Source organism: Cydia pomonella, chromosome 10, assembly GCF_033807575.1.
Source record: "Cydia pomonella isolate Wapato2018A chromosome 10, ilCydPomo1, whole genome shotgun sequence".
Lineage (NCBI taxonomy): Eukaryota > Metazoa > Arthropoda > Insecta > Lepidoptera > Tortricidae > Cydia > Cydia pomonella.
The window spans coordinates 22,227,027-22,331,973 of NC_084712.1; the positions used below are offsets into that span (position 1 = coordinate 22,227,027).

At 40.9% G+C, this 104,947-nt stretch overlaps 6 protein-coding genes across 7 annotated transcripts; 4 read left to right on the forward strand and 2 right to left on the reverse strand.

Moving 5' to 3' along the window:
• Positions 1-6,246: 6,246 nt before the first annotated feature.
• LOC133521726 (zinc finger protein 585A-like) lies at positions 6,247-34,748 on the reverse strand. The gene is made up of 14 exons (XM_061856790.1): positions 34,429-34,748; positions 33,935-33,979; positions 32,807-33,017; positions 31,876-32,042; positions 29,939-30,090; positions 25,883-26,033; positions 25,679-25,825; positions 22,873-22,899; positions 14,388-14,491; positions 13,666-13,864; positions 11,520-11,623; positions 10,270-10,444; positions 8,731-8,900; positions 6,247-7,119 (listed from the first exon to the last, which is right to left on the reverse strand). Exons 2-14 carry the CDS (start codon positions 33,948-33,950, stop codon positions 6,997-6,999), a joined length of 1,746 nt encoding a protein of 581 aa, XP_061712774.1. The 5' UTR covers positions 33,951-33,979; positions 34,429-34,748; the 3' UTR covers positions 6,247-6,996.
• A 181-nt stretch (positions 34,749-34,929) lies between these two features.
• On the forward strand, positions 34,930-38,885 carry LOC133522426 (uridine 5'-monophosphate synthase). Its single transcript, XM_061857770.1, has 4 exons — positions 34,930-35,458; positions 35,561-36,035; positions 36,617-37,086; positions 38,032-38,885. Exons 1-4 carry the CDS (start codon positions 35,312-35,314, stop codon positions 38,362-38,364), a joined length of 1,425 nt encoding a protein of 474 aa, XP_061713754.1. The 5' UTR covers positions 34,930-35,311; the 3' UTR covers positions 38,365-38,885.
• Positions 38,886-39,312: 427 nt separating this feature from the next.
• Positions 39,313-78,467, forward strand: LOC133522428 (WD repeat-containing protein 81). The gene is made up of 20 exons (XM_061857774.1): positions 39,313-39,779; positions 39,855-40,734; positions 41,418-41,574; positions 43,920-44,079; positions 46,048-46,172; positions 46,863-47,029; positions 47,376-47,550; positions 48,425-50,649; positions 58,385-58,560; positions 60,744-60,931; positions 61,266-61,341; positions 61,657-61,812; positions 65,475-65,641; positions 67,429-67,569; positions 68,866-68,958; positions 70,300-70,507; positions 71,085-71,375; positions 72,866-73,009; positions 74,799-74,905; positions 75,720-78,467. Exons 1-20 carry the CDS (start codon positions 39,573-39,575, stop codon positions 75,949-75,951), a joined length of 6,075 nt encoding a protein of 2,024 aa, XP_061713758.1. The 5' UTR covers positions 39,313-39,572; the 3' UTR covers positions 75,952-78,467.
• Positions 51,698-58,213, forward strand: LOC133522427 (uncharacterized). Of its 2 annotated transcripts, none has more exons than XM_061857772.1 (2): positions 51,698-53,868; positions 55,064-55,180. In XM_061857772.1, exons 1-2 carry the CDS (start codon positions 52,027-52,029, stop codon positions 55,085-55,087), a joined length of 1,866 nt encoding a protein of 621 aa, XP_061713756.1. In that variant the 5' UTR covers positions 51,698-52,026; the 3' UTR covers positions 55,088-55,180. The 2 variants fall into 2 exon arrangements, with proteins under 2 accessions (XP_061713756.1, XP_061713755.1); XM_061857771.1 differs by having other exon boundaries at positions 53,744-53,868; positions 55,064-58,213.
• Positions 78,468-84,580: 6,113 nt separating the features above from the next.
• On the forward strand, positions 84,581-89,420 carry LOC133522429 (sodium/potassium-transporting ATPase subunit alpha-like). Its single transcript, XM_061857775.1, is given in 3 exon segments — positions 84,581-84,892; positions 86,341-87,231; positions 87,233-89,420. Coding segments are annotated over 3 exon segments (3,039 nt in total). The 5' UTR covers positions 84,581-84,745; the 3' UTR covers positions 89,234-89,420.
• Positions 89,421-91,544: 2,124 nt separating this feature from the next.
• Positions 91,545-96,785, reverse strand: LOC133522430 (cuticle protein 7-like). The gene is made up of 4 exons (XM_061857776.1): positions 96,707-96,785; positions 95,048-95,203; positions 93,233-93,466; positions 91,545-92,071 (listed from the first exon to the last, which is right to left on the reverse strand). Exons 1-4 carry the CDS (start codon positions 96,716-96,718, stop codon positions 91,961-91,963), a joined length of 513 nt encoding a protein of 170 aa, XP_061713760.1. The 5' UTR covers positions 96,719-96,785; the 3' UTR covers positions 91,545-91,960.
• Positions 96,786-104,947: the final 8,162 nt, after the last annotated feature.

The following is a 104,947-nucleotide window of genomic DNA, read 5'->3' on the forward strand; positions in this document are numbered from 1 at the left end:
TTCCAATTCAGGCCACAAGATGGTAGACCCTCCAACGCGCACGCGGTCCCTATCATCCCTGATGTTAACATGATGGAGCAACCATCATATACATGGCGGACAGAGGAAGGTTCATTATTTATCATGTAATTAGGTTGATGACCGCGACCATGACGCGCCCGCTGGAATACTTACCACAAACAATTCAATAAGAGTTTCGTAGGGTCTGCCAACTTATGTACCGAAACACGTAAAAAAAAGTCATCACCGTTTGATACTTCGCCAGATGATAGTTTAGATGCTATTGTGAATAAAAAAAATAGTCAGCCGGTTGTATCGCGGTGGAAAGATCGTCAGCTGGTCGCATGAACATTAAAAAATAAGCGCTTTACCTTTTTATGATAGTGATAACAAAATCATAAAACTTTGCATGTATACTTGGCGCAAAACTAAGTGGCGAGTCAGGTCATAATGCCATCTCTTTCACTCTTGGTTGGTCTTAACAAGGGTAAAGGAGATAGCATTATGATCTCAGTGGCCAGTTAGTTTTGCGGCAAGTATAGTATTCCACCAGGCGTTTCAATAAACGGATTACGCATACTTTGCGGACATAAGTTAGTAAGGCGCGTATTTTTTACATGTTCATGCGACCAGCTGACAGTCTTGTCACAGTAACAAGGTAAGAAATGGTACGAAAATTAAATTATTTGACGGTAGGTACTTGAATATAATTTACGACTTCAAGATACAGTCACGGACTAATTGTCGAGCCATTACGGCCGGGCCCCCTGCAACACCAGAGATATTACATGCGCGTTGCCCCTTTGCTCTGTAGCTCCTCGGGGAAACCTCGGCAGGGAGCTCATTCCACAGCCGAAGCGTCCGCGGGAGGAAATTCCTCTTAAACCGCACAGTACGCGACCATTTATGTTCTAGGGTGTGAGGAACACCCTGCCGAAGGTGAGCGGTGCCGTGATAGAAAGTGGCCGTTGGCATCATGTCGAACAATTCAGAGCACAGCCCATTGTACAATTACTTTACATTGGACATTACATTCCTTTATTATTGAGAGCAAAATTAGCTTGAACTCTAAATGGCTTAACAATTTAAGTCCACGAATGCGGTAGGTTAAGTTATTTTCATCATACTTGCTCGAAAAAGTTCTTATTTCATGCAGGTGTGCTGAAGGACAAAGGCCCATTTTGTTCCCGCGGTAGTTATGGATTGTGAAAAAAAAAAAGCTATAACTCCCTAGCTTTTTTTAATTACGTCACTTATTCATACGAACCAAGTAGCATAAATAAGTTTTACTTTTAAAATACTGACGTTTATAATTTAATATTTTTGTTTATGTTTAAAATTAAATAATTTGATTAATTTAACAGCCGTTTAAAATATTTTTATAGGGAAAAACTTAAGTAAGTCACCTGTTGTATGTAGTTGTGACGTGTTCGAATAGACAATACATGTTTAAAAGACACTCACAAACAAAACAAATGTCTATTCGAACACGTCACAACTACATACAACAGGTGACTTACTTAAGTTTTTTACCTATACGAGTACATAATTTTCAATCGTGGCTGAATGCCATAGGTCTGTGCACTCGATGCTAACCTGTCAAGAAATTACAAAATGGCGGACGATGTTTGATATGCCACCGTATTTAAGAATTATTTCGTTAAAAATTTTGTTTTTTCTTCGCAAGTGTGATGAAAAACATTGTGTGTAACTCCGGGGGTAAGAATATTGCAAACTCGGGCCTTTAATTCCCTCCAGTCTGCGCCTGCGGGAATAACCACCTTCGTGTCCAAAATCTCACTTACCCCCTCGTTGCACAATAGTACATTACGATACAAGTGCGAAAAATAGGAAATTCAAACGAGTGGCGATAGATTAAAACACGACCGAAGGGAGTACTTATTCGCACATGTATCGTACAACGTTTTACAGTACATATGGCCCTTTAAATGTTCGACACAGTAACGTAATATGCTAATTTTCGCACTAGTCCGATAAAGTAGCACCATATGTACTGTAATGTACTATTACATCGTAATGCCGTGCATTTCTATGAAATAGCCGCTAGTTCCACAGTGCTTCCGTTATTTTGACATATGCGTTCTATTTAATAAAATTATCTGTATAGCTACCGTGTTTTATTGGATAATCGAGATGAAAACATGAAACCTAAATGGCTCAAAAGGGTAACCTTTTCTTGTGTATGATAAAGATTTTGACCGAATTTTACCGACTTCAAGATTTCAAAAGGAGGAGGTTATCAATTCGATGTGTATGTTTTTTTTTCTCCATAACTCTGTCATTTCTGAACCGATTTTAAAAATTATTTTTTTGTTTGAATTTATATATGTAGGTACAGATTTTGTTTTTGTCAAAACTCAGTTCTGATGATGGTATCCATGAGGAATCGAGGGAACTCTTCAAATGTGAAAGGCATACATATAGTGATTTTTGTATTTTCTTTAACAAATCAAGCATTTACATTTAAAAAGTGACATTTGATGAAGTGGAACTGCTGATGATGATCAGAATGGAACTCTTCAACGATGCATAGTACACGTTTGGCAATTTGTTCTCTTTGCATGTTTGTTAAGCAGTTAAGGCACATTTTTATATTTCTATCATATTTAGTTTTTTTAATAATTATCTGGTGTTTATTTCATGCATGGTGTAAAATAATTTATCTTTAATACAGTCGAATACCCTTTTGCTGGTATCAGTCAACCATAGGGCAAATCTGAAATGTGTCAAGGTGGGTGCAGTGACAAAAAAAACATTTTACCTCCTTTTCTACATAATTAGGCGTAGGACGCTGTCTTTTTAATTTCATTGTATGAAATCCAAAATCAACAATAATCGTTCTGTTACCGGTCTCACTCATTGAAGTCCGTTTTTTTTCTTAAAAATTATTAGTTGTCTTTTTGCTATTTTTCGAATAAAATGTTTACGTTTTATACGGCACAGCCGAAGGTTGAACTTAACATTGTTGACCACCTCATACATGAAAGTATAGAGGTAACTGGAACAGTATAACCATTTTTAAATTGCGCACTACCCCAGAAATCGGTGGTCTATAGCTGCGTACCCGCCGGCATCTGAACAAAGTTCACGAGCGCCCACCAGGTGGGTTCCCGGCAGTGAATGTGTTAAGCGAAATTGAACTTTACGGAGTCCCACGTTAGTCCCTATTGCCTTGGCGAAACTGTCGGCTGTAGCCGTCGTTGGCGTCCTTGACAAGTCTTTCAGATATCGGCCATAGCCGACCGTGGCGGTCAAAAGGTTAAAGATGGCAAAAAGTTAAAATCAGACCAAGCTAAGTTTACAGATATGTTGATAGCCCAGCCTGTGCAAGCGTTAAGTAAAAGTCATTGCACTGTCTGGGCTATCAAAATCACTGCCAACTTATCTTGGTCTGACTCTAGTGCTGTACAGACACATTCATTTAATAAATGGTTTCTAAAACTCCACGCCCTTTAGTTTCAAAATATAGAGGTGCCCAATACTGGATATGTGGATATTGCATATTTTTTAAATATAAACCCCGAAATAAAAAACAATGCTAGGTGCGTAAAATATGTATTTACCTTTTGTACTTCAAGACATTTTGTACTTACTAGGTAAAATCACATGTTTCTTATAGAAATAGAGGAACTTTATATAATAAAGATTCGGTTCACTATGGCACATATTGACATCCCATAGGTTGGCCTAAACATCTTCGAAACTAACTTATGTGTATTTTTTGCTGTGTACAGATGAACTTTATAATAATAATATACTACTTTGTTGCGTAAAACCATGATTTATGCAAGGTTACTTTCATACAAGGTAACTCAGTAAAGTGATATTTAGAATTAAGGTCACCCGTGGCAATTGCAACCATGGGACCAATGCAACTATTTACTCTAAAAATACAAGCAGTAATGAGCTAGCCTCTTGTATTCATCACATAATTTTTCATTATTACTCACTTCTTAAGAGAACATTGGCCCCATAGTTGCAATTACCCCACAATTGCAATTGCCCTGGCTGACCTTAATTTAATTTTACTGAATCATTACGCACTATTACTACATAAATATGTGCACATATTACTATTTCCGAATATTTGTTTGCGCTAAATTGATAGAAAAACGTTATATTTTTTATCAATGTAACACCAAAATAACGTTTTTGCGTGGTTTGTGTATGTAACAAAGTTTTTCTATCAAATTAGCGCAAACGAATATTCGAAAGTAAATAGATGCACATATTTATGGGGTAAATAGTGTGTAATGACTTCATAAAACGCAATTGTTTTTTGTATGGAAATCAAACCACCTTAACAAGCAATATTTTAAAAATATATTATGAGATCGGGAGGACTATGAAAATTTAAGTATTCCAAATTCATAAGAAGTATTTGATTCAGATAATATTATACCCTTAAACTGTACTTAACATAAATAACACGTAATACCAAACTTGAGAAGGCCTTGCGAACTCACAATCTTAATTTGAAACACAGGATCAGATCTTATCATTAACTTATGTCATAATAAATCTACAAGATATGTATTTACAATCATGCAAGGCAAAGACGCCATTGACTCGATCATACCATAAGTAGTTTATAAAACAATAAGTTTGTCAAAAATATAAGAAAAAAGGTTTGATAATATCCAAAACAAAAAAAAAACACTGCAAATGAGACAAATATATCCGTTGAAAACATCTAACGTGCGATCAAAACTAAAAAAGTTTATAAATTATAAGGTAAACTGTACTTTTTTGCCGATAATGTTAAAAATTATGTATTTACTTAATCTAACTAAAAGCTACAAAGTAACGAGATCTTACTTATTGGACCCAGTCTTTATGTTGAATATACGATATACGTCATTTCCTCCTGAAGCTTCGTGAATGTCAGCTGCCGTTCCGTTGGTACATTGAAAAATGGTTAATATCCATAAGGGTAGGAATTTTTTTAAAGACTTTTAGTGTTATTGCCTCAGAAATTTTGTCATATAAAAGTGTTGTTGGCTTGTAGTCCATCATTTTAGAAATCAATATGGCCGATTTTTCAATTTGACCGTACAGACATTTTATTCGTTTCTAAGTAATTTGACTTCACGTTTTTTATTTTATTAATAATGGATACATATTATCACATACTGTTAAAATTACTGGTTTTCAACAAACACTTAAATATATGTGAGATCAAAACTTCATTTTAAATCTCTTTAACTTAAATATAATAATTTATTGTAATGTTATGTTAAAATTGTTAGCACTAATCAAACCGAAATTCGGTCGCCGCGGGGTGCGGTAGTCCCATTGGGGGTGGTCATTGTGTATGAATATATGTAGCCGCAAATTCAGTCATCGCATTGCTAATCTTACTAAAATGCAGTTAATCTTCAGACAGTCTGCAGCCACGAAGTGGTGGAGCGTGGCTATTCTGTGTTTTAATATCTGTAGTACTAGGTACACATGAGCTCATATCATGAGCGAGTCGCGCTGATCCACATTGTCAATCGACGAGAGATTATGTCTGCCGTGGGGTATTGTAATTCTGAATGAAAAATTACATATTCCTTGTGTTAGCCGTACATCTTATACTTTTAAACGAGCAATTATTCTAACGATTTCGATAAAATGAGGGTTTCGAGGGCGAAAATCGATCTTATGTATGGGAAAACGCACATTTAATTTTTTTTTTCGCTCAGATATTAAATTCATATTAGGAGTAAGTCACGCGAGTCGACGAAGACAATTGCGACTCTGTCGATGTACCGTCGCGGGGTGAGGTACTTACATGCGGGGCGGGCGGGGCCATACTGTATGGATCACTACTTATTCCGTTGCACATACGAGCCATACATATAAGGAGTACTTACTCGCGCGGGTAGACGTTGCTATTGAACTGACAAGGAAAGGTACCCAACTGTCCGGTGCCGATTTGATTTATATTTATATATGTTATAGAGTAGTCTAAAATAACGGACACGTATTTTTTTTAGCTGCCCAAACTCAACCTATTGGGAGAAATTGTCCTCCAAAGTACAAAAAAATTACTAAATCTTCTAACTCCTATAGAAAGTGATGCTCAAGCAACTTGCTAGTTAATAGCTGGTTTGAGTATATATTGGAAAGCAGCAAAAAATAATGAGCATGTGTTTTGTTATATCGGCAGAAACTCGTTTTTTCCTAAAAATATCGACATTCGAAGTTTTATAATATCTTATCGCTGACATAAATATGGGTGTTTTTTTTAGGAAAACTTGAGTTTCAGCCGATATAACAAAACACGTGCTCATTATTTTTTCCTGCTCTCCAACATATACTCAAACAAGCCATTAACTAGCAAGTTGCTCGAGCATCACTTTCTATAGGAGTTAGAAGATTTAGTAATTTTTTAATATTTTGGAGGACAATTTCTCCCAATAGGTTGAGTTTGGGCAGCTAAAAAAAAATACGGTCCTTTATTTTAGACTACTCTATAACATATTATATAAATCAAATCGGAACCGGACAGTTCTTGTTAGTCAATTTGTCGCCGCGGGGTGAGGTAGTTCCATTCGAGGCTGTGTAGCTTGATGATTGTATATATTGTATTATTATTTATTATAACTAATCGAAGCGTTGAAGCGGAAGCGCTGGTGGCCTAGCGGTAAGAGCGTGCGACTTGCAATCCGGAGGTCGCGGGTTCAAACCCGGCTCGTACCAATGAGTTCTTCGGAACTTATGTACGAAATATTATTATTTGATATTTACCAGTCGCTTTTCGGTGAAGGAAAACATCGTGAGGAAACCGGACTAATCCCAACAAGGCCTAGTTTACCCTCTGGGTTGGGAGGTCAGATGGCAGTCGCTTTCGTAAAAACTAGTGCCTACGCCAAATCTTGGGATTAGTTGTCAAGCGGACCCCAGGCTCCCTTGAGCCGTGGCAAAATGCCGGGACAACGCGAGGAAGAAGAAGATGTTATAGTATAACTAGCCGTACAGCAGCTGGTATCAGGAGAGCAGGTCGCGCGGGTCCACGGTGGTGACGCGGCGCTCCCCGTTGTCGAGTGACGTCACTACCTGGTACGGCACCTTGATTTGAAGCGGTACTCGTAGTTTTGTGTTCGATGGTGCCTGAAAATAGAAACGTTTTATTTTCAGGGCATTATATTTCGGTACTGCATTTTTTACATATAAATTTATATTAACCAGGTAGTTTCCCGATTGTACAGGTAGCATCGCACACATTTAAGAGTAACTATTTTGATTTAAACCGCCCAAGTAACTTCCGGCTACTTCCGGTTACCGCTCACCGCCACTCCGCCGTTCATTCTCTATTTGTGCGTGGTAGCGTCCACACGTCGAGCCTACATTTGTATTTCTCTCGTACTACATTAATTTCCCTTCTTATAAGCTACATGCCAATTTCCAGTTAAACCTGTTCAGCCATTTTTGCGTACTAAGGAACAAATATCCAACCACCGAAATATACAGTTTTACATATTGTACATACGTAGTAAGTTTTGTGATGTCATGTTAAGTTGTTTCAACCCAAAACTTTATTTCCCGTTACTGCCATTCTTAATGTCAGGTTTATTTTAGCAGTACATTGCTTTCTCATTTACTGGAAGAGAATAAACCTGCCTTTTCCCCTCCATTTGGTAGGAATGAACCACTCGATAAGACATCACAGTGATAGTGATCTCGGGCTTGACGCTGGCTCTAGTGTCGGGTTTCTTGAGCATTTGTAATTAAAAAAAAAATTCAAAAATTCAAAAATTTATTCTGCAAGTAGGCCTCAAGGGCTCTTTTACAAGTCAATACAACATTTATAGTAACATATTATCATATAGTGACATGAAAAATACATAACAACATTTATAAATACAACAGCCAATACCTGGGTAAACATTACATTATAATAATCTTAAAATAAATAATTAATAATTAATATGTATGGGGAAAAGCTCCGGCATCTCCTTCCTGGGCTTGTTGCAACTTATGTAGACATGTACTCACAGTGATAGTGATCTCGGGCTTGACGCTGGCTCTAGTGTCGGGTTTCTTGAGCATGTGTATGGGGAAGAGCTCCGGCATCTCCTTCCTGGGCTTGTTGCAACTTATCTAGACATGTACTCACAGTGATAGTGATCTCGGGTTTGACGCTGGCTCTAGTGTCGGGTTTCTTGAGCATGTGTATGGGGAAGAGCTCCGGCATCTCCTTCCTGGGCTTGTTGCAACTTATCTAGACATGTACTCACAGTGATAGTGATCTCGGGCTTGACGCTGGCTCTAGTGTCGGGTTTCTTGAGCATGTGTATGGGGAAGAGCTCCGGCATCTCCTTCCTGGGCTTGTTGCAACTTATCTAGACATGTACTCACAGTGATAGTGATCTCGGGTTTGACGCTGGCTCTAGTGTCGGGTTTCTTGAGCATGTGTATGGGGAAGAGCTCCGGCATCTCCTTCCTGGGCTTGTTGCAACTTATCTAGACATGTACTCACAGTGATAGTGATCTCGGGTTTGACGCTGGCTCTAGTGTCGGGTTTCTTGAGCATGTGTATGGGGAAGAGCTCCGGCATCTCCTTCCTGGGCTTGTTGCAACTTATCTAGACATGTACTCACAGTGATAGTGATCTCGGGTTTGACGCTGGCTCTAGTGTCGGGTTTCTTGAGAATGTGTATGGGGAAGAGCACCGGCATCTCCTTCCTGGGCTTGTTGCAACTTATCTAGACATGTACTCACAGTGATAGTGATCTCGGGCTTGACGCTGGCTCTAGTGTCGGGTTTCTTGAGCATGTGTATGGGGAAGAGCTCCGGCATCTCCTTCTTGGGCTTGTTCGGTGGCGAGCGTTGCGTCTTCGATCTGGTGTGCACTTGGGAATGCTTCTGCAGGTGGTCCTTGCGGTAGAAGCCTGGCGACAAATTTTACGCTTAAACATAATATTTTCACTACAAAAAGGGGGCTAATCGCTGATATTTTCACTACACAAAGGAGACCAATCGCTTTACGAGCGTTTTCATTATCCGATCCGATATCGGATCGCTCCGTAGACCGGACAACCACTTGTCCAAGCAGTGTCTCCGCTGGCAATCGACTGGCAGTAGACGGTCAGGGCGGCCTCGTACCACATGGAGGCGATCAGTCGAGAAAGAGGCTGGCTCAACTGGACTCGGCTGGGAAGAGCTGGAAGTAGCCGCCCAGGATCGCGCCAAATGGAAAACTCTTCTTCGAGCCCTATGTCCCTAATGAGCAGTGATCGGTTTTTTGGATTCGACATGGGGTGAATGACCTCAATCATTATGTTAGTATGGATATGCCCCGGGAATCCGGGCTATAAAGAAGAAATTATTAGAAAAGGCAAAAAAATACAATGTGTTTATTTTATTACACTTTAAAACATCTAAGTAGCTGATAGACGAGTACTTTTACTCACCATTCTATTGTCTAAATAGAACAAATGAGCACAAGTGTTTACACTGACAGCTCATTTGCTGCCTCCAAAGCGGCACATTTTGTACCGTTTGGATAAAAGTTCGGCGAGTAAGTACGCGTGTCTATCAGCTAATATATGGTTACTACGGGTTAATTGTTTGAATAAATGAGTTCGTTATCAAAAAGTGAATTACACTTCTTTCAACTGAGAGGTAGTTTGAGAAAAACAATGTCCACAATGTCAAATGGTTTTATTGCTCACCAAAAATAATTAGAACTGAAATCCAGAGAAAATAATGAAATGTCAATGTCAAGATTTTGAAGTATTTTTTATATAAGCATATATCTGTCATGATGGAAAAAATATAATATATATGCTTTAATACTTTGTGGAGGTTTTAATATAATTTGCTTTAAATAAAATGTTGAGATTAGGAAAAGAATAGAAGTTTTTGTCTCAACTGGTTGCCATGTAAGAGTAAAAAATTCCTTAGAGATAATTTAAATTGTTTTATTTTTGTACGGTTTGTTCGGTATCGCGGGAAACTGTCGTATCTATATTAACTTTTCTGCTTGATATCCCGCGAGGGAGAATCCAAAAAACCGATCACTGCTAATGAGGGATAACAGGATCACATAATAATAATAACAATATCGGATCAAGTCCTTGATTGGCATCAAGTCCTTCTTTTATGGTTTAAGGTTATCTTTTCAACAATAAACAAATAAATACAAAAAACGCTATAAAATTTTTACTTCTTTGTGTTGTTGCATTGCACGTGGTCACGGGTCACATGGACGTGAACAAATATTATTAGAGCCATATGTAGAGCGACTATTGACGTTACCTTTCCCGCAGTCCTCGCAGAAGAAGGACTTGACGCCGGTGTGCACGTGCAGGTGGATGCGGTAGTGGTCCTTGCGCTTGAAGGGCTTGCCGCAGTACTTGCACACGAACACGCGCCGCGGGACCGGCAAGCCGGGCTGCTCCGGCTCTTCCGTTACTATTGGGACGTTCATTATCTGGAAAAGGGAAGTTTTGCATACCATTAACTCGACGACCGGTTTGGCCTAGTGGGTAGTGACCCTGCCTACGAAGCTGATGGTCCCGGGTTCAAATCCTGGTAAGGGCATTTATTCGTGTGATGAGCATGGGTGTTTTCTATGTATTTAAGTTTTTATATATTATATATGTATATCGTTGCCTAAGTACCCTCAACACAAGCCTTATTGAGCTTACTGTGGGAGTTAGTCAATTTGTGTAATAATGTCCTATTTATTGGGGACCATCGGCTTCATAGGCAGGGTCACTACCCACTAGGCCAGACCGGTCGTCAAAAAGATGTAAAAAATACGCGCCTTACCGTTTATGCCCGCAAAGTATGCGTATTCCGTAAGGCGTTTATTGAAACGCTACATGCAAAGTTTCATGATTTGATATCACCATCATAAAAAGGTAAAGCGTATATTTTATATAGGATTATTTAATAGTTACTAGAGATGTGCCGACTATGGTTTTGGCCGACTAGCCGACTAGCCGACTAGTCGGCAGTCAGGTGGCCGACTAGTCGGCCGACTAGTCGGCGTAGCCGACTATGGTCTTCGCCTAAGTTCGGGCGTAATCGGGAACGTTCGGGTCGCCTGATTCGCTGCCGCACGTGGTTGCGTTTTCATGTTTTGACTAGTTTTGTTTACCTTTCCGATTCACTTGTTGCTCCGGTGTGTTATTATTAGAAAAACATACAAAACGAATCGTAATTGTTGTTTAAAAGTTTAAATAAACAAGTAGTGATCTTTATAAACATAATGTCTAAAAGAAAATCACGCGTGTGGACATTTTTTGACGATGTTGAAGGTGATTCAAGTAAAGTAATCAATGCCAAGTACTTATTTCGTGAGGTGGACTGGTACCAATCGGCAAACACTTCGAGTATGGTGGTTTTTTATTTTATTTCCTTATTTTTTTGGAAGATCTAGGCAGCCGACTATTCGGCTCATTTTGCCGACTAGTCGCCGACTAGTCGCCGACTATAAATGTAGCCGGATAGTCGGCTTTCCCGACTAGTCGGCGACTAGTCGGCACATCTCTAATAGTTACCTCTACATTGTCCTGCGCCGGGTAGCTGTTCTCCTGGTTGGGCGTCTCTTCAGGGTCGGCGCCCATGCACTCGTGCCTCTCGAATTGGCTGTTGTTGAAGAAACCTGAAAATCGTTTCTTGTTACTTTTGTGTTTCATCAGCTGTCGAGTAGGTATGAATTGTATAAAGATGTAAATTGTTAAATTGGAATTAAAAACTTGTTTTGGAGTCCAGATGTAATACTTATAAGTATATGTAAGTTTAATTTTGATATTACTATATTAAGTATCAAGGGTATTGTCTAATATTGTGTTGTAAGTTCGTGTAACTCTATGGACAACAAAGTCGGTAATAAAGATTATTATCATCTTCTCTTTATTTATTTTTCTTCACAAGTTAGGTTGTTTATAACATGAATTTATAAAACAATACAAAAAACATATAAACATATTATAAAAACCTAACCTAGGGTGCCGCCAGCAGCGGGGCAGGGCCCAAGCTGCCGGTGGTCAGGGCCGCAGACAGAGGAACCGCCGGACTATCCGCGCCGTGTTTAAGATCACCGCCTTCTGCATCAGACCCTTGATCCAACCACCTAGCGAGGTATTGTATTTGTAAAGTATCTGTTAGTACTAAGCATCAGACCGGCTGCTTGTTGTGCTAATATGAAGGATGGGGCCTTATTCACTCCGAAGAAAATTATCCTTTCGCAGAAGGATCCTTCACCCAGGGTCATCCACGTCCAGGGTCATGGAGGACATGACCACCAGCCACCGCCGGGGCCGGGTTTACAATAAATAAGTTCCCTTCCCCTCCTCAATCTGGATGCACCCTTTCAAACAAACAAAAATTTATTCAGCAAATAGGCCACAGCGGCACTTTTAATGTAACTATCTTCAGCAAGACGTTGCCCGCGGATCGATAATCTGCAAAAAATTTGGGTTTCCTTAGGATACGATTCCCACCAGCTTTTAATTTAATTTTAAGACTAGAAAAACCTACCTAAATTTGCTCTAACTTGCCAAATAGACCTACCCTGCCTAACCTAAAAAATATTTAGTAAAACTTAATGTTCTGGCTCCTTTTGGCGTTGCTTGTGAAGAGTCTAAAGCTCAAAGAGACACTAGTATAGTAAGCTATCTTCGCTGCATATGGAGCACCTGATGGTGGGCGGCTGGTTCCTGGCGTTCATCTTGAGGTGCTTGCTCTTGAAGATTCAGATTTAATTATTCACCTTTCCCGTAATCCTCACAGAAGACTTGACATATTGTTAAGAGTCATATGTAGAGTCTGTGCAAGAGAAAGCTACGCTTTAATAGGAGCATGCTATTGAGGGATTCCTACATTTTCAACCATTATTGTATTAACGGACTACGCCCATCCGGACTACGTGCCCGAGCCATCGGAGTCTGGCGGCTTTCATTTCTCCAATGATGTTCGGCTCGGACACCAGATCTTCAATTTCCTGGTTCCTGTGGAGTCTCTAGACAAACACACAGACAGATGCGGACGGGTGAAGTCTGGAGGACCTACTCTGGAGTTCCAAATGCCCGAAGACCGTCTGGACGCCTTAGGTACCGCTGGAGAGACGAAGTGCAAAAAGACCTTTGCGAACTCGGCGCCGTCGACTGGACAGAAACGGTTTTGAACAGAAAAGCATGGCGGCCTTTTTTGTCGGAGGCCAAGATCCACTTCGGGTCCCTGCGCCACAGCAGTAAGTATTGTATTTTTTTTTATACTACGATGGTGGCAAACAAGCATACGGCTCGCCCGATGGTAAGAAATCTCCGTAGCCTATGGACGCCTGCAACTCCAGGGGAGTTACATGCGCGTTGCCGACCCTAAGCCCCTCCCCCACCCCTCGTTGAGCTCTGGCAACCTTACTCACCGGCAGGAACACAACACTAAGAGTAGGGTCAAGTGTTATTTGGCTGCGGTTTTCTGTAAGGTGGAGGTACTTCCCCAGTTGGGCTCTGCTCTAGATCTGGAATGACATCCGCTGTGCTGTGCCCTACCACACAAAGCGAGATGGTATTACCGGCTGAGTGAGCGTGAATCACGAGCGAAGCATCTCCGTTTCAGCTTGGACAAAAAATACATACCGACTGTTATCCTCAACCGAATCTCGTGGAATTTTGCTAGTGTTGATAAGTTTGAAAGTCCTACCTTCGCTGCATATGGAGCACCAGATGGTGGGCGGCTGGTTCCTGGCGTGCACGTTGGCGTGCACCTTGAGGTGCTGCTTGCGCTTGAAGCGGCGGCCGCACAGCTTGCACGAGTACGGCCGGTCCTCCGCCACGGAGTAGTACGTCTGTTCGCTCTCTTGCATCGAGATTCGAGGGATTAGGAGGGATTCTTCTTCCTGCTGTGATAAATTTCTAGTTACAGATTGCCTAACATAAAAATGCATACATAAGTATGTGTGGTATATACACAAATTTCTTCGCGCATAATATATAATACCGAGATGAGTGGAAGAAGAGGGGGGAGGCCTTTGCCCAGCAGTGGGACACAATGGGCTCGTTATATAATATATAATGTCTCTATTTTGAGTAAAGGAAAAACATCGTAAGGAAACATTCTTACATCTGGAAGTCTGGAAGTGACAAGTCAATAAATAATTTATAATGACATCATACCTATAGTTATATCAAAATATAATACTTAAATTTAAAATGATTCGGTTATTTATATATGTAGTTTGTTTTTAAGATTCCAGAGACAAGTCGCATTCAACAAAAAAATTTGGCCATATCAAAAATGTTTTTACGTAAAAAAGAGATATCGGTTTCTAAAAGTTTTCCTATATCGTAGTTTTGGATTATTCCTCATTTAAATCGCCGTGAAGTGGTTGCGATATCTAGACGACTAGAATTGTGAAGAATTACCTGTTCGTATTCTTCTTCCATCAAGTAGGGTTCCTCGCTCGCGGGGGAGTCCAGCTTCACGTGTGTGATCATGTGGTTATGCAGCTGATCATCTGTTCGGAACGCTAGAACAAAATGTTTTTTTTTTTTTTTAGTAATACATATAGAGCAAAAATAGCCCTCACACTAGATCGAGCCTGTGTCGTGAGCACTGTGAGGCATAAAACATAAGATTTTCCAACAAGATGTAGGATACAGATCTGATACTTATAGACAAATTCGAAAACTAATAGATTATTAAGGATGATTGCAAGGGTTTTAGTATGTCTTCGGTGGCCTTGTAGGTCCTTCTCGCGTGGTCCCGGCATTTTGCCACGGCTCATGGGAGCCTGGGGACCGCTTGACAACTAATCCGAAGATTTGGCGTAGGCACTAGTTTTTCAGAAAGCGACTGCCATCTGACCTTCCAACCCAGAGGATAAACGAGGCATTATTCGCGATGTTTTCCTTCACCGAAAAGCGACTGGTAAATATCAAATGATATTTCGTACGTAAGTTCCGAAAAACTCATTGGTACGAGCCGGGGTTTGAACCCGCGACCTCCGGATTGCAAGTCGCACGCTCTTGCCGCTCGGCCAGCAGCGCTCTCATGCCTTGTAGGTGAAGGAGATTAACCATTTCCTAAGGGTGTTCAGCAGTTACTTCAGAGAATAGCAAAGATCTATTGTTTGTGTAAGATGTGTAAAGTTTAAGAAAGTCCCATAAATAAATATTTCTTTGTCTTATAAATATTTACATATTTTTGGAGAAATCGCGAAACGTCTGGTTGACGTAACTGGTGACCGAAGAGCTGGCGACTTCCTCGCACAACGTATCAGTATATAGCGAAATCGACTTCTTTCTTGCTGATTGAACGCGATTGTATTCCCTCTCTATCGCACCAATAAATGCCAACGAGATGGACTGCATTTTTTTTGTTAATTATAAATAAACAGTGTGGACCAACCAGACTAGTGCTTTTAGATCTCAAACTCAAATGTGCTGTCGTGTTTCATGTGTATAAATTATATTAAAACTAAGATTTCTACAATCTAAACAACCTCTGCATGAAATGTGGCGCGATGACCCAAAATGAGTCTTGGCCTCCAACACAAGACCACGCCACTTTGCTCGGTCCAGAGCGGACTCGCGCCAGCTTTCGCCAACGCCGAGCTCACGGAGATCTGCCTCCACTCTATCCGCCCAACGATATTTAGGATGACCAACAGGACGGCGTCCAGTTGGTCGACCCAAGTAAGCCCTTTTGACTGCCCGATCTATAGCTATTAATCGTTCATTTTGACTATGTATTTGGAAGAAAGGGACCAAACATAAATACAACAAATTGAGGCTTGTATACTTTTTGAGTAGGGACATTATTAACGTAGGTTTTAGGAGTAGGGCTGCCATCTCGAATTTCGCCAAACCCGGACAAAGATTAAAAAAAACCCGGACATTTGGCGTAAATCGCATTTTTTCCCGGGACGAGTCCGAAATAGTACATTACGATACAAGTGCGAAAAATAGGAAATCTACTCGTGTCGATTTAAAACACTCCCTTCGGTCGTGTTTTAATTTATCGCCACTCGTTTCGAATTACCTATTCGCACATGTATCGTACAACGTTTTACAGTACATATGGCCCTTTAAATGTTCGACACAGTAACATAATATGCTACTTCTCGCACTAGTGCTATAAAGTAGCCCCATATGTACTGTAAATAATATTTTTAAAAAACAAGACCTTTAATTTTACATGTAGTTTTAATGTGCTTCCTTACATGAAAAGTGTCCGTGTTTTCCCCGAACACTTCTTGACCCGGACGGCCTCCAAACTAGGACAAATCCGGGAAAACCCGGACGGATGGCAGTCCTATTCATGAGTAATAGTGTCATGCCGGCTGTACACACTCGTCAAAGGACCCTAAGACACCCCGAGAACGAGTGTGTACATACTGCCCTTCTCGTCTCGTCTCGCCCTTCTCCGATTAGGTCGGAGAGTCTCGGCGAAAAGCTCTAGACGAATGTGTACAGCCGGCATCAGTCGTTGAGTTACCTAGATGCTACGTGTCATGTATCACTGTAGACTGACAACTCTTATTAAACCTTATTACAAACACATAAGGTCCACCGAAGGTCAATTAATAGTGTTGCTGTTAGTAGGTCAGCAAATTGAAGCGTCTATCGACCGGGACATACATGTTGTGCATGTACAGACTTTATTGGTGTCATTCCAGCGATGGTTTCAGAATCATAAGTTTTATAGTATACATTTTCGGAAGCGCTGGTGGCCTAGCGGTAAGAGCATGCGACTTGCAATCTGGAGGTCGCGGGTTCAAACCCCGGCTCGTACCAATGAGTTTTTCGGAACTTATGTACGAAATATCATTTGATATTTACCAGTCGCTTTTCGGTGAAGGAAAACATCGTGAGGAAACCGGACTAATCCCAACAAGGCCTAGTTTACCCTCTGGGTTGGAAGGTCAGATGGCAGTGGCTTTCGTAAAAACTAGTGCCTACGCCAAATCTTGGGATTAGTTGTCAAGCGGACCCCAGGCTCCCATGAGCCGTGGCAAAATGCCGGGACAACGCGAGGAAGAAGATAGTATACATTTTCTCAAATGATTTTTACGCTTAAGACTCTAATCTTTAAAAAAAATTGTTTCTTGTGTGCGATAGGTCAGCGCCCGTATTAGCCACGTGGCAAAGTAACAATGTCCTGTAGTTTAAAAATTAATCTAATGTTGAATGTGATATATCACGGCCCGGCCACGACTTCGCGCGACGTCGGCAGCGGCGAGCGGCGGCCATAAGTGGGAACGAAGTGAGTAGTGTAGACTATAATGAGAAGGAGAGAGAAAAGATAAATTTGAGTCAAATAGCTTCTGCCCGCAACTTCGTTTACGTAGGATGATGATTTCCGTGTTAAAAAAATAATGTTTATCCTTAGGGACTTAAACCATCTCCACACCTATACTCTTTATCTTTAGGTATTTAAATAAAAACCAGTTGAGGGTAGATGAAAACATTACATGATCAAATAATGTAGGTTAATGTCAGGTCGTCCAGTGACAGATCCAAGCGGTTTTGTATTTGTTTGGTTTACCAATAAATGTTATGATTACCCGAAAATGTACAAACTGTTTATTTACTTTTATTTAAATACCTAAATATAGAGAGTATAAAGAGGTTCAGAAAAAAAAAATTAACCTAAAAGTTAAGTTTACCTACTGAATCCTTTATATTTATGGCACCGCTTTCACTACGTAAAATTTTTTTTTTTTTTTAAATACTACCTCGGTGGCAAACAAGCATACGGCCCGCCTGATGGTAAGCAGTCTTCGTAGCCTATGTACGCCCGCAACTCCCGAGGAGTCACATACGTGTTGCCGACCCCAAACCCGACCCCCCCTCGTTGAGCTCTGGCAACCCTACTCACCGGCAGGAACACAACACTATGAGTAGGGTCTAGTGTTATTTGGCTGCTGTTTTCTGTAAGGTGGAGTGTGGTGGTGGTAGAACAAATAGCTTATTTACGACTATGTATATTTACGAAACTGCCCGTGCGATTTACAAGTTTTTCTCTTTCGGGGAACAATTAAGAATATTAATATGGTTGTATAATTTTTAGCTCGAACCTTTTACGCGCGGTACCAAACAATAGCATTGAAGACAATGAAGTTTTTTTTATAGGTACTTATGCCACGCCGGGTCGGTGTACAATCGGATATATCGGAACGGCCAGTGCTCAAAAATATCTGAACACGCACTCTAGTGCCTTGACAATAGGGGCGTGTTCAGATATTTGTGAGCACCCTGGCCGCACCTAACCCTGCCGCGCATATCTGAGGGTGACTGTACAAAATAAGTCTAACAAATATGTGCAGTGTGCATTGTCGTTATTACCATGACGCGGCGCCAAAGCATACTTTATAAGCGTCTGGTTGACGTAACTGGTGCCGGCGAGCTCCCACTCGCTCGGCTTCCTCGCACAACGTATCAGTATTGCGATACAACGAGAAAATGCCGCCAGCATCCTTGGTATGCCTCGAGGGCCTATTTTCGATTTAAGCTAGTTATAGTCACATCCATCATGTATAATGTTATTGTAAATAAAATAAGTAGTCTGCTTGATTCCCAACTTGCATTTGCCTTTGCACTATTATCAAACTTAAATAGTCTGTCTGTCCCCCCCCCCCCCCCCCCCGTCTGTCCGGGGTAGGTATTATAATTGTCTACATCATAATTTTAACATTTGTGAGGATAACCGAAAGGTAACACATTTTTAAACCATTTCAACCAGACCCACCGGACCTCTTATTAAAAGTCATTAACAATGAAATTTTACAATTCAAGACATTTTTTGAAGTAGGCCTAACTACAACTACTCAAAAACTAGTCTCAACTACTTATTACAAGCTTTCATTAATTTGTCTTGCTGGTTTGATCGTCGTATACCGAGCTGCAAAATTGCATAGCCACTTTATAAATTCATTGTGTCACGAAAAATAAAAAAAATCTTCTCGCCGTTATAGACGAATCGAAAAATATTGTTCTCAGTAAACTGTAAAGACTTCAAACAAACGTCCCCAAAAAACCGGCTTAGCTTCAAAAAAACTCCCCTACCAAGTCACCCCTCCTTATAAATTAGACTCCCAAGCGTCGTCCCCTCCACTTTAAACACACGAAACGGACCTGTATATACATAACTTTAACGTCTGTATTGCTGTGGTGTACTCGCCTTCAGATATATCGGAGCAGCAGAGGTGCTCAGAAATATCTGAACACGCCTAGCGCCTTGGCAATAGAAGCGTGTTCAGATATTTGTGAGCAGCTCGGCCGCTCCGATATATCTGATGGCGACTGTACAACGTAACCCCTACTTTGATACTTCAGTGGTAAAACCAGTATAAGTGCGTTTTCGATTACGTATAGACATAACGAAACTAAGGTTATAGATACATTGGTTTTGTTTTGGGTTTAAGGAATGGGAATATATGCCGGGCCCATGGGGGATCTCCCCTAGAATAAGGGGGACTGAAAGGTCGACTAACCGGGTCTTGGATATTGAATATTGATTTCGAGTTGGGGATTATTATTTGACCGTAGGATAGGGTCTTGTTAGGCGACGCGTACTTGGAGTATATTACGAGAGATTATTTCCTAAGATAAACTGCAACTGGGTTAGTTTCGAAATCTCACAATATTACGGATTACGCCTATAAAAGTCCTATCTTTAGTTTTGCAAACCAAAATTGCATTTGGCTCGGCCAAAAATTAAAAAAAAAAAATCTGATTTTTATTCCTAAATGCATTAAGTTATTCTATTTTGGTTGTTTCTATAAATATAAAGTATAAGAGCTATAAGAGCTAATTGAAAATCTACATGTTTAATATGTCCACTTTTGACATCATATCCCGAGAATTTTGTTTATCTGGTATAATCCAAACCAAAGTTACGAGGGTTCAAATAAACAACGAAGCGCTTCGATGACATGTAGGTAGTGCCCTGGCGCTTCGCTTGGCTCGTCTTGGCGGGTGAAAAAGATAACCCTATATTACTACGAGAGCCGAGTAAAAATCTGGTGAAAGAAGATTTATGTAACTAAAAACAATTTTGATGCAAAAATTCCAATGGAAAAGTGCTTTTATCGTGTTTTAGTCGCAAAATTGAGTTTTTTCATTCGATTTTAGTGTCATTATTTTTTGTTATTTTAAAACATAGTTAATTTTCACGCAATATATCGGGTTCTCCCTCTACCTTTTCAATTTGTGCAACTTTTAAACGTAACTCCCGTGAGTTTTTCGGAACTTATGTATGAAATATCATTTGATATTTACCAGTCGCTTTTCGGTGAAGGAAAACATCGCGAGGAAACCGGACTAATCTCAACAAGGCCTAGTTTATCTTCTGTATTGGAAGCTCAGATGGCAGTCGCAGTCGCTTTCGTAAAATCTAGTGCCTACGCCAATCTTGGGGTTAGTTGTCAAGCGGACCCCAGGCTCCCATGAGCCGTGGCAAAATGCCGGGACAACGCGAAGAAGAAGAGATTCTTTCAAAAAATGAAATAGATAGTTTTTAGAGTGGGGAGACTCGATTGGTGAGTAAAGTCAGGAAAAATACCATTACCACCACCACCACCACCACCACCAGTCTGGCCTAGTGGGTAGTGACCCTGCCTATGAAGCCGATGGTCCTGGGTTCAAATCCTGGTAAGGGCATTTATTCGTGTGATGAGCATGGATATTTGTTCCTGAGTCATGGGTGTTTTCAATGTATTTAAGTATTTATAAATATTTATATATTATATATATCGTTGTATAAGTACCCTCAACACAAGCCTTATTGAGCTTACTGTGGGACTTAGTCAATTTGTGTAATAATGTCCTATAATATTTATTTATTTATTTATTACTTTTATTTCTCCATACAAAGTTAAAAACGGTTAAGGTATAAGTAACGTAACCCCACGACAGAAACTCACGTGGAGTGCGGTGTTTTTGTCAACATGGCATACGTTGGACGCGGAAGTACACTTGCCAACTGGTTATCGCGTCAGATGCAGCGTGTACTACCTGAGGGCCTACCGCGAACCAAGTTCGATCGACGTGTTGCCTCTCTGTCGCATTTGTAAATTTGTCCGTAAGCATGACAGGGAGGCAACACGTCGAACGTGGTTCGCGGTAAGCCCTTAGTGTTCTAAGCAGCCTACCTATCTAATCGAAACTGCCTGTCTTTGTCTCTTGCATATTCGAGCGAGAGAGGCAGATAACGACTTCGATTTTCGATGTTCGCAGTAAGTCCTTAAAGTTGTTTGTTGAACTGTTGTCAGGTAACACACTAGTTCTATTTTTAACTAGGTATAGTCAGCAGTAGCCAGCAAAAGTTGCTAAGCGGACATGGTGTTAAAAAAAATCCGGAGCGCGCCGTAGTGGAACCAATAGAATGATTTCATTTACCTTTCCTCGCACATGGTGAAGTGATTGTGGGTTCTTAACAAACACATCCTTCGCTACGCATCATCACATATCTGTGATGGAAACGCAGCCTTAAGAGGCAACAGGAGTGGTCATTTCTCCAAACAAACGTACTCGACTGTATCCTCCGTGGTTTTTGAAGATAGAGCAATGATTTTTTCAACACAGATTATTTTTATTAATATCTGTGTCGGACTGTTTTGCTTTTTTTTATATTTTTGTTTCATAGGGTTCAAATATTCGCAAAAACGCCCTAGTTTACTAGGCCGCAAAGAGAACATGGTATTCAAAACTGACATCAATTAGCCTAAAAAGCAAGTCCGACACAGATAATTTCATTACCATTAAGATCTCAAAATTGCGTTACATTTGGTTAAGTTTTGTAGAAGGAAACAGTCGAGTACGAAACATCGTTTTTTGAGATTATTGAGCAGGATTTTTCGCCTAACCTAGCGTTGTCCTTATCGCGATTCCATTAGCGAGACGGATATATTCACCTAAAATATTTAAATCTCAGCTCCCGTATCCTCTTAAGCTGGGCTAATATAATTTTGAACACTTTTTTTGACGGAGTGGGAATATATTTACGCACGGCATGTGGGACTCCGCTCCTTTCTCCTGTGCTAGCGAGAGGGGGGGATAGAACTTGACCCTACCCACTAAACCCACTCCGGCGTTTCACCCTCTTTGCCGTTCGTGAGGGCGCACTGGGATCGGGAACATTCCACCACTACGCCCTCCGGTGTTTTTCAGCCTTATTGCTTAGGGAAGAACGTATGCAGATCATTTTGACCAGCTCTGCCGCGTAGCTACTTACTCCTACTGCTGACTGAATCTCCCCTACTACAATTGTTTTTAACGTAGGTAAGGGGACACCCCTAACTATACTAAAGGTAATAGCTGTTTAACGGCCCCACTGGAGTTACTAACCGAGTAAGTAACCGCTAACAGCGTTTTCATGTAACTTGTTTGTAATTAACCGATAGTAGCTTGTATAAAATAGGGGAAGAAAGTCAAGTGCTTTACATGAGAAACAATTAAAATAATAATTTATTTACGAAAATATTGCATGACATTTTTACACAGATTGAGAGAGTCCCACGGTAAGCTCAAGAAGGCAACTCAGACAACGATTTATATAATATACAAATACTTAAATACATAAATAGAAAACATCCATGACTCAAGAACAAATATCTGTACTTATCACACAAATACATCCACGCGATCCACGTCCGAAACATCGACGTAAATGAAACTTAAGTCAAGTTTAGCAAAAATTACTTCAAAGAACCAAATGAGGATTCAATATGGTCTAAATTATTGTAAATGTAAGTCGTATAACATTTAACCCTTTAACGGGTAAACATCGATTTTATATGGCAAAAATGACCACCCTATAACAATGGTTTTAAACTTCATTTCAAAATGACGGTTAAAACTTTCGTTTCGAACACATTTTAAAACATATTTACGAGTATTTTGTTACCTTTATTTCCGACGTTTCGACGCAGGTCTCAATGATCGTGGTCGCGGATAACTGAGGTCCCAGCGAAATGTCAAAATAGAGATTTGTGTACCCGAGCAAAAGTATATGAAAAAGTTTGGGATAGGCATCACAATTTCAAACCACCTACCACACATGTGTTAATTGGGTATTTGACACAAACGCAATATTTCAGGGTCAAAATAGCAACTACCTTGATCTTTCATACATTTAGGACTGACTAATGTAATGTGACGTCACATTACAATATCATTTTGTTAGAGGCGTTTCAATCGTCGAGTGCGAGCGTCAGACTTTAACTCTCATTTCTGACCTTTGTGTTGCTTAAATGCCATGAGCCCTATATAGACATTTGATCCTCAGGAAAATCAAGATCGATTGACATTATTTACAAAAACAGTCAAGTAGCCAATTACTGTCAACAGTCCGACACGCAACTCCGCACACACATCCGAAGATCCGTCAAAATGGCCGAATACCGAATAGTTGCCGAATAGTCGTGGCATCTCTAAATATTTCCGGATTCTTTATATGTTATGGTGATTTATTTATTTACTTGCGGGTTTTTGATGTCCGAAATAATTCACAGTTTTCATTATTTGCTTGTTAAAGTGTTTGTTACGGACACAATAATGTATCTTTCACGAATATTCCTATTATAAAGTAGCTATGTAGGCAAGCTTAGATCCCCCCCATCCTTCAGTACGAGGAGGGTCGACTTATCCCCTTGTTCGGAGGAACCCTTTTGGGGGCTCCTAATATGTTCAAGTTGAACCAAGGATATAAATAAAATGGATACGGACGCTTGATATATTTTTACATTCCGTATTCTATGCAAATTTAGCGCGAGCCAATGAGTTTTTTTTGGAACTTCTGCGAATGAAATATTATTTAACGTTAACCAGTTGCTTTTCGGTGAAGAAAAACATCGTATGGAAACCTAACCAAGCCCAATAAGTCTTCGTTTCGCTCATGGGTGAGAATTGAAACGTAGAACAGAAGTCACGTTCGTAAAAATATACCTAAGAAATACAATTTTGATCTGATCTGATCTGATGATGCCTGCATCACGGTTATTCCTGGATTAGGAACTCCTCGACGAAAAAACTTAATCTTGCAGTTAATAGTACAACATAGTGCAACGAGGGGAGGTAAGTGAAATATTGCAAACGAGGGTGTTAATTCATGACAGCTGCAAAATATTAAATCATTCATACCTTGACTTTAAACAAGTATTTTACTTATAATTTTATTATTATTTAACTCCCTACATTTTTTTTAAATCCACTCCCGCGGGTACAATATAGGCCTTTGTCCTTCAGTACACCTGCATGAAATAAGATATTTTTCGAGCAAGTGTGATCAAAAAGTTTGAGCTTATTAGGATGGTATTGATGGAGCGATTTCGGAAAAAAGGTAGGTGGAACAGTAACTTGTACATTCTATAGAGTACTAGAGGTATAAGGCTGTAAAGAATGTTGGGGGTTTTGTGGACTAGGAAATTGAGTCATGTACATTATCTTATCACAAAATAAAGTACAACTCTTCCATTCGCTAGGTATCCATGGTGAAATCTCACTCAGTGGTACTCAGTGGTAAATATCTACGGGCGAAAACATAGTTTCCTATGGGTAGAGGATTTAGCGATCATGCCGACGGTGGTCATGTCATGCTGCCGCTAACGTTGCTTGCGTTGAGTGCTGGTTAAGTTGTGAAGGATATGTTTTACTACAGATTTAAATACGAATAGGGAAATGACTGTTTAGGAAGTAGTCAACTAGGGAATCTATAAAGTGACAACTTAGCAAAAGGACAATGTTGGAGTGGATTCGGAAGTGGCCAAAGTCGACCGGAGGGCATAAAACATATGTTACCTTAGAACGGGATGTTATAAAATGTTAAAAAATGCTGTCTACTGCTCAAAATGCATTACTTGAAATCAGTTTGCGCGCACTACCCAAACGTGAGTCAACGAGACAGGATACTACCTGCGCACATTCGCATTCGCAAAACATTCGCTTCATTTAATGCGAATGCGAATGTTTAAAATGATGCGAATATTCGTATATACGAATGCGAATTCGTGACATCCCTACTTTAAGTGTAATTGTAATCTGTTATACAGGGTGATTGCGGGGTCGTGGAGCAAGAGAACAAGACATCACACAGAATTCAAAGATGAATCAAATGATGTTGCTCATTATTTATTATCACCAATAATTATGATAATTTTTCAGATGACAAGTAGAAAAAAACATGTTTGCATACAGTTTGGTCACCCTACTCAATGTGACGTCTTGTCGCTTTCCATACAGCGTATGTCAAAAGTCATAGGGTGACCATGATTACTTCGTATAAGATTAATTTTACTTGAAAAATAATAAAGATCAAACTTATCATCTTTCAATCAAATACTACCGTATGATAATGTAAATCATTAATAGATCCAGAAAAAGTGGTTCTGGATCAGGACCCAGAAATCACCCTGTATAAGCATAGGGCAGACAAGAGTACGGTCATCCTTTTTAGCCTTTTTATTCAAGGATTTAATAAAGTTTTAAAGCTGGGTGTACGAACGACATATCTGTAAACGTATTCATGTGTTTGTCCTTCCCTAGGGCAGTCAGTTGAAAATTAGAAATACTTTACAATTGAATTGAAATGGAATTGAAAATCATTCAAATGTGAAGTTAATATGGTTCCGCGAAGTGAGATAATTCTTTTCGCAACAGAGTTTTCTAAATGAAATACCGCTTATTCTGTAACACAGTGACTTATCTTATGTTACCTTTCCCACAGTGTGGGCAGGGCTTGTCCATCGCCAGGTGGCTCAAGCCGTGCAGCTTGAGGTGGTGTTTCCGCTTGAACCCCTTGAGGCAGATGGGGATGAGGGGCCGCTCCGGGTCCGCTGGCTTGCCCAGGCCCGTGTCGGTTATCTATGAAGTAACACTAGTGACTCGTATGAACAAGTCTTATCTTGTCTTAAGCTTACCTTTCCCGCAGTGTGGGCAGAGCTTGTCCCTCGCCAGGTGGCTCACACCGTGCAGCTTGAGGTGGTCTTTCCGCTTGAAGCCCTTGTGGCAGATGGAACAAATGTGGGGCCGCTCCGGGTCCGCTGGCTTGAGAAGGCCCGCGTCAGGTATCTAAGACAATATTTTGTTTTAAAGTTTTAATTTAAGATCCAGAATAACAATTTAATAAGTTTTTGGCTTCATCGGAAACCGGGAAATGGGTCAAATTTAACTTGCAAGATTTGTCCCATACATACTAACCGGCCAAGTTAAATAAAAGCTTGTAAAAACATAACCGGACCTGACTAAGCAGCAGGAAAAGGTACACAACTTCTAGTTGGTCCGACGAGCTGGTTAGGATGGCAGTGAGCAAAGAGGATAAGGCAATTAAGGCAGCGCGCTCGTTGTGGGGTTCCTGGATTAGGCCTGTGTTCAGCAGTGGATGTCTTTCGGCCGATATGATGATGATGAGTATGAACACATACGGCGATGGTATTTTTTAATATAAGTGTTTACGTAGTATACGACGTTATATATACTGCCATCAGTTTATTGTATTGTTTTTGCTACATTTCAAGACAAAGGAAAGATATAACTACTTAATTCGACATGGTACATTTACATACAGGATGTTTTATTAGTCACCAGCAGTAATTTACGGGCTGAATATATAGGTTATACTGAGCCACTTTTACTACGGGACCAACCCCAGTATAACCTATATATTCACCCCGTAAATTATTGCAGGTGACTTAATAAACACCCATCCGTCCATAGGCTATGGTAACTGCTTACCATCAGGCGGACCGTATGCTTGTTTGACGTGGCAAAAAAATATACAGGTAAGAGACTTTCATCTTAGCTTATAATAAACAAATATGGTATAACACACATCCACGAGCTCACGCCACCCCTCCTTGGAGTATTAACGAGCGCACCAACACAAAAGGTCGTATATCCACAAAGTCCCATACTGACTTGCGACGTTTTGTCTTAAATGGGGGATGACATCACCGCGGTAGGGGACTTTGGGCCCGTTTTTTATATATTTATGCCTGACGTTAGCGTACAAAATGTAAGGCGTTCCGAGAATTTTTCACAAAGGAGTTGGTCGTCTTCTTACCCTAAACCTATAACTGGTGTTGAAAATAGTTATTTCATTTATAAGGGATCAAAATTATTGTTTAACCCCTCGTGCTAATTTTGATGCTCGAGCAAGCGAAAGATTTCAAAATTGAACCACGAGCGTAGCGAGTGGTTAGAGAAGTGGAATTTTATTATCGTAGTGGAATAATTAGGATCGTTCTGTTTTTAATATGTATTTGTGTTACTTATTCTCTAAAATGAACTTGTTCTGTATTTTAAGTGTAAGTCTCTGGACTTTTATAGTGCTACCTGCAGTGTGCTACTATTCATTATTGTGACAAAAACGTCTTAGTCTAATTAGTTATTGTTTTTGTTTGTTTTGTATAACTTGCGATGCTCGCTGATTTACTTTTGATTTAGTATATATTCTCATTAAGTGAAATGTAAAATTTCTTTTGAGAAATAAAGTTCTTTAAACACAATTTTAAGCGTTGCATGGGTTTCAAGGCACGAGGGTTAAACAAACTTTGCCTCCGAGTGAAACACAAAATTTTTCACCACACCAACGCAAGGAAAAAATCAAAACAAATAAAATCTAATGAACGTAATAAAAAAATATCATTCAAAATCATTTAAGTTCTACCAGCTAACATGCAGAAACAACTGAAAATTTTAATCTGATTACTTTACCCCATGTGTTTACACTTGATTGTTCAGAAACGAATGAGAAAGTTGCATTTTTCTCATTCGTTTCTGAACAATCAAGTGTAAAAATATGTCCCATAGCATCTTATTCCAGTGTAATAAGAGCGTAGTACCATATTTATGAGACGATTCTTTCGATATATATATTTGCATTTGACTGTACCAAATTATTTACAGTCGGGTCCAGTACAGTTTCACATGCATAAGACAATTAGAAGTAGGTTAAATATTAAAATTGGCTTGCAAGAAGGTCTAAAAAGTTATTACATACATAATATACAAGTGTAGCAAATGCATAAACTCATACCAAATACTAATAAATATGTAAACAAGCCCTAATGCACGTATACACGTTCATAGGGGTCTTATTATAAATAATAATAATTCAGCCTATATACGTCCCACTGCTGGGCACAGGCCTCCTCTCATGTGCGAGAGGGCTCGGGCTATAGTCCCCACGCTAGCCCGATGCGGATTGGGGACTTCACATACACCTTTGAATTTTTTCGCAGATGTATTGCAGGTTTCCTCACGATGTTTTCCATCACCGAAAAGCTAGTGGTAAATATCAAATGATATTTCGTACATAAGTTCCGAAAAACTCATTGGTACGAGCCAGGATTTGAACCCGCGACCTCCGGATTGAAAGTCGGACGTCATATCCACTCGGCCACCACTGCTTAATCAAGCAATCTTAATTAATGGGTCTTATTAATTAAAAATATTTTTTTGATTATCTCCAAAATGGAGTTAATTAGAATACCGGTGTCTTTGAGAAAGTAACGTTATTTAAGCTCAACAATGCACCTTTATAATTAAAAAAAAACACCGTGTACTCATAGTCATATAGGTACCCCAATCTTAAATCTCAAATCGAAACGTAGATAACAAGACAGTCAAAAATATTGTGTCACTAACCCAATAGATCCACTTTAGCATGTATTATTCCTATGCAAAAACGTTGTATGTGACGGTAAATCTTACATGAAGATACGACCTTTTATATTAAAATGGTAAGCTTATATTCTGACCATTTTTAGACCTTAAGTCTTTTCAGTAAGGTTTAAACATTGCCAGTAAACAGCGTCGACGGTATGAGGGGAGTTTATTCCCCCTATCTATAGGGAGGGCGGACGAAAAAAGAAATTGGGGGCTAGCTACAACTAGTAGGTAAAAAATCGGTATTGGTAAGTCCAGTTTGAATTGAGTATCAATAGTTTAAGTTGCGCGTTTTTAGGGTCCCGTTACATTGACTTAGGGGTCCGCAAAAGGCGGCTCTTCAAATCACTTTAATTGATTAAAAGATTTTTCACCACACCAACTGGCATTTTACTCACATGTGGGGCAAAGTAATCAGATGCAAATTTTGAGTTGTTTCCTTATGTTAGCTAGTAGAATTGACTTTTGAATGTAATTTATTTTTATTAAGTTTATTTGGATTTGATTTTTTTTTGGTATTTCATAGTAGTGTCCTCGCGTTAGTGTGGTGAAAAATGTTGTGTCTCACTCGGAGGCCGTTTGTTAACCCTCACAACGCTCAAGATTCCACTTCTCGAACCACTCGCTACGTTCGTGGTTTAATTTTAGAATCTTTCGCTTGCTCGGGTGTCAATATTAGCACGAGCGGTTAAACAACAACTTTGGCCTCTTGAAAAACAACTATTTCAACTTCCAGTCATACGAGTGTAATAACTTGGCTTGGAGCAACACTGGTTGGCTCTGCTAGGGTGACAGTAATCTACGGACTGATGTTTACAATCTATAAACGTAGTTTTTCATTGTGTCAATAACATACTAAAAATCATTGAGAATGGAAAATATTTAGAAGTGGAGAAACGATTTTACAAACTTTTATTTAACTTGCCCTGTTAGTATGTATGGGACAAATCTTGCAAGTTAAATTTGACCCACTTCCCGGTTTCCGATGAAGCTGAAAATTTGCATACATATGTAAGTCGGGTGACAATGCAATATGATGGTACCATCAAGCTGATCTGATGATGGAGACAGGAGGTAGCCATAGGAACTCTGTGATAAAACAACGCAACCTAAATGTGTTTGGGGTTTTTAGAATTGTCTCGATGAGTATTAGTTGCCTGTGGAAAAAAAAGTACAGTCAGCGATAAAAGCTTGTACCAAAAATGAAATATTTGCCAAAAAATGATCTCTTTTTGACTGTATGGATAATCACGTGGTACATTTCCCTCTTAACCAACACTATGGAGGTAATTTCTGTTTTTACTTACCTCTGTCATATCGTCGTCCGCCTGTTCCTCGTCAGTGACCTCTTGTTTAATGCCGAGTAGCTCCTGGTCACTCACGGGGTGAATGTTATGTTCGATGAACATTTTATTGTGGGTCTGTAAGTGCTTTTGGAGGTGGTCTTTTCTGTAGAATGCTGAAAAAGAAAAAGGTTTTAGTATAAAGGAATATCATTTACTATTTCTTAATCTCCGTGAAATAGTAGATTGGATCACAAGGGAGCAAAATTACATATTGCGTGGCCATACATTGAATCCTCAGGGATTCAAGTTTTTACGCCCAAGGTGAGAATAATTTTGCTATCATGTGACACATCACATACGAAGAAATTATAGTTTCAAAATATTATTTAAGCTAAAAAAAATAGTATGTAAAAAAGTAAAAAAAATAGTGTCATAGAACAGAAAAGTGCCATTTTGATCTCTCCTAGCAGGGAAGAAAAACCCTTTTCCTAATAGGTGATGTGAAAAATAAAATTCTTACCTAAGTAAATAATGCTAATGAGTTCGCACAAAACTTACGTCATTTAAATAAAACCGTACAAAAAAATTCAAATAAGGAACGTCTATCCGACCTTCACTCACACAAGCAAGAGTACAGTCACGTATGAAAACACCGACACGATCGAAGTGCCATAAATATGTATACACGACTTTATGGTCCATATATTAGGGTAGTGTATACATATTTTAGGCACTTTGTCCGTATCGATATTTTCAGACGGTACCGTACCTAACTACCTATTACCTAAGTCTTTCACCTATATGTGTGTCAACCCAATTAAAGATTCAAAGCCCTTAGGGGCCATTCACCAAATACGTGTATAACACAAATCCACCCTATAATTGTCAACCCCCCACCTGCCTGTGTCCCTAACGTTACACATGTTTAAACCTTGCTTTAAAACCCAGATCCTAAAATGACAGTTGCTGTCTCAATTTGTCCAGCCGATCTGTCATTTTAGTGCAAGAAGCAGGGTGATTGGGTAGTTAGTACATTGGCCAATCGAACTGCCATTACAGCATCTCTGATATAAACAGCTAACAAGTGTTTACCTCCTATTTCATAAAAAAAAACCGGGCAAGTGCGAGTCGGACTCACGCACGAAGGGTTCCGTACCATTATTTATAAAAACGGCAAAAAAATAATGTTTGTTGTATGGGAGCCCCCCTTAAATATTTATTTTAATCTGCTTTTAGTATTTGTTGTTATAGCGGCAACAGAAATACATCATCTGTGAAAATTTCAACTGTCTAGCTATCACGGTTCATGAGATACAGCCTGGTGACAGACGGACGGACGAACGGATGGACAGCGAAGTCTCAGTAATAGGGTCCCGTTTGACCCTTTGGGTACGGAACCCTAAAAAAACGACATACAATAATTAACTCAATTGTTTAATTAGTATTTTATACAATCGTGATATAATAGAGAGCTTTTCAGTCGAGTACCGTTTTTTGGCAACGAAACTTGCTGAGTTGCCTAAGTAAGGTAAGAAATTGATTATATCGTATATTGTATTACTGTATACAATGCTTTTTCTACGAGTCATTTAAAATACTTATATACTCATTTATAATACTTTTTTTTATTATAAAACCAAAATAATTAATGAAAATTGGTAAATATCTCAGTAGTTAAAAATGTAGTACAAAAGACTCCGCGCGACCCCGCGCCCTGTTAGTCTTTTCTATGGGCGCGGCGGCACGTGATTGGTAAATTTTTTGTATATCAATTTTCTGACGACAGGCGTATCAACATGAATCTTATAGTTGAGTTGGGAGCCCATACATGAAAAGTACGCTATTATAGTTTGATATGTTGTTGTTGTTGCTATTATAGTTTGATATGTTGTTGTTGTTGCTATTATAGTTTGATATGTCAGTTAACTGTCTATGGGTACAAAATGATGTTAACTTACATTTGTCACATAGTGGGCATATGTGATTCTTCTCCCCGCTATGTATGGTGCGGTGTATGTTAAGGTGTTCCTTCCTCTTGAAGCCCTTGCCGCAGTCCGGGCAGATGTGAGGCCGCACTTCCTTGTGTTCCAGGGTATGTCGGTCTAAGTGCTCCTTGCGTTTTAGACTAAAAGAAGTTTCAAGTCAGAAATGCCTGGAGCATTACAAAAATGAAAAAATATTAACATGGTTTTAGTTTTAGGGTCCGTAGCAGTTCGCTTAAAGATATTTTAATTTTGAAAATGATACAATTAGTTATCTAACTTGATGGGTGAATCAACTTTTTTTTGTTTTGTTATCCTGTCCCGTTGTCCAAGGGACAACAGTGGCACAGTTTGTTTGAAGAGACGTTGTATGCCGTTCTATTAACATGCTTAGTAGGGGGCCCATTATGGACATTGGTTATAACAACCACAAAAACGCAAGTTTAATACATTTAAGTGCCATAAAATCAGTATTTCAATGAACTTTTGTCCCCTGGACAACTAATCGTAACCATGGCAACGAGTTACGCTAAAAAGTTGATTCTCCCTGATGCTTATTGCTATGAGTAAGTTTTATAACTTAATCCTAGGACCAACAACTTAACCAAAGGAATGCGTGGTTAAAATTGTGATTGGCCCGGATCCCCGAGGTCCTACCTTGATAGGATTCCTCGAGGAGCCGGGCTGGCAGGACTAGCCCACTCGCACATGTCACGTAAAATAGGCGCCAGTCGTCGAGTTGCGGAACATAGCCCGTATACAATACAATGGCCCATGGTGTATAAAGTAAGTATATATTATATTCATTTTGTTAGTTAGGATCAGATATTTCTGCTATTTGTACTTTTTTATAAATAAGTAAATACATATTATGCCTATATGCAGATAAGAATTTTAAGCAACTTACGCAGTCCCACAGATTCCGCAAAGAAACCTGTACTCCTGGTTATGGACAGTCAAGTGCTGTTCCATATCAGCTTTGTCGTTGAAGCCCATGGGGCACTCCACGCAGCGGTACTCCGTGATGCCGGCCGGGCTGCGGACTATTATGGCCCTCTTGCTCTTTGCCAGGAGGCTGCGTTTCACCATGGTCTCTCCAGTGTTCATGAATTCGGGATCTGTATGAATTATTTTTATAATTGTTTTGATACTTTGTGTTTTTTTTAATATTTGGAATTGTAAAAACACTGATTTCAGCATCTTTCAGTAAGAAAAAACTATCATTTAAATATATAAAAAATATTATTCAGACATTTTTACACAAATTGACTAAGTCCCACAGTAAGCTCCAGAAAGCTTGTGTCATGGGTATGACAATGGTATATATATAATATACAAATACTTAAATACATAGAAAACATCTACGACTCGGGAACAAATATCTGTGCTCATCACACAAAAATGCCCTTACGGGATTCGAACCCAGGACCATCAGCTTCATAGGCAAGGTCACTGCCCACTAGGGCAGACCGGTCACCATCTGGTAAGAAAATTTATTTATTAAATGAGGTTTAGAACCAGACCAAGAAAATCTACTGTGATTTTTATAGCACAGACATGCAAGTGTTATTTTAAATGTCAATCCCCTAATAATTATGACATTTAAATAACACTTGCATGCCTGTGCTATAAAAAATTCTGCAGTTATCTTGGTCTTACTTCAGTTCTTTATATTTTAAAGTTTTCTTAAAAATGAAAGAAGAAATGGTTATAATATACACTGTATAAGATTTTCAGCATTATTTACATGTCTATAATGTACTATAAGTATGACATGCATGAATGTTTAATAATATGGTCATCCAGTACTCAGTAACAAAACTTATAGAGCATACTGTGGAACTATGTATTTTCATAGCTTGGGCTATTATAAAATACTGACGCATAATCTTAATTTATTTACTTATATAAATTGTTTTTAATTGTACTACATTGTAAAGAGCTGTTTTAATAATACTACATGTAATAGGATACATAAATATAATGTACATTAAATTTAAAACAGAACAAAATTTATAACAAAACTAGTTTTTACCTTCAATTTGCGCCATTGCGCCAAAATCGGTGAATCCCAGAACTCCTAAAAACACGAAAAACCTTGAAACTACTTTCAAAAGTAAAAACTTTCTTGCGTCAAGTTGTTACGTCGACTCAAAAAAAGAACATGAAATGGTGCTCCCCCTCTAATTCCTACCAACGTCGCCACAGCTCCCCTCAGTATAGGGGTGACTACCCTTTGTCCCTAGCTTCCCCTATTGGAGGGGACCCTCCCCACTTCGGACCGACGGGGAGGGTGGGCAAACCTTACCCTTACATTGATTCAAAATCTACCTGGGTTTCTAAATACGGACGCGATGTTGTGAAGTAATAATAATACCGTAGAAGATATTTTAGGACTTTAGAAGAGTTTTAAAAGGGCAATTTCATTTTTTCGGCGCGAAAAAGTTCACGATTTTTATATGCCTCAAATCAAATTAATAAATTATACTTATATTGAAATAGGTGATTATGATAAATTGGAAGTCTCACCGTGGCTATTATAAATCCAGCATATGCCAGTTTTTTATAGTAATTACTGGATAATAAAATAAAATAACACAATAGCACAAACACGACAACACCTTTCACTCACAACAAAACAAGTGAACTGACATAACATGACATGATATGGAACGGAATGGAATGAATGGAATATGGAATGGAAATGGAGTTAACTCTTTTTCATGACTCACTCATTCACTAAAATTGTCGTGTCCCACATTGTTGCCAGGCGTATGATAATTACTGTACACATACGATAATTTGGGCTCCAGTACGATGTAAGTTCCAAAGAGCATTATCGTACGCAAAGATACGATAATTTCAGCCTTCGGAGGAAGGAGGAAGTAACCCAATAAGTAATTTTTTTAAAGCAAAATATAATACTTTGAATGAATGAATGAAAGTTTATTCACAAGAACATAATGGTACATTATCATAGATATCATAACTATCAGCATCAGAACTAGGCTATAATTAGCACCTGTGGAGTGTTCGGCTCCTTGGTTTACGTCAAAAATATCGAAATTTCCTGTAAACCGTTGGAATAATGAGTCACAAAAATACACAATTATAAAAGTGATTTTTGCGCAATTTAGACGACAATTGCGTTTTCTTTAATTATATTAATGTTGGCTAATATTGCAAGTAATTTTTGGAGAAATGTCTTTTTGATAGCCATACGATATTTTTTTATCGGTACGTAAATTTGGACACTAAAATTTGATAATTCTCTGTAATTCTCTTCCGCTCACCTGGCAGCACTGGCTGTCACTGTCAGTCAATTCATTTGTCAAGTCAACTGCCAAGTTCACGTGTTGTGGCTTTTCACAAATAATTTTGTTTAAATAAAACTTTAATAACAACACCAAACATGAGTTTTGAAAATAAACTAGAAGAATTAGCCATGAAACTGTTTGCTATCGATGCTGTAAAGTTTGGGGACTTTATGACCAAAAGTGGCATAAAAACACCGGTGTACTTTGACTTGAGGGTTATAGTCAGTTATCCCGATGTAATGGTAATTAAACTTGTTTTGACCCTAACCAATGACATATCAGACCTTATCTCAATCTACATATCTTCCTAATTGTACCCTGTAATATTTTATTGCATTTTACAGGAATTGATATCAACTCTACTGTACGACTTTGCTGTAAAGAGTAGTAATTGTAATCATTTATGCGGCGTCCCGTATACAGCTCTGCCAGTAGCTACGTTGCTCAGTATCCAAGCTAAAAAGCCTATGCTCATGCGGCGTAAGGAAGCAAAAGGGTATGGAACAAAGAAAATGATTGAAGGGCATTATAAGGCTGGAGAAACCTGTCTTATTATTGAAGACGTAGTGACTTCCGGCTCCAGCGTACTGGAAACAGTTAAAGATTTGAATAAAGAAGGTCTTAAAGCAGAAGAGGCTGTCATTATATTGGACCGGGAGCAGGGTGGCCGACAAAATCTTGAGTCGAATGGTGTTCAAATGAAAGCATTATTTACTATGACGCAATTTATTGATATTCTGGCAAAACACAAAAAAATCACTGCTGAAACTGCTGAGAATGTTAAGGAATATTTCAGAACTACTAAAGCACCAGCTACTAGTATGTATTTTTATAATTTTTTCGAAGCTTGCGTTTACACAAGAGATTTGCGAGGATGTGAAGCGAGGGATGTGTTTTTAAGAACCAACAGAATAACTGAATGCTAAGCGAGGAAAACAAATGAAGTGATTCTATTGGTTCTTAGCAAACACATCCCTAGCTATACATCTTCACACATCTGTGGTGGAACTGCAGGCTTAATTTCCTTTATTTGAGACTTCAGATATAACTAAATTTTGCTTTGAATTTCTTTTGCTTATCCGGATCTATATTTAGTATTCGTTTTTCATAATGTTAATTCTATCTATCATTTGATATTTACCAGTGACTTTTCGGTGAAGGAAAACATCGTGAAGAAACCGTAATAATCCCAATAAGGCCTAGTTTACCCTCTAGGTAGGTCAGAGGGTAGTTGTTTTCCTAAAAACTAGGTAGTGCCTATACCAATTCTTGGCATTCATTGCCAAGCGGACCCCAGGCTCTAATGAGCAATGGTAAAAATGCCAGGACAGTGCGAGGAAGGTGATAAAGATATATTGATAATATTAAAGTAGTAAAGTTAAATTTTATTATATTTTCAGAAGAGCCTGTAGATAGGACTGCACTGCCTTATGAGAAGCGAGCAGAGCTTGCTACAAACCAGATTTCAAAACAGCTGTTCCAAATAATAGCACAGAAGAAAACCAACCTCTGCATCTCAGTGGATTTGACATCTACTACAAAAATCCTAGATTTGCTTGAAAAAGTTGGAGCACATGTGTGCTTAGTCAAAACACATGTAGACATCATTGAAGATTTTAATTCCGATTTTGTAACGCAAATCAAGCAGCTGGCTCAGAGATTTAACTTTTTAATTTTGGAGGACAGGAAATATGCAGATATTGGCAACACTGTGGCTCTCCAGTACTTGAAAGGGCTGTACAAAATTGGGGAGTGGGCGGATTGTGTGACAGTACATTCCTTGCCTGGGGAAGGTATTTTGAAAGCTTTGAATGGGTCCACAAATGGAGTCAGTAGAGGTGTCTTTTTATTGGCCGAGATGAGCAGTGAGGTAAATATTGGATGCTGCTATAATAGTCTTGCCTTACAGTATAAAGATGCAGAGTCCCCGGCAAGCTCGGCATTTCGCCTCCCACACAGAGTTTCGTTCTTATTTTAAAACTGTGTGATGGATTTGGATTGTAATGAAACTTTGCACATACAATGACATGCGGTATATCTAGGCCTGTAATTAGATTATATAGATAGCTCCAGTTTATAAAACAAACGAAATAGAGCAAAAACAAGTTTTGTATCAATTTTTTTTTATTTACTGTATTTTTTAAGTGTGGTATCTGAATCTACATAAACTAATTACAGGACTAGATATACCTTATACTATTGTAAGTACAAAATTTCAGAGCAATCTAGGTAGATGTTTAAAACGAGAGCGTAACTACGTTTGTATGGAGAACCGAGCTTGCTGGGGACCCTTAAGTAGGAGGGCTAAACTGATCCTTTCGGGCATTCTCGGCTCCGTTCGGCTCAGCATTGCTCCGAGCAATTATTAGGGTAGGCACAATTTAACGTCCCTTGCGTGCACAACCATAGATAAGATAATGACTTGAATTCTGACAACCCTATATAGGCGAAAGGGATAGTGCCATACATTAGAAAGGGACAGCATGATTCGTCCTTGAATAGCTGTCAAACTTCGGTTTTGTAGAAAGTTTATTTTCTGTACGTACTATTACTTATTCTGGGGGCCTGCCGCGAAAATCGAAATTCGCAAATTGCGGGGATCTTTCTCTTTTACTCTCACTAAGACGTAATTAGAGTGACAGAGAAAAATGCCCGCAATTGACGAATTTCGATTTTCGCGGTTATAGCCCTGTGCCTTAAGCAATATAGAGGATCGTTTTGGTCAGAGATTGCTGCAGTAGAAATTTAGAATTGAATATTTAGCTTTTTTATTTAGAAGTAATACTTAGAAATTTTATCATAAATACTTTTTCAGGGCAACCTGATCACACCAGACTACACCAAAGCAACAGTAGAAATGTCAGCAAAGTACCCAGACCTGATCACCGGCTTTGTTTGTCAAAACAAAAACACTTTCAAAGATCCAGGTCTAATCCAGCTGACACCTGGAGTACAGCTGGAAACGTCAGGGGACAGCCTGGGCCAGATTTACAATACTCCAGAGAAGGTTATTCTGGAGAAGGGTGCGGATATAGCAGTGGTGGGCAGAGGCATTGTGGCAGCGAAGAGTCCGGAAACACAGGCTATTGTTTATAAAGATGCTCTTTGGAAGTGTTATATGAAGAGAATCTCTGGGAAAATGGAGTAAAACTTATTGAGCCTACCCAAACATTTTCGTGTTGCCAACAAAAAAGGTGGCAAATAGAGTTGAGACGCAGAATTGATCGGCATCCACAGATATTTTGAATTTTGGTGACAATAATGTGTGACTAGACTATATTAACCATGTTAGAGTTAGACCATGCTAAGTTGGCAGCAATTTTGATAATTATGACGTTTAAAATAACACTTCTACAGTCTGTGCTATCAAAATTGCTGCCATCTTGGTCTAACTCTAAGAATCTGCATAATTATATTATGTATAATATTATAATAATTAAGTATTAAAGATAAAGAATTATTTGTTGACCACATTCTAAACAAGTTAGCTGTGATAATAGTTCCTTCCGATTTGGTGCTATTCATTGCCATTAACTATACATTTCAATGTATACATTCCTACGTTTTTAACAGTATATTTGTAGATTGTTTCTAAGATTAAGTAGACCTTTGATAGTTTTGATAGTATGGATAATGTTTTCTATTATAAAATTAAATTAGTGTATTTATTATTTGTGTATTAGTGTTAACCATTGATCCCTAACATAAAAAAAGTTCCTGGAACGTTTGCTGTCTCCCATTCTTTCTAATAAATAAAGTTGTTAGAAAGTGAAGCAAACCGTGAAATTTTAGCGTTATAAAATGCAATTCTGAAAGTCATAAGCAAATAGGTCTCTTTGGGCTTGGGGATCTCAAACTACCTTTATAATGGTCAGTTAAATATGTTAAAAAATCAAAAGTTCATTTTACAAGTTTATTATTTCAGAGGGCCTACCGAGAAACACGCGATATCGTTATCTGCCTATCACTCTTTAATATTCGACCGATAGAGAGGCAGATGATATGTTTCGCTTCGCGGTAGGGAGGCGCTTAGATAAATAACATCAGCGCCATCTAGTTCAATAGTAACAGCTCCATGATATTTTGTTAATTATATTTGCCACGATTTACTCATATTGGATTATATTCAAATAGTAAATAATATAATAGTTATATTCGATTCAAACAGTTCAATACTTGGATTTTTTAATTTGCAATGCACAAAACGAGGTTCCTTGCAATTTCCATTTTTTCGCATGGGAGATATGGAATGTTGCTATATCAATAAATCTAATCGATCTGTCAAAAACAAATGTGAAATGTCAAATTTGTTAACCTCCCTAAAGAAAACAAAACAAAAGATTATAGCTTTTAGAGATGGATAATATTGTTAAGGAATTAGGCATAAGCAATAAGAACATATTCACTACTGCCTCAGCAAATTTGTTCAGCGTTGTCGTGCACAGCAGTTGGCTTAAGAAATGGCTGAAGAACTTAGAAGTAGATAACACAGTGAACAATGTAGATTTCGCACTACAAGCTGGTGAAAGTGTTCCTTATCCCTGGCGAACGATATTCATTAGGGTACGTAACTTTTCATAATTAAAAGTAACGCAACAAACTACAGAATGAGTAATGATTAACTTCTTTCTTTTGTAGGTATTAAATAAAAAGGTGTCCAAGGTACTGCCCCTTCCTCGTTACAAACTTCACGAAACCAACCCAGAAACTCCCCTAACTTTCTCGCAGCTACTCCAATATGTCTCACAGAACAACCACAGAAATTTATGGAAGGAGGCATATAAGAAATATTATCAGAATAATGAGAATTTAAAAGAGAGTGCTATAGTGAACTTACTGGAGCATGACCAACTACTGTCGGAGGTGCTGCTGCGGCTGTATGGCTGTAACATAATTAGGATAAAGAGTGACGGCTCCGGCAAGATCACAGAGTACAAAGAAATCATTCCTAACAAACATGTTTCCAAATCTTATGAAACCCATGTCAATTTACTAGCAGCTATGTTCATATTAGAGACTGATAATAACTACTACATAGTATACAGAGGCCACTATGAAAACCACTTATTAGACTGTTTAAATTTTAGCCCAAATCTTATAGACATGAATTATGGGCGGGGAATGTTCGTAGTGTATCAACTGCTGAATGTTTTTAAAGCTATGAGCGACCGAGGGCTGAGTCTGGGTACGCTGTCATTGCAAGATATTTATTTGACCGAGAATATGTGGCTACAGATACTGCCGGCTGTTACAAATAACATTCACAATCTGGATGCTTCTTTAATCTATGAACAGAACAGAAAGCAGGTTACACCTGCTACAAGTCAGGGGAAGTGGGGGGAAGAGTGGGGGAGAAATGAGGTGGTGCAGTTTGAGAAGCTGTGCATGCTGTGGGTGCGGGGCCGGATATCGAACCTGGACTATCTGCTGCACTTGAACACCCTGGCCGGGAGATCGGCCAATGACCCACAGGCACACTTTATGGTGCCATGGGTCACAGATTTCTCGTCTAGATGTGGTAATTGATTATAGCCTTTACTTATACTAGCTAGTAAAAGTATGAATAAAATATATGTGAAATAATCAAACTATGCTCAGTTACAAAATAAATTGATATAGTATTTGTTTTAAACTTGATTGCACAAAAAAGTACAACAGGCAGACTTAGCATCTTTAAATAGTATCAAAATTATACAAAAAAAGCTGACATTTAAGGGCTAGTATTTAATGAAAATAGCACATTGTGGTACAGTCAGCATCAAAAGTAGCGGATCAAACAATGCTTCAAAAGTATCTACCATTCTGTAATAGCTTAAAAAAATTAATGGTTCTATATCTAGAACAATTAAGACTACGAGATATACTTTTGAACATAAATTTAAGGGATTTATCCATATTTGGAAAAGTTATTCGGAATATCAGATACTTTTGGCACATTGTTTCATCCGCTAGTATTGATGCTGACTGTACAGCTATTTTTATTCTCATGTTTCTACTCTAAAAGAGATCTTTATATGTGTTCGCAACTTGTAGTAGGTACAAATATTATAGTATTGGTTTTTTCTAAATTCCAAAAAGCAGCCATAGTTTCATCATATTAGAGTACATTTTCGAATCTACCTGCCAATCTGAAGTATTTGGAACTTTGTACACAACCAGGTATAATTAAATAATTGACATGAAGTATGTTCATGTCTACAGGCAAGAATTGGCGCGACCTCAGCAAGTCAAAGTACCGACTGAACAAAGGCGATCGGCAGCTAGATCTGACGTATGACGTCACCTGCGCCGAGCAGACACCCCATCATGTGACAGATGCCCTATCTGACATCACCTGCTACGTCTACCTAGCGAGGAGGTTTGTAATCAGTACCATCTTCACATTTCCGCTGGTAATTTCTCTAGGAAAATAAAGATTAAGTTTTTCGACGCCGTGTCAAACACGAAAGGTACGTCACCGAAGTGTCGAAATTGAAATTGAGCTTTATGTATATGCGCGTAGGTCTATGTTTCTCTGTGATCTGTGACGGATTAATCCGTCTTCGGCGTTTGACCTACGGTGCGGATATCCGACAGGCTAGGTTGAAAACTTCAAGACATTTTTATGGGAAATCTACGGGTAGATCAGCTATCACAGCGCTGCTTTCTAATACCAGGACGCGTGACGGGGACCTGGTCGTCCGCATGATGGGGACCTGGTCGTCCGCATGATGGGGACCTGGTCGTCCGCATGCGACCGAGCATGATTTACTCATCCACCATGACACGAAACACAACGGCTCGCGTCTGAGAGCTTACCGCCAATATCTAAAATCGTGACCTTTTGTATGATAACATAAGAGGCAGAGGCATAAGAGGCAAACGAGCAGATGTATTCTTTATTGTATTGCAGTCATGCCCATGATACATTAGCTGTTATCTTATCTTCTAATTTCCGGGGGCCCTTGCGGATACACTTCGACCCATAGGGATCTTTTGTGTAGATACATTAGGTGTTACAATTTGAAGATGGTAGATACATGACACCCTGTAAGCGCACTCAATATTTCTTAAGTCTGGGTAGGTAGATACAGTCAGCATCAAAAGTAGCGGAACAAATAAGGTTTCAAATGTATCTACCATTCTGTAACAGCTTAACAAAATGTGATGGTTCATATGTAGAACAATTAAGACGGTAAAAGATATACTTTTGAATGTAAATTTTAGAGATTTATCTATATTTGGATAAGTTATCCAGAATATCAGATACTTTTCATGTTTCATCGGCTACTATTGATGCTGACTGTACATGCATTTAATACTTATGACAACGAAATCTATATTTATAATGTTATATTTTATCGAAGTTTATGTAATGTAAGATATAAAATGTCAAGTTCGTTTATGAAATTAATAAAATAATGATGGTAAATATTAAATGTCAAGGTTATTTTATTGATAGATTAAAATAATAAGCAATATGGTTAATATGAATTAACTATAGCGTGGTTTTAGATAATGCATGAATGTCGATGGATGTATAATGTATCGCCTGATGGTAAGCGATACCGTTGCCCGGGGACACCCGCAAGACCAGAGGGGCTGTAAATGCGCTCGAATATGCATGAGTTATTGAGAGGCAGATAACCATTTTCGATGTTTCAATGCTGGCGGTAGCGGTTTGGCCTCTGTTCCGCTCGCGATCTGTTACACAGCAGTGTGATAACCTTAAAAGACTCTCCTTTACATACAAACGTAGTCCTCATTTTCCTTTCTGGTTATTAATCCTTCTTGTTCCTCGCGTTATCCCGGCATTTTTGAGCTGGCTCATGGGAGCCTGGGGTCCGCTAGACAACTAATCCCTAGAATTGGCGTAGGCACTAGTTTTTACGAAAGCGACTGCCATCTGACCTTCCAACCCAGAGGGTAAACTAGGCCTTATTGGGATTAGTCCGGTTTCCTCACGATGTTTTCCTTCACCGAAAAGCGACTGGTAAATATCAAATGATATTTCGTACATTAGTTCTTTAAAAACTCATTGGTACGAACCGGGGTTTGAACCCGTGACCTCCGGATTGAAAGTCGCACGCTCTTACCGCTAGGCCACCAGCGCTTCTCTGGTAATTAATATTATTGAAAATATTTTGACACAATATGTTGTATATCAACTACGGCTATGCCCGTACGTTTGATTTTTTTTTAATTTTTAACCATTATAAGAGTTAAGAGCATTTAAAAATTTGTCGGGGATTCTAGGCTCCGTTCGGCTCAGCATTGCATTATTAGGGTTGGCACAACCTGACGGCCTTTTGCGTGCACAACCACAGATAAGATAATAGGCGGGTCCACACAGAGCTAGCATACACGCGAGGCAATGTTCTCGTGTGTGGACGTGTAAGGACTTGAATTTAGACAACCCTAAATAGCCGAACGGGATATAGTGCCATACATTAAAAAGGGACAGCATGATTCGACCCTGAATCGCTGTCAAACTTCGGTTTTGTATGAAGTTGTTTTTCCGTACGGTAGTACAGTCAAGGTATTAATTATCGACAAGGACAAAGTGCCAAAAAAATGTATACACGACCTTATTGCCTGTACTTTAAGGTAGTTTATAGACTGTACTAAACTATTCTGTGACGTCACTGTGATTCCGTTCCGTACCCTCACCGTATTTTGACCAGCCGTGTGGTCGATCCTTTACCTACTTGTGTTTGTTCACAGAACCCCAAAAGAGATTCTCTGCAAGCACGTCCGCAACAAATGGGTTCCAGCGGAGTATCCAGGATCCATCCAGCGTATGCAGGAGTGGACGCCGGATGAATGCATTCCCGAGTTCTACACGGACCCTGCTGTGTTTCGAAGCATACATGAGGATTTACCAGTACGTTAATGTCGTTAATATGTATTTTTCTATTCCAGCACTTCTATTTCTCAATAGGGTTGTTTCCAATTTTTTTAAACGCCTGTATTACGTTCTATATTAACTAAAAGTTGCTCTAAAATTCAACTTTTATACTAAAAACGGCTTTAAATATGTTAAATAAACAAAAAATATTTTGACAGATGCTTTTTCGCGCCCAAAACGCTCTTTGAAAATTGTGTGACGTCACAGTTTACGGTTTGACACATAACTACATACACACGTAGAAGATACGAACTGTCAACTGACATTTGTCATTTGTTGTTTATTGCCTAGTGACGTCATCAGAATCTTCAATGACGTTTCGAGCTTGGTCACGTGACGTGTGCCAAAAGATATTTTAAATTCAATATTTACAAAAATATGGTCATTACAGGTCCCCTAAAAGTAGTTTAACATGTTCTTATAATCCCAAAGAATTTATTGGGATACAATTCTGCCCTAAGATTTGTAGATGGAAACAAACCTATTGAATGACTGGGCGTGAGGCGAGCCGGCGCTCGTCTATAGGATCATAACTGCTTAACAGTCATCTAATGAATATTAATACAATACATTAGACTAATAAAAACAAAATAGTTGTTTTTTAAATCCTAACTTCTAGACAAAGATCTTGTATGGTACTTCGATTTCATTTATCATTTTAGGTGTTTGCTGACAACATGGTTTTTTACCTAACATCGGCCCTTGAATTTTAAGTACCTGTTGCACAAAGTACTATTTTATATCCAAGCAATAAAACCACGAACCAGTCTGCCAAATTTCTATATATTTTTTACTTTTCGTATGGCGTAAACGTTTAACGATTGTCATCTTGTGCCCTCTTTATTTCCTGACGTCTGTAGTCTATCTACGGTCACTGTCCATCAGAGCCGTACACAGGTGTCGTTCACGAGTGAGTGTTTTAAATGAAACTTTTGATAGAACTTACTCATTCTTCAACTCACTGTAGATTTAACTCGCTTAGTATATATTTATAACTTATCTATCTCAGTGTTACTTGCTCGCTCTCTCCCCTCTCATGATTCGAATGAGCCGGGGAGATGAGGGATGAGAAATATGCGATGCAACAGTTTCGGACCAGTTCGGAAGAATTCGGAGGGTGTCGGAAAAAATGGCGGGATCGTATCGCGTGATTCGCTACTCGCTTCTACTCACTCTTGAGCAATATAGTCTACAGGATCCACTGAGCGAATGACTAAATAAGTGATATATAATATATTTAATTTAATTTATTTCAAGAAATACTTATGACTATATACATACAAAAGCTTCGCCAAACTGAAGACAATTTGTTGGCGAATAGTGCGCTCTCAATTATTATTATAAGTAATACTCTGTGCCTTATATTAGGTACCTACACAGTACAGAACAAACTGCGTATAGTATACTTAGGTTAAGATTAAACAAAATTTGCGTGAATACATCAATTGTTCAACAAGATAGGTTTTTATTACTGTACAGGTAGCATGTGTACCTACTTCATCTCTTGACGGCGTTGACCATAAACCTTATTATTATGATATTACGTTTTATAAGTAACGCCTCTGGAGTTGCAGGTGTACATAGGCTACGGAGACTGCTTACCATCCGGCAGGCCGTATGCTTGTTTGCCATCGACGTAGTATAAAAAAAAAAATTGTGTCAGGCCGCTCTTTTGTGATGAAATATCTACGCATGCCTACCCACGATTAGTACAATAACTAACACTGATAAACCTACCAATATATATATATATGAAACAATCTTTTTAACTCAGTGAAGCGTTTTGCGCATCTCAAGCCGTACAAAGGTTAACTGGAAGAGATCCCTCAAAGGGATAAGTCCGCCTTTGTACTTCTGCTACTAGTGCTATAAAAAATCTCATATTTTGAGCTCAAAGGTTACCAAGCTATAAGGAATCATGTACACTGAGAACATTGTTGGCAGGACCTTGGCTTACCCTCGTGGGCCACCTGTGCTGAGGACTTTATCACCAAGCATAGAGAGGCCTTGGAGAGCGCACACGTCTCCGAGAACCTTCATCACTGGATCGACATCACTTTTGGATACAAGTAAGTTCTATCTTAACCACAAAACAAGTAATATTCATACGGAAATAAGTAGTATTCTACACCGCTCCGCTGCCTTACATGGGCGTAGACAGGTACCGACGGGAGGGCATACAATGTATGCCCCTCTGCGGCGTCTGTCTCCCTCCCCCCTATCAACTGTAAATTTTGTAAAAAAATGTAAATTAAAAGAGGTAAAAATAATGTTAATATAAATTAATATTTATACATATTTAATTTGGTGCAAAGTTAGTTTAGACCAGTTTTCTTAACTTTTTGCAGTCACAGATCACTTTCAAAATGTAAACAAACTCAGGGAACCCTGTCAAAAATTATTTAAGAAAAAGAATTACACTTAGGTCTCATCAAGTTTAGGTCAGTACTATAAGATTTCCTTATAAGTATGTTTACAGTAACTGACCTATGGCGGACCCCTGATAAACATGCTACGGACCCCTAAGAAATCCTGATTTAGACGGACTCTATTTGTGTCCCGCCGAGTTTCTTGCCGGTCCCATATTGGGACACCCTCCTACAATTTAGGAGGGATTTAAATCTTCTCGGGTCAGAGGTGTAGGGTTAGAGCCGGCGTAGCTTTATTTGACGTTAATAAACGCATTGTAATATGTCTACTTGGAAAATAAACTATCTTCATTTGCAGAATAATTTATTGAATTTAGATTTTTTATGTAGGATGTCCGGACCAGCATCAGTAAAGGCGAAAAATGTATGGTTGTCGCTAGTGGACGGCCATACGACGTTGCGACGGGGCGCGGGGGTCCAAGTACTGTCGGCGCCGCACCCGCCGCGCGCGGCCCGTTCTGCCCGACCCTCCCCTCCCGCTTTACATTGGACCAGCCGTAAGTATTAGCAAAGATTCATTGACTGGGGATCATTCGTAAATTAAGTTACACGAATTACAAGATGGTTGGGTTCTTCCCCGTCCTTGTCTTACCTAGTCATATTTGGCAAAATCTGGGAGCCATGTGTGATGTCACATATTTGGCAATTTTATTTTCAACGATATCGGCAATTCCAATTAAGTATTATTATTTTAATGATTAGGCATGATTTTTCTTAGACTACACATCGTAGAAAATTTGTAGACTAGACCTAGATCTTAAAACATCGACGACATTTTCAGAATTGTAATTGTATTTAGCGCAATACAAAATTCAAAAGCTACTTCCAGAATGACCTTTCCAGGAAAATCCATAAAGGCTGACAGTTCAGACGAAGCGTCTGACGACGAAGAGGAATCCCAGCACCTCCCGCAGCACGTGTCCCGCCTCAGCGTGCCCGCGCGCGTGCGCCGGCACCAGAGCACGAGCCGCGCGCGCTCGCACAGCAAGGGCGAGGAACAGTCCAGCAGCATCGACAGGTACCTTCAAATGAACCTGGAACCCAAGTCCATACTTGGACAGTCCGACTTGAAGCACACACACAATAGCACAGCAAGGGCGAGGAACATTCCAGCAGCATTGACAGGTACCTTCAAATGGACCTGGATTCTTTAGATGAGGCTAAAGAATCCAGGTCCATATTTGGACAGTCCGACTCGAAGCACACACACAATAACACAGCAAAAGCGGCGAATAACACTCCAGTTTCATTGACATGTATCTTCAAAATAGTAAGACGTAATCTTTAGAATATAATCGTTATTTATATAATAGATACAGAGTTATAGCTTAAATCGAAAATAGGCCCTTGAAGCATTGTACCACGTATGCTGGCGGCTTTTCCTCGTATCGCAATGTTGATACGTTGTGCGAGGAAGCTGCCAGCTCTTCTGTTACCAGTTAAGTAAACCAGACGCTTCGCGATTTCTGCAAAAAGCTCACTGTGACCCCATAGATCTAGAGTTTCAACGCCAACACCAATCTTTAGAATTAACGTTTTATTGTTCGTACCTTTACCCCAGTTGAGTAGGCCATAAGGCAGGATTTGGTGAAAATAGCTATAGTAATATACAGCTAACATATTCAAATCATCATCATACAACACACATGGACATAATTTCTCGGTTTACATTTTATTAGCGAAAAGAAAACAGTGTGTGTCAGTAGCTTTGCCCCATATAAGTATGCCATAAGACATTATACATTGAAAATAACTATAATAAGGCAGGCTATCTCCGCTTCAATACAAACACAGGCAGGGAGATACCACTACCCAACAAATACTCTTAAACTCAATTTACAATTCGGGCACACGGTTAATGTTAATTCTGACCACAATTATTTCTATTTTAGGTCCGCACATTCCAAGCACTACCGGGTCCAAAGATCAGAGCTAGGCAAAGGCGTCATCTACCTCCCTAAAGAATTCAACCCGGTCGCGTCCATACAGGCCCTTGAGGCCCTCGACAACTTCAGAACCAACTCCTTCTTCTCAAAAGCCGAAGAGAAAGAGCGTCATAAAAATGTCAACACTTTAAACTTGGTCGCTGTTGACAGAAGTGAAACGGTCACTTCCAAAGATGACGATACTGCCTTCACGAACCACATGTTCTTGTACGATCAGGGTTATACAACGAAGTTCAACGATGGACACTTAGATGTTTTGAAGGAAAGAAAGAATAGGAGTTTTAACACTCGATACACCACCGATGCGGCAGTTTATAAGCAGTTTGTGACGGAAAGCAGGAGACAAGACATGCTGGTCTTAGGCTGTCTCATAGTCGAGATATTTATGCATGTCTACATGCGACCTTTGAGGACGAATAGCGGGAATTTTATAGAGCGCTATAACAGCTGCAGAACGGTCTTAAAGCATAATTTTGGCGCATTGCCAAAGTGCGTTAGCTATGTGGCCTCTTTGCTTTTAAATGTATCGCCACCAAGCTTGAGTTTCAAGAACGAAATGAGCGCGAAGAAAGACGAACCGTTAAAGAAGATCATAGTGACAGACAAAGGTCTGCCCCCACCGACGCCATCTCAACTGTTGCAGCCACTCTTATCGCAACATTTAATCCCCTTCCCACCATCCTTCAACACCCTCTATAAGCTCCTAAGCACTCTTCACGAATACGAACTTGCGGCCAACGACTTAAACATCCTGTACATGTACGATTGTGACGGCATACAGTGCGAGAAATATCAGAATGTCGACAAAACTAAGATGTATTTCAGCCAAAGAATAGCTGAAGGGAAAGTCCAAGCGTGCGCGACGCATTTAGACGTGCTGCTTAACCAAGTGACTTGTAACAACCAGTTCGATGTCCTGGATATCTTCTTGACGCACTACATAGAGTTGCTTCAGAATAAGGATACTTCAGTGCTCGCGGCCTGGTATCTGTTTGACACGATGAGCAAAGCTCTAGGCCCGGCAGAGACAAGGAGCAAACTCCTCAAACATATACTGAATCTTTACGAGGACGATGAATTTGTCGTTGACAAGCCAGACCAACACAAACTGACCGACTCCGACCCAGTTTCCACATCAGGACTTGCCAGTAAGCAGAAGTTTGTCAAGCTGTACCATCATATCTTCCTTCTCCAACTCATGGTCAGACTAGGCCTGCAATGTTTCCTCGATAACTTCACTCAGCATCTAGTAGAAGCCGTCGGAGGATACAAAGATGTAACGACAGAAGTCGGCTCTCCAGGACATTTATGCCATCACCGATCCATGGCTAATAAAAAACCTAGGTATTCCGACGACAACCTAAAAAGCGCGCTTTCGAATACAGACATATTCTCTCCGGACACTTCATACGGTTCTGAACACGTGATGACTCCTAGCGTTGATAAGATGGAGATGAATGATTCTAAAGAGAAAGACGCTGATAACAGAAGCGAGAATGATTTATTTCACTTTGAAACAGATAAGGAAAGATTACCAAGTCGCAGCAGCAGGAGTAAATCTCCTGCAGATTCCATGGATTCATACACTTTGAATGTTAACCATGATAGTAACATGCACACACCGTCACCCTCAGCAGAAGTATTCGCAAAGGACTTCAGTCCTTCCACTAGTAGACCCCAAAAAGAACTTAATGTCCTAATAACTAAAGACGAAACTCCAACGCAAGAAACGCCAACCAGAGGGCCAATGTCGCCTACGATAGATATCCCTAAGAAGATGTTCACAAGCTACTTACACTTCGCTGATGATGACAAGGGAAATGATGCTCACGGCAGAAGGATAAAGAGTTTAGATTTGAATAGACAAGATGCGTCACCGAAAAGCATAGGGGAGGATTCTCAAGAAGATGAACAGAATGTGTGTAAGATTTCCGACATGAGTTCAGAGAGTTTGATCTGGTTGGCGCATAGGTTAGGTCCAGTATTGACTTGTAGGTACATAACTCGAAACTTGCTGAAGATGTTGACGCTCTGCTATATCGGGAAGGATAACTTGGCGCCTTGGGAAGGTGATGGTCAGGATGAGTTCGATGAGATATCGATAGCGAACAGCAAGGTGGTGGGGGACAGGAACGCTGCGAAGGTGATAAAGTGCCTCACTACCATCGTTGGTGAGTATGAACCAAAACATTCTAAACCATTGAAAATAGTTGATTGTCTCGAAAAAATAGCTAGCATAGTAGCTCTTAACTAAGGTAATGAAGCATTTACATGATACAGTAACATTTCGGCATCTTAATATATAAATTAAAATGAAACTAGTGGCTCTGTGAGCTGTAGATCATGTGAACCAGCATTTACTCCACATAAAAAAAAAACAAGAACTGAATTGAAAAAAAAAACATTATTTACCGAACCTAACCGACATTCTGAAAAAATAAATTCAAGAACTGAGTTGAAAAAAATAATGATTACCCAACTCAACCAAAAAATCTTTAATAGTATCTGTTAAAAAATGCTTGTAGAGGAGAACAGTCGGACGATTTGCTTAAGCTCAAGCTGAGCAAATTGTACGTCAGTTCTCCTCGTGCGTCACGCTCGCTCAGTCAATATTAAAGAAAAAAAAACTATACTGGGGCATTTTGGGGAAAAAAACATGGAACGGTTAATTATTTATAATTTTCGACATAAATCTTATACCTTTAAACGAGCATATATATATATATACAAGAATTCCGGGATCTCGGAAACGCCTCTAACGATTTTGCTGAAATTTGGTATATGGGGGTTTTTGGGGGTAAACAATCGATCTAGATTAGTCTTATGTTTGGGAAAACGCGTGTTTTCGAGTTTTCATGCGTTTTTCTTTCGACGCAGAATATGGTCGCTAATTTCGTGTTGCCGGCCACTGTCCGTCTGGTCCAGCGGGTTAAGACGCGGACTGCTAAACGGGTGTTACGGGTTCGAATCTCGCCCGGTGACTAACTTTTTTTTTTTTTTTATATGTTCAAGTTTATATATAATTTTTTTAATTTTTATTGTTTTAGACAAGTTTAATTTAGTAAAAAATGTAGTTAAGATTATCACCTATACACCACCATATTACAATAAATAGTTATAACCGAGCTAAGTTCGGTCGCCCAGGTACTTAAAATAAGTTTTCGCTAAACGTGTACTGTCGTAGGTGTTTAAGCGTTATAAGTAATTGCGATTTATTGTCAACATAGTTTTTTTTGGTATCTCAAACGGCGCCACACGCCCATAGATAGTGTCAATTCTTTCATCGCTCTCGCTCTCTCTATCAAAAATGGCTGCACGCGTAAGTCCATAACTCTGTGTTAAAAATAATAAAATTAGTTTTAGTGCACAAATATTGTGCTTCAAAAATGTGAAAGTCGAAATAAAAGACTATTGTGTTAAATCCAACGTTTTATTGAAGAGTTATCCACCAGTGAACCAGCTTATCCAATTATCCAAATTGTGCCGGCCACATGGTCGGACATTGGTCCAATCGAACCGAATAAGAACGAAATTACAAGATTATCACCATGGAATATATAAAATTACAGCAAAATATAGAAGAGATAATTGACAAGGCCGCTTCTAACCTCAAAAAATCACCGAAATCGCGTATGACCAACACGTACTTACAAGCAAGGTTAGATCTTCTCGAAGGAAATTGGAAATCTTTCGAGAGCAACCATCAAACGATTTTGTTAGAATCTAAGGATCCAAGCAATACGTACTTCACAAATGAAACCTATGACAGAGTCGAAGAAAAATATATTGATTATAAGTGTCAGTTAAAAGAGGCCTTGGAAAAAATCAAATCAACAATGTCAACATCCTCAACTCACACACATAATAATCTACAGAGTGAATCAAATCCATCAAGTGCAGTGAAGCTACCTAGAATTATAATCCCCGTATTTTCTGGCAAGTATGCGGAGTGGCCTACTTTTCACGACCTATTCGAATCTGTGATCAATAACAACCAGACTTTAGCACCTGTACAAAAGCTCCACTACTTAAAGGGTCATCTGACGGGTGAAGCAGAGCAGTTAATACGACACACACCTATAACGGATGCAAATTATGAACAATGTTGGACATTATTGAAGAAACGTTACAGCAACACTCGCTACATCTCATCGTGCATACTTAACCGCTTAATAAGCCAAAAGACTTTAACCGCAGCATCTTCTTATGGTGTCAAACAAATATTAGACACAACAAATGAATGTTTAAGTGCTCTGACCAACATGAATATTGATGTTTCAACATGGGATCTTATCATCATCCACCTGATCATACAGAAGCTTGACCAGGAATCCCGGAAAGAATGGGAACACAAGATAAGTGATTACTCAGATAAACTACCAACGTTTAGTGAATTTTCAACATTCCTAGAATCCAGATTTAGAGCATTGGAGTTCTTAGAGCCAAGTACTAAGAAAGAAACAAGATTAAAAGAAACAGAGCGACCTAAAGTGTTCAGCATTACCTCATCAGCATCATCAGTATCCTGCCCATTTTGTGCAGAGGCTCACTTGTTGTACCAATGTAAGCGGTTTAGCCAGGACTCTGTACAACAACGGAGGGACTTTGTCAAAAGTAAGGCGTTGTGCTTCAATTGCTTTGGAGCAAAGCATTCTGCAACACACTGCAAGCGAGACACAACATGTAGGCGCTGCGGCCGCCGTCACCACTCCCTATTGCATCTGGACAGCGAGCAACCACCTTCAGCGCAACCAAGCCGAGCCGTTGAAGGGGTGAAGATCCACAACCAACAGCCGAGTACCCATGAGAAGTCGGAGCAGAAGGAACCTGGGCCTGGTAACATTGTGGCTCACGCTGCCGAAAGTTCAGGTTCATCGAATAGTGAGATAATATTAACAACGGCATTAGTTAAGGTAGAAAATAAAGGAAACTGTCATATACTTAGGGCATTTCTTGACCAGGGTGCACAATTATCATTCGTGACTGAGCGTGCTGTACAATTGCTTCAGTTACACAAGATACCTGTTAATGTTAGTGTTGATCCCTCAGGGCTGGGCGGAGAAAAAATCCCCTTGTCAGTCCCAATTAAACACAAAGTTCAATTCAAAATACAATCCATTTGTAGCTCTTTTAGTTGCGTTGTTCAAGCATATGTGGTAAGTCAGGTAACTAATCCCATTCCTTCACAGAAAGTTGAGATTCATGATTGGCAGGAGTTGAAGAAATTAAAGATGGCAGATCCAGGATATGACACTCCAGGCCATGTGGACATGTTGCTGGGTGCTGAGGTGTATGGACTGACCCTGACAGAGGGTATTGTACGTAATCCGACGTCCACGCTGACAGCACAGAACACCGCTTTGGGCTGGATCCTGTCAGGAAGAACACAAGTGAGTAACCATTCTAATAGCTTTATAACTGCTCATATTCTGGATAACTCCATTAATGACACTCTCCGTAAATTCTGGGAAATAGAAACTGATCAGCCTCGCAACTTGTTGTCTAAGGAGGACCAAGTGTGTGAGGAGCATTATGCATCCACTACAACTAGAGACTGTACAGGTCGCTATGTTGTTAGTCTCCCATTTCGTGATGAAGATCCATCATGTCAGTATGGCGAATCACGGAAAGTGGCTTTAAGGAGATTTCTCTCATTGGAGAAAAAGATGGATAGCAATCCACTCCTAAAGCAGGAATATACCAAAGTGATAAATGAATATTTATCACTAAATCACATGGAACTTATCCAAGACCAGCGGGACGCTGCGAGACCTGGCTGTGTGTACATGCCTTACCATGCCGTGATTCGCAGCGACAAATCCACAACCAAGTTTCGCATGGTTTTTGACTGCTCTTCTAAAGGTGTTAATGGCAGGTCCTTGAATGATGATCTCTTGGTTGGTCCACGACTACAACCAGAACTGCGTCATATCATCATGAAATGGCGTATTCATCCAATTTGCTTTATAGCAGATATTATAAAAATGTACAGGCAGGTTAAAGTCGTGGACAAACACACTGATTTCCAACGCTTGCTGTGGCGTGAGAGTTCTGATGACATTGTAAAGGATTACAGGATGTTACGTGTAACTTTCGGGGTCTCGTCAGCTCCTTATCTTGCAGTCAAAAGTTTACAGCAAGTGGCTAAAGATGATGGTAAAGATTATCCATTGGCTGCAGAAAGGGTGCTGACAAATTTCTATATGGATGATTTCATGAGTGGGTGTGAGACAGATGATCAAGCCATCCAAATCTATTCGGAAATAGTTAGTTTGCTAAGTAAAGCTGGGTTTGAATTACAAAAATGGGCAAGCAATAGTCAAAGATTAATGGAAACAATTTATCCACACCCGGTTACCAGCTCTGACAAAGACATAAAACTGGATGACATGATCAAAATCCTAGGCTTGTCTTGGAATCATCAGACTGACTCATTTCACTATAAGGTTAACTTACCTCCACAGCCAACCCCCGTCACCAAGCGGAACATCTTGTCTGACATATCACGTCTCTTTGATCCACTGGGATGGATTTCCCCAGTCATTATCCGAGCCAAGATATACATGCAAAAACTGTGGGTTTCAGGTCACTCGTGGGACGAGGAAGTGACTTCCAACTTGCTGACAGAGTGGAATGAGTTCCGTGAGCAGCTCCCGGTTCTCAACGACTTCATCATGCCAAGATGGGTTGGCGTCAGGCAAGACGCGAGTGATATCCAGCTGCATGGGTACTGCGACGCCTCCAACGACGCTTACGCAGCAGTCGTATACCTGAGGGTAGTGGATCATGAAGGTAATGTTACTGTCCATTTAGTCGCAGCCAGAACGAAGGTCTGTCCAATCCGCCAAATTTCCACACCCCGACTTGAACTTTCCGGAGCAGTACTCTTATCCAAACTGCTGGCAGAAGTATCCACTGTCTTATCCATGCCAGTCAGTCATTGCAGGGCTTGGACAGACTCAACCATAGTCCTCGCATGGCTTCAAGGTGAGCCGAACCGTTGGACAACGTTTGTTGCCAATCGCGTCACTGAGATCCTATCCATACTAAACCATGATCAGTGGGCGCATGTAGAATCCACCAGCAACCCGGCAGACTGTGCAAGTCGAGGAATGTCACCATCTGATTTCATCCAATTCGAGTTGTGGGTCCATGGCCCAGCTTGGCTACATGACCCTAACTACCAGCATCCAACATCCGAGCCCGTATCCACTGAGCTAGAAGCAAAGCCCATGAAAGTCCAGGTATGTACAGTTTTATCCCCTGCTCAGCCATCCGAAGAGTTGAGTGCTTGGACTAAATACTCATCTTTAACAAAGGCAGTAAGAGTAGTAGCTTACTGTCTCAGATTTTGTAAAAAACTGAAAGGAGAATCTTTTCCATCCTATCTGACCGCAAGAGAGCTTGATAATGCCTTGAAGGTAGGTATTAAAGCAAGTCAATTGTCAGCCTTTCCCCGGGAGTTAACTAACCTGAATAACTCTAATCCACTTCCCCGGAGAAGCATTATCTTATCATTGTGTCCCTTCTTGGACGAGGATGGCATTATGAGAACGCGAGGTAGGATTGAGCATAGCGATCATTCTTATAATGTAAAGCATCCTATCATAATGCCTCATGACCATCACTTGTCAAAGCTGATTGTGAGCGACGCTCACTCAAGGACTCTCCACGGAGGCCCCCAACTCACCCTAAATTATGTAAGATCCAAGTTTCTAATTATTAATGCCAAAAGCTTGATTAGACATATTTTAAGTAAATGTGTGAGATGTATAAAGTACAAAGTCACCAAAACTCAACCCTTCATGGCTGATTTACCCAGTAGCAGGGTGACTGTTGCTCGACCGTTCCACCGCACCGGGTGCGACTATGCAGGCCCTATAAATATCAGAATATCCAAAGGTAGAGGATGCAAGAGCTATAAGGGCTATATAGCACTGTTTGTATGTATGGTAACCCGTTGTATCCACCTGGAGGCAGTAAGTTCACTTACCACTGAAGGGTTTCTAGCTGCTTATAGACGGTTCGTGGCACGTCGAGGACCCTGTAAGGAGATTTGGAGCGACAATGGGTCCAACTTTGTCGGTGCATCCAAGGAACTGCGCATCCTCTTCCAGCAGGGCGAGGCTTCTGTCATGAAAGAGGTTGCTGAGGCCTTAGCTAATGAAGGTACTGAATGGCATTTTATTCCACCCCGGGCTCCCAATTTCGGTGGACTCTGGGAGGCGGGTGTCGCCTCTACTAAATATCATTTGAAACGGGTCCTAGATGGCACCACTCTCACGTTTGAGGAGTTATCAACGGTTTTAGCACAGGCTGAGGCTTGTCTAAACAGTAGGCCCATGTACCAGCTGCCATCAAATGAAGTGGACACGAGTCCACTCACCCCGGGACACTTTCTAGTTGGCGAAGCTCTGGTAACCGCGCCAGATCGCAACTATGAAGATTCTAAAATCAGCCCTTTACATAGATGGCAGCTCACCCAGAAGATTATGCAGCAGTTCTGGCGAAAGTGGTCTCAGGAGTACCTAACAACGCTCTATCAGAGGTACAAATGGACTAAGGTGACCCCAGAGCCACAGGTAGGTGACGTAGTGTTAGTCAAGGAGGATGATCTCCCGCCCTCGATGTGGTTATATGGGTTAGTACAAGAAAAGCACCCTGGTCCAGACAATGTCACTAGAGTCGTTACCTTAAAATGTAAACATTCCAAACTTATGAGACCTGTTTCCAAATTAATAGTGTTGCCTGTTGCCAACTAGTATTATTTGTCATGTAGTTAAAGTTATAGTTTCCTGTATTCTTATTTTGCTACCAGTCAGAGCAAGACTAAGAGTATGTTATTAATATGTGTTAAATTTAGTTGTAGGTACCCAAATGGTACTGTAAAATTCATATGGTTGATACTGTTACTGTATAACTTTAGGTTCTTACTCGTAATGAAGTTCCTACAAGGTTGTTACTGAAGTCTCTATTAATACTTCTAAATTCTACTAGTATGTAAAACTATACAAGTGTACTTATTCAAAATGACTGATAGGAAAGAGTACTAATTGTATAAATATTGTAATAGGTATACTTATAAGTTTTTATTTTTTCTAAATTACATTTATGTGTTATGTAGTAATTAAAGGGTTTTTAACCTTCAGGTGATTTCTGGATACTCACTTTTACGGGTATGTTAGTAAATGTTAGTTAACATGCTAAAGTTAGCATACAATGTTACTTGTCTTAGTCAGCCTGTTTTCTCTATCTCTATAGATTGTAATCAAAGTTGTTCATGATCTCTGCCTTATAGACTGGTGAACAGTGTATTTGTATTGTTTATGTTTAAAAAATTTAGATGGAGTGCAAAGTTATCTATTGATGTCATGTTAACTCGTTTTCATGTTAGTTTAGTACGTTAGTAATGTTCAGTTCCTAAACCTTGTTATGTATGTACTGTTGTATGATGTCATGGCGGGCGGTAGGAAGAACATACTGTTCTTGGCGGGCGGAATGTTTAAGCGTTATAAGTAATTGCGATTTATTGTCAACATAGTTTTTTTTGGTATCTCAAACGGCGCCACACGCCCATAGATAGTGTCAATTCTTTCATCGCTCTCGCTCTCTCTATCAAAAATGGCTGCACGCGTAAGTCCATAACTCTGTGTTAAAAATAATAAAATTAGTTTTAGTGCACAAATATTGTGCTTCAAAAATGTGAAAGTCGAAATAAAAGACTATTGTGTTAAATCCAACGTTTTATTGAAGAGTTATCCACCAGTGAACCAGCTTATCCAATTATCCAAATTGTGCCGGCCACATGGTCGGACATAGGTTCGAAACTAAAACGCAAAGTTGTATTCGTTCTCGACAATTCCTAAACACTTATTTTGTGCGTTTCTAGCAAAATTATTATTTCAGCCATGTACGGCGAACAACTAATCATCTTCCAATACCTGCCTCACATGGGGGAGCTGATAGCCTCATGTCGAAGAAGACTGTCCGCGCCACTAGAGGGCGGCGCTGTGGCCTGTCTACAACTCGTCAAGTACTTGGTGCCTTACATGTGCGATGCCAAGGTCATGGAGCAGTTACAGGCAAGTGAATTTAGAAATAAGTCTACTGTTGTGTGTATTAAGTTCATAGCTTCATATCGAAGATGAATGTCTGCGTCGCTAGAGAGCGCTGTAGCCTGTCTCCAACTTGTCAAGTGAATTTAGAAACAAGTCTACTGTTGTGTGTATTAAGTTCATAGTTTCATATCGAAGATGAATGTCTGCGTCGCTAGAGAGCGCTGTAGCCTGTCTCCAACTTGTCAAGTGAATTTAGAAACAAGTCTACTGTTGTGTGTATTAAGTTCATAGCTTCATATCGAAGCTGAATGTCTGCGTCGCTAGAGGGCGCTGTAGCTTGTCTCCAACTCGTCAAGTTCTCGGTGCCTTACATGTGCGATGGTAAGGTATGACGAAGTCTGCGCTGTGGATTGATATTGTATTTAATTCAGATCCAAATAAACTCTAATCGGTAACACAAAGATGAATGGAGCAGTTGCAGCAAAAGATAACTTAGAAACAAGTCTACTCTTGTGTGTATTTTCATAGCTTCATGTTAAAGTCTGTTGCCGCTAGAGGGCGACGCTGTAGCCTGCCTCCAACTTGTTAAGTACTTTGTGCCTTACACGTGCGATGCTAAGGTCATGGAGCAGAGATAAATTAGAAACTAGTCTACCGTTGTTTGTATTAAGTTTATAGCTTTATGTCGAAGTCTGTCGCCGTAAGAGGGCGGTGTTGTGGTCTGCCTACAACTTGTCAAGTACTTGGTGCCTTACATAGATAGATAGATAGATAGATAAAATCTTTATTCAACCACAACTTACATGCTTTGTGACACAAACAAATAACAAGAGAGAAAGAAAATTGACAAGAGACAAAGAAAAAGTAACATACAGTTTGACACTAATATCAATAATTACGTCAACAATCAAATGTATTACGTGTCTTATTTTTAGATTAATAGAGATATTAGTAGAGGGTCATGTGTTGTGGTAAAGAATAGGCGCTGACTCAGCATAAATGCTGCGGAGACCACAGCGCTGATCTTCCGTCAGAACCTTAAAACCTACACTAATAAACGACCAGTGCAGCACTAGTCAATGTACTTATATGTTTAAATATATACTTATGCATGTTACATATATTTGTACTGTATGTATGTAGGTACTGTAAATATTTGCAAGAAAAATATGTCACGTAGTTATTATACTTATGAATTTACACGATGTGAACGCAAGTGGATAGGTGACATGTGCCACGCTAAGGTCATGGAGCGGTTGCAGGTAAGATAACTTAGAAACAAGTCTATTGTTGTGTGTATTAAGATCATAGCTTCATAACGAAGATGACTGTCTGCGCCGCTAGAGGGCGCTGTAGCCTGTCTACGAGTATAACTTGTCAATTACTTGGTGCCTTACATGTGCGATGCTAAGTTCATGGAACAATTGCAGATAAGCTAATTTAAAAACAAGTCTCTTGTGTATTTTAGTTTCATGTCGAAGGCTTTCGGCGCTAGAGGGCACTGTAGTTTGCCTACAACTTGTCAAGTCAACCAATCAAGATCAACCCTTTGACCGTCAAAATCGTCGGATCACACGCGCGGTTACAGTCCAATCCCTTCCAACCTTCGTGTATTCCGAGAAGGTTCACAAAGCGCGCCGCACACGGTAGGCGTGGCGTTCAAACGCGCAATACATTTTTTTTAAGTTATGTATTCAGACTGACTTACGCTTGACTATCTTATAAGTTTATAGCACTATTTTTTCATCAAACCAAATGGTAAAGGCCCTCTTGATTTTTCAAAAACTAATGAGAAAGTTGCATTGTATCCACATGTGGGGCAAAGTAATCAGATGCAAATGTTGAGTTGTTTCCTTATGTTAGCTGGCAGAATTGATTTTTAAATCATGATTTTGATTTTTATAACGTTCAATTGGATTTGATTTCGTTTCATTTATTTGTTATTTCATAGTTGGTATTTTCCTTGCGTTGGTGTGGTGAAAAATATTGTGTTTCACTCGGTGGAAAAGTTTGATTAACCCTCGTGCCTTGAAACCATCGCAACGCTCAAGATTCCACTTCTCGAACCACTCGCTACGCTCGTGGTTCATTTTTGGAAACATTCGCTTGCTCCCTTTGCCCCCTTGTAAAACAAATAGCTAATTTTTGTCTCAACAGAGAGCGAGAGGTGCGAGACTCGTTTTTATTTATGTATTGTGTTATTTCAGGACACGTTCCTGAAGATGATCCTGCAGCCGGCGCTGCGCCTGGCGTCGACGACCCGCACGGCGTGCCCGAGCGGGGCGGGCGCGCGGCGCGCGCTGGCGCGCAAGCTGCTGGACGCGCTGCACGCGCTCGCGCTGCGGGTCGGGCCCGAGATGACGAGGAGGCATCTGTGCGTGCCCGCGCTGCAGAGGTAATATAAGATCACAAGTTTTTCGATTAAAAAATAAATACACAAAGATAAAAACAGGTGCTTTGCAAAAAAAGGTGAGCCATATGTAGAGCGAAATGTACTAATTTCATTTTTACTAAGATTTTTATAAATTATACAAAATACTTGTGTATGGCTCACATACGTAGAGGGGGAGCACTAATGTTCCACTCAACATTAATGAAGATTTTCACTAATATGAATATATATATATTTCACTAAAATGTTGACATGAAGATATAAAATTCGACCCGAAATTTTAACATACTGTTTTCCACACACTATCTATATCATTATCAGTTAATATTTGTTTCAGATTTTTCTTAGCTTTTGACAAAGCGACGGGCAAGTTGGACAACTGGCCGAAACAGGACGAGTCGACTGTGGAAAAGGTAGGCTACTCACAACACAATCCCTACTAATATTAGAAATGTCTATCTGTTTGTCTGTTATCTCTTCTCGCCTAACCCGCTGAACTGATTTAGATGGGGATAGTTTGAGTCCCGAGAAAGGAAATAGGATTTTTATACCGGAAAAGAATTCCTTAAGGGGGTGAAAAGGGGGAGAAATTTACTAGGCAGGAAGGATACTGATGTATCAGAAGTATTTTGGTACAAAAATGTTGTGTCACCTTGTAACTTCAAATTCTTCAAATTAATTTTAATGAATCAAATTTCCCGAAAGTTGATAAGTATAATTTGTTTAAGGCTGAAACCGAAGCCCCTGAAAGCAAAGAGGGCTTCCTAGAGATCTGCCGCGACGGCACCACGGCCGAGTGGACCGTCCGCGACGGCCGCGTCCTCCGCGCCGACCTGCCCGACTTAGCCTGCACTCCCCCCGACCTGGCCGACCGACCACCCGACGTGAGTAGATATCGACCGCAACGGCCGTGTTGCCCTATATACTCAACCTACCTTATACTCCTGCCGACCTGGCTGACCGACCACCCGACGTGAGTAGATATCGACCGCAACGGCCGTGTTGCCCTATATACTCAACCTACCTTATACTCCTGCCGACCTGGCTGACCGACCACCCGACGTGAGTAGATATCGACCGCAACGGCCGTGTTGCCCTATATACTCAACCTACCTTATACTCCTGCCGACCTGGCTGACCGACCACCCGACGTGAGTAGATATCGACCGCAACGGCCGTGTTGCCCTATATACTCAACCTACCTTATACTCCTCCCGACCTGGCTGACCGACCACCCGACGTGAGTAGATATCGACCGCAACGGCCGTGTTGCCCTATATACTCAACCTACCATATACTCCTGCCGACCTGGCTGACCGACCACCCGACGTGAGTAGATATTGACCGCAACGGCCGTGTTGCCCTATATACTCAACCTACCTTATACTCCTGCCGACCTGGCTGACCGACCACCCGACGTGAGTAGATATCGACCGCAACGGCCGTGTTGCCCTATATACTCAACCTACCTTATACTCCTCCCGACCTGGCTGACCGACCACCCGACGTGAGTAGATATCGACCGCAACGGCCGTGTTGCCCTATATACTCAACCTACCTTATACTCCTCCCGACCTGGCTGTCCGACCACCCGACGTGAGTAGATATCGACCGCAACGGCCGTGTTGCCCTATATACTCAACCTACCTTATACTCCTCCCGACCTTGGCTCGTTAGTTAGTTGTATAGTATTTTGTTTCGGCTAACCCACTTAAAACACACTCAGCGAAAACAGTGCTCTTGAGTCGTTAACGGCAATAGTTAATGTTGTTACAACCATGTTTGAAGTTCAAGTTAGTATTTTAGTGCCCTCGCTACCAGAGGTTGTCTGGAAGAGATCTCTTTTTTGTGATAACACCTGCTGTTGTTACCTCTGCGCAAATGTATTTAGTGTTTTTTGGAACGAAGTTTCTTATCGGGCAGTTCGCGGATGGGGGTGAAAAAAATGGTACATTTTTCCGTCACGGCCCTCTTTTGTTTATTGTTTACTAAGAAACAAACGGTTGCATACATATACAATTGAACAGAAATATATGGTAATATTAAATTAAACCTACAGTTTCCTTAATTAAAGATACAATAGCTAATTACATTTATAAATAATTTAAACAATTATAATTTATAATAATTTAACCCAACAAAATGTGAGCTTTACTCTTGTGGTCTCATACCAGATTCCACTTTAAGGTCTTTGGAAGAGTTGCTACCTGGTATTAAGAAGGTAGATAAAGCTTCTTTATCTTTGTTGGGGGCGCCAATATTTCCGGATGGTGTCTGTGCAGCTCTGCAAACTAAGAGAGAGGCCCTTGAGGCAGTACGAGGTCACTTAGGAAACCTGTCGTCACATGTTGCCTTAACTTTGTTGCGTAATTGTTTTGCCACGCCGCGGATGACATACGTTTTAAGGACATCTCCGTCATGGCTGTTTGTCAACGAAGCAAGGGAGTTGGATAGGCAGTTGAAGTTGACCTTGGAGCTAGTTTTAAATGTGGAGCTCAGTGGAACTCAGTGGGTTCAGGCGGCACTCCCTGTTCGGTATGGTGGCTTGGGGATTCGTCGTCGCGTGGAGGATATGGGACTAGTGGCGTTTCTGGCGTCTTCATATGGAACTGAGGGTCTAATCACTCGCATTTATTCTTTGAACGGTGACAATTCCCCGGTACCTTTCGTAACCGAGGCGCTGACAAGATGGTCGGTAACAGTCCCGGGCAATCTGCGGCCTCACAACCCTGCTGTACAACGGGAATGGGACGACGTGTGGAGTAAGCACGTGTACAGTTCTTTGGTGTCTGGTGCCTTAGGAGCGGATTTAGCGCGTCTCAAAGCCATCGCGGAGCCAGAATCAGGGGCGTGGCTCCATGCTTTGCCCTCACCTCAGCTGGGTACCATGCTAGATAATGACTCGCTGAGGATAGCTGTGGCACTCAGATTGGGGGCAAAAGTATGTGAGCCTCACCGCTGTAGCTGCGGGGCATGGGTGGCGGAGAACGGACATCATGGCCTGAGTTGTCGGCGATGCGCTGGTCGATTTCCGAGGCACCACTCTATCAATGAGATTGTGCGGAGGGCCATGGTTTGTGCGAACGTGCCCTGTGTTTTGGAGCCACCGGGTCTCAGCCGCACGGATGGGAAGAGGCCGGACGGCCTGACGTTGGTGCCGTGGCGGAGAGGGCGTTGCCTTTTGTGGGATGCGACTTGCGTGAGTACCTTCGCTGCATCCCATTTGGGGCAGACCGTGCGTCGTGCTGGTGCAGCGGCAGAGGCTGCTGCTAAGCAGAAACACGCTAAATACTCCACACTGGCATCGGCGTACGACTTTGTGCCGGTGGCCGTAGAGACCGCGGGGCCGTGGGGTATGGAAGCCCGCCAATTATTTAGAGAATTAGGCCGGCGTTTGCGGGACAGGGTTGGTGATCCTCGTTCTGGGTCGTACTTGGTCCAACAGGTCTCCATAGCAGTTCAGCGGGGGAATGCTGCAGGCATTATGGGGACCTTTGGGCCAGGTGCAATGCAGGGGGGGGGGGGGGGTTATTTTATAGGCTAAGCGTATAATTAATTTTAGTTTTAAGTTTTTTATTATATTTTAAGGTTTGTTTTCTTTAGTTTTTAATAATTTAATTACAGTACAAATTACATTATTGTCAATTTTTAAGAATCTATATTGTGATCGTCAGAAATAAATTGAAATAATAGCAAGATAATCCAAATAAATTTATTTAAACAAACAGATCTGAGTTGTAACTGAATGTATTTAAGGTCTTCGCACACTACACCAATTCCACACCAACTCAACTCACTTTTGGTTCACCTTAGTGGACGACGAGTGGACGACGCGTAGACCACCCGACAGTTACCTAAATTTTAAACATTGTACTATAGGACATACAAGATAAGGCTTTAATTTCAATATTTAATTTTGAGTCGAGTGGCTGTTGAGTTGTAACAATGTGCTAAGACCTTTATCCGGGTACAGTCAAGGTCGCAAAATTACATTATCAGTAGTAATTTAATTATTTAATGCCTTCGCTGTACCATAAAGTAATAATAATAATAAAAAAGTATGCTGCAATCAAACATACAATCATCGCATCACAGGGATAACATCCTAATTATTGTTGTTTGAATGCTTTCTTAACATCATATATCGAGCAATTAAATATATCGACTTCAGACAGTTATTAAATAACTTGCAAGCACGCCTAACATAATTATTATGTGCATAATTGGTTCTAGTTTTAGGTATTGCGAACAGCTCCCTTTTGCGACACATACGTTGTCTTCTGCGAGGCACTTTGAACAATGTTTAAATTCTTTCTCGAGAATATGTATCCTAAATTTCTCGATTTACGTATATCCTATAGTGTTCCTATATAGTTCGATCCCCGGGCGAGTATGCAGATATTACTTTTTGTATTTTTTTAATGATATAGGTTACATATAAAATGTAATGAGTTGTGCAATAAAGAGAGTTGTATTACCTGTATTTAAACTGTGTGAAGTGTGCAATAAATAGTATTGTATTGTAATATCTAATATTCTGTCCCAGGCCCAAGAAGAACTACTAATAGTGTTCAACGAAGAGTTGGCGTACCAGGCGTACAGTACGTTCGCACGGTTCATAGGAGCCGAGACCATCGAGCGGTGTCTGAAGAACAGCGACACCATTCGAGCGCTCTGCAGGAAGTACGAGCGAAGCGCTTCGCTCACAGTCAGGTAAGAATGTTACCATGGTAAGTTGTGATGAAGAACTTGTAATACTTCAACGAAGAGTTGGCGTACCAGGCCTACAGTACTTATACACGGTTCATACGATCGGTGTTTGAAGAATTGCGACACCATTCGAGCGCTCTGCAGGAAGTACGAGCGAAGCGCTTCGCTCACAGTCAGGTAAGAATGTCACCATCACTTCAAGTTTGGTAAGTGGTGATGAAGAACTTGTAATACTTCAACGACGAGTTGGCGTACCAGGCGTACAGTACGTTCGCATGGTTCATAGGAGTGGTATAACGGTATATGGATTGAAGTTTGGGAGGAGAATGAGACTGGGATATTGCAAAGAGGTCCGGACACCTGCCATAACAATGTTTTAAATGTTATCGAGGCAGGCGGTGACTCGCCGCCCACTAGATGGGCCCCTGAAAATGCCGTCGTGAAGACGACCAGGAGCAACACCGGTGTGAGCGGCTCAGGGGTGTCGAGAGGTGTACGCCGCGCCCTACCCAGTGGCTGATAACAGCCACTGTGCCAACTCGCGTCTTATGCAAGTTTTCACTTCCACCCCTGGAGCATTTAGCTCTTCTCTCTGGACAGCCAATGAAGGCAAGCCAGAGCTGAGAGTCCTGCGGTTCTCCTTGGGGTCCACTCCGACCGACGAACACACGCCGGAGACGGAGACCCTGACGGATTCTCTGGAGCACTCGTCCCTCTATATTCCACGTGTCCCTCGATCCTCGGAAGTCTCCCACCAGTCTTTGTCACAGGCGTCAAACTCGACCCGCTATCTCCGACGAGGTCTACCGTGACGCCTTACAACCTGTGGGACCCAACAGGTGGCTGTTTTGGCCCACATCATCCAGCACACGGCAGACGTGTCCTGTCCAGTCTCATTTAAGCTTGGCAGCAGTTTCACCTACGTCAGTTATTCTAGTTTTGGAGCGTAGTATTTTATTTTTAATGCGATCGGTCATCTTCACGCTCAGAATACTACGCTCCATGGCTCGCTGACAAACCTTGAGTTTGGTTTTTTGAACCTTTGTCAAAGACCAACCCCCTTATTGATAAACGTCTACTAAAGTTGACAAGCCGCTAATAATCGTTTGTCCCTTTCCATCATACCAACACGTCGGAAACGGACAAACGATTATTAGCGGTTTGTGAACTTTCTTCTTCTTCTTTCCATCCTGTTACCCCCTGCTGGGATGTAGGGCTCGAACCATTTTCTTCCATTGACTCCGGTCCAGGGCAGCTTGGTTAACCTCCTCCCACCCCAGCCTCAATACACCCAACTCGAACTCGCTTTGTGAACTTTAGTAGACGTTTATGAATAAGGGGGCAAGTCTTTGTCTGTTTAGCAATAAATTTATATTACAGTAGTACACACTTGATAAGGCGCGTCGTGAATCTTCGTTCGCGCAGAAAGAAAATACGGCTCCGAAAATTAACGAAAGAAAACTTAAAACTTACAATCAACCGTAAGATCACAGCGCAAGGTCTATAGTACACTACAGGTGTTAGTTCCGTCTCACTCGCACGAGCCACGTCTCTCTGCAATTACAATATGGCGGCTGACTAACATGCGATGCGGTGCGCGCCAACATGGCGACGGCTAGTGACCAATAGCAAACCCGGAAAAAGACGCGCGCTGCGTGGAGCGTGATGAATTGATGATTGGCCAACACCATTTCGCGCGCTTTTAAAACTCATCTTCTGCGCAGGTACATCGACGCGCCTTATCAAGTGTGTACTACTGTACATACGTCTTATCTGCTCTTTGATTTCAGCTCGCCACTCCGCAGCCGCGTCCAGTCCTCGTTGAGCGACGAGCCAATCAGCCGCAAGATAGACATTCCTCCGCGGCCTGAACTCGAACACATGTCAAGTTCCAACAGCTTCGGCTCGAATGTCACTCTAGTCGGCAACAGGTATTTATTTATAATAAAAAAAAAAAAAAAAAATGATTTATTCAGTAGCACAAGTTATTTTACAAAAATTACTAATATACCAACTTTTATGACATTAACTGTGAATAAAGGTATATTAAAAAAAAGATAAGTGTCACGAAATGGTGTCACCTTAGCGTAATGTTGGCCAGCGCTGATCTTCAGGTGAATCCATCTGGCGAAAATTCACGTCACAGTAAAACAGAAAGATTAAACGCAAAAAATTTACATGGAGAATAGCCAAGTAGATTATACAAGATGACTAAATTGGCTACTTGACAGTTTTTTTGTAAATAATGTGAATCAATCTTGATTTTCCTGAGGATCAAATGTCTATATAGGACTCATGGCATTTAAGCAACACAAAGGTCAGAAATGAGAGTTAAAGTCTGACGCTCGCACTCGACGATTGAAACGCCACTAACAAAATGATATCGTAATGTGACGTCCCATTACATTAGTCTGTCCTAAATGTATGAAAGATCAAAAAAAATGCTATTTTGATCGTGAAATATTGCGTTTATGTATATAGTTGTTGTATGCCAATGTACAATTTATTTTTTAATAAAATGTAAGGAATCGAATGGTATCATTTACGTTGCTCTTTTTAAATGTAAAAAAAAAAATCTTATAATATCAATGTCGTTTTAAATTTAATTTTTTTATAATGGATGGCTCCGTTTCTATCCATTTAGCTAAATTTTGTTATAATATTCAACATGTGTCAAGTACCCAATTGTTAACTGAACATGATGTTAAGACGCTATACATACAATAAAAAAGCTTGTAATGTGGTGTGGCTTTGGTACAGCTCCTGTTAACAAAAAAAATATTACACTTAGTAAAAATATTACTTTGACGACCGGTTTGGCCTAGTGGGTAGTGACCCTGCCTACGAAGCTGATGGTCCCGGGTTCAAATCCTGGTAAGGGCATTTATTCGTGTGATGAGCATGAATATTTGTTCTTGAGTCATGGGTGTTTTCTATCTATTTAAGTATTTATAAATATTTATATATTATATATATCGTTGTCTAAGTACCCTCAACACAAGCCTTATTGAGCTTACTGTGGGACTTAGTCAATTTGTGTAATATTTACATAGTACACTTCTTCTTCAAGCATAGGTTTGGTTATCTTTCTGAGATTTTTTCCAATAGCGATTTCTTGAAACAACTGGTTTCATGGTAAATAATTCTAAATATCTAACATAAAGAAACAATCATAGAAAGAGCATTGACTGCTCCACTTGGTGGCTAAACACTTCCGTTTGGAACAGGATTGACGTAGCCGCCGTCGAAGACGCCAGAGCGCAGTCGTCGCAGCACGACGTGGTGGCGTACAAGATGGACAACGGCGTCAAGACTAACAGGTCGGTTGTCAACAGCGTTCGTCGTTAGAGAGGAACAGGAGCGACGTAGCCGCCGTCGAAGACGCCAGAACGCAGTCGTCGCAGCACGACGTGGTGGCGTACAAGATGGACAACGGCGTCAAGACTAACAGGTCGGTTGTCAACAGCGTTCGTCGTTAGAGAGGAACAGGAGCGATGTAGCCGCCGTCGAAGACGCCAGAGCGCAGTCCTCGCAGCACGACGTGGTGGCGTACAAGATGGACAACGGCGTCAAGACTAACAGGTCGGTTGTCAACAGCGTTCGTCGTTAGAGAGGAACAGGAGCGACGTAGCCGCCGTCGAAGACGCCAGAACGCAGTCGTCGCAGCACGACGTGGTGGCGTACAAGATGGACAACGGCGTCAAGACTAACAGGTCGGTTGTCAACAGCGTTCGTCGTTAGAGAGGAACAGGAGCGACGTAGCCGCCGTCGAAGACGCCAGAACGCAGTCGTCGCAGCACGACGTGGTGGCGTACAAGATGGACAACGGCGTCAAGACTAACAGGTCGGTTGTCAACAGCGTTCGTCGTTAGAGAGGAACAGGAGCGACGTAGCCGCCGTCGAAGACGCCAGAACGCAGTCGTCGCAGCACGACGTGGTGGCGTACAAGATGGACAACGGCGTCAAGACTAACAGGTCGGTTGTCAACAGCGTTCGTCGTTAGAGAGGAACAGGAGCGACGTAGCCGCCGTCGAAGACGCCAGAGCGCAGTCCTCGCAGCACGACGTGGTGGCGTACAAGATGGACAACGGCGTCAAGACTAACAGGTCGGTTGGTAACAGTAATCACCATGCCAAGCCTTTACAGGACAAATTGGGCTAGTGAAGGTAGCTACCAGATCATGAGCTGCTACGCGAATGGTCCTGAGAAACATTCCCTAATATTTTAATCTGTTAGTACCCAGTGACTTCATTTACTATCTCGGTAAATAAATGCCTGGGTTCCGAAGTGTTAATTCTCTTCTGCCTAAGCGAGTATACGCCCACTGTTGGGCAAACGCCTATCCAAATCTCCAAGCAGCCCGATCTGCTGCTTCCATTCTCCAGAGTTTAATTAATTAATTATGACTAAGATTTAAGATAAAAAAAGACAAATCGTCAGAGCTACCAAAAAAAAAAAGCTTCTAGTCTAACCTTAAACCAATGAAAGTTTCATATGATCATATTTTTGAACAATAGTCGCATTACGCTTAGGAATAATTCATATCATGAACACAGTTTAAAAAATTTCAAAGGTGACCGCTTTCTATCTGGCGAATCGTAAGCTTGTTTACCACTTTACATGGTGGTAAAAAAATTAAAAAATTATCATATTGTCCGCAGGCATCTCCGCGGCGACTGGCTCATATACTGGGAGCACGAAATCGGGCGTCCAGACAAAGAATCCCGTTTCAACCTGAAGCAGATAAAGTTGCAGACATTTGCCGGCCACACGCATTCCGTCAAGTCCATACACTGTCTGGATAACGAGCATAGCTTCATGAGTGGGAGTAAGGACAAGACTGTACGGCTGTGGTCTCTCAGGAACCAGGTTAGTTACTTACAGCAGATATAGTTGCAGACATTCGCCAGCCACACACTCCTTCGAGTCCATACACTGTCTGGATAACGAGCATAGCTTCATTAGCGGCAGTAAGGACAAGACAGTACGGCTGTGGTCTCTCAGGAACCAGGTTGGTTACAGACAGCAGATATAGTTGCAGACATTCGCCGGCCACACATACTCCTTCGAGTCCATACACTGTCTGGATAACGAGCATAGCTTCATTAGCGGCAGTAAGGACAAGACAGTACGGCTGTGGTCTCTCAGGAACCAGGTTGGTTACAGACAGCAGATATAGTTGCAGACATTCGCCGGCCACACATACTCCTTCGAGTCCATACACTGTCTGGATAACGAGCATAGCTTCATTAGCGGCAGTAAGGACAAGACAGTACGGCTGTGGTCTCTCAGGAACCAGGTTGGTTACAGACAGCAGATATAGTTGCAGACATTCGCCGGCCACACACACTCCGTCAAGTCCATACACTGTCTGGATAACGAGCATAGTTTCATCTTATGCCGTATGGCATTTAAACCGCTCTTTTGTAATTTAATGTTTTTCCAGGGCGACGGCAACGCCACGAGCCAATGCAACTGGACGTACACGGGCCACAAAAAGGGCGTTTTATCGCTCACGTTCCTCGAGTCCCTCCGCCTGGCCGTGTCCACCGACAGCGTCGTTCACATCTGGGACCCTTTCATGGAGAATGTGGTGTCCCAGTTGGACAATATAAAGTCGCCCGTGAGCATCGTGAGGACGTTCCCGGGGCCCTCTAATGTGATCATAGCCGCTACTACGGATGCCACGCTCAAGGTCATCGATGCTAGAGCTTGTAATTACACCAGCGAGTTGAAGGTGAGGAAGATTCATTCTCGCTGTTATATCCTCTTAAGGCCCAGCCATAGAAATGAAAAATCCAAAATTTGCCACTTGAATTTGAACCTATAGTGCACGGAATACAGTAGATTTTATTTTGTTTGAAAATTGCACGAAACAAAACAAATGCAACTCTGTCCTAATTGAATATGATTTAAATTTCATCGAACTGAATAAGTCCTATAGGTAGGACCTTGGGCCTTACGAGGATATTATCTTTATGACTATAGGCAAGATGTTCATTCATTAAGAAATCCAATCAATCAGTCATTCATTTATAGGGGCGGTTATGGGGACGCTTTCACAATCTGACTTTTGCTAAATTGGTGCGTAGTTTACATGGAATCTACTTAAACTGTAGTTACTGTATTATTCTTGAATAAAACAACGTCTAGAGTCTTCAATGGTGGTGTATTTTATATAAATCCTTTACTTAAAAATAGTATCATATTTTAGGAAAGGAGCGAGATGCAGTACGTGTAGCTGTCAATTGCGAAAGTGAGCGGGCTAAATGTCATAGCTGTCAGTGACTATTTTGTTAAGGCGGCGTCACACTCTATATATTAAGGTGGCTTTACACTCTGCTACAGTTACTAAAATGACGAATAAGTTGGAGAAATTGAGGCAATGGAGTTTTTTAGTATGTAGGATATAAAAGGGTTTAAGTAATTAGTGTCTTCCGGTTTTCAAGGTTATCATTAAATACAGGGTGTTTATTTAGTTATCTGTGATAATTTACTGGGTGAATATATAGGTCCTACTGAGCAACCTTTATTATGGGACCAACCCCGAAATTGCGAAAAAAATATTTTCTCTCCCTCAGAAATAGTCAAGGTCAAACAGCCAAATTGTATGAAACATCTAATTTTTTTGCGGTTTCGGGGTTGGTCCCATAGTAAAAGTTGCACAGTATGATCTAAATATACACCTCGTAAATTATTGCATGCCTGTATTATTTATAGAAATCCATCTTTAAGGGTTAATCCATTTCATAAATGAAATTGTGAAGTGGACCGCCCGAAGCGTCTTATCCCTCTACCGTTTTGGTAGGAGGGCATTAGATCCGCCAATTTTGGCCTAAAGAACGATCATGCCAAACGTTGTCGCCTGAATGATAAGTGCAGATTTCATACGTTTCTGCACTATCAAACAAATGTACAGCGCTATCTTTTTCTGCTGTCAAACTAGGTTCAAGATTTTTTTCTTATACAAGCAATTAATCTTTACTACTGGAACATAACATATTGATCTAAAAAATGCAGAAGGCTTTATATTATGTGGTCCGTTCTACGCCCGAGATCTTGAGAGAGCAACATCAGTTGTCCGTCCGATAGATGCGTCCGATATGTATTCACTCCGCTTCTAGCCCTGATGTAGTTTGCTCCTCCCCTCCCTGTGAACAGCAGCTCGCCTCACCTTTTCGTTTTCTTCCGGACTCTTCAATCTCATTTTAAAACATGTTTTTACAGTTACCGGCGACGGCCAGCACGTTCGTGCGCTGCCTGTGCGTGCACTCGTGCTGGGTGGCGTGCGGGCTCGCGTCCGGGCACGTGGTGGTGCTGGACGCGCGCGCCGGCACGCCCAGGGCACACTGGCGTGCTCACGACGGGGAGGTATGTTACTACAGCGCCGGCCGGCACGTTCGTGCGCTGCCTGTGCGTGCACTCGTGCTGGGTGGCGTGCGGGCTCGCGTCCGGGCACGTGGTGGTGCTGGACGCGCGCGCCGGCACGCCCAGGGCACACTGGCGTGCTCACGACGGGGAGGTATGTTACTACAGCGCCGGCCGGCACGTTCGTGCGCTGCCTGTGCGTGCACTCGTGCTGGGTGGCGTGCGGGCTCGCGTCCGGGCACGTGGTGGTGCTGGACGCGCGCGCCGGCACGCCCAGGGCACACTGGCGTGCTCACGACGGGGAGGTATGTTACTACAGCGCCGGCCGGCACGTTCGTGCGCTGCCTGTGCGTGCACTCGTGCTGGGTGGCGTGCGGGCTCGCGTCCGGGCACGTGGTGGTGCTGGACGCGCGCGCCGGCACGCCCAGGGCACACTGGCGTGCTCACGACGGGGAGGTATGTTACTACAGCGCCGGCCGGCACGTTCGTGCGCTGCCTGTGCGTGCACTCGTGCTGGGTGGCGTGCGGGCTCGCGTCCGGGCACGTGGTGGTGCTGGACGCGCGCGCCGGCACGCCCAGGGCACACTGGCGTGCTCACGACGGGGAGGTATGTTACTACAGCGCCGGCCGGCACGTTCGTGCGCTGCCTGTGCGTGCACTCGTGCTGGGTGGCGTGCGGGCTCGCGTCCGGGCACGTGGTGGTGCTGGACGCGCGCGCCGGCACGCCCAGGGCACACTGGCGTGCTCACGACGGGGAGGTATGTTACTACAGCGCCGGCCGGCACGTTCGTGCGCTGCCTGTGCGTGCACTCGTGCTGGGTGGCGTGCGGGCTCGCGTCCGGGCACGTGGTGGTGCTGGACGCGCGCGCCGGCACGCCCAGGGCACACTGGCGTGCTCACGACGGGGAGGTATGTTACTACAGCGCCGGCCGGCACGTTCGTGCGCTGCCTGTGCGTGCACTCGTGCTGGGTGGCGTGCGGGCTCGCGTCCGGGCACGTGGTGGTGCTGGACGCGCGCGCCGGCACGCCCAGGGCACACTGGCGTGCTCACGACGGGGAGGTATGTTACTACAGCGCCGGCCGGCACGTTCGTGCGCTGCCTGTGCGTGCACTCGTGCTGGGTGGCGTGCGGGCTCGCGTCCGGGCACGTGGTGGTGCTGGACGCGCGCGCCGGCACGCCCAGGGCACACTGGCGTGCTCACGACGGGGAGGTATGTTACTACAGCGCCGGCCGGCACGTTCGTGCGCTGCCTGTGCGTGCACTCGTGCTGGGTGGCGTGCGGGCTCGCGTCCGGGCACGTGGTGGTGCTGGACGCGCGCGCCGGCACGCCCAGGGCACACTGGCGTGCTCACGACGGGGAGGTATGTTACTACAGCGCCGGCCGGCACGTTCGTGCGCTGCCTGTGCGTGCACTCGTGCTGGGTGGCGTGCGGGCTCGCGTCCGGGCACGTGGTGGGCGTGCTCACGATGGGGAGGTATTATTTTGCACACATACACTTTGTAAAAACAAACAAATAGGAAAATCTGCCCAGATTACTCACCCCCGTTGCTTTTCTTCGTCGTTCGCCCACCATACAAAATTGTAGCTAAGGAAGCTTCTAGTTGTATACTTAATTGTGTTGAATTTCATTTGTTCGAATATTTTACTAAATAACAAAAACGGTACCTAATTTGTTTTTTTTTTTAGATTTATTTTAGTGTAATAAACATTGTAATATTCGTTAGGCGGCACGAATGAGACTAAATGTTTACATATTGTGTAATATTGAATTAAATAAGAAAAAAATGCAGGTATTACGACTGGCGGCCGTTGACAGCAACAGACTACTGACGTCGGGCCTGGATCAGGTCACCGCGCTGTGGAAGGTGGACGACGGAGAGCTCATCGCGCACCTCAAGTGAGTTTACACCTTGTTGTCTGTAGCACAAGGTTCATAATGCAAGAGACTGCCACGAGTGCCACGTCGGGGCTGGACCAGGGTGCGTAGACAAGATGTCAATCGTTCACGCTCCCTAGCGTAGCGTAGTTATCTATCACTCTTCCATATTAGTGCGATAGAGACAGTTACGTTTAGTTCGCTACGGAGCGTTAACGATTGGCATAATGATATGCACCCTGATCACCGCGCTGTGGAGGTCGACGATGGACTCAGCAATAACCCTCAACAGGGAGGAGTTTTGGCCGAAGGGTGTCAAGTTTCGGCGGTTCCGAGGCCGGCTTCCTGACACTGCGGGGTTGCGTAATGCATCGCAACCTCTACTTTTAAGATATATTGTTATAATATGTATGTTCGTTTTAAGGTATTTATTTATGGGCCACTAGTTGCCTGAAAAATTTAACGATCACCTAGTAAAAAATCTCACGCCGCTCCCCGTATAGCCTAGAGAGAGTTATTATGACGGGCAAAGTTGAAGGCAACAGACCTCAGGGCCCTCCTACTGGATAGTGTGCTCAAATCACTGCACCTATGCAATTAAAACTGCACGAGGCCATACGCTTGGCGAGGAATAGAAGCCTCGGAGGAACCTGGTCTTCAACAGAATTGAGAGGCTGACTGAAGAAGTTTTGGTTTGACATGTGGAATTATTTTTATTCAGGTATTTGGGAATATTCTTGGTTGATTTGTTGCGCTCTGTTACTGATCTTAATTCATTACTGATCTTCAAGAAAATCTACATTGGGAAGTAAATGTTTGAATTATTTTCCGTCAGAGGGACCACGGAACCCGTCCACTGCCTATCCGTGTTCTACAACGAGCTGGTCTCCGGCACCACCAACAACCGCATCGGCGTGCACACGTCGCTCGCCCAGGACGCCAGCTTCTCCAGCACCAAGCTGCGCTCCGACACCTTCCGAGGTGTTCTTACTTGTATGTCAGTACTCCCACTTAATAGGCTGCTTTTGTTAGGAAGTGATAATGGTACCATAAGTCTGCTGTGCTGATAAATCTTTTTGTTGATATTTTCTTTAGTATTTAACTTTTACAAGTTCCTCGACCGGGTCTATTGTTAACCATAAAGTTTTAAGTCATAAGTAAAAAGCGCTGGTGGCCTAGCGGTAAGAGCGTGCGACTTGCAATCCGGAGGTCGCGGGTTCAAACCCCGGCTCGTACCAATGAGTTTTTCGGAACTTAAATACGAAATATCATTTGATATTTACCGGTCGCTTTTCGGTGAAGGAAAACATCGTGAGGAAACCGGACTAATTCTAACAAGGCCTAGTTTACCCTCTGGGTTGAAAGGTCAAATGGCAGTCGCTTTCGTAAAAATTAGTGCCTACGCCAAATCTTGGGATTAGTTGTCAAGCGGACCCCAGGCTCCCATGAGCCGTGGAAAAATGCCGGGACAACGCGAGGAAGAAGAAGAAGAAAGTTTTAAGTCATAATGTATTGTTTGTCCGCATTCTCGTTAGTCTTTTTTTTTCTCAGAAACGCGTAACTTTTACCTTAAACCTAACCTAGCCTAAATTATCTATAGGATGACCTCACGAAAATCCTGAGAATTTACCGTTTTCAGAATTATGACTAATGATAGTCTGCCAATCATTACATTATGTATGACTTTCAATAATTATGTCAAACAAAGGGATCCTTAATTTTTTGTCGATACTGTCACTTAATAGATTGTTTCTGTTGGGCAGAGACAGTTGGACAGTTGCTTGAACGCATTTAACAATTATTGAGGCACTATGCATATTCGAACGCATTTCTCAATAGTAGGGTTTTTCCACATGCGTTTTTTGTTACATGCGTACATGAACATTACAAGGTGAATTTGTTCTACTGGGGATAAATGCATTTGAGGCGTCGTTATATAGAGGAATCTGGAATATGAGACAAGTAGATGGAGACGATCAAAGAGATTTTGAAATAGAGGTTACTGTCAACTTTCGACACATGGTTAAAACTTTTAGAACGCTATTTTACTTTAATCCTTAAAGGGACCGTGCGCGTTGGAGGGTCTGCCATCTTGTGGCCTGAATCGGAACCATAAACATGCACATGTACACGTCACGTGATTTCTTGTGCATAGTAGGTTCTGCCATCTTGTGGGCTACATCGGAACAATAAACATCACATTTACGCCTCGCGCCAAAAATCTGACGGCTCCTGTGCTGCCTCCTACAGTTCATGCACGCTCCCTATTCTTTCACTGTTATGTGGTTAATTTGTTAAATATCAAAAAGTGGCGCCATCTTACCGGCCACTACCTAAAGGTTATGGCGCCATCGCTCCAAACAATGTCACCATACTTTTAGCCTTTGATCTATTAGATGGCGCCACTTTTTGATATTTGACACATATCAGTCAACGAATAAGGATCAAAGTCAAATGGCGTTCTAAAAGTTTTAATCATGTGTCGAAAGATGGCATTAAATTACTGTAGCTATACAGTTTTCTATTTTATATAAGGGTGGATCAACTTTTTTTTGTTATTCTGTCCCGCCAGCCAGGCGACAATAGTATTACGGATAGGGCTTCTAACTGCCATAAAGTTGTATGTTACATTTTATTGAATATCATAAAAGCAGGGTTTTAAGACTAACACGAGATACCCTAACGATGGCAACAAGTGACAAGAAAACGATAATTCACCTATAAAAGTTAAATAAAGAGTTTATCGAAGTATAAATAATACTCCCTTACGTTTTAGCGGATTAATGCGATGTGTTTGAAGTAATAAATGCAGAGCTTTAATGTAAATTACAATAGTTATATTTATATGGAAACTTCGATGTATTAACGGTGTACAGTCGAGTAAATATCAAACCTGGAAAATGTTGCAAATCGCCGGAATACCTGATACCATACATTAGTATATGTTATTATCTGATACTATATTTCGTGTTTTTTGCGTTAGAAAAAAAGTAAACAATCTTTGCGTGTATTTTCATTGAAATTTATTGAAAAACGCATTTAAAAATTAGTTTATATTACTTATGAAAGCAAAAGAATGTGACGCCTCTGGAGTTGCAGGCGTCCATAGGCTGCGGTGACTGCTTACCATCAGGCGGACCGTATGTTTGTTTGCTACCGTCGTGGTATAAAAAAATGTAAGTAATCATGTATGATTTATAATTGTTACATATTTGCTATGACTTACCTATTTTTCAAAAGTTAAACACGTCAACATCGTTTACCTTCTCTATAATGAATTATAATTTAAATAATACGCAAAATAGTGATACACATGATCTTGTGAAAGGTAAAAGTTGAATGAGCAGTTTTGTGAAGAGATTTGTAAAATGTTAATTTTTTATCGCGTAATTGATCTCAAAATCTTGAAAAGAAGAATGATTAAAAACATTCATTTATAGTACACATTGATAATTAAATAATTATTTTTAGTTAAATATAGTAGTATATATAATGTACACATTTACATTTACTGTGTAATATAGTTTTAGTGGTATTCCCTTAACGCAACGCAACGCCAACGCAACATCGGCAACGCGCATGTAACTCCTCTGGAGTTGTAGGCGTATATAGGCTACGGAGACTGCTTACAATCAGGCGGGCCGTATGCTTGTTTGCCACCGACGTAGTATATAAAAAAAACCTAACTTAGGTCGATATTTGTATTTCCAATAATATTTAAATAAGCTGAATAAACTGTAAAAAAATTAACGAAAATGGGTCATAATTGTCATAGATTACTGCAGCTGTTAAAATTTGCAGCTGTTTACTTTGTTTTTTGACTCATTTACTCGTTTTTCTTCGTCTTACACTATACAGGGTGTTTTGGTCCAATAGTGAAAGTTGCTGATTAATATGGCTCAAAAACAGGACTATGTTCACGTCTTTCCTGTAGACATACCCAAAAGTTAAGGGCTATAATAGCTATTTACGATACAAGTGCAGAAAATAGGAAATTCGCAACGAGTGGTGATAAATTAAAACACGACCGAAGTGACAATCGAACCGGATAGGGGGATCGGGTGAAGGGGAGGGGGGGGGGGAGGAAGGGAAGGGGTCGACGGGGAAGGGAAATCGACACGAGTATGAGAGTACGAGTACGTGTATCGTATTACGTTTTACAGTACATATGGCTCTTTAAAGTTTCGACATATGTACGGAAAGTGCTCATTCCCGTAAAGGTTAATTTTCTTATTTAGCCCTTATCCACCTGAAAGGGTACTCGTGTTATTTGGATAAGGATGATGAAATCATTACCCATTTGCCCACAAGCTGTTAACTACTGTCTACAGAAGAGAAAAGTTTATTTTTGATGACCACACACGGTTTCTACGAGAAAGACGTGAACGTAGTTTTGTGTTTGATTTGTATGACCTACATATTTATAATTTATCTCGAAAATATGGCTAAAAGTTGAAAAACACCCCGCATTCTAGTTTTACTGTAAAACATATAGAAGTACAAATATCTTGTTACCAAAGTCAAGTTTAATAATTTTATTTATATTTTAATGAGTCCTTTCCTAGTTCTTATTATATAGGTACACTTTATTGAGCAGTCAGTTTATTTTAACAGGGTGGGGTTAGGACGCAGAAATAGTTATTTGTTTGACAAGGGGGCAAAGTTATTGTTTAACCGCTCGTGCTAATATTGATAGCCGAGCGAGTGAAAGATTCCAAAATTTAACCACGAGTGTAGCAAGTGTTGCAAGGTACTAAAGTTAAATCAATTTTGCCACCGAGTGAAACACCGAAATCTTCACCACACCAACGCGAAGAAAATACTAACTGTACAATATCAGTGTAAAAGTCAAACCAAATCAATTCCAAATGAACGTTATTCAAAATCAGCATTTAAAAGTCATGTCTACCAGCTAACATAAGGACACAACTCGAAACTTGCATCAGATGTTTCTGACGACCGGTTTGGCCTAGTGGGTAGTGACCCTGCCTACGAAGCTGATGGTCCCGGGTTCAAATCCTGGTAAGGGCATGTATTTGTGTGATGAGCATGGATATTTGTTCCTGAGTCATGGGTGTTTTCTATGTATTTAAGTATTTATAAATATTTATATATTATATATATCGTTGTCTAAGTACCCTCAACACAAGCCTTATTGAGCTTACTGTGGGACTTAGTCAATTTGTGTAATAATGTCCTATAATATTTATTTATTTTATTTTTTATTTATGTGGATAAATTGCTACCTTCTCATCAGTTTTGACCAATCAAGAGGGCCTTTACTAGCTCGTGTGGTGAAAATATTTTTTTCACCACACGAGCTGGTAAAGACTTTGTTTATTCTTCAAAAACCAAAGAGAAAGTTGCATTTTATCTACAAGACTGGTAAAGTAATTTGATGCAAATTTTGAGTTGTTTCTTTTTATTGGCTGGTAGAAATGACTTTTAAGTGATGATTATGAATGATAAATATTGAATACATTTCATTGATATATTATGTTTTCAGTTAGTACTTTCCTCGCGTTGTGTTGTGGATATTTTTGTGTTTCACTCTGTTTTTGCACTTCTTCTTCCTTTGAATTTTAGCACAAAGGGTTAAACAGTAACTTTGTCCTCTTGTAAAACTAATAACAAGTTGTTTTTGGTCCATGTATCATGATACAAAAAGCAAAACACATTGTCTCTTATACAATACACATCACTGTAGATTTTTTTTTAATGTGATATTGTGAACAATTTACTTTTTTATTGTTAGTAGCATTTTAAACTATGTATCTATGTTTGTTCCTACACTTTAATTTACGTAATAAAGTACCTATGTCAGTAAGTGATTTTAGTTTTAAGGTAAACCTGAATGTATTTTATTGTTAATAAATTATAAATTAATAAGAATAAGGTTAAAAATCCTGGAACCTAGAAGCGGTCTGTCAGGAATCTTTTGTAGTTTGAAAATGTAATATTAAAATATTCAAGTCACACGAACCCGCCGCTAAAAAGCCGCTCCCATACAATCGAAGTAAATAAATAATAATAAATATTTGGGGACGATCTTACACAAATCGAACTAGGCCCAAAAAGCTTGGGTACTAGGAGACGATATACATACGTAGGACAGCTCCCCCCCCTAGAGAATAAAATTTCGAACGCCCCCCTCCCCTTAGTCATCAGTCATATGAACTGCCACAGCCGATCAGCTAGCGATGCCCTTGCTGGGAGCTGTACAAATAACTTTATCGAATACCTAGAATGTTTATTTTGTGTCAAGTTTGCGAATCAACTACGTGGGCATTTCTATAGTTGTCTCTCTAACATTTGTGTTACAATTGGGAATTTTTATATTATTTCTACTCACGATCACGAGCTTTTTCCATTTTTATTGAGATTAAAAATTCCCACTTGCCAAAATAATTATTTCATGCGCTCGCAAATCGAATGATTTTCAGTGTATAACAAGACATGTCTATATGTACGTATGTTTGTAACTATGTAAAAATACCTATGCCACAGTAATCCTAAAAATAGTATTTTTTGGAATAAAATGTTTTTAGAGTTTATAGATGTTTTATTTCTTAGAAAACTTATTTTTGACCACACCAACTACTAAAAGCTGAAGCGCTAGTGGTCTAGCGAAGAGCGTGCGACTTGCAATCCGGAGGTCGCGGGTTCAAACCCCGGTTCGTGCCAATGAGTTTTTCGGAACTTATGTACGAAATATCATTTGATACATCGCGAGGAAACCGGACTAATCCCAACAAGGCCTAGTTTACCCTCTGGGTTGGAAGGTCAGATGGCAGTTTCGTAAAAACTAGTGCCTACGCCAAATCTTGGGATTAGTTGTCAAGCGGACCCCAGGCTTCCATGAGCCGTGGCAAAATGCCGGGACAACGCCAGGAAGAAGAAGAAGAAGAAGAAGAACTACTAACAGCTCAGAAGAGTAACAAAGTAGTCTGATACAAATTTTGAGTTCCCCATGTTGGCCAGTAGAGTGAGATTTGACTTTCGAGTGATGTTCATTTGATTTGTAATGTTTCACTGTTAGTATTTTCCTCGCTTTGGTTTGGTGGAAAAAGTTGTGTTTTACTCGCTAGCAAAGTTTGCTTACCTAACCCTCTTGTATTGAAACCCTCGCAACGCTCACAATTCCACATTTCGAACCACTCGATACGCTCATGGTTTAATTTTGGAATCTTTCGCTTGCTCGGCTATCAATATTGGCACAAGGGGTCAAACAACAACTTAGCCCCCTTGTAAAACAAACAACGAATCACAAGCTCGAAAAAGATTAAACCTGACGCAAAGCTGCCGGCTTTTGCGCACCTCTCTCCAAAAACCCGCTCCCATACAATCGAAGTTTACGTTTTCATTTTAGGAGATTCTAGAATTGTGAGGAACATCGATAATTTCGTTTATCGATATGGAAACGGGTACCTGCCAATTAAAGGCCCCCAAAATTTCGATGTCTGTGTATGTATGACGACGCCATTTTCCATAGCACTGACTAGACGCCGACTCTGAAAAGACGTCAGTGTTTGGTGACCCTAAATACGTCAACTATTTAAGTCGGTGACCGTTCAGCGTTGAGTAGAATAAATAAATAAATATTATAGGACATAATTACACAAATTGACTAACACAGTAAGCTCAATAAGGCTTGTGTTGTGGGTACTCAGACAACGATATATATAATATATAAATACTTAAATACATAGAAAATGCCCATGACTCAGGAACAAATATCCATGCTCATCACACGAATAAATGCCCTTACCAGGATTTGAACCCGGGACCATCAGCTTCGTAGGCAGGGTCACTGCCCACTAGGCCAAACCGGTCGTAAAAAAATAGAAATACCAGGGAATGCCCAAATCCCACAGCTTTGCTTTGTGATATGCTTTTCAGTCGAGTATCCTGTTTACCTACCTATGTACAGTCAGCGTCAAATACTTTGTAGCAACCAAAGTGGCCAAATAGTTGGGTACACCATATATTTAGTATGGTGTACTGAACTATTTGGCCACTTTGACTGCTACAAAGTATTTGACGCTGACTGTACCTTACTTAGGCAACTCAGCAAGCTTCGTTGTCTAAGTAAGGTACAAGATTGAAAAGTTTGATTATATCACTATTGTACACAATACTTTTTCTACGATTCATCTAAAATACTTTTAGGGCCTGTTTCACAATGTCCAAGTAAGTCATGAATAAGCTATTTGCCACTTACCTGATGAATAAAGTCATCGTTGGCGTTTCACAATCTTCAAATAAGCGTAACTGGTAGATAAAGTGCTAAGTTTTGCAGGAAGTTTTATCTGGCAGTTAATTTATTTGTTAATTAGCTATCCAATGCTTGGACATAGTGAAACAGGCCCTTAGTCTTTTCTATGAGGGCGCGTCGGGACGTGATTGGTAATTTTTTTGCATAGTTGACTACAGCGTATCGAAATATATCTTACAGTACATATGGTGCTACTTTACCGCACTAGTACGAAAATTAGCATATTACGTTACTGTGCCGAACATTTAAAGGGCCATATGTACTATAAAACGTTGTACGATACATGTGCGAATCGGCAATTCGCAACTCGTGTCGATTTAAAACACTTCCTTTGGTCGTGTTTTAATTTATCGCCACTCGTTTCGAATTTCCTATTTTTCACACTTGTATCGTAATGTACTATTACAGTACATATGGTGCTACTTTACCGCACTAGTGCGAAAATTAGCATATTACGTTACTGTGTCGATCATTTAAATGGCCATATGTACTGTAAAACGTTGTACGATACATGCGCGAATAGGTAATTCGCAACTCGTGTCGAATTTCCTATTTTTCGCACTTGTATCGTAATGTACTATTATAGTTGAGTGAGAGCCCATATATGAAAAGTACGCAATTATAGTTTGGTATAAATGAATGAGTAGAAAAATAACTATTTTCTACTCATAGAGTAATTATTTAAACCTTTATCACTATGACACGAACATAAAATTTCTAGTATGGAAGGTAGAGTAAAGAATATAATCTCTATATACCAAAATGTGTCCGACAAAAAACCATAAATATGTGGCGCTACAGTACCTAGAATACTTGAGAACAAAATGTTATTATAGACAGCGCACTCCCTCCGTCAATAACGCCTAAGTTCTTAGCTACTCTAGCGCTACTCTGGAGAGATTTGGAACTAATATTTATAGCTGACAGCTGGAGACTAGGCTTGAGTCGGTCAGGACCGAAGAACTAAAAGGAATGAAATCCCACCACAGACCGAAAGGAACTAGTTCATCTTAAGCGCTCTTAATCGGTCTCGGTCCTTTAGTTCAGTAGTCGGTATGTCAGCGGGCCTACCGCGAACTACGTTCGACGGGTTGCCTTCCTGTCACACTTACGTACGAATTTACAAGTGCGACAGAGAGGCAACACGTCGAACGTGGTAGGCCCTCAGTACCAAGTAACAAATCGGTCGGGAGCGAATGATCGGAATGAGTCAAGGTCAAGAAATTCGCTCTCTCACGCTCTCGCTCTGTTTATTTGCGAGCGAGAGCAAGATATAACCTAGTCATCCTCATTCAGATCTCGAGATTTGCTCCTGAACTAAAGGAACTCAAGGACCTAAAAGAGCGAACTAGTTCGTTTGACCGATTGACCGAGATCGGAGCGCTCTTTTTAAAGACCGAGCGGGCACAACTCTACTGGAGACTTTTGCAACAGTTCTGCCTATGGAGATTCTATTCCTTGCCTCTACCTTCCATAATTTCTAGAAAGCTATAAAATATAATGTCAGATTTTGTCAGATTTCATTGTCAGATCACAATCAGTGGGTATTGTATTGTACTGAATTTAGAATAGTAAATTGGTACAAAATGCCGGACAGTAAGAAGCCAAAACGGAGCAGCGTGACGTCGGTGCAGCATGGCACTGATATAGCACACGCACTCGAGGAGACTCACCATGGGGACCATTGTCTGTCGCCGCAGCAGCTGGAGGCCCTCTACTGTACCAGCATCAAGGTATGTACAGTCAGCGTCAAATACTCTGTAGCAGTCAAAGTGGCCAAATAGTTCGGTACACCATACTAAATATATGGTGTACCGAACTATTTGACTACTTTGGTTGCTACAAAGTATTTGACGCTGACTGTACGATCATGTGGAGTAAGAGAAACAGGGTGTTTTAGGGTTCCGTACCAATAAGCTACAATAAAGCTTATGGTGCGACTGTCCGTCCGTCTGTCACTGCTCTCGAGAACTACTTAAGATATCGATGTGAAATTTGGAATAGTTATAAACAACGGTAACCCAGACACATTGAAAGTGTTATTTATCAATTATGGAAAATGCCTAATATAAAGAGGGGGGAAATTTTCAAAGTCTATTTAAGTCTATTTTCAAGTCTAGTGAGATATCATTTGAAAGAGCTCAAATTGAACTTAAAAAAGAATTTTTTATTTTGTTTTCACACTAAAAAAATGATTTATGATGGAAACTATGAAAAAAATACCATTATTAACATTGTCTGCTCGAGACAAGAGAAACAGAATGAAGATTTCCTACAAATGTTTCCCCCCGCGCTTGTCCCAGTGTATCTCTTACCGTATCTAACCTCATATTAAGCTGATTTGACGGTATAACTTATATAGTTCTAGTCACTCGCGTGAAATGTTTCGGAGTGCCTAGGTCTCAATTTTTAAGCATGAGCAACGGTCACGGTAGCCGCGCGCCGCGTACTGTTGCTCGCCGTGAAGCGCGCTGGGTGCGCGATGCGATGACCGTTTGGGGTGATCTCAGCCCACATAGCCAACGTGCATATCGTTTACGCTCCGTGGCGAACGAAACGCAACTGTCACAGTCGCACTAATATGGAAGAGTGGTAGAGGGAGATGACTACGCTACGCTACGGAGCGTTAACGATTGTAACGTTGGCTACGCGGCCAGGTAAGGTCATCATCGTTATTACAGCCTCTTGTCGCCCGCTGCTGAGCATAAGGTCTCTCTTTGTGTACGCTTGTAACCAGGAATTGAGCTAGTCTCGTTGAGATGTGCCCCGCGATCTTACGAATATCGTCGCCCTGTCTGCCCAACGAGCTAACGGACGCCACCAATATATCGACATTTTGGTCCACCTGCCATCGCTCTGCAAGGAATGTATAGCACTTACGCCCCGCTCCCCACTTATGGCTCTTGCACATGGCGCATGCTTGCGCAAATATGAGGCGCCGGCTAAATGTGCGAACAAAAAGCTTGCGACGTTCACTACTCGCATGTGCTATGAACTATGATTGTACAATGTGCATGTAACATTAGCTACATTTTTCTACTAAGTCGTAGAGAGCGTATAGCCGACAGCGTGAGCGATAGAGTAAAAAATTGTATTCGAAATTTACGAAACTGTTCCGAAATCTTTTATTATAGGTAAGTAGAATGGGCCGACGTCTATACGTTTTTACTTTTTTTTCAAGGACGGTCTCTCCGAGGGCAAAGCGGCCGAGCTGCTGCAGCTGCACGGTCCCAACGCCCTCAAAGACCTCCACGGCACCAGCTACTGCAAGATCTTCCGCCACAACTTCTTCGGCTGGTTTCAGTGCGTCCTCTGGGCCGGCGCCATCCTCAACTTCATCGCCTTCGGCACCGCCGACCTCATCAGCTCGGGCCACGGCGGCGGCCACAACAAGAACGAATACCTCTACCTAGGCATCGTTATCACGGTCACCATCATAGGAACTGGCGCGTTTGGATTTTACGTAGAAGCCCAAAACGTGGCCACCATGAGCGGATTCGAAAACCTCATCCCACCGAACGCTACAGTCGTCAGGGACGGAATTATAAAAATAATACCTAATAGTAATATTGTGATCGGTGACATCGTCGAGATGAAGGCGGGGGAGACGGTCCCGGCCGACGTGCGCATCTTATCGTGCGCCAACTTCTCCACCGACATGTCGTCGATGACCGGGGAGTCGAAGCCGGTCGTCCACCGCACCGAGTTCACGAACGTCAACCCGCTCGAATCGAAAAACATGGCTTTCTTCACTTGTCCCATTGTCGAAGGTAGTGCGAGGGCCATGGTTGTCGACACCGGAGAAAACACGCAGATAGGAAAAATTGCCGGCCTCGTCACCGGTCTAGAGAAAGTTGAAACTCCCATCGCTAAAGAGATCACTCGTTTCATCAAAATAATTTGCATAGTCGCGTTCGGTTTTGGAATTATCTTCTTCATCATGGTATATGTGGCGCAGAGAAATTGGCTCAGCGCCCTGCAGTATATGCTTGGAATAATCCTGGCAAACGTACCCGAAGGACTCATCGTCACTCTGACAGTCTGCATGACATTATCCGCCAAGCAGTTAAAGAAAAAAAAATTGTCTCGCCAAGTCTCTGCAAGCTGTAGAAACCTTGGGCTCGACCTCCGTCATTTGTTCTGACAAGACGGGAACGTTAACTGAAAACCGAATGAGTGTATCTCATCTGTTCTGCAACTTTCATATATACGAGAATACGGATCACACTCACGTGTCTGACCCTACGTATGCAGAATTATGTTTAGACGCATCCCTTAATCTTAGAGCTCATTTCGCTCACGAGACCCGCGTGTTACCAATTGCAAAGAGGAAGATTATCGGAGACGCTTCTGAATGTGCCATATTGCGATACATGGAGGAGGCCCGCTCGGCGACCCTGACGCAGCAGGAAAACCCGAAAGTCGCCGAAATACCGTTCAGCTCGGCTTGGAAATATCAAGTGACCATTCATCGCCTGCATGAAGTGCCCGGGCACCCGCGTATAGCTTACTTTACTTTGATCATGAAAGGTGCCCCCGAAATAATTCTGGAGCACTGCTCGGAAATAGCCACCGACGAAGGAAGGGTGCCGTTGAGCTTGCAGCTCAAGAGGGATCTGAAAGTAAATTTTATAAAACTTGCCAACATGGGTGAACGAGTTATAGGCTACTGCGACATACAGCTGCCAATGTCAGAATTTCCTGCCGATTATAAATTTGACACGGAGCAGCGCAACTTTCCTCTCGATAACTTGACATTTATCGGTGCGATATCAATGATAGATCCCCCGAGGGAGGATATCGACCTGTACATAGGTATATGTCGGCAGGCGGGGATCAGGGTGGTAATGGTGACTGGTGACCACCCCGTGACAGCGCTGGCCATCTCGCGCAAGTGCGGCACCATCACGCAGCCCACCGCCTACGACTACGCCTTCGACCACCACATCGAAGTGACTGACGTGCCACCGCACGTGCGCCGACAGTTCGTCGCCGCTGTCATCACCGGCGACGATCTCAGGAAAATGGGAGAATCAGATCTCAAGAATACTTTAACAAGATACCAAGAGATCACGTTCGCCCGCACGAGTCCCCAACAAAAGCTGATGATAGTTGAAGCATTCCAATCGCTGAAGTACTGCGTAGCGGTGACCGGAGACGGCGTGAATGACTCGCCGGCCCTGAAGAAGGCCGATATCGGCATAGCGATGGGGATTACTGGCACTGAAGTATCCAAAAAAGCTGCAGACATGATACTCTTGGACGACAATTTCTCATCCATTGTGCTGGGCGTACAAGAGGGGAGGAGAATATTCGATAATTTGAAGAAAACTATCGCTTACACGCTCACGTCAAATACGCCAGAAATGCTACCATTTGTTCTGTATGCGATCCTGGGGATACCTTTACCGTTAACGCTGATGCTTATCCTGATCATCAACGTGGGTACAGACCTACTCCCCGCTATCAGCCTGGCTTACGAGACTTCCGAGGAAGACATTATGTCCATACCGCCCCGGAAGCTTTCGGATCACCTAGTTAACAAATACTTGATATATATGGCTTATTTCCAGATTGGACTGATACAATTTTTTGCCGGTATATTTAGTTATTTCATAGTGTTTGCTGAGAACGGATTCTTCCCATCGACACTTTTTTTCATTCGCAACAATTGGGAAAAGAAGGACAGTACCGTGGAAGATACGCTCGGCCGTATTTGGCACTTTGATGACAGGAAGAGATTAGAGAAACGTGCGCAGACGGCTTACTTCGTGGCTTGTTGCTGGGCGCAGATTGCTGACGTAATTATTTGCAAGACACGCCGGATTTCGTTGGTCAAGAAGGGCATGAGAAACCACGTGTTGAACGCAAGTATTGTGGTGGATTTGCTGGCGGCGTTGATAGTGACGTACGTGCCTGGATGTAACATAGTGTTTGGCACGGAGGCTCTTCCCGCGCACCACTTCTTTCTCTCGATCCCGTTCTGCGTGCTGATGGTACTTGGCGATGAGCTGAGGAGGTACATCATTAGGAACAACATGAGCGACTGGGTCTCCACGGAGCTTTACTATTAGCTTTACCTCTTTATCTATGAATTCATGTTTAAGTTTTAAGTAATTTATGGTGGAAGTTATTGTTTAAGTTATAATAAATTACTTTTACATAGCAAATAGTTTTAGTTTATTAGGTACCTCCAAAGCCTAGTTGGTTCGCGCATTTCCTGCGAGTCGGCTCGTGTAAGATTGTAATTGACCTGGCTTTCGATAGCCTATTACTATATGGCCTGAGCAAGTTTTTACCTTAATGACATGAACTTTTTTTCAACCCGCTTTTATATAAAGCTTACTGTGCATAGAGTAAACTATAAATACTTACGTATAAGGTCTAATTTTTAATAAAAAGCAAAGCGTATTTAGACTTTAGTAAACTTGTTTCTCGCTTGAATGAAGGCGTTTTTTTGCGGATAAAACTTTATCGAGTATTCAGTGGATTCTAGCAACTAATTGAATATATTCTAGGTTTATTAATGACTTTATTATTGCAACCCTGTGCATGCATGGCCCAAGTTCACGTTGAAATAAAATTAGCAGACATGAGACATCGCAGAGAACGATGATTATTGATTAAGTTAAAAATTCTATTATTTAGAATGTAGGTACTTGTACATTTCACGTATTTGATTGAACTCGAACTATGAGAAACGTTGCATATATTATAATTATTTTGTAACATTTACCTATATCCGATAATAGCCGCGTAGTAATCTACCTGCCTTATAGGGCTGCATCGATTAACATACGCTAGGAAGTCTTGCCCTAACCACATGGTAATAGCTCGTTAGGCGACGGAAACTTCGCCCAGCCTACTGACCGACGTGTGCCATATACACATATAGATACATACATATTTGCTAAACACAGATAATGTAGGTAATATAGTTATTTTATACAATCGTGTTATAATTTCGTTTTCAGTCGAGTACCGTGTTTAGGCCACGAAGCTTGCTGAGTTGCCTAAGTAAGGTACGAGATTAAAAAACTTGATTATATCACTATTCTATGCAAAAGGTACTTTTTCTACGAGTCATCTAAAACGTTAACTTTTTTACTATAAAACCTGAATAATTTATGAAAATTGGTAAGCATCTAAAGTATCTCAATAGACAAAATGTAGTACAAAATACATTTATAGATGACTACAGCGTATCGAAATGAATTTTATAGTTGAGTTAAGAGCCCATATATGAAAAGTACGCAATTTTAGTCTGGTATACGAAATTTTAATTAAACCATTACTATCGACGAGTAGAAAAATATACATATATTTACACTTTTCGCCTTATTACAAAGGAGTAGGGTGTAATGTGTAAATCTAGGTATATTGTCTTTAGCGTCGGCTTTACAAATAACAAGTTTCAAATGCACTTTACTACCTCAAATTAAGAAGCAATGACAAAGTTGAAGAAAATTGTGATAATTTTTAGGTCAACCACGTCAGTCAGGCAAGTTGACAGCAGTTTAAAGCTGTAATTAGTCAGGATTCCGACATCTTGATTGATTTATCACTCTTGGAAGGGATCTTGTTCAAATATTTAGTTTTCCTTGAGTGATTCAACTATTAGTAGGTTACATCTGTTACTCAGGTCACCAGATACACTCGGATCTTTTAATTAAGTGGACACTAATGGTACTATTAGTTTACCTAACAGCAAAGAAAAGAATATCAAAAAGTGGGGCCTTTAATATAGATCAAAGGCCAAAGGTATGGCGGCATCGTTTCGAGCGATGGTGTCATAACTTTTAGCCTATGCTCGGTAAGATGGCGCTACTTTTTGCTATTTAAAAACTTTTACACATATCAGTGTAAGAATAAGGATCAAAGTCAAATAGCGTTCTAAAAGTTTTAATTATATGTCTAAAGATGACAGTAAATTTACTGTGGCTACAAAATTTTCTTTGACACTCTCCTCTATTTCAAATTCTCTTTGCTAATAGCAACTAATAGGGTATATCTTACAATACTCCTATAAGAAATTAAATAATTTTCTATGAAAATAATTTTATTTGTATTTTCACGTAGAAACACCACTAAAACTGAAATAAATGTCATATACGAAAGAAAAAAATGACCATGGCCTCCTATGCCCAGGCCTGGAATAGACCCATAATGCATAAGCCCTCAAGAAGTTGCATATACTTGGAAAATTGCGACCTGACCGGGTGGCCGAGCGGTCTAGCCATCTGTCGTGAACGCAGAGGACGCTGGTTCGATTCTAGCCCTGAGCCCTTGAGGCTTTGATCACTTTCCTTTGTATATAACAATTATTTCGGTTTATACCTTACAAGCTAAAATTTGCGGTAATAGGAAAATGAAAAATATTATAAGTCGGTGCAAAACTTGCATTTATTTATTAACTATAGGTACATTATATTTACATACGTAAACGCGTCAAGATCATGTTCGTAGGCAACAGTCAAAGCATTAATAAATAAACAATATTCGTGTCGTTCGGTCCATGGGCGAGCATTGCTGAGCAACAACCACTAATAATACTTTTAAACTTAACCGACGAAATTCAAAAACCATTCCATTTCTTTCCATTCTGCGCTCGCTCTCACAGAACATAGACGTTTTTACGACTTCAAACAAAACACAAGTGTCTTTAAACTGTCTAAAAACGCCGCTTGATTTTTGCGCAGTCGAAAAAACGTCTCATTTTCAAAATATCACAGACTAACCTTGCTTAACCTTTGCTATAACTAGAGCGGGTGTTGGTCAACAATGCGAGGGCGGGTGGTCGGTTAGCCCCACGGGTGGGCGACGGCGGGGAGCGTGTAGCGGGCTGCGGGGGCGGCCACGGCCACCGGCGCGGGCGCCAGCGCCACCGGGGCGTGCGCCACTGCTACGGGTGCCTGGGAACAAATGCTCAGGTTTTCACATAGAGAACATGAATGGGATTGGATCCTTAGTGCAAGCATACAGGCTTTAATAACATGTTAAGAATTAGATCTGGATTAGTTATGGATCTGATCTGTCAGTGAAGTTTTTGGTTGAAGAATTGCCTGATAGTCTCACAGCTGGCACGCGAGGTATTCGAGATGATGACTAAATTCTGTGCCTACTAACTTTTGCTGTCATCTTCCATCGTCATCGGCTTTCATCATCATTAGTCCAGAGAAAAAGGCAATGAATAAGTCATGGACCTAGAATTGTTTCTCTATGGAATAAGTCTAAATCTTTACTCTATGTCTAAAACTTGTTGAGTATCATTTATTGGACAACTGTTTTTAGCTTTCAGGTATTTTACCCTGTAATTATATCAGGCTTTCTCCAGATGAAAGAGCTCTGGTTTTAAACTGAAGGTTTTGGCAGTAGGTTCGCTTTCTCCATTAAAGTACGATTCCCACCAAGCAGAGTCTGAGCGCATTTCATATTCGTAGGACCGCAAACCAGTCGGCTCCTCGTGGACCTCGTCCCGACCCCAACGCTCACATTAACTGAACTTACTGCTTTGGTTTTATTTAAGAGCTGTAACCGCATGAGCAAAAGCTCCAGTCCTCTCCACTCTCCACAATAGCATTGAACCCATTAACCTTATCGGACGTTATGTAACTTTCCGGACATCTCCGTCCAACTCCGCGAGACTGTCCGAGCCGTGGACAACGCCGTTTTGCAACGTTTTAGCCAAGCTACTTATAACCATACACACAAGAAGATGACCACTACTTACAGCTTGCTCGAGAACACACCGTAATATCAAAGAGTTGATGCTTATCAATATCCGGAGAAAAAGTCAGTTAAGCATAGTATGGCATACCCAATTTATCAGTAAATATAGAGCCATACGCATCCCTTTTTTTGGGTGGTAGTAGGTACTACCGTAAGACAAAGTATGGTTCTTTTTATCTATGTTTGAAATGCGATAATTCCAGGCCAAACTATACATTTGTTGGTTTTTAACTATCTTTAGCTATCAAATATAACACTAAACGAAAGTAAGAGCTTTCTTTTCACATTTCACCTCGAGGAGGTTCGCTTTTTCCAGTAACTTGATAATAGCCAGAGTAACTCACCGCATGAGCAGCAGCTCCAGTCCTCTCCACAACAGCATTGAAGCCATTAACCTTGTCGGCCGTGTACGTAACTTTCCGGACATGTCCGTCTGGCTCCACGAGGCTGTAGGAGCCGTGGACGACTCCGTTTTGCAAAGTTTCGGCCGCGTTCTTCTGGTCGCCCGTGGACGGGTCCGCCACGCCGTACGAGAAGCTGTAGGCTGGGTTGGGGTCTACTGGCTCCGCGCGGATTATCTGGGTAAAATAATTGATTACGAATTTAGGATGAATACAAATACAAAAAATACAAAATGCTTTATTACAAAAAATATGGGTGAAATATGATGCAAGGAATGGAGCCACCCTGTAAGCAAAAATATGCCCGTGTTGGGTAACACCGCTCACTACTTAAGCTGTTTCACACTGTCCAAGTAAAATATTGGATAGCTAATTAACAAGGAAATTAACTGCCAGATAAAACTTGCTAAAAACATAGCACTTTGAAGATTGTGAAACGCCAACGATGACTTTATTCGTCGGATAAGTAGCAAGTAGCTTATTCAGGACTGTGCAACAGGCCCTCAGGATAATTCCTAACATAAGTAAATATATGTATTTCTCTACCTACATGTTGTCTGGAAGAGATCGCTCTTTTAGCTATAAGACCGCCTTTTGTTTACCTCTGTCTTTATGTATTATTTGTGTTTCCTTGTAAATTTATTTTCAGGTTGTGCAATGAAGAGGATTAAATAAAATGTGATAGTGCTTCATATTTTGACAGGATTTTTAACAAATCTAGAACGACGCTTACTTAAAGATAATTGAAGTGTATAAAAGCGAAGCCATCACGTAAGGTATATGAACATTTCATGAGTGTGAAAGAGGCAGACTACAAATATAGTCTGTCATACAACATTGTCAGTAGAAAAAGGCACGAAATTCAATTTTTCTTTACATTTTTTTTTTAATATGCCGCTCTTTTCTAGTGACGGAAATGGCTTGATATAGGCACTAGTTTTTACGAAAGCGACTGCCATCTGACCTTCAAATCCGGAGGGGGAACTAGGCCTTATTGGGATTAGTCCGGTTTCATCACGATGTTTTCCTTCATTGAGAAGTGACTGGTAAATACTCAATATTTTATTGCAAATTCACAAAGTAGATGTACGGGTGGTGGTGGTGAAAAGCATTGGTAAATATAATAAGTTCCGAGAAACTCATGGGTATGAGCGGAGATTTGAACCCGCAAGCTCCGGTTTGAAAGTCGCATGCTCTTACCGCTAGGCTACCAGCGGCTTACATACATATATACGAGTATGTAAATTGTCAATATTATAGGTATACAATACAATACTTTAACTGACTAATTAAATAAACAAAGTTCAACGTTCGTTGATTTCTTTTATTCCTCGGTTTGGGTTATCCCTGGGTCGGCGTCACGAAATCGGTTAAATTCATATTAGTTTACTGTACTGAAGCATTTCATCTCCTCCGAAAATGTCCCAAGATTTTTATTTCCACCTCGTCCCCATTTTTCATAAGACTTTATAGGACGGTAACGAAATGAAGGAAACAAAAATGTATGGAGATTCTTGGACACTTACTCCTTGATCGAAAGAGCACGTGATTCTGAGTAGAAATAACATAAAAAATACCAAATAAAAAATATGTTCAACTTAAATAAAATGGCCCTAGTTTGGTGTAAGAAAAACTCCCAAATAAAAAAATAGTTTTTAAATTGTATAAAATAGAACTTATAGTTAGGTGTAAGCCTAGATTCAAACACAAAGTCAAGTAGAAAAAAATATAAAAAATAAAATTTAGTCATTTACTCACCGGTGCATGCGCAATGGCGGGCGCATAAGCGGGGGCGATGGCGGGCGCATAAGCGGGCGCATACGCGGGAGCGATAGCGGGAGCGAGGCCGTGTCCTAGCGGCGCGTAGACCGGCACCGCCGCCGCCGCCGCCAGCGCGCACACCGCCACTAACAACTGCACAAACACGATTAATTAAATCTAATGGGTACCATTTATTTTCAGACACACATTATACATATAGACTAATATACAGGATGGGCAAATAAGAGTGATACACTTTGTTTTTAAATTTTAATTATATTAAGTGAAAATTTGTTAAATATTTTATCATAAATATATTATTTTGGGTTGGCAATTGTAGGCGGAAGATGATCTGCCAAATATCTACCTCTAGCAGCAAGCTATTTTTTCTCAATTATTTGTGTTGTTTAAAACACGTTGTTTGTTCGATTAATTTCGAGAAAAGTGACAGTGATTGGTACCCAAATTCCCCAAATTTTGCAGCTCCTGACTTATTTCTGTGGAGCTATCTAAAATAACGAGTCTGTGCTAACAAGCTGATGATAAAGTTAAAAGCGACTATCCGATACAAAACTAAGATAACTACGATGATAAGGGCTTGCATTTGCCTGCTGTTAGAAGTGGACATATGTCTGACGTTATGTTCCACGTGTATTTGCCAACCCTGAATGTATTTTTACATGTATTTTTAAAACAATACTTAATAATAATCTTTGAAGATAATATAGGGCCCCGATTCGAAGAATGATTAAGAGATGCTTAAGATCTTGGAAAGAGATTGAAAAAATCGAGAACTAAACGATATGTCAAAATTGACATTTATTTCGATTCTGCTGTGATCTCAATAAGATCTATTTACGATATTTCTAACGTCAAAGTGATATTGGTTGCCCGAATCGTGCCGCTTCTGACAATTATACGACATAGAAACAATATCTAATTGAGAACTTATCTAAACCAGAACTTATCGTTATCTTTTCCGTATTTCATTCGTCGACTTGGGCCGATAGTTAAAATTTAAAAACAAAATGTATACCTACTTCTTATTTGCCCACCCTGTACTTTCTAATAGTTATAAGGAAAAGGCCTTTAACATTTTGCCCACCATGTTCGCTAGTACTATAAATAAAACTTGCAAGCTCATTAAAAATAAGACAAAAAAGAATATCAGCTGAGGAGCTGGAATAGGACTTCATAGATTTTAGAAAATATCTTAATTTCAGGGTTGGCTCTACAGTGAAAGTGTTCGGTATGGTTATGACCAATAAATTCACTTCGGTTAGACGTAATAAATAGGTTTTTAATATCTTTACGTATTTTATTTATTTATTTAAATTTTATCGCACAAACAAAGAAAAATGTACAAATGGCGGACTTAATGCCAAAAAGCATTCTCTACCAGTCAACCATTGGGTCAAACAGAGACATACATGTTGGTGCAGAAGATATTCATAAATGATTAATTATTATTTTCTAAAACGTATGCCCCATTCCACCTCCCACCTTCATTTTTAAAATAAATAATTATTAAATTTAATAATAATTAATGACCCGAATAAAAATAAATAAAGAGAATTATTGACCACTTTTCTTTTAGTTACTCTCAAATATAATATTTGATAAAAATATCAAAACAATATAATACAGTAATCGTACCTTAGCAATCATGATCTTGCGTGGAGGTAGACAGCACGTGTGGCCGGATCGGCGCAAGCATGCTATATATGTGCGCGGGAGTTGCACTTGATACATATTTCGCAACGTGCACAGTGTAAAGCTTCAAGCAGTAACCAAACGTGCGCGGTCAAGAAATTTAATATCTGTGCCATTTTTTTTCATGGAATAGTGTCAATCATCTTTTTATTTAATTTATTGTATGCAGTGGCTGTTAAAAGAACTGCGAAGCATTAGAGGTAGACGTTGGAGCTCATCAGAACACGGCCCTCAGTCCTCTTCTATTTAAAGCCCTAACAGAAATATATTATGATCATTGTCAAGAGGGCGCTGTTATTCTCATGTATAGGGTGACAGTTCAGTTTAGTATGAAAAATTTAGTTCCAATGAAATTCCGCAATATGGCGCGTCATCATATCAGGCTTTAACCTTGTCATGGATCTGATCACCAAAGATATCGAAGCTCCGATCCCATGGAACCTCCTATATGCGGATGATATCCTCCTAATATCTAATATATCAAAGAGACAGAAGATACATTGCGCCTATGGGTTGATACTTTGGAAAAAGCAGGGCTTAAAGTCAGTACATCAAAAACTGAACACTTAGAATGCCGGTTTAGCGATAACAGTCAGCCTACCACTGTTCAATACCTTGACCAAAACCCGGTACTCAAAGTATCCCAATTCAAATATCTTTTGGCTCCGTTGTATTAGAGTGGCAAAATGGAAGCGGAAGTAGCTCATAGAGTAAGTGTCGGCTGGCAGAAGTAGCGTTGCCTAACAGGAGTGCTTTGCGACCCTCAAATGCCAATCCGCACAAAAGGAAAGGTTTACAAAACTGCTGTCAGACCGGCATTGTTGTATGGAACCGATTGCAGGCCAATGCAGAAGACAGACGTATAAAAGCTTCACACGACAAAAATGAAGATGCTTCGATGGTCGGGAGGGGTTACTAGGCATGATAAGGTCAGAAATATACACATACGAGGAACCTTCAAGAGAGCCCCTATCCCTGAAAAGCCAAAGGAATGTTGTCTGCAGTACAGAGACAGAGGGTGGCCATAGGAACTCTGTGATGAAACAACGCAACCTAATTGTGTTTAGGGTTTAGAATTGTCTCAATGAGTAGTAATTGCCTGTGGAAAGAAAAGTATAGTCAGCGATAAAAGCTTGTACCAAAAATTAAATTCTTGCCAAAACCTTATTTCATTTGTAGCTTGCCTCTTTCACTCACACTCATGAAATATGATTGCTTCCCTTTTACACACGTAAGCGTCATTGTAAATCTGTGAGAAAATTGGCCAGTCGATTCATCATTTTGACGATATCTATATCTATAAAAACAGAAAATCAGTTGAGTTACTGTATTATTCTAAGTACTGTGGTACCCGCTTTGGGCAGCGACAGAACTTGGGGCGTGTGGGACTAGATATTCATTAATTCCTACAACTAGTGCTATGTCTGTCTACATTGTCTTAATTGTGCTACTAAGCTGTGACTTGTGCAGCAAGATTTATATTCGATTGGTTACGTTATGATGCGTAAAGTCACGTAAAGTCTAACGGGGTCCACTGATTAACAGTCCCCCGGACGTTATCGGCCTGTCAGTTATAACAAAAAGTTGATAGTTCCAAACAACTGACAGGCCGATACCGTCCGGCAAATTGTTATTCAGTGGGCCCTTTAAAAGTGAGTATTTCCCCTGAGTTTGACAACTGAAGAAGATGGCTCTGTACGGTGCCGTTTGTGTTAACTGAATTAATGTTTGTATCTCCATTTTGGATTTCACGGGCCTATAAATTCTGGTCTTATGACAGGCTTCCGTTGGGATAAGATCCATCACGTAGAGGCTCTTTGGAGAGGTTTAATGTCATGTAGAACGCTTGCTGGAACCCGTTCACAGGCGCAACAATCAGGCGCCACATTTTGATATTTAACAAATTATCACATATCAGTGAAAGAATAAGGATCGAAGTCAAATGGCGTTCTAAAAGTTTTAATCATGTGTCGAAAGATGGCAGTAAAATGTCGCTACAAAATTTTCTTTGAAAATACACCTCTATTTCAAAATCTCTTTTGCGCGACTCTAAATAATATGTGGCGTTCTATTGCTAAAGGGTCCTTATGCTAAGGGTTGCCATACGACCCATATATACGGGGCTGTCACAGTATTCCAGGATCGCGTCCCGTATTTGTATCTGTCCCGTTTTTGTCCCGTATATCGATACCGCTGTAGAATACCTAGAGAAATGGTCACAATCATCTCTGTGTAACCAGTTTGTTTACCTATTGTAACTAAAGAAAGGGACATAACAATACGTATTTGCATCCCCCCGTAACGCCATTACTACCCCAATTACATTGTCCCGTAACAGTTCCGAATAATTATGGCAACCCTATGCTTCATGTGCATAAAGACCTTTCTCCGATGAAAAGACACAAATACATACATCCATAAAATTCTGAGTGCCTTACTTTATAAAATATTGAGACATTTCTCGGGCTCCGTTACTCGTTATGTTCGACGCTGATTGACCACATGACTCTAGTTCTGGGTTTGCAATCAAATATCTGCATCTATTTGCTACATTTTATTTTAATTGAAACATTTACATACATACCTGACACTTAGACACTTACAGGAGTTGGTTTCGGCACAAAATAAAAAATAAACAGAAGGTCCGTTCCCGCCGTTCTTGAAAATACATACCTAAACTTGCCCGACTCACTAGGGTTGCTTCTGTATTAATTTCGAATTTTAAAAAGGAGTAGGTAATATAAGTTTACAGACATACATACATCGATTCGTTTATACATCTTATCGTGTTTACATTCCTTAGAGACTGCATTTTGACGTACATGACAGTAAGTACCTACGTAGCGGTGGGGACATCAAGTGAGCAACGCGCGCACAGCCCGACTAAGCTCTGCCCGAGAGTGCCCGAGAACGCCTGTAAATGTAACGTCTGTGTGCGTAAATGTCACGTCTGTGTGCGTGCGGCGAAAATGGCGCTTTGTACTGAGCGTACTCTCTGCTCCGGCGCGCGCCGCCGCTATTTATTTTGGGGTTTCGGTAAGCTACATATACTTTAATTTTTATTAAACTGCAATAAACATGCCATGTAGCCATCAAACCTTGAAGAAAAGAGCGTACTACGTCTTAAATGCCGGTAACGCACTTGCAACCCATTAATTTATTTGTCCATGGGCTACTATAATTACTTACCATCAGACAATTCGTTTGCTTGTTTGCCTATATTATAAAAAAACAGGTCAAGTGCGAGTCGGACTCGCCCACCGAGGGTTCCGTACTTTTTAGTATTTGTGGTTATAGCGGCAACAGAAATACATGATCTGTGAAAATATCAACTGTCTAACTGTCACGGTTACATATACAGCCTGGTGACAGACGGACAGACAGACAGATGCCAGATGGACGGACAGCGGAGTCTTGGTAATAGGGCCCGGACAGACATACAGGCGGACGGACAACGGAGTCTTAGTAATAGGGTCCCGTTCTCCCCTTTGGGTACGGAACCCTAAAAAAGATACAGATACCGAACGCATGCTGCTCTTGACCGTGTCATGAGATGCACGCAGAGGCAGCATCTGCCAGGGTGTAAGGAATATCTTATCTTATCTTATCTTCTAATTTCCGGGGGCCCTTGCGGATACACTTCGACCCATAGGGATCTTTTGTGTAGTTGCCCCCTAAGGAAAGACCCATTAGCTACTCAAGAGCTTTTTTGACCATTTCCATGTGTCGGATGATGGAGCTTATGGGTAGCCTTTTGAATTCCTTTGGTTCCAGATAGCCTGCTCCGAAGTCCTTCATTCTTTCTCTGGCGAGGGCGTGACATTCACACATTAGGTGTGTTACCTCTTCACCACACATTCGACAATCGGTGTTGTCGCAGTGTCCCATCCTGGCCAAAACCCCTTTGACCCCATAATGGCCCGTAAACACCCCTGTTATAATTTGGAGTTGTCTCCTGCTAAGTTTCCATAGCTTTTTGCTCCAACCGGAGTCTACTCCTCGTATGAAGACTATAGGTATTGTGTAAGGACTATAGGTATAGAGAGTTGATACAATCTGAAAGATAGAAAAATTATAGCGATACTACCAAAATATCTATTATAACCTGTACACCTATAATTATGCAATAAATTATATCTTATCTTATTTTATCTTGAAAAGGACAAATCAACGATTAATAGAATCAGGCGTTACTTTGCGGAAATTCATACTAATTAAAACCCTGCTTCTCCTGAAAATGCCTCGTAGAGAGGCGAAACACGTGTCAAGTGTACTGTTGGGTGGTGGTTTCTACTATTAATTTGCGTATATTTATTTTTGCGGTTGGAGGCTGGGAACATTAATTGCATGTAAACAAACGCAAGTTTAACGGGTTGGCACTGATTGACTAGCACGTTATTATTTCGCGGATTAGCAAAGCAATATCTTTGTTTTATAACAACGATTAACAGTAAATAGAAGGCGATAATGCGTATTCAACACAAGACCATCTTGGGTGAAAGCGATGGATTAAATACTGGGCTATGGGATGAAAAACCGGATGGCATTGGTGGCCGAAACGTTAATGCAATTAAAAATTATTGGCCATTAACCATTATAAATTGAACCGTAAACTGTAACCGTCTCTTGCGGTTACGGTTCAATTTATAATGTTTAATTGCAATAACGTTCGGCCAACACTGCTGGACGGGGTGCCTAATAAAACGGTTTCTATTCAATTTTGTTTCCGGTACACGATGACTTTCCTTCGATGATCCACATCTAAGATGCCTTAGGGGTAACAATAACATACTATAAACTTAAAAATAATAATACAAACTATAAATAAACTTAAAACAAAGGTCCTATAAATAAAACATAAAGGGTAACATCATTGTTATTTGGAGAGGTATTAGAGTCAGACCAAGATAAGTTGCCAGCGATTTTGAGAGCCCAGACAGTGCAAGTGATATTTTAAACGTCAAACTTCTACGGACCCGGGTACGTACTTAAACTACGTCCAAAAGAGAGGTATAGGCATTGTGAATTTCATCTCGCTTTGTGTGGAAGGGCACAGCACAGCGGATTTCATTCCAGATCTATAATAGAGCAGAGCCTAACTGGGGAAGTACTTCCTCCTTACAGAAAACCGCAGCCAAATAACACTAGATCCTACTCATAGTGTTATGCTCCTGCCGGTGAGGAAGATTGCCAAAGCTCAACGAGGGTGCGAAGTGTTGGGGTCAGCAACGCGCATGTAATTCCTCTGGAGTTGCAGGCGTACATAGGGTACGGAGACTGCTTACCATCGGGCGGGCCGTAAGCTTGTTTGCCACCGACGTAGTATAAAAAAAAATGAAATATCATCATCAAAATCGTTGCCAACTTACCTCGGTCTGACTCTATACCTATTCGATCTATGCTATTCGTGGAGATTAGACGACCGGTCTGGCCTAGTGGGTAGTGACCCTGCCTATGAAGCCGATGGTCCCGGGTTCAAATCCTGGTAAGGGCATTTATTCGTGTGATGAGCAATGGATATTTGTTCCTGAGTCATGGATGTTTTCTATGTATTTAAGTATTTATATATTATATATATCGTTGTCTAAGTACCCTCAACACAAGACTTATTGAGCTTACTGTGGGACTTAGTCAATTTGTGTAATAATGTCCTATAATATTTATTTATGTATTTATATTTATAATGTCGTATAATAATATTTAGATATACCTCTCCACATCAAAACCAATGTCGCCTTTAATAATACGAGTAACATTCGTGTATGGCAAGAGCAGCGTTCGGTTGGTGTACCCATTATATCCCACGAATGTGACAAACGGGTATCTACGTGTTGACTTCGGTTCAGAGCACACCTCCCAAATATACAAGATACCACTGTTGCGTATTCATAATCATAAATCTTAATGGGTAAAGACATTATTATTAATAGTATTGGGATTTTGTGGGCCTTTGAGTGCCACGTCGACCAAGCAGTGATCTATTCTGACAGCCCTTTAAAGTTCATCACTAATGCCCGTTGAGTCCATGGGTAAAGACATACTCGTGTATATTAATATTATTAACTAAATCTGACACAATATCTGCGAACTATTGCGTTCCCTGTCACTAGGTCACTACAACCACATATTAGACAGGATATACTACACATAACATTAACTACATGACACCGCGCGTTTATTTGGTCTGGCCAACATATACGGGTCAATTTACATAGTTTACGATCGAAATTACCTACGAACAGTCGCAACTCGCAAGGCTCTTTAATAAAACATTACGCCCTGTAACATGGTCTTGGGACAAATATATTGTAAGGCCTACGCAATTGTTGCATGTACAGTTGGTCACATAAATATTTGTGGATACCTACTCCTTAAATAGATGTATTTCCATAAGCATAAGGATACTTTAGGCGTGGAACGCCACATAATGAAATGCGTTACTCGTGAGTAATTTTAAAGTATCTTGGGCCCACCAACGCGTGATTCCGTTGAAGCTGCTCGTTGTGGAGCGAAACATGTCGAGCAATCTTCGACTTAAACTACGTGAGTGACCCGTTTTAATACATTTTACAAGCTTTTATATATTGTTTTTCGCTACCACTGGAAGCTTATTGAGATTGATAATTGTCTAGTTTTACCTACTCGCATTTCCCTCGTGCATAATGGTGCGCGTGAGTCGTGAAAAGTCATCGAATCGATACACATTTCATAACTCGTATCCGCCCCAGGTGTGAGTTTACGTTTTACTTACGTATGTATGTAATGCGGGCATGGTCCGGAGCGAAATGCCGGGCGTTTCTGTCACTAATTACGGCGGGAAGGCCGCTCACACAGTTCCGAGGGCCCAATCATATATGTAGTATTATATGTTTACTGAGAAAAGCGAGTTATAGATATCTAAAAAGACTATATTCGTAAGTAATACAAGTCTATAACATGTGAGAATGTAGTTGAGCTTGGAAATTACTGTTTGTGAGCGATTTGCTCTATAATTTTGAACAAAAAACAGTTTAAACACAGAAATAGAATACAAAGAATAATAAAGTGTGAGACCAAAAATATCGTCCACAGATTACTAGATTACCTACTGATAAATCTACAATATACTTAGCACTTGCAGACTAAAACAAAAATATCAAAAATACGTTTTTTTTTTGTGTAAGATCGTAATGAATCCACGTATGTCACTGACACAGCTGTGCTGGCGCCATTCTTAGTGCCAGTAACAGTGTTGGCCGAACGTTAATTGGAATTAACCAATAACCATTATAAATTGAACTTTAAAACTTAACGGACGGTTTCAGTTAACGGTTCAATTTAAAATGGATATTGGCCAAAAATGGTTAATTGCATTAACGCTTCGGCCAACATTGGCCCATAAGACCCATCTTTGTGAAGTAATATATGTCAATTGCAATAAACGTACTGATAGTTTAACTCAAATAAGTCCTAGTTAGTGATGCTGGGCATTTTCCGCAAGTCGAGAACCATTGTGTCTATTTTGCGTGAAAACGAGGTAGCACTACTTTAGCCACCCCAGCTCCTCCACGAAGCCTAGCAAGGCTTTCAGGTTGCTAACTGCCTCCTTTAGTGTGTACGGAGTCCCAAGGTATTTGCTCCTGTATAGGTACTTCTACCTGTTTACAATCTAGGAGAATATGTTTCGCTGTATCCTCTTTTTCCATGCACGCTCTGCACATGGGGCTGTCCGTTTTACCCGTATTATGTAGGTGTTTGTTTAATGTGTTATGTCCAGTCATTAATCCTACTATTTTTCGTAGTTTGTGTCTGGGTGTTTTCAGTAGTATTCCTAAGTAAATTAGTCCTAAGTAACTTTAATACTTGTGGTTTGGCATAGTAAGCAACGGGCCCAAATACATTCGCGGTAACTTACTAAAATTCCTATTATGCATAACACCTTCACAGTCTTGTGCTCCATATGTGTCTCGACGAACTGCCTCCACAAGCCCGTGCCCCATATATGGGTCACACACAAACTTGATTAAAGATATATTTTGATATATATTTTTAATCGGCCTTTCTTTTGAATTCTAATTTCTAGTCTTCAAACAGTTATTTGCATTCAGAAATATAGTGTACTAATCAGAGTGCGTGGGTACCTGGTGACCCATATGTAGAGCATGGACGTGTGATTGAATTAAATTGCTTGGACTTAAAAGAAAA

Bases quoted from the DNA above. Each gene is read 5' to 3' on its own strand.
- LOC133521726 (XM_061856790.1), bottom strand. The intron at 30,091-31,875 runs GTAAGTTAACAT...TTTCTTTTTCAG, and splicing joins ATGCCCACTATGTGACAAAT to CATTCTACAGAAAAGACCAC. The intron at 7,120-8,730 runs GTGAGTACATGT...TTCTATTTTCAG, and splicing joins AGCCCGAGATCACTATCACT to GCACCATCGAACACAAAACT.
- LOC133522426 (XM_061857770.1), top strand. From the start codon at position 35,312: ATGAGTTTTGAAAATAAACTAGAAGAATTAGCCATGAAACTGTTTGCT. The intron at 35,459-35,560 runs GTAATTAAACTT...TGCATTTTACAG, and splicing joins TCAGTTATCCCGATGTAATG to GAATTGATATCAACTCTACT. The intron at 36,036-36,616 runs GTATGTATTTTT...TTATATTTTCAG, and splicing joins TACTAAAGCACCAGCTACTA to AAGAGCCTGTAGATAGGACT.
- LOC133522428 (XM_061857774.1), top strand. From the start codon at position 39,573: ATGGATAATATTGTTAAGGAATTAGGCATAAGCAATAAGAACATATTC. The intron at 39,780-39,854 runs GTACGTAACTTT...TTTCTTTTGTAG, and splicing joins GGCGAACGATATTCATTAGG to GTATTAAATAAAAAGGTGTC. The intron at 60,932-61,265 runs GTAATATAAGAT...TATTTGTTTCAG, and splicing joins TGCGTGCCCGCGCTGCAGAG to ATTTTTCTTAGCTTTTGACA.
- LOC133522427 (XM_061857771.1), top strand. From the start codon at position 55,153: ATGCCAAGATGGGTTGGCGTCAGGCAAGACGCGAGTGATATCCAGCTG.
- LOC133522430 (XM_061857776.1), bottom strand. The intron at 93,467-95,047 runs GTGAGTAAATGA...TATTTTACCCAG, and splicing joins CCGCCATTGCGCATGCACCG to ATAATCCGCGCGGAGCCAGT. The intron at 92,072-93,232 runs GTGAGTTACTCT...ATTTGTTCCCAG, and splicing joins CTGGAGCTGCTGCTCATGCG to GCACCCGTAGCAGTGGCGCA.